The 144179-nt window shown below is 40.6% G+C and overlaps 1 protein-coding gene across 1 annotated transcript; it reads left to right on the top strand.

The window, feature by feature from the left end:
* Positions 1-31332: 31332 nt before the first annotated feature.
* LOC126184929 (ubiquitin-conjugating enzyme E2 J1-like) lies at positions 31333-84766 on the top strand. The gene is made up of 6 exons (XM_049927605.1): positions 31333-31483; positions 31624-31686; positions 31781-31986; positions 59041-59231; positions 84065-84179; positions 84483-84766. Exons 2-6 carry the CDS (start codon positions 31650-31652, stop codon positions 84699-84701), a joined length of 768 nt encoding a protein of 255 aa, XP_049783562.1. The 5' UTR covers positions 31333-31483; positions 31624-31649; the 3' UTR covers positions 84702-84766.
* The last annotated feature ends 59413 nt before the right edge of the window (positions 84767-144179 follow it).

Below are 144179 nucleotides of genomic sequence, written 5' to 3'. Positions count from 1 at the left end.
TGTTGAGCAATTCGGCGGTACGTCCACCCGGCCTCCCGCATGCCCACTATACGCCCTCGCTCAAAGTCCGTCAACTGCACATACGGTTCACGTCCACGCTGTCGCGGCATGCTACCAGTGTTAAAGACTGCGATGGAGCTCCGTATGCCACGGCAAACTGGCTGACACTGACGGCGGCGGTGCACAAATGCTGCGCAGCTAGCGCCATTCGACGGCCAACACCGCGGTTCCTGGTGTGTCCGCTGTGCCGTGCGTGTGATCATTGCTTGTACAGCCCTCTCGCAGTGTCCGGAGCAAGTATGGTGGGTCTGACACACCGGTGTCAATGTGTTCTTTTTTCCATTTCCAGGAGTGTATATAGGACAATCGCCCTCCCTCTCCTCCCTCAGGCGCTTGCTATGAGTCGGTGCGGTCCGCGCCCCGGGCGTGGTCCAGGTACAGCGTCCGTTCTCCCGCCGTCTGGGCGCTGCGTCCTAGGTCTTCTCGTTCAGGAAGGTCTGGCGGCACCGCTCTCGTTATTCTTCCCTCCTCCCCCGAAGTCGGTGCACTCTGGGAAATATCCTTTCTCTTCTTAATCCAGGTGATCGCGGGTTCCCACGCCTTGCTAAGGATGTAACCGCTGTCACGATTTAGTTGTGGCTCCCTTACTCTGATCTCTATTGCTTCTTTGAAGACACAGTCCCAGTATTTGGAAGTCTGTGTCAGGACTTTGATTTGGTCATAATCCATGCTGTGGAGTTCCGACAGGCAATGCTCAGCGATTGCCGCCTTACTGGGCTGTTGCAGTCTAGTGTGCCATTGATGTTCTCGGCATCGGTCCTCAATGGTACGAATGGTCTGCCCTATGTATACACTACCATATTGGCAAAGTATCTGATAAACCCTTGATTTACGTAGACCAAGGTTGTCCTTGACACTACCAAGAAAGCTCTTGGTTTTGCTTGGAGGACGGAAGATGGTTTTCACTTGGTGTTTACGTAAAATGCGTCAAATTTTTCCGGATAAGGCACCACAAAACGGAATAATAGCCAAGGCCACCTCCTCCTGAGGTTCATCCTCAGTTTCCGCCAGTGCTGCAGGTGTGGGATGTAGAGCCTTCCGAATTTGCCATTCCTTGTAACTGTTCCTCCGAAACACGGTCTCCAGATGGTCCAATTCTTGTTGGAGACTGTCCATGTCGGAGATGGTGTGAGCTCTGTGTACAAGAGATTTGAGCACGCCATTATTTTGTGCCGGGTGGTGGCAGCTGTCCACCTGTAGGTACAAATCGATGTGCATCTTCTTCCTATATATGCAGTGGCCCAAAGTGCCGTCAGCTCGTCTTCTAATCAAAATATCTCGGAAAGGGAGCATCCCATCCGTTTCGATCTCCATGGTGAACTTAATATTTTCGTGTCTGGAATTGAGATGTATGAGGGAGTCTGCCAGTTTATCTCTTCCATGTGGCCAGATAACGAAGGTATCATCTACATATCTAAAGAAGCGGGTGGGTTTTAGATGTGCTGATTCAAGAACTTCCTCCTCGAAATGTTCCATGTACATATCTGCAACAACGGGTGAGAGTGGACTCCCCATGGCTACTCCTTCTGTCTGGTCGTAGTATTCAGCATCAAATAAGAAGTGAGTTGATGTCAGAACATGTCTGAAAAAGGTTGGTGGTCTCGTCATCAAATTTCTGGCTGAGGAGTTCCAAGGATTCTTGTAACGGAACTTTAGTGAATAGAGATACCACGTCGAAGCTCACCAGTATGTCAGATTCTTTAAGCGCAAGGTTTTTGATGCGTCCCAGGAAATCCACGGAGTTATGGTTATGGTGTGTACATTTCGCAACGTAAGGGCTAAGCAGTTATTTGAGGTGCTTGGCGAGAAGGTACGTTGGGGCACCAATATTGCTTATAATGGGACGTAACGGAATCGATTCCTTGTGCACCTTTGGCAGTCCGTAAAGACTAGGAGGAACAGCAGCCCTCAGGCGTAGCTTCTAGGTAATCTCGTCAGGGAAGACGGAATCCTTGAGAAGGGCCAGAGTCTTCCTCTAGACCCTCTTGGTATGATCGGTGTCAATCTTGCAGTATTCGCTGTCACCAAGTAGGCCCCACATCTTCTCAGCGTAATCATGTCGGGATAGGATCACTGTTGCGTTGCCCTTGACTGCAGGTAATATTACTATGTCTGGATCTTCTCTTAGCTCCCTTATGTCGACCCTCTTCCTGTAGGAGATATTAGGTTTAATCAGCTTTGTTTTGGTTGGAGCTATGCAGGTTTCGCGACGAACTTCTTCAGCAGCTTCACGTGGAAGTCGAGCAGTTGTTTGTTCCACTTCACTAATGATGTCATCAATGGGTACATCTTTAGGAGTTGGAGCGAAATTCAATCCTTTCTTAAGAACCGAAATAGCATCATCATCAAGTTCCTTGTTAGTGAGATTGATGATGGTCTTTCTGCTGCCATTAGAAGGTTGTTTCTCTGATACACGTTCAAACTTGGATGCCTGTCGTTCGCCTGACTTCCTCTGGGTTGAGTCCACTGTGGCCCATGTGACATCGTCAACCCATATTATCGACGGTAAATACTATGAGCAGACAGAAGTCGTAGCCATGGGGAGTTCACTCTCACCCATTGTCGCAAATATGTACATGGAACATTTCGAGGAGGAAGTTCTTGAATCAGCACATCTAAAACCCACCTGTTTCTTTAGATATGTAGATGATACCTTCGTTATCTGGCCACATGGAAGAGATAAACTGTTATATTCTAGAGAAAACGAACGTTAAATGTGAGTTTGTTACACCAACAGCGAAATGTGAGCATGTTTGAACTAGAAATAATATGACCAAGAGTTCAGTGCTGACTGGTAATCGAACCCCACACACATCGTTGCTGACTACACGCAAAGAGGCAGCTACTGAATTTTTCTCCACCAGCAGCACGGAATAACATCCTTGAACTTACAGTGATCTCGCAAATAGTTCTGTCTCTCAATAGGAGGCAAAACCGTCAGATGTCGTTAGTGTTGACAACGAATGAAAACACATTAAAAATTAAAATTATGATCCACCAGCAGATAGGTGTTCTCATGCTAGAGCTTGATAATACATAATGAAAACTTTAGTGCCGGGCCAGGATTCGAACCCATTCACGCGCAATATGAGGATATGTTCAAGAATCTGCAGTTTTGAACAAACAAAAATTATAGTCGACCTGTACTGTCACGAAGGCACCAAATTCCGCGTTAAGGGTGGTCTGCGTTGCATTCCCAGGTCAGAATCAATTTTATCGACATACAGAAGCTCAAATAAAAGACGGAATAAGTGTCCTGTGACCATACATGGCGTTTGTTTCGTCAATAGAAATAAAGAACTTGTATAATAAAGGTTACTGGTGATAGAGTTTCTACATGTCGCCACTCCTGACTTTATTGTGGTTCAACCTAACGTCTACTTGGCAGACAAGGAATATCATGTTTAATGTGAATTTCTGACCACAATACCTTCATCACTTGGGGTAGCCAGAAGAGAATAGAATCTGTCTCTCCCTATCAAAAATCATCAGCAGAAGTTCGAATCGAACACAGACCATAAGTATATAAACCTATCATCAATCCAACAGACCACCATATCTTGTTCTGCAGGATTCATTTTCCTATTGTAACGCTGTTGCGCCACACTGGATGAGATTTCTGGCAGACAGGCTCCCTGTAGTGGTTTGCAGCATGTTCAGTACATTCATTTACTTGGTTGACCGAATCACCAGAACTAACTGCCTCGGTTACCCAGTGCATACATTCGACTCTATTTTGTAATCACCGAAATAAAATCACGTAACTGCCACCTACACAGAACTGCCAACAGTGTAGGATGCAGAAATTTAAATAGGAAGTGTTCCTTTCCACTTGAGCTACTCCATTGCGCTATCTGTTTGTTGAAAACGTTGTGCAGTGCAAAAGAAAAGCTGTAACTGTCTGTTTATCAGATGTCTAGATCTGGCCATATGTTTTATCTCACAGCACTGTGGAATGCGGAAGTTCTGGAGGAATCGTTGTCAACTTCTAGGGCTGCAGTAGCTGTGTGTCAGCTGGTAATGTAACTGTCAGTGTCGCGCACTGTAGATAAGACGTCGCGAATTCGAGTGTGTTCATTGCTAAATTTTTTAAAACGCAATTCTACTGGCTGATGAAGTTATCAATCTAATGGAACTTTGAACATAATTCCCTTCACTTCTCAACCCAAAATAATCGCATGTTAAAAAAATGCTAACTTATGTGACATTTTGTTCTTTTCAGGTTTAATAGACGACCAGGCAGCAGATGCATCTCGAAACTTTTGTATTATGTATGGGGAGGGCGCATCGTGCCAAAATACGTCAGTAAAGTATTTTCTACATTAGCTGTCGTGTGGTAGTGGCATTTTATTCTTCTTCAAACCTTGTTTGACAGCTTTAACTCAGAACAAGTTTTCTACATCCATGTAATCAATAAACTGCATGTGCCTTGTCAGACTGTTGTAGATAACATCAGAGAGTTCGCATATATCGTTGATGATTAATTTCTCTCTCATGTTTACTATTGCTTTAACAACACTAAAAGAAACCTTACTAAAATTGTGCACTTTATTATAAGAAATGAAATAAAACTACCCATGATAACCTTATGACGCAAGTCTGTTTTAATAAAACTGAATATCTGTACACAAGTGTTCCTCTATCGGCACGAATTAGTAAAATACTACTCACTTAGATTTCGATTGAGTCTGTGTTTAATTGGTATGCTGGGTCAGACTGAAGAGGTATGCAAATGTGGCATTTCATAAATAAAGTTATGTATTCCAAAAACGAAAAATTTGCCTGTCAGCAGCGGAAAGAGGCGTTACCTGTTCTGCAGCATTGTAAGTTTTTCACCATTGCGCTATGAGTCGGAAGTATTTTCTTGCCATTTCCTTATTGATGTTTGATCTGACTGCTTGTAGCTCTTTCACAGAAGGGATAAAAACGTTACAGTCAGTGAGACTGGAACTGAGAACCATAATAGACGCTTTTAGCCTAGAGCAGCGCATTACCAAATAGCTAGCGAGTAAGTATGCGCTTTTGTTTCCTCTTACAAGGCCAGTAGGGGCTACAACTCGTAAACTGCTATTTAAAGGACGAGATTAGCTGCGATTTCCACGTGCAACGACTTTCCTGGGCGGAAAACTGTACATTTACAATCTTTTGTTACACCTCAAGCGATAATAACTCAGATTATTCAATGGGAATGACAGGAAAAGTCAAGTGAACATTGAGGCTTAATTCCGTGCACACTAGAGTTGCCAAACATACGTTGCCTTGTTGCCAAATCTCAGTTACAGTACCAGCAGGAAGAAGACGAACCGATGTGATCGTACAGCGGGCTGGGGAGTGACTATATCTGGCGTCTCAAAGACGCGGCCGCTACGGTCTGGAATACGGAATGCGTCTGATTCGCATTTCTGTAACTAGGTTTACGGACTGGAGCGTAGTTACTAATAATAGTCAGGACTGACTGCAAATTAAGCATCATAAATCAGTATCTCTCATAATTGTTTTCTTATTTCTTTCGTTAGTGTACTCAAAACAAAGAAACTGATTCATGGACGTTTTCGTGCCTTGCCGATAGTCGACAACTACAAACAAATAAAAATAAAAAAAGAATGCGTGTGAGAGAGAGAGGAGAGAGAGAGGAGAGAGATAGATAAAAATAAAAAGGAAAGAGAGAGAGAGTAAAAATTTTTTGTAAAGGAATGGAATCATTGTTTGTAAAGAAATCTTTCATTAAAATGACACGTTTCACATCATTACGAAATGTCTTATTCAGGATCTATGGAACAAGTATTAATCTAATCTAATCTAATCTAATCTAATCATATCATATTGCTGACTTGCCATGAAGAGTCACGAGTTACCGAAATTTTCGCCAATATCAGTAACCAAAACTAAACTTGAAAATAAAAGACGACAGTTTTTGTAATAAACCGGGTCTCCTACCAAGACCCTTTCGTCCCTGTTAACTAACCACGAAAGATGTCTGATATACCTCCATTCAGAAGTAACAAAGTGTGCTTGCATTTAAAGATGAAGTGCATGATGTGAAGTTCTGTGACGGCGATACGAACTCAACATGTAATCGGATTGTTAATTAAGTGAAATCAAATGTTACGTATCAGTTTTTTTACCAGCTGCTAGGTGTTTGAATGTAAAATAAAGATACAAATTTTTGTGTCTGAGCGTCAAGCGAACCGCACAACTACCGTCCTTTACAATCCACAAATATAGCTAAGTATCAATAGCTTATTCATCAGCAGTAAGATGTGTGAGTGTTTGGCCAGAAATAACGACATCTATTCCGATTGTAGGCAACACATGAACAGACATTAAAAATGCACGTTAATTTTCACTAGCAGGCCAGTGTGAACGTGATAGGGCTTGAAATGACTTTATGAACATTGTTGTACTGGATCAGGATTCGGACCCACATACTTACCTTTGGAGGAAGCCTAGAGAAGATTGCAGTCCTGGGAAAAGGAACAACATGATTGAACTATACTGTTCCGAGAAATTCAGATGCTCGAAAGAGGAGATACGAATTCACATCACAGTCCAGCTCCAAATTTTTCAAAATCTCTAGTTCAATCAAGTTGAAGTAAAATAAGAGCCCTGTTCCTTTAAATAGCTATCGGTTCAACAAATAAAACAAAATTTTCTAATGTAAGTAAGTTTGCTGGCAAAAGTAATTCTGTTTACCATGACTTCCGCTTATGTCATTTTCCAACGTAAACCGGCTCTGCCCACTTGGTAATGAAGGAACGTGATGTTTAATGCGGATTCTGGATTATAACGTCTTTCTCTTGAGTTTACCAGAGGTAAAGTAAATTTGTTTGTGGCTCTTGCGCTACAGTCTGGAACCGCGCGCAGGTTCGAATCCTGCCACGGGCATGGATGTGTGTGATGTCCTTAGGTTAGTTAGATTTAAGGAGTTCTAAGTTCTAGGGGACTGATGACCTCAGACGTTAAGTCCCATAGTGCTCAGAGCCATTTGAACCATTTTTGTGCCTCTTAAATGTAAATGCCTGAACCCACGCATTGCACCTGTGATAGTTCGTTCCACCAGACTATTGTGGCCACATTTCCCAGCCCCAGGAGTGTGCTGTAACGGATGATGTGCTTAGATTACAAACTTAGTCACAGTGGGAAAATTCGAGTATATTAAATGGTTAAGTAGAAGCAGTCTTCTGGCGCTGAGATTATGCTATTCTTGTGCCAGCAGGGTGTAAAGACTTTTCTAGGCATCATAGCCTCGATGTGAAGCCAGTTTGAAATTTTCACTAATTCAGCAAATTTCTTAGTTCGAGAAAATCCACTGTGAAGTGTGAAGTTACCGGATAATTCGATTATTACCCTCATTATTACTATCATTTTCCTCGCACCATTGCTGGAACACATGTGCTTGAAGATCATTTTAATGCCTTTTGGTCATTATAAAAGTAGTTGTCCAAGAACAGGTTTTTTCCCTGTCTACGGAATCCTTTTCATGTTAATATCAAACATCAGTTATTACCCGTAGATTACATTAAAACTAAAGTAATTGATGAAGACGCAGCCTTTCTTTATTTACTTGCGCCTATAAATGGCTGTCGAATACTGCCAAACAAAAAGCCATGGGATCTTACAGCCTTCCGATATGCGTCGCTGTCAGTTCTTCCATATGATTTGGTCGATGTGACCTGTTTCAAGTTGTGTATGACAGAGAATGTTTTAGAAAATGGTCGGGTGGAACGAACTATCACAGGCGCAATGCGTGGGTTCAGGCATTTACTTTTAAGAGGCACAAACAAATTTTCTTTACCTCTTGTAAACTCAAGAGAAAGCCGTTATAATCCAGAATCCGCATAAACATCACGTTCCTTCATCACCAACTGGGCAGAGCTGGTTTACGTTGGGAAATGACAAGGCGGAAGTCATGGTAAACACAAATACTGTCCAGAATGAGATTTTCACTCTGCTAATATGAAACTTCCTGGCAGATTAAAACTGTGTGCCGGACCGAGACTCGAACTCAGGACCTTTGCCGTTCGCGGGCAAGTGCTCTACCAATTTTTTTTAATTTTTTTTAATGGGGGTGGGGGGGAGCATCAATACGGGATTTGAGCCAGACTATTCGCTTGATACATAAACGGGGGAAGGTTTTAGAGCCCGAACAGCTATCCAATTCCCGTTCTATTGAATGCAATATGGAGCATATTACCGTACTTGCGACGGTGATCCGCGTAGTTTCTAATTTTAAGATATTCCGTTTCCATGTGTAACGGAAATTCGCTGTAATCGTCGCCCGTCAGCCGATTGAATACATGACTTGTATAGTGGCCCAACAGCCACATGACGGCATTATTTTTAGTTGGCGGAAAATATTTGACGTCAGGTCTGTGCAGTAAGTTCGTGTCTATGTTATTTTCAGAAGTCCTAGTTATAAGGGCGACTTTTACACGAACCCATTGCCAATTGCGCATGCGGTGACTGCAAGTATATCTGTGGAGAACGGTATCCACTTGGTGACAATCTGGACAATGGGCTGTGTCGCTTAGCCCAATCGCATGCAGGCGCTCATTTGTGCTGATAATGTTGTTGACCGTTCTGTACCACGTCGACCTGACCGCGGACGGAAGTACACTGCTGCTGATGATCGCCCACAGGACATCCCAATTGACACCAGTATGCTTTTGTTCGATTTTGTTCTTGCCCTCAAATTGTTTCCTTGCTCCAGAATGTCCTTGGCAGTTAAGGGACCTCGCTCAAGTAGCTCTTTTCCAGATAATATGTGCGGATGTGAGAGAGCTGGTAGTCGGTCGTCTGCACGTTGATCGGCGCTTCTAAGCTTTTCGGCGCGACTGCCTCAAACAACTTAGCCGTAAAGGTGTCAGAGTAGCTTTGGATTAAGGACGTCATCCGTTTAATGTACAAAGCCATTGCTTAGGCGTTCAGATCGGTCAGACCCATACCGCCACGCAGAGGGTCAAGGGTCACAGTCTTCACGTCAACTCGAAATATTCCCCCCCCCCCCCCCCCCACGGAAAATTGGTCAATTTCCTCATTCTCTGACTATGACGGTGGGGGAGTGGAAAGACCTGTGCCACATAATATGCTCGCGATAGGATACATGTATTTATAAATTTAACCCTCTGAAATTGGTCCATGCTGCGATGGACATTATCTATTAAAGCGCCCTTGACTTTGAGCGAGACATCCCGCCAATTTGCCGTTAGCATCCTTTGTGGGGGGACTGTCAGTATCGTCCCAAGAGATTTGTGTTCGGCAACATGGGTAGCCCATTCTAGGCCGACATCGTCAAGTCCCCTTATACGTAGAAATATGCTTTTAGTTTCATTCATTTTTGCGCCAGAAGCGGAACAATAGCTTCTGAGGTCTGCCTCCAGTTGAAACGCATCTTCCCTGTTCCTCACGACGATGCCGACATCATCAGCATATACACCAACTGCAGTTTTCTTCCCGGCGATCGTTATGCCCGTCATGCGCTCTTGTACTAGCCGCAGTAATGGTTCTAGTGAGATGACAAAGAGCAACATGGAAAGAGGGCTTCCTTGGGGGACACCTCTCGCCATGACAATTGGTCTTGTGAGCCGGCAGTTGACGGAGATCGTGGCGGCCAGACTAGTGATCACATTGCGCACGATAGCGAAGGAGTCCTGCCGGAAGCCCATCCTCCGCATCGATTCGAAGAGGTGTTTATGGCTGACACGATCAAATGCTTTATAAAAATCGACAAAAAGGAGGCCGCAATTAATGGCGCTGGCAAACGTCAGAGCGACGATATCTCTGTATTCTGCTGTAGTCTGAAATATTGATCGCTTACAAGCACAAGTTTGCTGTTGCGCAATTATGTTTGCGGTCAACGGCATCATTCGTTTGTTTAAAGCTCTCGCAATAAGCTTATAATTTGAATTAAGAAGAGAAATCGGCCGGAAGTTGTTAATCTTTTTACATCCCTTATTTTTAGCAATCAACACGATTTTACATTCTTTAAGTTCTGGTAGTACAAACTTTCCCCGCAGGACGTCGTTAACGGCTTATGTCAACTTATCACCTATGATACTCCAATATCGTTGATAGAATTCGACCGGAAGGCCATCAGGGTCCGGTGATTTCCTTTTAGGGGAGCCGCGAATTATTTCAAAGACGTCATCTGGACTAAAAGCCGAAATAAGCTGGCGTTGTCGTCGGCCGTAATTGTGGAGGTTGTAAACGTAAATAGCTCATCCGAATCGTCCTCTTGCGTTGCTTCTGCCTCATACAGGGCACTGTAATACCTGTGGATTTCTCTGAGTATCTCGTTTTGCACAGTGAGGACAGTACTGTTTTCTAATCTAAGTTCGTCCATGAATATCCGTCGTCGGTTCTTGCGGTGTTTAATCACATGATATAACGCAGCCGTTTCGTCCTCGCTGACAGATCTGGCTTTTGACTTAATTTTAAGACCCTCTAGTTTTTTCTCTTTAAGCTTAATAATGTCGCTTGAATTTTCTTGATGTCGGGCAATCGCCTGTCTGAGCCATCTGCCTGATCATACAAGTCCCGTAAGACCATGTAGTAAAATTCCATTGTACGGTGAACTGCCCGAGATCTCTCTATACTGTAAGATATAATTACTTTCCGTAACTTGGGCTTCGCCTTGCGGATCTACCACTCCAAAACACTCGGAAAGTTGTGTACAGAGCGCAAGTAAAATTCCCAAGTTGTCGTTAGTTCGGCCTCGGGCTCGTCGTCTGTTAAAAGGCCGACATTCATGCTCCACTGATTTCTAAGCCAGTGAGTTGGTTGCCGCTCTAAGTTTATGCAGGCACTCACACTACAGTGGTCAGAAAAGCTGACTGGAGTTATTTCCACTCGTAGCAAATTCCTCACTATGTGACTCGACATATAGATTCTATCAATCCTGCTGCTGGAATTATGTGGAATGCACATGTATTTCACAAGCATGGGATACTTTAACTTCCCACGCGTCGCTCAATTTCATTTGGGAGACAAGAAAGTTCAATTCATGGGAATAATTAAAATTGGGGGATTGATCTTTATGGTGTAATACACAATTAAAATCGCCTGCAATGATCAAGTTCGGAGAGTCTCTCCGCAACAAGTAAATGATATCCTCATTAAAAAACTTTGATCTGTCAGCGCTCCGTGCACTTCCAGATGGTGCATACAGATTGATTACACTGACGCCCATGATATTCACGCCTATCCCCCGTCCAGAGTCTAACTTTTCGACATCGGTTAGAGGTATTCCTTCCCTGACTAAAAGCGCTGTGCCAGCGCTCAATTCGGGAGCGAAATTGATTATTGCAACATAGCCGGGAATGTTAACTTGCCATGTTGCGACCTCTTGAAAGAGGGCAATATCCGTACCAGAGTCAAACAAAAATTGTTTTAATAAAGCAAGTTTGAACTCTGATGTAATCTTATTGATATTACGGGAGGTGATAGTGTAGGTCTGTAGCATATAGATAATGAGATGCAAAAATATAACAAAACGATGGCATGGAGCTCAAAAGGGCCGTCTGCAGGGTTAATAACGGTATAATGTGAGCAGCCATGGGAGGATTATTGGATCAGGAAGCTAAATAGTGACCATAACAAGTGATACAATGTGAATCATAGGCCGGTGTGAAGCAAAAACGACACAGTGAATGCTGCGAGCCACAACCGGATAAGGGGACAGAAAGAAACACGAAAAAACTTTGCAACCTTAGGCGACAGCACGGAACAAACCTTGTACCAACGGAATTACTAGTGTGGGGGATGGGCTTCGCCGAGTTCTTTGCTGTTGTCATCACCGAATCCTTCCCTCACAATTTCATAACTAATGTTTCGGGGTACTACATCCTTTTGCGACGAAATGGAATTTCCCTTGTTGCGAGGAACAGAGAGATTTGGCTGTGGATTGAGCCTTCGTCGTGGGGCGTTTTGAGGTCCCGGAATTTTTGAGAATTCTTTGAGACGCGGTGGTGGTGTTGTCGCAGCACTACCGCCGGCAGCTGGCAGGTTGGTAAACACTTTGCTTGTGTACTTCTGCCCGGAACTTATTGTCGGGCGTCAGCTGTAGAGCGTTGTTGACACAACACATCCTCACTGTGTGCGCGTTGTAGCGGCTGTTGTCCATCGGCGCGGCACGCAAAATTGAAGGTTCCTGTTCATGACCTGGCGTCTCAGAATTCGGCAACCCCTCATGTCCATCCACACTGGCTTCAACGTCGACTCGCATAACGTCATCTGATACTAATTCCTCCGTGATTGATGGTTTTGGTTTCCGGGCTGCGGGAGTCGTGCTCATCACTATGTTCCAGCGGCCTTTTCTTTTGCTGAGATTCACTTTCAAGACAAACTGGTGCAGCAGTTTGCCGTCCTACGTGTGGTGGAAACGCATTAGCAGTTATGGGCGGGGTCTCGGAGATAGTTGCCTGGGGAGCATCAACATCAGGGTGTGCAGAAGAACCAGAAGTATTTAGTGCCATTACCTCGCTAAGTGTCAATCTACGCCGCGGCTGGTGACTATTTTTCAAAACAAAAACTCGGCGCGGGCAGTCCTGGCGAAGATGACCTAATTCATTGCAAATATGGCAGGTGGGAGCCTGACCAGAATATATAATGTGAGCATTATAACCATCGACTGTGATGTGAGAAGGAATGTTCATTTTTACTTCCATGTCCACAGATCTAATCCCATTGAAACACTGTAATTTGTAGCGAGACGACCACTTTTCGTTGACAATTTCTTTAACATCATCAAACTTAGAAAGTGCATCTTTAATTTTAGCATTGTCAATCTCTATGGGCAAGTAAAGTACTCGAACAGTCTGAATCGAAGTATCGGCACGTGTTACAGTAACCATACTAGTGGTGCCGTAGCGATGAACAAAAGGGACTTGTTTGCCAATTATTTCAATAAGTCGATCAACTGCTACTGGACTGAGAAACTTGACAAACATGCAATAACGATCAGAATCAAGCTGGGTGATGTGCACTGAATCAGAAGTGATGCCTATTACCTCGGTTAGCCAGTCATGAATCTCGAGGGCGGTCGGTTGAACTCGGCGGGTATCCTTGTCAAAGCCAAAAACCAGGGTGTTTTTCCAGATGGTGATAGACATGGGGCTGCAGCTGTAGGGAATCCGATCAAGCCCGAATCCCCTACAAAATCGGCAAGTTGCTGACGAAAAGGATGACCACAAAAAAGTACAATACACGTAAGTCACTCGGAACACAGGAACACACAACGGCAAACAGTATACACTGGCAAGGACACCGACGATGCGGAGCAACCAGCTAGCACGTCCGTCCGCGGCGACAGCGAAAGACAGAATGCCAATTGAGCTACACAAGCACGACTCAAGACCCGTCCTCACGGCTTCAATTCTGCCAGTACCTCGTCTCATTTCAAGCCCTATCACGTGCACACCGGCCTGCTTGTGAAAATTAACGTGCATTTTTCGTAGAGCGCTTGCCCGCTAAAGGCAAATGTCCTGAGTTCGAGTCTCGGTCCAGCACACAGTTTTAATGTCAGGAAGTTTAAGAAACACTATCGGCAGTAAACTTACTTACATTAGAAAATTTTATTTTATTTGTTGAACCGATAGCCATTTAAAGGAACAGGGCTCCTATTTTACTTCAACTTGATTGAACTAGAGATTTTGAAAAATTTGGTGCTGGACTGTGATGCGAATTCGTATCTCCTCTTTCGAGCATCTGAATTTCTCGGAACAGTATAGTTAAATCATTTTGTTCCTTTTCCAAGACTGCAATCTTCTATAGGTCTCCTCCAAAGGTAATTATTTGGGTCCGAATCCTGAACCAGTACAACAATATTCATAAAGTCATTTCAAGCCCTATCACGTTCACACTGGCCTGCTAGTGAAAATTAACGTGCATTTTTAATGTCTGTTCATGTGTTGCCTACAATCGGAATAGATGTCGTTATTTCCGGCCAAACACTCACACATCTTACTGTTGATGAATAAGCAATTGATACTTAGCTATATTTGTGGACGGTAAAGGACGGCAGTTGTGCGGTTCGCTTGACGCTCAGACACAAAAATTTGTATCTTTATTTTACATTCAAACACCTAGCAGCTGGTAAAAAAAACTGATACGTAACATTTGATTTTACTTAATTAACAATCCGATTACGTGTTGAGTTCGTATCGCCGTCACAGAACTTCACATCATGCACTTCATCTTTAAATGCAAGCACACTTTGTTACTTCTGAATGGAGGTATATCAGACCTCTTTCGTGGTTAGTTAACAGGGACGAAAGGGTCTTGATAGGAGTCCTGGTTTATTACAAAAACTGTCGTCTTTTATTTTCAAGTTTAGTTTTGGTTACTGATATTGGCGAAAATTTCGGTAATTCGTGACTCTTCATGGCTAGTCAGCAATATGATATGATTAGATTAGATTAGATTAGATTAATACTTGTTCCATAGATCCTGAATAAGACATTTCTTAATGATGTGAAACGTGTCATTTTAATGAAAGATTTCTTTACAAACAATGATTCCATTCCTTTACAAAAAAATTTTACTCTCTCTCTCTTTCTTTTTTATTTTTATCTATCTCTCTCTCCTCTCTCTCTCTCCTCTCTCTCTCTCTCCTCTCTCTCTCACACGCAATCTTTTTTTTATTTTTATTTGTTTGTAGTTCTCGACAATCAGCGAGGCACGAAAACGTCCATGAATCAGTTTCTTTGTTTTGAGTACACTAACGAAAGAAATAAGAAACAATTATGAGAGATACTGATTTATGATGCTTAGTTTGCAGTCAGTCCTGACTATTATTAGTAACTACGCTCCAGTCCGTAAACCTAGTTACAGAAATGCGAATCAGACGCATTCCGTATTCCAGGGCGTAGCGGCCGCGTCTTTGAGACACCAGATATGGTCACTCCCCAGCCCGCTGTACGATCACATCGGTTCGTCTTCTTCCTGCTGGTACTGTAACTGAGATTTGGCAACAAGGCAACGTATGTTTGGCAACTCTGTGATCGACGAGTTACTTCCTGGTGTGCACGGAATTAAGCCTCAATGTTCACTTGACTTTTCCTGTCATTCCCATTGAATAATCTGAGTTATTATCGCTTGAGGTGTAACAAAAGATTGTAAATGTACGGTTTTCCGCCCAGGAAAGTCGTTGCACGTGGAAATCGCAACTAATCTCGTCCTTTAAATAGCAGTTTACGAGTTGTAGCCCCTACTGGCCTTGTAGGAGGAAACAAAAAGCGCATACTTACTCGCTAGCTATTTGGTAATGCGCTGCTCTAGGAAAAAGTGTCTATTATGGTTCTCAGTTCCAGTCTCGCTGACTGTAACGTTTTTATTCCTTCTGTGAAAGAGCTACAAGCAGTCAGATCAAACATCGATAAGGAAATGGCAAGAAAATACTTCCGACTCATAGCGCAATGGTGAAAAACTTACAATGCTGCAGAACAGGTAACGCCTCTTTCCGCTGCTGACAGGCAAATTTTTCGTTTTTGGAATACATAACTTTATTTATGAAATGCCACATTTGCATACCTCTTCAGTCTGACCCAGCATACCAATTAAACACAGACTCAATCGAAATCTAAGTGAGTAGTATTTTACTAATTCGTGCCGATAGAGGAACACTTGTGTACAGATATTCAGTTTTATTAAAACAGACTTGTGTCATAAGGTTATCATGGGTAGTTTTATTTCATTTCTTATAATACAGTGCACAATTTTAGTAAGGTTTCTTTTAGTGTTGTTAAAGCAATAGTAAACATGAGAGAGAAATTAATCATCAACGATATATACGAACTCTCTGATGTTATCTACAACAGTCTGACAAGGCACATGCAGTTTATTGATTACATGCATGTAGAAAACTTGTTCTGAGTTAAAGCTGTCAAACAAGGTTTGAAGAAGAATAAAATGCCACTACCACACGACAGCTAATGTAGAAAATACTTTACTGACGTATTTTGGCACGATGCGTGTAATTTTTCCTGCTATCTACGTGATTATGTAGTTCTCAATTCGTTCGAGCAATCAGTCATTCATAATATGAAACACAGTCATAGCTCATTCACTCAAAATGATTCAGAAATTTTACTTGTTAGAATGAAATCAGGCGATGATTCTGCTTCTCTGGAGGTTCGTGCTTTGCGGCAGTCTGCTAATCTGTACAAATAAAATGCCTCGTAATTTTTGGGAGCGTTGTATAACCAGTCGGGAAACCTCAGATCAAGCGGTTATTTGGCTTTGATGAAGTTTAACCTTCCGAAGAAGTAATGGAGCTCTTGGATTATTAAATGCAGGTTCGTATCCAGTCTTTTGGAAGTTCCATTCTGATTAACAACTACGCAATATACCGATAAATATCATTAATTCTCAAATGTCAAATACACACCTTTTGTATGAAGGAGCAATCTATATATATTTCCTTTTTGATCGTACAGTTCGTATCAGTTATTTTCTGTGATAAATCTCAATAATCAGATTACAGTTCTTCAAAACCAAGCTCAGGCTAATCGGCACGAAGACAATCTCGGAAGCTTTTTTTCTTTTTTTCTAACAACCACCAGAGAGAGTACTACAAAGAATAATTATGCGCTCATGGCATAGCTATTGTATGAAACTATTTTGCGCATGGATTCTGTGAGTATGAAGATAGAAAATTTGTAAGCTTCATTCAAGGGTAGAATTGTATCAGAATAATTCATCGAATATAAAGAGATATTACATACGCCCTCCCCATACATAATACAAAAGTTTCGAGATGCATCTGCTGCCTGGTCGTCTATTAAACCTGAAGAGAACAAAATGTCGCATAAGTTAGCATTTTTTTAACATGCGATTATTTTGGGTTGAGAAGTGAAGAGAATTATGTTCGAAGTTCCATTAGATTGATAACTTCATCAGCCAGTAGAATTGCGTTTTAAAAAATTTAGCAATAAACACACTCGAATTCGCGACGTCTTATCTACAGTGCGCGACACTGACAGTTACATTACCAGCTGACACATAGCTACTGCAGCCCTAGAAGTTGACAACGATTCCTCCACAACTTCCGCATTCCACAGTGCTGTGAGATAATGCATACGCCCATATCTAGACTTCTGATAGACAGACAGTGACAGCTATTCTTTTGCACTGCACAACATTTTCAACAAACAGATAGCGCAATGGAGTAGCTCAAGTGGAAAGGAACACTTCCTATTTAAATTTCTGCATCCTACACTGTTGGCAGTTCTGTGTAGGTGGCAGTTACGTGATTTTATTTCGGTGATTACAAAATAGAGTCGAATGTATGCACTGGGTAACCGAGGCAGTTAGTTCATGGTGATTCGGTCAACCAAGTACGAGGTGCATTCAAGTTCTAAGGCCTCAGATTTTTTTTCTAATTAACTACTCATCCGAAATCGATGAAACTGGCATTACTTCTCGACGTAATCGCCCTGCAGACGTACGCATTTTTTACAACGCTGACGCCATGATTCCATGGCAGCGGCGAAGGCTTCTTTAGGAGTCTGTTTTGACCACTGGAAAATCGCTGAGGCAATAGCAGCACGGCTGGTGAATGTGCGGCCACGGAGAGTGTCTGTCATTGTTGGAAAAAGCCAAAAGTCAGTACGGGCCAGGTCAGGTGAGTAGGGAGCATGAGGAATCACTTCAAAGTGGTTATCACGAAGAAACTGTTGCGTAACGTTAGCTCGATGTGCGGGTGCGTTGTCTTGGTGAAACAGCACACGCGCAGCCCTTCTCTGACGTTTTTGTTGCAGTGCAGGAAGGAATTTGTTCTTCAAAACATTTTCGTAGGATGCACCTGTTACCGTAGTGCCCTTTGGAACGCAATGGGTAAGGATTACGCCCTCGCTGTCCCAGAACATGGACACCATCATTTTTTCAGCACTGGCGGTTACCCGAAATTTTTTTGGTGGCGGTGAATCTGTGTGCTTCCATTCAGCTGACTGGCGCTTTGTTTCTGGATTGAAAAATGGCATCCACGTCTCAACCATTGTCACAACCGACGAAAAGAAAGTCCCATTCATGCTGTCGTTGTGCGTCAACATTGCTTGGCAACATGCCACATGGGCAGCCATGTGGTCATCCGTCAGCATTCGTAGCACCCACCTGGATGACACTTTTCGCATTTTCAGGTCGTCATGCAGGATTGTGTGCACAGAACCCACAGAAATGCCAACTCTGGAGGCGATCTGTTCAACAGTCATTCGGCGATCCCCCAAAACAATTCTCTCCACTTTCTTGATCATGTCGTCACACCGGCTTGTGCGAGCCCGAGGTTGTTTCGGTTTGTTGTCACACGATGTTCTGCCTTCATTAAACTGTCGCACCCACGAACGCACTTTCGACACATCCATAACTCCATCACCACATGTCTCCTTCAACTGTCGATGAATTACAATTGGTTTCAAACCACGCAAATTCAGAAAACGAATGATTGCACGCTGTTCAAGTAAGGAAAACGTCGCCATTTTAAGTATTTAAAACAGTTCTCATTGTCGCCGCTGGAGGTAAAATTCCATCTGCCGTACGGTGCTGCTACCTCTGGGACGTATTGACAATGAATGCAGCCTCATTTTAAAACAACGCGCATGTTTCTATCTCTTTCCAGTCCAGAGAAAAAAAATCGGAGGCCTTAGAACTTGAATGCACCTCATAAATGAATGTACTGAACATGCTGCAAACCAGTACAGGGAGCCTGTGTGTTAGAAATCTCATCCAGTGTGGCGCAACAGCGTTACAATAGGAAAATGAATCCTGCAGAACAAGATATGGTGGTCTGTTGGATTGATGATAGGTTTATATACTTATGGTCTGTGTTCAATTCGAACATCTGCTGATGATTTTTGATAGGGAGAGACAGATTCTATTCTCTTCTGGCTACCCCAAGTGAAGAAGGTATAATCGCATTGTTGTCAGAAATTCACATTAAACATGATATTCCTTGTCTACCAAGTAGACGTTAGGTTGAACCACAATAAAGTCAGGAGTGGCGACATGTAGAAACTCTATCACCAGTAACCTTTCTTCTACAAGTTCTTTATTTCTAGTGACGAAACAAACGCCATGTATGGTCACAAGACACTTATTCCGTCTTTTATTTGAGCTTCTGTATGTGTATAAAATTGATTCTGAACTGGGAATGCAACTCAGACCACCCTTAACGCGGAATTTGATGCCTTCATGACAGTACGGTTCGACTACAATTTGTTGTTTGTTCAGAACTGCAGATTCCTGAACATATCCTCATATTGCGCGTGAATGGGTTCGAATCCTGGCCCGGAACTAAAGTTTTCATTATGTATTATTAAGCTCTAGCATGAGAACACCTATCTACTGGTGGATCATAATTTTAATTTTTAATGTGTTTTCATTCGTTGCCAACACTAACGATACCTGACGGTTTTGCCTCCTATTGAGAGACAGAACTATTTGCGAGATCACTGTAATTTCAAGGATGTTATTCCTGGCTGCTGGTGGAGAAAAATTCGGTAGCTGACGACTCTTCGTGTGTAGTCAACAACGATGTGTGTGGGGTTCGATTACCAGTCAGCACTGAACTCTTGGTCATATTATTTCTAGTTCAAACATGCTCACATTACGCTGTTGGTTTAACAAACCCATATTTAACGTTCGTTTTCTCTAGAATATAACAACGATAGATGGCGGGTTGGAGTCCTGGGAAGCAAAAAATTAATGTTTCTTCTCGTCATTTCCGTTACATCTAGCTACTGTCGAGAAAATGCGATATGTCACAGTTGATTGTGCTTCGACATCAATCCGCTTAGGTTCACCGAGCGATGTGGTGCAGTGGCTAGCACACTGGACTCGCATTCGGGAGGACGACGGTTCAATCCCGCGTCCGGCCATCCTGATTTAGGTTTTCCGTGATTTCCCTAAATCACTCCAGGCAAATGCAGGAATGGTTCCTTTGAAAGGGCACGGCTGACTTCCGTAGCCCTCCTTCCCTAATCCGATGAGACCGATGACCTCGCTGTCTGGTCTCCTCCCCCAAACAACCCCAACCCAACACGATTGGGTTCTGGCTTCGAATCCCTGTCCAACACTTAGCTTTACCTTGCGGAATTTCAAGTAAGTTACTTGTGAAGAAGCAATATTTAACATCTCTCATAGTTCGTTAACAGGGACAATAGATGCTGGGTAGGAATTCCTGTCCATAAAAAATGTTTACATTACTTAATTTAAAGTTCATATTTGCCAACTGATACCGTCTTAAATTGAGGTATATCACTCTCTGTATGCCTAGTCAGGAATGACTGTTAGTTTCTGTCAATCACGAAATCTTTTCTTACTCTGCATGACCTGGGTTTGAATCCATATGCAGAACGAGACAGTACGTCGTGTCATTTGAAGTTCATACATATTCTCAACTAGCTGCTTGTGAATAATTTAAATTCTTAATGTCATTTTATGTTAAATAATAAGTACAGTATTTTACTTTGAAGAGGAAATCTTGAATATGACCAACTTACTACACACATTACCTCTCTGACGTAATAATGAGAGTGGTAACATTTCAGGTATGTCATTTATTGTAATAAATGTGAGCTTACAAGCCTAAAGGACAGTCCTATCTGTGATAAGGTGTTCCCTGACATTTGTAGTATCGTGGTATTACTTTACATCTTGAGTTATTGCGATACAGAGCAGTGTTTTCTACTGGTGACTTGTTGGAACCATTTTCAATTGTCAAACGACTGTACCGAGGAGCCATTAGAGGATCTGCTGGACAGCTGCGTTATGTGGGTTGCATGCGAATCAGGCAAAATGCAATTCAGGTCGTTCGGATACTTTTGAGCATGACTGTACATGGAACATTTCGAGGAGGAAGCTCTTGAACCAGCACATCTAAAACCCACTTGTTTCTTAAGATATGTGGATGATACCTTCGTTAATTGGCCACATGGAAGAGATAAACTGGCAGACTCCCTCACACATCTCAACTCCGGACCGAGAATATTAAGTTCACCATGGAGATCGAAACGGATGGGATGCTCCCTTTCCTAGATGTTTTGATTAGGAGACGTGCTGACGGCACTTTGGGCCACAGTGTGTATAGGAAGAAGATGCACATCGATTTGTACCTAAATGCGGATAGGTGCCACCACCCGGCACAAAAGAATGGTGTGCTCAAAACTCTTGTACATAGAGCTCACACCATCTCTGACAGGGACAGTCTCCAACAAAAATTGGACCATCTGAAGTCTGTTTCGGAGGAACAGTTATAAGGAAGGGCAAATTCGGAAGGCTCTACATCCCACACCTGCAGCTCTGGCGGAAACTGAGGATGAACCTCAGGAGCAGATGGCCTTGGCTATTATTCCGTTTTGTGGGACTTATCCGGAAAAATTTGACGCATTTTACGTAAACACCAAGTGAAAACCATCTTCCGTCCTCCAAGCAAAACCAAGAGCTTTCTTGGTAGTGTCAAGGACAACCTTGGTCTACATAAATCAGGGGTTTATCAGATACCTTGCCAATGTGGTGGTGTATACATAGGGCAGACCATTCGTACCATTGAGGACCGATGCTGAGAACATCAATGGCACACTAGACTGCAACAGCCCAGTAAGTCGGCAATCGCTGAGCATTGCCTGTCGGAACTCCACAGCATGGATTATGACCAAATCAAAGTCCTGACACAGACATCCAAATACTGGAACTGTGTCATCAAAGAAGCCATAGAGATCAGAGGAAGGGAGCCACAACTAAATCGTGACAGCAGTTACGTACTTAGCAAGGCGTGGGAACCCGCGATTACCTGGATTAAGAAGAGAAAGGATATTTCCAGAGTGTACCGACTACAGGGGAGGAGGGAAGAATAACGAGAGCGGTGCCGGCAGAACTTCCTGAACGAGAAGACCTAGGACGCAGCGCCCAGATGGCAGGAGAACGGACGCTGTACCTGGATCACGCACGGGGCGCGGACCGCACCGACTAATAGAAAGCGCCTGAAGGAGGAGCGGGAGGGGGATTGTTCTATATATATATATAGACGGCGCCGGCCCACCGCCGGTCAGTACATCAGCGCACCTGATGATGGCAACGTGGCCGATTGCCGAAATATTGTGTCCTATGCACACTCATACCAGGCTGTTCACCCGAGATTTATTTTGTCAAGATGTAAAGAGGTTGACTAGACATACAGTATTAGAAACCGAAAAACATTACAGAGAACACTCAGTAGACTTGGATAATGTGTGCACAGATTGTGTTTTCATACCCTGGTGGTGATGTTCTGCTAGTAGTATCATCAACAAGAATTCAGGAACAGAAAGTGGCCTTTCTGTTTAGGTCTTTTCAACACCAATGTCACACTTCTGCAGCAACATCAGTTCTTGCTGTAGGAAAATCAGTAACTTGTAACACAATACGAAGGTATCAAATTATATATAGTGAAGTGTTTATTTAACATGTCCCTAAAATACAATTCAGAAAAAGAGACTTTTTTTGTATCCTAGTGACCATTTCATGATTGAACAGAAAACCTGGGAAATACTAACACATTTGCCTTAAGGTGTAATTAGCCCTCTCTCATTTGTGTCCATTATATTTTTTCTTTAACTGATATGGTCTGCATGGAAGTATAGAAAAGAAACAGAAATTTATTTTTAAAAAATTGGCAGTAAGTGATATGTACCAATGTAAATAAACATTGTCACTTAATGTGCCTTGAAGTTCCACAACCAGGTAACATGCCACCGTTGTCTTATATTGTAATGGGGGAGACTACCACATGTGTGCAAGGATTGTGTGTGGATTATACTTTCCGAAAGAGGAAGTGGTATAGTGAAGTACCACAATATTTCTTCTCCACTTTGGGGAGAAGACAACTGTGCCACGCGAAAAGGAATACAATGATATGAATTTTTGAATAACTTTGCTCGCAAGTAATATTTTAATAAAAAATCGTTGCAGCTACTAACATACCTTGATGTTACACAGAAGGTGATCTGAAACTGCAACTACTTTAAAAACAGTCCTTTTGGCTTGTCCTTTTACTTACAAGCAACATGAAAGATCCAGCTGCAAGAATATGTAAATATAAACATAAATTGTACGATGCATACATTTGCTTAAGTTAATCCACTGTAACTATGGGGTGTTCAAAAAGTCGCTCTGCAGTGCTGTATGATTGTTAGCCGCGCGTGCCGTATGATTGTCCGCCTGCCTGGGTTACTTCCCTTGAAGTGGACTCTCCCATCATTCCACTGTTTCACTTATCTCAGCCAGCGTCAGTAGTATCGTTGGTGTTTGTAGTTATGTGTTGATGTGAACGTTTAAGTTTAGTTTCTTTGTTCGTTTGTTTCGTTTTTGGCACTGTTAAAATGCTAACCATTGAAGAACGTGTGTTTTTAGTCGAATAAGTGTTCTAAGCTGGCGGTAAATACACAGTTTCAGTTCGTCAAACATTTAATTCACTTTTCCCAGAAACAGCACTCCCACATCGCGATACTGTGCGAGATTTGATTAACAAATTTCAAAGTACAGGTTTAGTGACAAATGCACCGAGAAGTGGTCATCCTAGCGTTTTGTCTGAGGATAAACTACTCGATATTTCCGATAAAATGTCCATGAGTCCGAACAAGTCAGTAAGAAAACTCGTCCAGGAAATCGATATTAGTGTCGGGACAGCCCACACTGTAAGGAAAAAACTAGAACTTTTCCCATACAAAGTGACAGTCGTGCAAGAACTGAAAAATACTGATCATGGCAAGAGACTGCATTATTGTCAATGGTTCAAAAATTTCGTTCGACAAAATGGAAGGGATATTCTTAATGAAATGTTTTTCACCGATGAGGCGTGGTTTCATTTATCGGGGTACATGAACTCGCAAAATTCTCGTATTTGGAGTACTGCAAATCCATTCTGCATTCATGAGGAACTACTTCATTCTGTGAAAATAGGAGTTCGGATTGCAATTTCTAGACGTCGGATTGTGGGTCCCATGTTTTTCAACGAAACAATAAACGCACAACGATACTGCAGTGATATTCTGTACCCATTCGTAGGAGAACTTGTGTTAAGTGAAATTCTGAACGGTTTTTTCCAACAAGACGGTGCAACCGCGCATACAGCTCGCGTTTCAATGTCACTGCTTGCTGATGTTTTTGGTGATCGCATAATTTCACAGGGACATTGGTTTCCACTTCGCGTGCCCTAACAAATGGTTCAAATGGCTCTGAGCACTATGGGACTCAACTGCTGTGGTCATAAGTCCCCTAGAACTTAGAACTACTTAAACCTAACTAACCTAAGGACAGCACACAACACCCAGTCATCACGAGGCAGAGAAAATCCCTGACCCCGCCGGGAATCGAACCCGGGAACCCGTGCGTGGGAAGCGAGAACGCTACCGCACGACCACGAGATGCGGGCGCCTGACCTAACACCACCTGACTTTTTCTTCTGGGGCGCAGCGAAAGCAACTGTCTATAAAAATCGTCCAAAATCCATCGATGAATTGAAAACTGCAATACCCACTTTCACTGCTTCTGTTACAGAAGAAATGTCACAGCTTGTGTTTGGAAACATGATTAGACGAATTGAATTGTGTATTCAACAACAGGGGGGGGGGGGGGGGACACTTTCAACATTTAATGTGAAAATAAATAAGTAAAAATGAATATTCAATAAATTAATAACTTGTATTTCACTGAGTTTCATTTCTGTATATTTACTGCGGCATATGGAGGAGGGAGGAGATTAGCGTTTAACGTCCTGTCGACAACGAGGTCATTAGAGACGCAGCGCAAGCTCGGGTGAGGGAAGGATGGGGAAGGAAATCGGCCGTGCCCTTTCAAAGGAACCATCCCGGCATTTGCCTGAAGCGATTTAGGGAAATCATGGAAAACCTAAATCAGGATGGCCGGAGACGGGATTGAACCGTCGTCCTCCCGAATGCGAGTCCAGTGTGCGAACCACTGCGCCACCTCGCTCGGTGCGCGGCATATGGCACGTGCGGCTAACAATCATACAGCACTGTGGAGAGACTGTTTGAACACCCCGTACAAAGTCAGATTCAGTGATAGCGTCGTGGGAAATGCAATACCAGTGAGAGTGCATGCATTATAAACGGAACAGGGGGTGTGGTAGACAAATCTTTACTTGATTTTGCTGGACATAATTACATCGTGATCTACACCAGTCAGAGATTCAACACATACTAACTCGTCGCAGATATTATTGTGCAGTGTACTGAACTGGGCAGCGCTGTTTATTTTGTCAGTCAATTGTTATGTCACCACAGAGACCCTTCCCCCCTCCCCACTCTGTAGTGCAGAGCACGGTAGAAGGGGAAGCATTGCTAGGTGTTGAAGTGCCAGGGTTGATCTGTGGTGGGGCAACAGCCACAGTGATACCGGAGTTCTCTTAGTCTTTGAGGTGGGCAGGAGACTGGAGGTCACATCCATAGTGGGAAGCAGCTCGCTGTCATCGGTAGCAGCCTTGGTGGTGAGCTTCGAGGGTGGAGTGGCCTACAGTGTAGTTCTATTGTCAGCTGTAGGCAGGACAGCTGCACCATAAAGTGGAATGGTTATGATGAGGGAGCCCTTGGTAGCGAGTAGGGACATCAGTTCCACTATGTCCACATAGGCGAAATATAGGCGAGGTGTGGTGGTAGCAATGCAAAACCATGCTGGCCACGGATCTCCTATCTTGGTCAGTGCAAAGACGAGCAGCTTTCGTCGATGAGCATCACAGATATATCCTCAAGGACAGTCATAGAGGTTGAACTGCAGTGTGAAAGGAGTAGAAGATGGTTGCTCAGGTGCATGGCTAGTTGGCGGCTGCAGAGACCATTGCACAGTGGTCCAAACCAGCTTCTGTCTATTAACAGACAGTGTCGATCAATTGGTGGGGATGTAGTCCGTAGGACAAAATTGGTGAGAAGAGATAATACCTGGTTGTACAGGATTTCGGCTAAAGATATATCAAGGTCTTTCTAACGGGCAGTGCAGATGCCGATCAATACCCAAGGAAAGGCTCCTGTCCATCATTCCGTATGGCACATTAGCGCCGCTTTTAAGGGACAGTTTGACTGTGGGTGATATGCAGTGGTATCTAAACAGTGGCAGCTGCAAAGATGAGACAGTTCACTGAATAGAGAGGACTCAAATTGTCTGCCCTGGTCAGTAGTGAGCGACACAGGGCAGCCGAAATGTGCCATCCACATGTTGATGAATACTTAGGCGACAGTCTTTGTGGAATGCTGCCCATCCGAGACTGGAAGTGGTCCTATTATGTCCATGCACCTGTGTTGGACCCTCCCCTTGGGGACCGGGAATTTGCCCAGGGGGAGAGGGCTGAGTGTGGCGGCCTGTTTTGCTCTGCTGGCATGGAATGCATACTCTGGTCTCTGTAGCATGGGGTTTCCACACATGGTGCCACACGAAACATTCTGTCACTAAACGTACAGAGGGCCATACCCCAGGATGTGTGGGATTGTGGATGAGATCGAAGATATGTTTACGAAAAGGTTTTGGGACGACTGGTCGGACCTGGTCACAGGACACATTATACCAAACTGGTTTGGTGAAGCCAGGGAAGGTTTTTGCTGAAGTTTGAGGCCTGTGTCCAAGTCAAAAAGGAGGTTCTGTAAGTCTTGATCCAAGTCTTGTGTCTCGGCAATCCGGTTGTAATCAAACAGGCACAGGAAGAGGCGATGTGTGACAATGTTTTCAGTGCCTTTGACATAGTTCACATTGGTCGTGAACTGTGAAATGAAATCGAGGTGTCGAAATCGCCTTGGGGGAGGGGTCCTCAGATGGGCTGTGTAGCATGTCAGCCAGGGGACAGTGATCCATGTAAGCAGTAAGAGGTCTGCCCTCTATCCCTTCTCGAAAGTAGCGAGTAGCTCATGGCGGAAGGTTGACCACTTAAGCTGCGTGTCCGAAAGTTTACGAGAGAAAAACCACAGAGGCTGGGCACTGATAAAGAGGGTCACTCACGTCGTTGATTTCATCGAAGACGAATTGCTTAGGATGTATTCATTCAGGGAGGTATTTTCCTGCAGTATCCATCTCAGCTGTGTGTGGAATGTGTCTTCTTTAGAAATTTATGACGCCTAAAAATCTGCATAACTCTTGGCAGCTGGAGAGAGGTGGCAAGAGTCGCATCTGGTCAGTGTTCTCTGGTGTCAGGCAGATTCCTGAGGCTTCATGGGGTGGCTGATAAAAGTCACATGCAATTGCTGTAACTGACGTTTGTCTTCATTAATGATGACCCCACAGGCAGCGAGTCTATCTAGGACTTATTGTAAGTGAGCCTTGTGCCCTTCTGGTGATGAGAAGAACATAAGGATGTTGTATATGTAGGCATAACAAAATGATAGACAGAACAAAACTGTGCAATTAAATGATTCCATGTTTGCGCAGCGTTTTTCAATCCATAAGGCATACACAAAAACTCAAAGAGTCTGAAAGGTGAAGTGGTTGCTGTCTTTGGTATATCCTCTTTCGCCATGAGAATCTGGAGGTATGCTTATTTTACAGTCAATAACGCTGAATATTTTGGCGCCAGTTTACATTTGAGCGAAGTCCTGTAGATAGGGCCTGGATAACTGTCTATCATAGTTCAGTCATTGAGTCACTGGTAGTCGCCACACAAGCGCCATGATTTGTCTTTCGTTAAAACATGCTTTATAGGGGATGCCCAAAGACTGTCCAATGGGTGGACAATGTCTGCCTCCAAGAGTTTGTCCATGGCGGCCTTCGCTGCTCTAAGTTCGGGGGCGACAGAGGCATCGAAGTCTATGTTGGACAGGTGGGCTGGGTACAGTGTTTATATGGTGAACAGTATCATTGCAAACAGCACAAACTACAAGTGGACTGACAATGGGGTGCACATGTGTGGCTGGAAACACACTGCATTGCAGAGCAGCATTGTTGGGTGGAGTAGTGGGTACACTGTCAGAATTGCATACTGAAGTTGGATACAGCACTTCACTAACCTGTCCAGATTCCTTGCAGATAGGCTCTGGAAGTACGTTGGTGTCCTCTGAAGAGGCAGACGTGTGTCTTGGCTGTTGCACATGTTTTAGAACAGCAAAGTTGTACTTGGCAGCGTGAAATGATGCTGCTGTGTCAGTAACGTGCTGCCAAAGACCCATGTTTTCGCATCTCGTCGTGTCATTTGCGGTGTCTAGCGAAGAATAGTTGGACATGAGAGAGTTAAGTTTGCTGAAGAGCGCTGAGCACTATAGGAGGAGTCCAGTGGTGTATGTCCATGTGTATGTCCCATGTGGTGGGAGGTGAACAGATATGTTCATGGAGAACTTTCCTGATAATTCCAACGTTTGGCCACTGACCGTCATGGCATAATAACAAACTGTGCTCGAGGTCAGGAAACAGGTGATAGTGATGCAAAAAGTCTGCCCCCAGGATCAGTTCGACTTGTAGAGGACAAGGGGTTATTTTTAGGAAACATGGTGCGAAATTTTGGTTTAGTATGTTTCAATGTGTGATGCGCCAGCCTTTCGGCAGACGGCGGACGAAGGCTGGCTGGCGCTTTATGCAAGTGACATAGTTTTGCAACGAGCGCCGGCATCGGTTCGACTGATTGGGCATTCGGTGACCATCACGTCCTCATCATCAGTGAAGTGTTAGTGTCAAGAGTTACTGCATTAACCGGAAACTGTTCCTTGCTTGCTTCTTTAGACCGAGCAAGTTCTATCTCTAATTCTGACACTTGCTCAAGTAGCTGCTGAATAGCCACCTCGGCTAACACAGACTGCTCCATCACTACGAGCTATCGAATCAAGACCTATCGAATCGAAGAATAGGAAGGGAAGACGGACTATGCTACAGGTTCAGACAAACCACCAAAAGAAAAATTGGCATATACTTGTCATGTTGCAGGAGTTGCTGATCCATTGTTGCCCTTCTCAGGTGCCACATATCCTCGTCGATTACCAGCCACAATTTCCTCCAAATCCAGGGAGAATACCACTACTGTCACCAACTGTAACAGGAGTGTGTGATGCGCAGGTTGCCTGACTGACACCACTTATAATAGGATGACTGGAGCGGGTGACGTGGTCGGGGTTGTAGGGCATGGCTGGGTAGAAGAAGGTGGCTGTTTTTAGCAGTCTTCCTCTTTATTGTTGGTTCTTCCAATACATTTTCCGGTAGCTCAGCCCCACCGCTCGTATCGTGGTGGAGACGGGCTGATGCGCGCAGCCCGGGGAATGCGACGCCGTGCTGCACAGGCGGTAAGAGGTTAGCAGTACGAGGCCGAGCCTAGCTCACCTCCTGCAGACACTGTGGCTCGTGACGACGCCGGGAGTCGTCGGTGGAGCAGCGGGCAACGCCCTGCGCCGGCCGGTCCTTGGGGACAGCGTCACTGATGACGACGACGTAACAGCGACTGAACGCCCAATCGGTCGAACTGATGCCGACGCTCGTTGCAAAATTGTGTCACCTTCATAACGCGCCAGCCAGCCTTCGACTGCTGCCTGTCGTGAGGCTGGTGCATCGCACACTGAAAGACACTGAATCACAATTTCACACCATATTTCCTAAAAATAACCCCTTGTCCTCTACAGACTGTCACGATGACGAGGAAGGTCCAGTGCTCCTAAGTGCAAAGTGATTGAGGCTGTGCCGGGACTCCGATGACAGTGTCATTCACAGAAAATAGTTGGAGAGATTACAGTGAGAGAGTATTCAGCACTCGAGTTGGCGGGCGACTTCTGACATCAGTGCCCGTCCTGATGAGGAAGTAGGTTTGCATCAGATGTTTGTGAACAAATAAATGTGAACCATTGGAAGGGCAACGTGAGGTGGCAGAACAGTGTAGGTGCTCTTGATTAAGGCATCTTTTAGTTTTAGAGTGGCCTGGTGCACAAGGGGTTAGGTTCCTGTCCGAATCTGCTATGGAACCCACAGTATCGCTAAGCTGTTGAAGGGGTGGAGGCAGGCGGCATTGTTCTCTGAAATGGCGTCTGTTTATAGACAGCGCTGAAGGAGGGGGGGGGGTGAGTATATTCGCTGTACCATTCAGCGATTATTATCCGTCGGCGCTGTGGTCGCACGGCGTAGGGGCAGGAGAGGCCCTGGACCAGATTGGCTGTACTCAACTGACCTCGGATGTTTCACAGGTGCGAGAAGCGGATGCAGTGATGGCGTTCGGCACTGAGTGGGGGCGCTCAGGCAGGGTTTCACATGATCGATGTTTCCGAATCCATGCTGGTTGGCACTGAAGAGGTTATTCTGCTCAAGATATCTCATAATGTTAGACCTCAGAATATGTTCCAAGATTCTACAATAAATCGATGTCAAGGATATTGGACAGTAGTTTTGTGTATCACTTCTACTACCCTTCCTGTAAATGGGTGTGCCCTGTGCCTTTTTCCGAGAACTGGGCATGTTCGAGGGATCTACGATAGACTACAGTTAGAAGAGGGGCTAATTCAGACGCAAATTCAGTATAGAATCTGACAGGGATTCTGTCGGGGTCCAGAGCTTCGTTTAGTTTTGACGATTTCTCAACACCATTGCACTAATACTTATTTCATTCATCTTTTCAGTGGTACGAGGATTAAACTGGGGCAATTCTCCTGGGTTTTCCTTTGTAAAGGAACATTTGAAAACGAAGTTAAGCATTTTAGCTTTTGCTTTGATACCCGAAATTTCAGTTCCTGTCTCATTCACTAGGCAATGGATTCTAAACTTTGGTGCCACTAACAGCCTTTACATACGACCAGAATATTGAGTCAGATTATGATTACAGGAGGAGTGCTTGTAAATTTATGGGGATACGATTCTGCAATTTTCTTATATAAAAAATCTCTTTCTTCAGAAGCGTATGGTCTGCATTTAAATGAAAGGCCTCACCAAGAGATACTTCTATTTAATCTCTTGACACCAGGCTGCACAAAGAAAGGAATAAAGGAGAATAATACTGATTTCTGGTTATGTTTTCCTTCAGACACTAAATCAGTCATAGGAAATACACATTTGACAAAACAGAGAATATGTGTAAAAAAAAATAAAGGAAGCGAATAAGTAATAGCTCCTAGCGCGATAGGAGCATAGATTTTTTTCCATCTCCGACATCAAATGGTAAATTTTTTCTTCTTAAATTACAAATAAAGCTACGCAAAAATAGAGAGATCCGCTTTTGTACACTCGATTTTTTAATTAGACGCTTTTAGTTTCCCTCCATTGTCGAGTCTACGAGTACGTCTGTAGAGCTCTATTTCGGCCGTCGTCAATAGACGCGGCCGTGCCTGTATCTAAGCTGTATGCAATCAATGTGTCTTTGATTGCGTCATAGATACTTGAAGGGGAAGTATTTTGTTATTTTTTTGTTTTTTGTAAATAAACGTTTTAGGATGTATTTGAACTCGAAATTAAATGTACTGAATATGAAATCTAAAGCACTGTTGTAAATGACCAGTTTGTAAGGACTTGTTTTACTGTACATCTAGTAACTATGAAAATGAAGTCTTTTTGTAATATTTGCTGTACATGGAATTGTGTTGCTATCTGATTCGTCCACGTCAAAAGCATATCTACATAATACATTGTACTTTTTCGTAGTTATTTTTTGATTGTCACTTCCGAAAATGGATATCCAAGGAAGATACAATGTTCGGAGTCCTGGTAAGTAATTTAACTTATGGTGTCATGTGTGATTGCGGAAATTGTCACAATGTCGAGCTTACAAAACGTGTGTTTTATTTCTTCCTCACCATAGCAGTTAAAAGGTTAATGCGAGAAGCGTGTGAATTGAAGGATTCCACGGAAGAATACTGGGCACGCCCACTAGATGACAACTTGTTCGAATGGCATTTTACTGTGCGTGGACCGCCGGCTACCGACTTTGAAGGTGGAGTGTATCACGGAAGGATAATACTACCAACGGAGTATCCCATGAAACCTCCAAATATAATACTGTTAACAGTGAGTAGGCCTATATGCTGACTATAAATTTGTACATTCAGTAAAAAGGAAGGACAAGAAATGCTTCCTCTGCTTTTTGAAGACAGCGTTTTGTTACAACTTTGAATGAAAGTGTACGTTGATACCGGTTTCATCTCTCGATATCATATTTTGAGACAGTGTTAGATGAGCATCTCACTTTTGTAGAGCAGACATAGAGTATTTGGGAGGTGCCACATTCATTAGAAATTATAAATTTTGTGGATAGCAATATGTGGGAGCACGCGCAACAGGCGTAGGTCTAGAAAACATGAGGGGCACCTGCAGTTAACTTTAATCTGTTCATGTATCACCTTGAAGCTGTACTTACCTATTTAACACGCAAAAGCAAGGAAATAGGTGTTACTGGTGATTTTAATGTGGGTTTTTGTAAAAACTCTTAATGTAAGCTAATTTATTAGGCCTACAGTCAGTAACACTATTACTGAACTTCTTTCCTACCATAAGCTTCCCAACTAGGGTGACTAATCGCTCACAAACAGCCATTGATAATATCTTTATAGAAAGGTCTAATGAATAGAATTATATTACAAAACCAATAGTCGAAAGATCTCTCAAACTGTGACATGCAGTTTCATGTGTTCTGTGTTAATACTGAACAAGATATAATATCCACTAAATCTGAATTCAAGAGAGTTGTCATCAGTAAGCCAAAATTGACTAAAATTGATTGTTTTAGGACACCCCTCAAAGACATGAGCTGGAGTTATGTTTGCATTGCTCATGACATGAATGCAAATGTCCACAATAAAATCTTTAAAATCAAAAAACTTTTAGTGGTTATGATGAAATATCAACAAAGTTAATTACAGAGTGTGCTTCAGAATTGAACAACATATTAAGCTACCTGTTTGATCAGTTATTTATCAATGGATCATTTCGTGAATGGCTGAAATATGCCTTTGTTTGAGAAATAAGTTAAAAAAGAGGCATCAAATTTCCATCCAGTTTCATTGCTGCCAGCATTCTTGAAAATTTTAGAAAAGGTAACATACAGTCAGCTTATTATCAGACAACGAATAATTTATTGAAAAAAATCACAGTTTGGACTTCTTAAGGATTCAAATAGTGAGTAAGGTTATTTACATGCACAGTGAGAATGTATTTAATTCATCAGACAGTAAATTAAAGGCTGGTAGTGTATTACATGGTTTGTCAAAGGCATTTAACTTGTAGATTGCAATATCCTTTTAAGTAAATTAGAATATTATGGTGGATCAGGAAAGTCTGCAAAATGGTTAGAATTTTATCTCTCTGACAGGAAGAAAATGAGGCCAATAGGAAAAAGATGTGTGTTAAATTATCAAGCATTATCCAACTGGAAGGTCATTACATGTGGTATCCCAAGGTTCCATCTTTGGGCCTTTACCTTTTGTTGTGTATATCAGTGACTTTCCATCAGTGACATTACCAGATAGCGAGTTTGTTTTGCTTGCACATGATTCAAACATTGCAGTGAATAGCAAATCAAGTATAGTCGTAGAAATGTTGCTTCATGGAGTTTTCATGGACATTAATAAATGGTTCGTTGACACATCTTTGTCATTAAGCTTAGAGAAAAATCTCTGTTTGCAGTGGGGCTGTTGTAAAACATAACTGATGTAAAAATGAAAAAGCTTTGATTCCATAATGTCATAAGGGATCGTTTTTGTGGTAACCCATCAATGCAAGCTAAATTTTTCTGAGTCCAAAAATATATAACTTGAATTATTTGTGGAGTGAACTAAAAGCATACGGCAGAGGCCTCTTTAAGGAACTGAGGACATTAACCACTTCTTCCCAGTACTGTATATTTATGCCTTAATGAAACTTTTCATTAAAAGTATATCTCTTTATTTTTAGACCAACAGCTCACTTGAATCAGTACTAGAAATAAGAATAATTTTCATAGAGATTTTAATGCCAGTTGCTTTTGTCCATAAATTTTTCCAAGCATATTAGCGGGCTGACGACCATTTTGTGAATATGTCCATAAGTAAAAATTATCAATATACCATAAGGATGAACGTTTGGACACAAAAGACAGGGTATCTCCCAATTATTATCCCAATGCATTTTATTCTGTCATCCAAGAGTATCTGTATTTTAATCTCCTTTACACAGTTGTCCCCAAAGATAATAAGATTGGCTGTGCATAAGTACACACTCAGAACCAAGAACAACATTGTTCGATGAGGTTTCGGGATTGCAGTCGGATCATGTTGACTTCTTGCCACGATATTTCGGCTAGCAATCGTCCAGCCATCTTCAGTCAATGGAGACTGCAAGTTCCTGGTGTTGTATTTATAGCAAAAATTTGTGCAGAAACCCATGTGCATTGGCGGCCGTCACAGGAGCGTCCTCTGTCGAAATCCGCACGCTCTGGAAATACTGTTCTGTCTGTGGCACACATGTGCATGCTTAAAGGTGAAAACTACATGTTTTCCCTTTGTCAGAATGCGCACTCGTGTCGCTAAAAACCAGACGTCAGATGTCACAAGATGTGTCATTATGAATAAACTGCCTTCCTGTCAGAAGAAATTAGATAGATCACCGGGTCCCAAGCCTTGTCCAGTTGAAAACCGCCATCACGATTTATCAGATTTTGTGCTAGGCATATTCTCACAGATTCTTTAATTACTGAATCCCAAAAAATTTTCGCTGGGGCCAAGATTTTTGTGGCAGAAAAATCCATAGCGTGTCCTGTGGTGGTACAGTGCTCAGCCATGGCCGGCTTACTGGGCTGCAAAAGGTGAGTGTGGCGCTCGAGTTCAATGCATCTTTCGTGTATTGTGTGTGTTGTCTGACTGATGTAAGCTTTGCCACACTGGCAAAGAATTTTGTAGGTCCTGGTCTTCTGCAGACCCAGATCATCTTTTACTGAACTGAGAAGGGCACTAATCTTCGCCGGTGGCTGGAAGATTACTTTTACTTAATATTTCCTTAGGATCCTGCCTATTTTAGATGAAAAGTTGCCGATGTGACGGACACCTGAAGATGGCTGGACGATTGCCAGCCAAAATATCATGGCAGGAAGTCAACATGATCCAACAGCAATGCCGAAACCTCATCGAACATTCAGTACGCCGTGAAAACTTGAAGAATCACAAGACCAATATTCTCTACTAAAATTTAGTATTTTTACTACAGTGTTAACGGCCATCCATACAGCACTACAAAACATAATGGCTTTCCCTGGATGGGATTTTTTATGTATGCAGCATCTCTTTGGGTGCTTTGCAAACAAAAGACAAGTGCTGTCCAAAACATCCATTGTATATGTAGCCATGAACAACTGGGTGGTATCTACTGTACAGGGATATCCCTAGCTTTTTCTCTGGACACCAAACCATGTTGGCGTTCCAGATAATAAACTGGCTGACAGGCTAGCCAAAGAAGCCACGAGGAAGGAAATACTCAAACTAGTTATTCCAGGTGCTGACTCAAGGACACACGTCCATGACGTGTCCTTAGGAAATGGGAAAACAAATGGCAAGGTAGTCAGCAACCAAATAAACTATGGACCATCAAACACACCACCAAGGTCTGTCAGATTTTGCTAGAAGCTCAAGAAGAGGAGGTATTGGCTTATGCTGTCTCAGAATTGAACATATCTAAATAACTCGAGACTTTCTACTATGAAAAGAACAAACCCCCAGGTGTGTCTGTGGAAGAACATTGTTTTGCTACATCCTGAAGACTGTAAGACTATCAACGATTGGCGACATCAAATGGGCCTAAGGCAACACTTGTCAGAGATTCTAGCAGATGATGAAACAGCACCACCCAGTCTGTTCTTCACACCTGACCCTGGCTTAGACAGCAAAATATCTCCATTTCTGCATTAACCTAAGATACTACATGTATTAGGTTACCAGTTTAACTTCCAAGCAGTGATCTTAGTTTTCTATTCTGAGAGTTGAATTTTAGTAGGCTAATTACCCATTTATGTACCGAGTACAAAAGTGTGATAGTTTTATTACCATTGAACAAAGAGAGGAACAAAAAAAGGCTTGTACCTATATTTTTGGATGCCAGGTGTGGATAAAGATGCTAATAACCACATATTCAGAATCGTCTGTTATTCATGAACACACATTTTCAATAACTTGTCAGCGATCATAAAAAGTTTTACTAGTAGTAAAGTCCAGTTTAAAAAAAACTAAAGGATTTATTGGTAGCCAACTCCTCGTCCTTCAGCGACTAATTTCAAAAGCGGTGAACTATGTGTTGCATGTGTGATTGATAATGTCAAATAATATGAGTATTACATATAAGCTGACTTCTGTACAAATTCAGTGCAACAATGTGACCACATAGTATTGAGTATTTAAATGTTTTGTCACAGATTTGTTGTTATCTTCTAAATTAAAATATGTTTTAAGATGTTTTGACTTATTCCACTTCCATGAGGAACATTTCTTTAAAAATTTCGAGAACTTTAAGATGATTGACATCAAAAGTGCATTTATGCTGCCAATTAAGATTAGAGCCCTTCTTGCAACTGAGGAAACCTGGAGCATACAAGATTCCGTGCCATTGTGGGATGGCATATGTTGGCCGTATTATGTGTATTATACATTATCAATGTGTAGAACATCATTGTAACACTCATTTGCTCCAGCCAGAGAAATCCGCAGTGGCAGAACAATGTTTTAATTTGTTGAAATCACTGTAGAAGAATATTTTCCACATCACGTTGAAATACGAATGTTCTTCCTTTTGGATCTACAGAAGTCGTTACCTTTGGCATTTAAGAATGCTTCCATATTTTTTAATATATTGTACATGTAGATGGCACTGTAACGTATTTCTTCGCCATGTCGGAAACTTGTTGGTTCATGAGGATTAGATTAGATTAGATTTACTTTCATTCTAATTGATCTATAGTGAGGAGGTCCTCCAGGATGTAGAGCATGTCAGAAAAACAACAATACATGACAGATATTTACAACTAAAACAAATAAGCTAATGTACCATTCCACAGATCCCAAGTGGAATGATCGTCATTTTTTAATGAACACTATATGAAAAGAGTCATTTTACAAATACTAATGCACTGAATCTAAAATAAAAGAGTTTATTTATTTATAAGGTAATAAACGTGCAATACAACTACTATAATACTTATTTACAATGAACACATTACTGCACTGAAATGGTGCAGAAGTTATAATATCACACACACAAATCAGTTAGTTCTACTGAGAAATTCATCAATGGAGTAGAAGAAGTTGACCACCAATAAATCCTTTAGGTTTCTCTTAAACTGAATTTCATTGGTTGTTAAACTTTTTATGGCTGCTGGCAAGTTATTGAAAATGTGTGTTCCTGAATAATGCACAATTTTTTGTACAAGACTAAGTGACTTTAAATCCTTGTGAAGATTATTCTTATTTCTAGTATTGATTCCATGAATTGAGCTGTTGGTTTGAAAAAGTGATATATTTTTAATGACAAATTTCATTGAGGAATAAATATATTGGGAAGCAGTAGTTAGTATCCCTAGTTCCCTAAACAGGCTTCTGCAGGATGTTCTTGAGTTCACACCACATATAACTCTTACTGCACGTTTTTGTGTCCGGTAAACCTTTAGCTTGGCTTGATGAATTACCCCAAAAAATAATCCCATATGACATTATGGAAAAGTTTTATTGCTTCATGAGGAAGTATGGGTGTCGAGGTTTGTATTGTCAACTGCTTTCTAATTACACTGTTGTTGCCCATTTCTGTCCAGTTTTGTGTCTAGAAAAATTAGAATTTGTTAAAATTTTTTTCAGTTACTTATATTTCTGCTAACCATTGCATCTTCAAGTCACTGTTGACTGCACAGTGCTGTTACATTGGCTATCTCTATTATTCAGACACTTGTTAATTGAAAAAAAAAATCACTGTTCTAATCACTTTGCCTAGTTCACCCCCAAACTGTGTTGCTTTACTCTTTACCTGCAATGCAGCTATGCAAATGCTGACACACTTACCATTCTTAGATCCCTCAGATTTCCGTCTCAAAAGGTTTCATGATGTCAGGGTGTACGCAAGTATTGCCAAGTTGTAACACACCTGTTTTCTTCCAGATATGTAGACTATGTTCAGAGGGTGTCACAGCAAGGTATTTGTAATATACAAGGTGTCAAATCTTTTGCGTCAAATTTAATCTGGTGGTAGGGGATCCGCAAGTGGTTGTATTGAGATAGGGAACCTGTGGTCAGAAATATGACAACAGTGTATTTCGTAGTAATTGTTAAGTAATGACCATCAGTCTCAGTGCATGCAGGGAAACAGCACATGAAGTCCTGACACACTCAAAGATTCCTGGTGTCTGTTGTACCAGAAGACAGACAGCTTGGACACTAGCAAGCAGATCTTTGTCCATTTTGATGAGGGTTTCATACACCAACCTCTTGACGTAACCCAAGGAAAAGGCCCACAGGTGTGAGATCCGGTGATCGCACTGGCCATAGGACAGGACCTCCCGCAATGATGAGGGTACATGTTGTTCAGGTGCTCACGGAAATTAACATTGAAATGGGCTGGTGCACTGTGTTGAAACAAATCCTTTTGTGGAAAATAAGGGGTAGAGTCTCAAAGGACTGTGGCTGTACATCTTTGCAGGAACACCAGGTAACGTAGACCAGTCAAATGAAGAGGCAGAAAATAAGATCCTATTAGGTATTTTGAACAATGCTCGCCCATACGTTGATCAGAGAATTGCTGCTGGTGGCCACAGAAGTGGGTGGCCTGGGGATTGTCCTCACTTCAAGCGTGACTGTTGCAGCTGTTGAAAACATCACCACAGGTGAATGAGGCCTCAACTTTGAACAATAAAAACTGTACAAAATTCGGCACTACGGCACTGTGGTGGATAATCCATTGACAGAAGTGAATGTGGGCTCAAAATCCATTGGTCCCAGTACTAGCAAACGTTCTTTATGACAGGACTGTAGTACCTAATCAGTCAGTACTCTCCGCACTTATCCTTTGAAGTGTGCGTTTCTCAGGCAAGTTGATGGCTTCATATGCTGGGTAGTTCGACAAATAATCCAACACTGTCCCCTCAGTCTGCTATTCAGACATGTCTGTGGCGGGAACCTTAGCCAGCTATCTGTGGCGTGAATGACCCTGACTCTCGTAAGTTGGTATCCACAGAGATAAATGTCTTCCAGTTAGGATGAAACCTGTTGGGAAATTTATCTCTGTACATTTGTGCCACTTTACAGGCATTACTTCCTGCTGCACCATACATTAAATGCATTCCTACCTGACACCAGGGATAGTGGTGTGCATGTGGCACATGTTGCACGTGCTATGAGCTAAGTTGTGTACATCATGTCTGTCTGATGGTGAGGTGTGTATGCTGTTTATCACCCACTGCCTGTTCCAGTGTACATCAGACACAGTGCATCTTTGTGAGAGTGTGGCAGAACTGTGTGCACTGTTGCAATTCAAGCATTGAGACTGGGGGTCATCGTTATGAACGATTACTATGAGTTACATTGTTGCAGTGTGTGCTGTGTATGTCCATGAAACAATAAATATGCATTTACAACTGTTGGTTACCTATCTCAATGCAACTGGTTGTTGATCCACTACCACCTATATCAATTTGACCCAAAAGGCTTGTGACACCCTGTATATCGCTTGAGTTTGAGTATTCATCAGTTGATTAAGAACAGAAGCACTGTGATGATATTATACTTGCAATTTTTAAAATACTTTTTCATCACGCATTTTCATATCATTCATGTGCCACTGAACAACTGTTTAATAGCAGAGCAACTTTCCTACAGATGTTTATACTGCGTACACTACAGAGAGTGATTCGAACTGTAGAGGTCAGGGTGTACAATCTCTGGAGTGACATATGAAGCTGCCTTTGATAGATCAGGGCATATAGCAGTCACGTCCCAGGGCACGGCTGCAGTGGAGTAGTGGCAGGTGTTCGATGGCTGACATGATGGAAACATATTTCCATAACAGTCACTATAGAGTCTTGTACCAAGGAAGCAAGGGAGGGTGGTGTTATGGGTGGCTGGTATCCTCTTTATACAACACAAATGTACACATGGATTAATACGGTTCTTTATTTCCATGACCTGGATACTTAACTTTAATAGAGTCCTTGTGTTGTGGTACAAGCTCATCAGTAAAGTTCTCTTACAGTCGGTATCAGTAATCTTGCTATTACAAACTTTAGTCTCACTGCTAGTCTCAGTCTGGTCACCATGCACTGTCGTAGCCTGAGTGAGTTAGTGAGGCCTTCTGGTCAGCGGCACCACTCTTAAGTACATCATGCTGTTGAGAGGGCGCTGGCAGCGTGTTGCTTGTTGGTGTGTTTCTGGCCTCTCTCGTGATAGGTGCACTTGGTACAGTGCCTACTGTCGATCTTCATGCTACATCTTTGCCGACCTGTGCTGGCGACAGTCAGTACAGTCACAGTAGTGGATATGGAGGCAGAAGGCAATCAGTGGCTTCTGTGATGCAGGTGGTCATGGCTGGTGAAGCTTGCCAGTGTCAGCAGCAGCCCACAAGTTGATAGCATGCCGTGTGTTCCCTTGCATGATGGCTGCAGCTGGCAAGATGCTGTTCTCAGCACAGTGGCACTGATGATGACTCAGGAATGAGGGACAGCATGTTCACATTTCTGGAAAAATCTCACAATACATTTCATAGTGTGACATACATATTACATCGTTGCTACCTAGTCTTAAATAAAACTTGTAAAAATTTTTAAGAAACACCCATGGAGAATTACATTAGCTACTGCTGGTTGGTATGCACAGTGTGGCAACAAGCCAGTTGCATTGACATGTGTGCGAAAGGATTGCGAGAGGCACAAGCTGTGCTCTGTGAAACCTGCACTGCGCAGTGGTAATACCTTGAGTGAGCAGGATGGTGTTAACACACTAGGGCTCGAACCATGTTATGAGCTACATGACTGGGTCCTGGGTAGTAGTGCAACAAAAGCATCCTGTAGCAGTATAAATAATTGTGAATTTTGAGACAGATTCATTTGAAACCCAGCATTACTACCCCAACACCAGGGCTTGCCAGGCAGTGAGATGATGGATGTTTGAAACTGGGTCAGGGCAGCTGCCTCCTGTACCATATCCAGGTTTTGAGACTTGGCGCCACAATGCAGTAGATTTCGGCATTTGCCAATGCAAGACTCCTAGCAGGAGGCAGTGGGTCATGTCCTATGCTTGGTGGTCATCCCTCGTCACTGCAGAAGATGCGAATGGTGCCCAAGTTTCCTGGCTACAGTCATGAAACAGCAGAAGGCAGATGCAGCAAGAAGAAGAAGAAGAAGAAGAAGAAGAAGAAGAAGTGTGCCATTGATATCAGGGCCTTGGCCTGCTGGATTAATGCCAGCTTGCTGCCTGGCCTGTCATCAGCATCGCAGGACACTAATGCGTGTACTGTCTTGCAGGGCGGAGGCCAGCTGTTTGCTGATCATCTGTAGCATGCCACAGTGCAGAGGGGGTGTGTCTGCCGCACATTGGCATTGGAGAAATGTTTAATTTAAAAGTAATAAAGTATTTTTCTCAACCACCAGGCTATCACTGGGCCCACTCCTTGCACAGGCTGCAACAGTGGTGCCATAGGTCGTGCCACCCTCTAACAAAGTGGTGTCAGAAATGGGTTTGCTAAGAGGACTAATGAAGTCATAGAAGATTTTTCAGACAGAATTAGAAAAATCAATGTGCATACATGTGATTTACCACAGAATGATGGGGTGGACAAGGTAGTGCTATAGGAACCTGAGCAAAGGGCACTCAATGCTTTCTTGAAGGGTTTAGCACCTGAAATGTCTAGGAGGGTGTGCACTGGTGTTGTAAGGGATCTCCATGCAGCAGTGAGGCTAGCAGTGGAATTTGAAGAAACTAATAGTGCGACAGGAGTAAGAGATAGACTAAGTGTGTTTGCAATGAATATAAAATGTTTCAGTTGTGCGTGTAATGGACACATGCGGAGGGAATAACAATAGAGGTGGTCTGGGCACACACTAAACTCAAAAGGGAACCCCAAAATTGCCAAAATGTGTTCCCAGTAAAAACAAATGCTGGAAATATGTATTCAGAAGCAGAATGTGCCACAGCAGGTATAATCAGTGGAGAAAGGTATAATTTCTGTTCAATACAGAGGTGCGTGTCTCTGTGGCCTCTAGAGATTAAGTCAGTCACAGACAATGAGGCCTACTGTGTTATAATTTGTGTTAGGTGAGGAATAACAAATTATATGAGGCCACTGGGGTCAGTAATGATGAATTTTCAATTTGAGGCAACCAAGTTTAGGCAGTGTGTAGAAGTGGTATCTCATGTAAGCGAGGGTTACAGTATGACCTTTAAGGCTTTCTCCATCAGCAACATACCATTGACCTTCAGTGACATGTGGTGAAACAAGAAGACGTGTGCAGTGATGGGATTGACTTTCTGAAACCATCTGTACGGTGATGTAGGTTTCCCAGCATTCACTCTGGTGGGTCCATGTTGGTGCGTAATCACAAAAAGTTTCTGAAATTTTGCATGGTCTTCTACAGCTTTAATAAAGGAATATTATGCAGACTAGTTGTGTAGCATAATGGTTAAGATGCAGTCCTCCCATGCCAAATGTTATGAGTTTGAATCTCATTAGGTGCTAAGTCCGCCCTCGGTAGCTGAGTGGTCAGCGTGACAGAATGTCAATCCTAAGGGCCCGGGTTCGATTCCCAGCTGGGTCGGAGATTTTCTCTGCTGAGGGACTGGGTGTTGTGTTGTCCTAATCATCATCATTTCATCCCCATCGACACGCAAGTCGCTGAAGTGGTGTCAAATCGCAAGACTTGCATCAGGCGAATGGTCTACCCGACGGGAGGTCCTAGTCACACGACATTTATTATTATTATTAGGTGCTAAGATTTTTTTTTATTTTAAAATCTGTATGGAAGTGACTTTGATCATTATTTTATTCTGGTAATTGGTTTAAATATAATTTTTTAATTTCTGTTTCTTTGCCATTTCAATTTAATGATCCTACTAACTTTCTCATTTGCTCTCATTTTTATTCCTGTCTTTCTTTTCCACTTGGAATCGTTGTTCTTGTGATTTTAATTATTTTTGTTTATTAATTGCTATTTAATTACTTCCATGTTATCGTCCAGTATTTTCACCCTTGTTATTGCATTCATTATTTCTATTCCGCCTCTTGCTTGAATTTCGTTATAATCCCTTCCTTTGTTTAAATCTTCATCTGCATTATTTTGTCCATATTGCGATAAGAATTCATGTTTACAAGTTTGTATAATGATTACCATCCAAAAACACATACATCCTGTAATGAAAAATACATTTTAGGCACAACTGCACAATCATTATAAATAGATTATTTTGTTTTTTGTTTGTTAATCAGTAGATTGGCATTTTGAAATGTTTAAATATTATGATAGATAAATAAAACTAATTAAATTCAAATGCACAGAGATACCAATTGGAAAAAAGAGTGAGAGGAAGAAAAACTGAGATCAATTGAGAAAGTTAATATGGTGATTAAAATGATGTAACTAAGGAATATAAATAAAGCGGATTACAGTTAAATGATTAATTGAATAGAGGTAATTATCAAAGTCATGTCAATAAAGATTTAAAAATAAAGAATTTCAAAGCATCTGACAAAATTTGAACTCTCAATCTTTTGCATATGACAGCTGTACGTTAACTATTACACCATGCAACCAGTCTGTGTAATACTCCTTTTAATAAAGCTGTAGAGCATCACATGAAATTCTAGTTTTTTTTCCACAAATGAGGGCCCATCAGGGTGAATAGTTGCAGGGTGTGTTACCTGCACTTTATGCTAAGTCACTGTGTAGATGATTTCAAAAGCTGATCCCACTACTAGAGAACTCTCCTTGTTAGTGGGAAGACATTATGGCTAGTGAAAACTGACTGTTGTCAGTTTTGATTTGTCATAATAAGCAATCAAGTTACACTATGAGCAATGACATTGAGGCTTAATTCGCATGATTGCGTGTCGAACAGCACTGGGAAGCTGCTTTGGGCGAGTGTGGAGCTTGACTTAGCAGTTGATATGATGTGTACTCTGGAAATGCTGAAGGTTAGTGATGTATTGAATACAGTGTGTTGCCTAGTAGGGTAAAGTGTTGTACACATACAGGAAAAGGACAGAGGTGAGGTAACACCTATCAGTGTGGGTAATTTTGGTGCTGAGGACCAAAGGGAACATTAGTGGCAATGTTAGAGATTCCAGAAGAGGAAGATTTCTGCACAAAAGATGCAAACTATGAAAAGGTGCAGAATGCCTGCAACAGTTCCAGTTGTGGCCACCAGATGCATGTCTGGTGCTTTACACTGTTTGTATGATAATATGACAGCCACACACTCATTTGACAGGCCATAATTTGAGTTATCTATGTGGCTGCCGAGAAGAGAGACTGTATGCTGTTAGTGAAAGTGTTTTATGTGAACAATTATAGCGCTCCATTGAGAGAGTATCTCTGACGTAAAGCTCTGAGGAGATGCTTCTGGTCATTAAATGGTTTAAAAATGATGTTAATGACATTCAAAAATATGAGTGAGCTTGGTGTGGCATCTGGAATGGAAGGCGTCCTATATCAGTGGAAGTTATTGACGAGGTGGGAGCTCATGCAGTGTCTGAAATTTGTCCATCCCGTGATCCACATCACAGAAAGTTTTGTGGTGTATTTCACACTGATACTCGTGTAATATTCTGACAGCGCAGCAATGTCATGATCTGCAGCAATGTTCTGAATCTTGTTTTCTGCCATGGATCAAAGTTGATGACATGTGGGCAGACAATATGCTATGGAGTGATGAGGCACAGGGTGCAGTGAATGCACAGAACTGCTGATTTTGGCGTAGTGTTAAACCGTGTGTTGTGCACAAAGAGCAATTGCATTCGCCCTATATGCCTGTGTGGCGTGGATTGACACCGTCTTTATTCTCAGTCCATTATTCTTTGAAGAGAATACACTCAGAGGGGCTATCAGGCGTACCGTGACATGTGCATGTTATTGAGACCTCCTTGTACAGGATGTGATTCTTGTTTTGGAAGAGCACAATTGTGTGGAAACCACTGTTTCCAAGCAAGATGGAGCAACACATCATGCAGCTCACTCAGTGATAAGTCTGCATAATGCAGCTTTCCAAAAATGTTTCCTATTCACAGCGCTAGGTTTGCATCTAGTGACCAAAATTGGAACTATTTTTTTTCCATCGTAAATCCAGTCTGCAATTATGTACTAGAATGTGTACCAAGTTTCAGTGACATACAGTATTACAGCCCATGTGGACCTCTTTGAGTAGCTGCACTTTATAACCCCACAATAGAAGAGGGCTGTAGCCCACGGGGAGCAGGAATTGGAATTGTAACAAAACAGTCTATGGATGATTCAAGGAAATACAGTGAGATGACCACAGATTCTTACCCCATTCTAAATATCACTGAAACAATTGAGTATCTTGGGCAGCACTGGTATTTCTCAATGATGAATTTGAGGGGTGAGTACCATCAGTTGGAGATGATTTGAGAGGATAGACCAAAGACTGCATTTTTAGTACCTTGGGGATGTTAAGACTGTAGAAGGATGCCATTTGCTTTGAAAAGTGCACCAGCATCATGTCACCATTTTTTTAAAAAATGGAGTGTTGAAGGGATTAAAGCCCCATAAGTGTTTAGTGTATTTGGATGACATATGTTTATACAAGAACACAGGCAGTGACCAAGGGAAGTATTCAGGAGATGACAGACTGCACGTTTAATACTGAGTACCAAGAAGTATCATTTTATTTTGGAACAGGTAAATTACTTGGGACAAGTAATTAGTAAGGATGGTGTGAGGCCTGATCAGAGATTGATACAGGTGGTATGAGATTTTCCAGCATCAGGGACAAGCAAAGAATTACAGCTGCCTGAGACATGGTCTGGGCAGCTGCTTCCCACACTAAGTCTACTTTGTAAGACTTGATAGCACAGCACAGCAGACCTACCATTTGCATCTGCTGATGCCAGACCCCTGGCAGGAGGCAGCAAGTCGTATTGCAAATGCATCATTCTTCCCTCATCACCTCGGAAGGTACAAGCTGTGCCTGAGGCACTGGGGTGTGGGCATTCAACAGCAGATGGCAGACACAGTGAGAAGAACTGTTTTGCTAATGTCAGGGTCTGGGCCTACTGACAGATGGCTGGCTTGCTGCCTGGCATGATGTCAGTATCACAGGGTGCTGACACATGTACCGTTCTGCTGGGCAGAGGCCAGCTATCTGTTGACAATCACCAGCCAGCCATGCTGAAGTGAGGCTTGTTTGCCTCACATTGACAACTAAGAAATGTGTGATTAAAAAGTAATAAAGTGTTTTTTGCAGCCACCAGTCTTTCACTGGGCCCCACCAGGTTGCCACACAGCCCACTCCCCCACATGATCTGCAACAAAATTATGCCAGAGGTTATACCAACCGCAACAGTGTACAACATTCTCCAGTTCTTCTTGCTCTAATTCATTGTGAATCACATTGTTTGTTGATACTTGTTAAATTAATAGCTATTTTCTAATATTAGTTCAGTAAGATGCTGATTGATGCAATGGGAGCACTGTGTTTATTCACTAAGTAGCTGAGAGATGAAAAGCTGCTCCTTATATGTCACTAATTGTGTCATTAATAGGTAATCCACTACCCCACAGTTCCAGTCTCATCATCCCTTTAAGTTGACCCTGCTCATAGCAGTTTATGATGACCACTTTGTGTTTGAACATGTAATAGATCCAGTACATTCGGGTTATTTGAAAGTAAGGGTACAGTGGCAGTAAATAAAGTAGGCCTCCTCTTACTCCTGCTTTCCCTAAAAACAACTGTAACTTGAAAGCCTTTTCATTTGTCTGGACGACTTGGGTCAAGCATACACAAAACCCGTTCCTTGCTACTCCCTTGTCATGATATGCACAGCCTCACAATTACTTTTAACTAAAAAAAAAACATAATTTCAAATGCATTGATAAAGCAAAATAAACAATATTCTCCCCAAAAATTCTTAAAACAACATTCGTCTGCCAGCACTGATTCTCATTAATCCAATAACCACTGGCAAATCCTCAGTGTGCCGTAAACCACATAAATTCCTCACAACTCACCTCACAGAAATCGCTTGAAGGCACTTATGGTCATCCATGATTGTGACATTATATCTCCTCCTCCTCCTCCTCCTCCTGCCCCCCTTTTTAAAAGGCTGGATGCTTGCAACTCTTTCCACATACGCATCATGAATGAATAAACCTTCCTGTTACGTCAATACATCCTCGTCTTTCCCAATTCCTTACACAGTAAACTCCCTACCATGCCTACAGCTACAAAAACTTCAAAGCATGTGAAGTAAATCTGCCTATATTGACAAAAACAAGAAAATTACATGAAAAAACATAAACTTCCACAACTTTTACAAGGACCCCATATTTTCTACACAATTAATCACAAAGAATAAATACTGTCAAAATACACATGGTAATCTACCTATTTACTTGTGTGATCTGAGTGTGTTCAGTGTACTTCACATGTGGCTTGCATGTGTGTTTCAGTCTTCTTGCTTCACTTTTTACGTGCTCCATCTTCCCAGGCGTGTCACTAGTACCTGTGGTAACCTGTCTGGAGCGTCATTAAAAGGACAAGTGCACCCTTCAAGGACAATGGCCGTCCATGTTGCCAGTTGCAGCTTAACATTTACCAGTGACATCATTTCCACATCTTGGTACAGTACCTCATATTGCATAATAAATTTCTTCGTCTTACCCTTCAGTTTACACCAGCAAGTTAATATCACTCGTGGGCCAACCGTATACTCTGGGGATTCCTATGCTGTCCCATTTTCTCGTGATGCTTGGAGTGCCTTCATGTTCACCTACTGCACTCACTTCCACACATCCTGTAATGTTTTAGCAAAGTTGCATACAGGTTCCCTGTGTTTACTTTCTGCCATTGGTTTCATAACCTCAAATGGTGATGGCATCTTCCTTCCACACACTATCTCGTTTGGCAAGAGACTGATACTGTCATGCACCTTTGAATTATACACAGCCATAACATATGGTAGATAAACATCCTTGTGCTGAAGGTGACTATTGACATAATATCTCAGCATCTTCCTGGTTGTTTGGTGAATGTGTTCAGTTCTCTCATTAACTTATGGGTGCAGCAGTGTAGTTCTTAGTTTCCAGATACATACCAGGTGACACAATTATTTCATTAGCTCTGACATAAGTTGTTGCCCTGATCCGTGATTATAGTCTCGGGGATGCCAGACTTCAACAACCACTCATTTAATTTCTTGCTCAGAATATGAAGCATGTAGGTGCAGGTTACACCTCACATATATCTGGGCAATGGCCTTGGAGGCCAAAACCAGTCATGGATTCTAAAATAAAAAGAAAAGTGCAGTTGGTGGTGTCACATTATTCAAAACTAGTTGTCTACTATCAACTGCGCTATGTATTTACTTTCTGATTTTGAATGACAGTCACAGTGACATATCACAAAAAATGATTTACAATTATCAAAACATAGCAGTTATCCACTTTCATCTGGCTAAACATATATAAGCTGTCTGTCTCAATCATATCGAGTGGTTGGTTGCCTCTGTTAACCCCTGGAGCTGTTCAGGCTGTGGTTGCTTACATTGCCTCTAAATGTGACCTTTGCCCACACTTGTAGCACCTCACATCTGCAAAGAAGATGCTCCTTTGGTCTTGCATCCCTGTCAGCACATCCAACTCTTCTAACTCTATGATTATCCTGATACTATTGGCCAGACCTCTGGGGTTTCCTGTATAGACCCTCCTCTACAATATCACACGGAAGCCCCCTTAGAAAAGCATCCAGTATTCCATGCTCTACTTCCTGAAGAATAACACTGTTTGCCTCACTGTTCTCTGTCAACTGATAGGTCTGAGCATTTATTTCTCTTATATAAACTATCCGCCAATTGATTTCGCCTCTGACACACTCCACTCAGTTGCTCATGAAAGAACCTGTTTTGTTTCCTACAGTACTGCAAAATCTCTTCCTTAAGCTACCTGACTGTATATGATTTGTCACATCCTCATGATATGTAACATACCACTTAGCATCACCTGTTAAGTTCAGTTTGGCCATCTACAATAATTGTTCAACTGCCCGGCTGTAGTCTTTTGGCTGATTCTAGGCCACCTATAAATGCCAACACGTCCTCCACTGTCTGGCCCGAAAAAGGGATAGTGCATCTGAATGTTGTCTGCCTTTAGAACCTCTATTGCATCTAATAGAGCTTGAAATGCCTCCTGCGGGGAAACAACCTGTGTATTTGCCTGTGACATAGCGGAACCTTTATCCACCAAAATTAAATATAACACAATAACAGAGAAAAAACAAAGACGGCAGAAATACAGACTCTTTCAATAACAACACACTGCTTTTAATCATTTTATGCAATCGTCATTGACTCTGTACGCAGCTTGGTAAAATGACCGTAGCACTGGGACACGTGACACATAAGACACTGCCTGTGCAATGGCCCAACAGAACGCACAGCTTGCATCTCATTGGCCGCATGATTGTCCACAGTATTTTCTGATATGTTCTCCCAACCCTCCCCTTGCACACAAACAGTAAAGGAGGGAGGGGTGGGGAATCTCACCATGCTGCATCATCAAAGCTGCAAGCTGAAGCTGGCATAAACGTCCACATTCCAGCCATTTGTAGCAGCTGAGAACTTTGACACTACTTGTTGAAGTAATGATATACGACCTCTGTGGTGGCAGGTGAAGCTGGCTGTGATAGGTCAGCCTGTGCGGCAGTCCACCTCTTAGAGTGTGGTTGCAGTGGAGTGGTGGCAGCTGTCAGTTATATCACATCAGATCAACTTACTATATCTTCTTATCAGAGTTCATGATATAGTTTGCTAAAGTGTAGAATACAGAATTCTCTCTAACACAAACACAGCTAACTGGAGGTACTGCTCTTTGGCAGAATAAGCATGTGCTGCAATTAGCTCTAGAGTATCTGGTGGCCATTCCTCTTGCAGTAGCGTTGTTCCTCAACATTTAAATCTCTCTCTCTTGGGGAGGTCCCCAAAGTCAACCACTGGGAATCTGCACTGATTACCTCCATTGCTATGCTGTCAATAAAGCTGTGGTGTCTGCTGAAGCTCCAGAAATGCAAAGTGTCTTGTAGAAGACATCATTTTGATGTGAGATGATTTCTGGTAGTAAAAAAGTTTTCCATTCAAGACTAGTATCAGAGGTAATTTCACATTACGATGTCACCCACAGGATGGCAGTGGCTTACAATCCACAGATTAAACGCACTACAGAATGCTATAATGAGACATTGACAGATATACTCTTGGTGTATGTTGGTGGCAAGCAGAGAAATTGGGAGACAATAATGCCCGTTGTTACATTCGCATGTGACACACTGAAGCAAGAGACTACAGGCTTCACATTGTTCTTCCTACTCCATGGTTGTGTAAGTGGATACATTCTTCCCATTTCAACTGTGTGATATGAAGGATACCTGCATGAAATACGTGATCACCAGGTCTGAAGAAGCAAGGCAGCTGGCTCATGTATGGACTTTGGACACAAAGTAGAAGGATTGAGAGTGCCATAAGGCCAAGCAGTGGCCAGTGAGATACGGTTGGGAGACTTGGTATTGAAAAGACCGGAAAGGAGGACTATTGGAAAAGTTACTAAAAACTTTTGTGGGCCATATTATATCATTTGTCACTTGTTGGACGTCACATATGAAGTCAAGATTATGATCTTTCATCAGGAAGACAAAAGCACATAGATGTTGTCCATGTCCTCTGTATGACTCTGTACTAAAGTCCAGAGTGGCAATGGGAGGATTGAGGAAGCTGAAGACATATTTGTCAATCACGATTCTTCGACAAGAGGGACTGCCTTCAATGCTCAGTGTGGTTGAAGAGGATGTGAGAATCTGCCAGAGGAACATGGACAAGATCTAGATCCAGGGTACCATAGTTGGCTGCAATGACAGCTTCTGAAACAGTGGGTTACTGTTACTCCAGGAGAGGGATCAGTGCCGCAAGTTGTGGTGCATACAGTGTGAGGCAGTTGTTAGGATTGATGTCTGGCATGTGTGTGTCGCCATTCAAACACAACCACCAGAAGTTATTTCTTGTTTAATTATCATTTCTGGAAGGCTCTTAGAATATCTTACGTGTGTAAGTTTGCATGATCTGGAATATTCACTGTATGTATAAATAACTGCACTATATGTCCAGGAGCTGCTAACATGAGTAACGTAGAGGTAGATATCCTCAGAGTAGTGAAGCAACTTAAATCTCTTAACAAAAGCAAGTCTTCTGGTCCAGATTATATACCAGTTAGATTACTTTCAGAATATGCTGATACAATAGCTCCATACTTAAGAATCATATACAGCCGTCCGATCGACAAAAGATCCATACCCAAAGACAGGAAAGTCACACATGTCACACCAATGTTCGAGAAAGGTAGTAGGAGTAACCCACTAAATTACAGGCCCATATCATTGACGTTGATATGCAGCAGGGTTTTGGAACATATATTGTGTCCAAACATTTTGAATTACCTCGAAGAAAACGATCTATTGACACACAGACAACACAAATTTAGAAAGCATAGTTCTTGTGAAACACAACTAGCTCTTTGCTTGCACAAAGTGTTGATTGCAATTGACAAGTTATTTCAGATTGATTCTGTATTTCTGGAAAAGGCTTTTGACTCTGTACCACACAAGCGGTTTGCAGTGAAATTGCGTGCTTATGTTCATGAACCACGGGCAACGTATGAGTGGCCAAGTAAGTGGTCCCGACAGTCGGGATACCAGTTACTTTGGAATAAGGCTGGGCATCTCGGACATATTCTGAGTCGTGGTCACCTTCGTGCTCATACGGCAAAGACTACCAAATCCACCGGTTAGTCCCTCAGCCGTTAGGGGTAGAACCCAATGGGACTCGGGGCAAGTAAGGCTAGCAACCTGCTTCCCTGGTACTTTAAATATGATGCTGGCAATAATCAGAGCAAAATGCGTCGGACCTTTGGAGGTGACGGAGTCCCACCTCTAACTGACAAACCAGGGACTCCTAAGATACGACTTGGCAAACAAATGGTAATGAGATGGGGAGCTATTAATATCAATGGGGGCTACTCTAGGAAGAAGGTAGAGCTGGCAGAGGCTGCAAGTAAGATGGGGCTGGACGTTTTAGCTGTTAGTGACATTCGGGTAAGGGGTGAGAAAGAAGAGGAAGTGGGAGAATACAAGGTCTACCTGTCAGGAGTCAAAGCAGGAATAGTACAATGGGGTGTAGGGATTTACATCAGGAAAGAAATGGAACCCAGCGTAGTTGCAATAAGGTATGTAAACGAACGACTGATGTCGATAGATTTGACAGTGTCTAGCAAGAAAATTAGGATTGTGTCAGTATATTCGCATTGTGAAGGGACAGATCAAGATAAGATGGATAGTTTTTATGAGGCACTCAGTGATGTAGTTGTTAGAGTAAAGGACAAGGACAGTGTTCTGCTCATGGGTGATTTTAACGCCAGGATTGGAAATCGAACAGAAGGGTATGAAAAGGTTATGGGTAAATTTGGAGAGGATATGGAGACCAACAGTAACGGGAAACAACTCTTGGATTTCTGTGCCAGTATGGGCTTAGTAATCACAAACTCCTTTTTTAAACATAAGAACATTCACCGGTATACTTGGGAAGGCAGGGGAACCAGATCTGTCATTGACTATATAATAACAGATCAGGAATTCAGGGAGGCTGTGAGGGACACACGTGTATTCAGGGGATTCTTTGATGACACTGATCATTATTTAATCTGCAATGAAATTGGGATTGTGGGGCCGAAAGTGCAGGAGGTTAGGTCCATATGTAGGAGGATAAGAGTGGAGAAACTTCAGGATAAGGAAATCAGGCACAAGTACATAACAGCGATCTCAGAAAGGTACCAGTTAGTTGAATGTAGTCAATTACAGTCATTGGAAAAGGAATGGACAAGGTACTGGGACACAGTACTAGAAGTGGCTAAAGAATGTCTTGAAACAGTAGTGTGTAAAAGTAGGATGAAGCAAACAGCTTGGTGGAATGATACAGTCAAGGCAGCCTGTAAAAGGAAAAAGAAGGCGTATCAAAAATGGCTACATACCAGAACCCAGGTAGATAGAGAAAGTTATGTTGAAGAAAGAAACAAAGCCAAACAGATAATTGCAGCATCCAAGAAGAAATCGTGGGAAGACTTTGGAAACAGGTTGGAGACTATGGGTCAAGCTGCTGGAAAACCATTCTGGAGTGTAATTAGCAGTCTTCGAAAGGGAGGTAAGAAGGAAATGACAAGTATTTTGGACAGGTCAGGAACACTGCTGGTGAATCCTGTGGATGCCTTGGGCAGATGGAGGGAATATTTTGAAGAGTTGCTCAATGTAGGTGAAAATGCGATCAGTACTGTTTCAGATTTCGAGGTAGAATGGGATAGGAATGATGATGGAAATAGGATCACATTTGAGGAAGTGGAAAAAATGGTCAGTAGATTGCAGTGCAATAAAGCGGCTGGGGTGGATGAAATTAAGTCGGAACTCATCAAATACAGTGGAATGTCAGGTCTTAAATGGCTACACAGGATAATTGAAATGGCCTGGGAGTCGGGACAGGTTCCATCAGATTGGACAAAAGCAGTAATCACACCAATCTTTAAACATGGAAACAGAAAAGATTGTAACAACTACAGAGGTATCTCTTTAATCAGCGTTGTGGGTAAAATCTTCGCAGCTACTGTTGAAAGGAAAGTGTGAGTATTAGTTGAGGACCAATTGGATGAAAATCAGTGTGGGTTTAGGCCTCTTAGAGGTTGTCAGGACCAGATCTTTAGCTTACGGCAAATAATGGAGAAGTGTTATGAGTGGAACAGGGAATTGTATCTATGCTTTGTAGATCTAGAAAAGGCATATGACCGGGTTCCTAGGAGGAAGTTATTGTCTGTTCTACAAGATTATGGAATAGGAGGCAAACTTTTGCAAGCAATTAAAGGTCTTTACATGGATTGTCAGGCAGCAGTTAGAGTTGACAGTAAATTGAGTTCGTGGTTCAGAGTAGTTTCAGGGGTAAGACAAGGCTGCAACCTGTCTCCACTGTTTTTCATATTATTTATGGATCATATGTTGAAAACAATAGACTGGCTGGGTGAGATTAAGATATGTGAACACAAAATAAGCAGTCTTGCATATGCGGATGACTTAGTTGTGATGGCAGATTCGATTGAAAGTTTGCAAAGTAATATTTCAGAGCTAGATCAGAAATGTAAGGACTATGGTATGAAGATTAGCATCTCCAAAACGAAAGTAATGTCAGTGGGAAAGAAATATAAACGGATTGAATGCCAAATAGGAGGAACAAAGTTAGAACAGGTGGACGGTTTCAAGTACTTAGGATGCATATTCTCACAGGACGGCAACATAGTGAAAGAACTGGAAGCGAGGTGTAGCAAAGCTAATGCAGTGAGCGCTCAGCTACGATCTACTCTCTTCTGCAAGAAGGAAGTCAGTACCAAGACTAAGTTATCTGTGCACCGTTCAATCTTTCGACCAACTTTGTTGTATGGGAGCGAAAGCTGGGTGGATTCAGGTTACCTTATCCACAAGGTTGAGGTTACGGATATGAAAGTAGCTAGGATGATTGCAGGTACTAGTAGATGGGAACAATGGCAGGAGGGTGTCTACAATGAGGAAATCAAAGAAAAACTGGGAATGAACTCTATAGATGTAACAGTCAGGGCGAACAGGCTTAGATGGTGGGGTCATGTTACACGCATGGGAGAAGCAAGGTTACCCAAGAGACTCATGGATTCAGCAGTAGAGGGTAGGAGGAGTCGGGGCAGACCGAGGAGAAGGTACCTGGATTCGGTTAAGAATGATTTTGAAGTAATAGGTTTAACATCAGAAGAGGCACCAATGTTAGCACTGAATAGGGGATCATGGAGGAACTGTATAAGGGGGCCTATGCTCCAGACTGAACGCTGAAAGGCATAATCAGTCTTAAATGATGATGATGATGATTTAGAAAAGATGTCTGTATGGTGCGAAAATTGGAAATTGACCCTAAATAATGAAAAGTGTGAGGTCATCCCCATAATGTTAAAAGAAATCCGTTAAACTTCATTTACACAATAAATCAGTAAAATCTAAAGGCTGTAAATTCAACTAAATACCTAGGTATTACAATTATGAACAACTTAAATTGGAAAGAAAATGCTGTGGGGAAGGCTAACCAAAGACTACATTTTATTTGCAGAACACTTAGAAAATGTAACAGATCTACTAAAGAGACTGCCTACACTATGATTGGCTGTCATCTTTTAGAATACTGCTGTGCGGTGTGGGATTCTTACCAGATAGGATTGGCAGAGTACATTAAAAAAGTTCAAAGAAGGGCAGCATGTTTTATATTATTGCAAAATAGGGGACAGAGTGTCACTGAAATGATACAGGATTTGGGGTGGACATAATTAAAACAAAGGTGTTTTTCATTGTAGTAGAATTTTCTCTCGAAATTTCAGTCACCAACTGTCTTCTGCGAATGCGAAAGTATTTTACCGTTGCTGACCTGCTTAGGGAAAAACGATCACCATAATAAAGTAAGGGAAATCAGAGCTTGCACGGAAAGATATTGGTGTTCGTTTTTTCCGCGCATTATATGTGATTGGAATAATAGAGATTTGTGAAGGTGTTTTGGTGAACCTTCCGCCAGGCACTTCTATGTGATTTGCAGAGTATCCATGTAGATGTAGATTTAGATCCATTCTGTGTTGTCTATTGGTGTTCGTAATAAATGTGCTTACACTGCTAAGTGTTGTATTTCATTTAATACCCTGTTTTTGGATTTGACTTGAGTGTGGTGACAGTAAGCGTATCAGTTTACATGTACAACTCTGTTAATTTCGTTGTTCGGTTTTGTTTGTTATTTGTTGTAGTTCTATGACTAAATTCTTCTGAAACATAATAAAAAGAACTAATCTACTGCTGACACTTCCTCACTCCGTGCAGAAATCCATTTTAGAGCAACGCTTATGTAATATGGCTTGTTTAATGTTCAGTTTTTATTGGTGTAAGTACCGTATTTACTTGAATCTAAGCCGCACTTTTTTACGGTTTTTGTTATCCAAAAAGCCGCCTGCGGCTTAGGATCGAGTGCAAAGCAAGTGGAAGTTCTGAAAAAAGTTGGTAGGTGCCGCCACAACTAACTTATGCCGTCGAATATATGTAGCTCTACACAGGCATGCTTTGTAGGCACAAAGATAAATACTGGCGCCAAAACCTCCGCGTCAGTAAATAAATTAAAAAAAAAAAAGAAAGGTGGAAGACGAGCTTTTTTTCTCCGCCCCGAGTTTCGACCACTGCATTTTCATACATTATCCAACGAAGTAAATACAAATTCTGTATTGTTCATCTTCAAATGTAGCAGAATTTCAATGTACTACGAAAATCCGACATGCAAGACTGTTTGGGATGTTTGTCAATATGGCCAACTCTACTTTCTGAATTTTTTCCTACCTGTGAGAAGAGATGGTTGCTAATAGGAACATGATGAAATGTGAATCACATGCAGTATTCTCTTCACCATAAGATACGTATCGTGTCATGTTTATATTCGTATTATTCTTATGCCTAATAGTGATACAGTCAGAAATGAAGCACGTCAACTGACTAGATTTTTAATTCTAAGATGACTCTAATTTCTGTGCAGAATTTAATGTATTAAAGAAGCGGCCGCAAAGATTTTCAAACGGAGAAACATTTTCACCTTACTCTCGTCCAGAACATGTTCTATCATACGCAGTCTATTATTTGGTTCTTGTTGATCATTATCAAAGAAAGCAGCAGTGGAAGTAACAACAAATAGCAGTCTCTTGCCATTGCTTCGCAAATGAGACGATTACTCTCTCTTTTTTTTTTTAATTGTAAGCGACGGTAGCGCGCACAAAAGCAAGCCATGCCGCGAGCGGTGACAGGCCGTAAACACGCACCATCAGAATGCGACAAACAATGCGTGACACAGTACAGTAATGCATTTTCAGCTTAGAGTGACGCAAACACCTATAACAAAGAAAACAGCACTTATGAGATCAAAGCAAAATAAGCAATTGATTCAAACCAGACGAAGCACGTGAAAAAGGAAGGGTACCCGTATAAATACGGATGGAGCGCCTGACGCATAGCAATGGCTACCTGGTAAAGCTTAACTGCTAAGCTTACGACTCGAACCAAACTACTGTAGCTGTATCGTCATTCATTCGACCTAAATTGTGTCTCATATTACAATGGACCAACTTTGTTTCGATTTGGAGGTGCGGCCTAAAACTTTACTCTCCCCTTGAATTTTGAGTCTCAAATTTCCGGTGCGGCTTAGATTCGGGAATTTTTTTTCCCTTTATTTCAAGTCTCATTTTTCAGGTGCGGCTTAGATTCGAGTAAATACGGTATCATTCTTTACAATTAAATAATTGTCTAAGGTGATCATTTTCATGTAATACAAAAGAATCGATGTAATTATTACTGGTTTTTCTCCCAAAAAGAGTGTAGGAACACCTTGTAAGAAATTATAATGCATGCTGCCACTGATGTTTCCTTCTTATTGGTCATTATTTTCATTTATTTATTTTTGTAGCATCAGTCATTTGCATCAGGCATATTTCAGAAATCACATCATTTTTGGTAATTATTTGATTTGTCTCATCCTTAGTTGAATGATAAGAAAGGTCATCAGTCTTTGTCGTAATTGCAATTGAGTTTGTCTTTTTGCCAGATGTGTCAGAAGGAGCAACATGTCAACCTTAAGATAAATGCAGGACTTTCTCAAAATTTGTCAAAACTTTAAGTGTGGGAGCTCTCAAAATGTTACTGCAAAGCTGATGTTCTGCAAACATTTCGCTTGTATGAACTAGCCTGAAGGTGTTGAAAGAGTTGAATGTGTTTCCCACTTCTACTTTTCCTGGGTGCATTTGAATAATTATGGCTAAAATGTCAGAGGTTACAGATGAACATCAGCAGCCAGGATATTTACCAAAAGTAATTCAATAATTGTGGAAGAAGACATTTGATAATTACTGGGGATTATGAAAACTACCGAACTGTATTTGTAGTGTTGACAGAAAGTGCAGCAGGATTACAGCTCCTGCTAAATCTGAATCAACATTTTATATTTCCAGTCTGTAGTCTTGTGAGTTTTTTCTAGATGAAGATTATTTTTACCTGTTGATGTTGAGGTGTATGACCACATCAGTGTGTTTCCATAAAACATCATTTGGAGACACACTCCCACTTCTGGAACCTAAACTTTTGCTGGAAGAAGACTGCAAATTTGATTATTGTTTTGCTCGGTTGAAGCTTTTCTTCTCACAAGATACATAATGAGACTCTATCTTCGTAGACAGTTAAACAACAAAAGCCATATTTAATTATGAATTTTCTGGGGAAGAAGGGCTGTAGAATGTACTTTTGGTGTGTTATATTAGTGTCAAAGATGTTGGTATTGGATACTGTAAACCGGGTATACTTTGACCACTGTGGTTACTTTGACCATTCATACACCAAAACTTTTACAGCTCTCTGCTGGCTCTCAGTTGGGTATGTAGTATATACTGTTTGATGGTAAAGTTCCATCAGTATACGCTAAATTGACCTGAAAATCTGTAGCATAATGGGAGTTCTAAGCTAAGTTGGAAAATGAAAATTTGGTTGTGAGTTGGTGAAGCTGACACATTTGATATCTTGGTAATAACTTTATTGTTATGGTGCATATTTTATCCATTAAAAAATTTGATTAGCTAATTGTTTATGTGTGCCATTGTAATGATTTTGTAGTGCACTGCAGTCTGATGGTATTCGTAGGTACAGTATTTTCTACTACAATTGTTAAGAACATGATTTAGTTAACATTGGTATAATTTATGTAAAGCTGCCGTCTTATCACATCGAATATTACTTACAGCCAAATGGAAGATTTGAAGTAAACAAAAAGATTTGTTTAAGCATATCTGGCCATCACCCAGAAACATGGCAACCCTCGTGGTCCATACGTACTGCTCTTCTTGCACTGATAGCATTTATGCCAACTCCTGGAAGTGGTACAATTGGATCTTTAGACTACACACCAGAAGAAAGGAGAAAACTAGCCCGTAGGTGAGTTTTGATCGTTTGTGACCTAGGTATTGCAGTTTGTCATCTTGGTTACAGACATGTTTATAATATATTACAATATAATATAATAATCATCTACTCCTTACTTTATTCTTAAACTCTACATTTGTAATAAATAATTGCGACTACCTGTATTCTGAAGAGTGTATGTTATCAGTCAAAGAGTTTTTGTCTTCTTATAAAAAGTCATAGACAATATTTTTAACTATATTCAATCAGTGGCTTTTTCTGGATGTAACTTTTACTTACTTACTTACTTACAATTCATTGAATAGGTTAGTCTCATTCACATTTAGTTTGATTTACTTTACTCCAAAGAGGGCTGTGTTTGTGAGGAGGGCACTGTTATTGAATTTATGCACATATTTTATTGCACCTTTTATACTTATGAAAATGGCATTAGAAAGTTGTAGGTGGAGTACAGATGAAACAAGAGTGAAGGTAAATAGTCACTGTCTAGTTAAAAGTGCTGAGCAGATGAGAGACAGACAGACAGGATTGAGAAGGTTCCTGAACTTTTTGACTGTTAGCTAACCGACACAAGCGAAAACTGACCTAGTTTCAGTTTATGTCTCAACTGTACATTGAGTGGTTACCTTTTCTCCTTCTGTTATTTTTTACACATGTTGTTTAATTCAGTCATGACGTGGAAAAAAATGGTTTCTTCACATTGATTGCAAAAGTGACAAGTCATAAGATACATAACAATGTTAGAAGCATGGTCTTTCCTTGATATTTAGTTGTGGAAACTTCATCTAAGCATATCATTTACTTGTGAAAAATAAATCCTACATATTTCTAACATTTGTGATGCATTCATCTGGATGCTGTTGCATACTAAGCAGTATAAATTTACTTATTTTAATTTTTTTCTCAGACTTTTTAATTATTTGAAAAATCATGGTTGCACATAGGAGGATTACTCAATTTATTTCACAGCCAGTTTGTCATTAGCAGACCATCATCAGGTCTACATCCAACAAGAAACCAAAATAAGACAGAAGAAAGGACAGCCATACACAACCTCAAAATAAATCCTGACCTAATGATCCTACCCACAGACAAAGGTTTTGCCTTTGTTGTTGGAATGACAATGACTACCTGGCAGAAGGCCTCAATCAGCTATTTAACTACTCTGCCAAAGTGATCTCATCCTAGAAGTCCCTTCGTAGGACCTCTCCCCTGAATCCATTTCCCTCCTCACCCTTATGACATACTGCACACCCACCTTCTACGTGCTCCCCAAAATCTACAAACCCAACAGTCTCGGATGCCCCATTGTAACTGGTTATTGTGGCCCCACAGAAAGAATTTTAGCCCTCATTGACCAACACCTCCAACCATTTGCCCATAATCTAGACTGCCACCTCAAAGATACCAACCACTTCCTTTACTGACTCTCCACTATCCCTTTACTTTCTGGATCCCTACTCATCACTGTTGACACCATTTCCTTATACACCAACATCTCTCATGTCCATGGTCTTACTGCTATTGAACACGTCCGCCGCTCGTGGTCTCGCGGTAGCGTTCTCGCTTCCCGAGCACGGGGTCCCGGGTTCGATTCCCGGCGGGGTCAGGGATTTTCACCTGCCTTGAGATGACTGGGTGTTTGTGTTGTCCTCATCATTTCATCATCATCCAGGAAAGTGGCGAAATTGGACTGAGCAAAGGTTGGGAAATTGTACGGGCACTGATAACCACACAGTTGAGCACCCCACAAATTAAACATCATCATCATCATCATCGCTATTGAACACTACCTTTCGTAATGTCCTTCAGACTCCAAATCCACTATCTCTTTCATCATACACTTTTGTAACTTTATCCTAAATCACAACTACTTCTCCTTTGAAGGGAAGGTATACAAACAAATCCTTGGCACAGCTGTAGGCATCAGCATGGCACCCTCCTATGCCAACCTATTCCAATCTATTCATCGGTGTATGCCAACCTATTCATCGGCGATCTACAGTAGACCTTCCTAGCCTCCCAAAACACCAAACTCCTAGTCTATTTCAGGTTCATTGATATCTTCATGATCTGGTCTCATGGCCAAGACCCCGTATCCTCATTCCTTCAGAGCCTTAACACCTTCTCTCCCATCCGCTTCACCTAGTCCTCCTCAACCCAGCATGCCACCTTCCTGGATGTTGACCTCCTTCTCTTTGATGGCTCCAGCCACACTTCTGTCCACATTAAATGCACCAGTGATCGTGGTACCTGCATTTTGATAGCTGTCATCCCTTCCATACCAAATATCCCTCCCATACAGCCTGGCCCTCCAGAGATAGCGTATAGTGACAAGAACTCATTTGCCCAGTCTGTGGAGTGTTTCACCAAGGCCTTCACAGACAGGCACCATCCCCCAGACCTGATCTGCGAACAGATCTCCAGTGCCATTTCACAACAAACCACCAATCCTCCCACCAACCAGAAGAACAAGCTACAAAGGAGTGCCCCCTTTGCTACACAGTACCAACCCAGACTGAAACAATTGAACCACGTCCTTCGTCAGAACTTTGATTATGTACCATCATGCTCTAAAATGAGGGACATCCTACACAAGACCCTTCCCAGCCCTCATAAAGTGGTGTTCCATTGCCCACCCAACCTCCACAACATCCTAGTCCATCTCTGTGCCACACCCTGTACCAGCCCTGTGGAAGGCCCAGATGCAAGACCTGCCCAGTCCATCCACCCACCACTTCCTATTCCAGTCCTGTCAAATGCTTATCCTACCCCATCAGAAGACCACCCACCTGTGGAACCAGCCATGTCATATACCACCTGTGCTGCAATCATGGCATAGCTTGTTATATTGGTATGACTGCTGACCAGCTGTCCACTGGGGTGAACAGCTGCTGCCAAACTGTGGCCAAGAGCAAAGTAGACCACCCTGTGGCAGAACACACAACTGAACATAAAATAATTGATTTCAATATCTGCTTCACTACTCAAGCCATCTAGATCTTCCCCTCCGCCACCAGATTTTCTGAACTGCACAGATGGGAGTTATCCTTACAACACATTCTCCACTCCTGAAATTATTCTGGTCTCAACTTATGGTAATCTATTTTCCCCACACCCTCTGCCGTACCATTTCCACCTCCTCTGTCTTATGACCTCCTCCCTATTCTCATCCCCTCACCCTCTCTGTGTGCTGTCCTCTACCAAGGCACCTGCTCATCTTTCCCTTTCCCTGCTCGTCTCCTTTTTCACTCTCTGTTCCACCCCAACCCACCCCACCCCACACCACCCCACCCCACCCCACCCCCTCTCCACCTCCTCGCCCTACAGCCTCTCGAAGCTGCACCCGTTGGCAGCCTAATTCCAGCACACTCAGCCAGACAGTGCTCTTCTCTTCCTCCACCTGTACCCTGCTACCCCCCCCCCTCCCCTCCCTTCAGATTCCTGTTTCCTCTCTACATGACAGTTGCATTCTGGTCTAAGCTGCTAGAGATGGGGATTATATGTGCGTGAGGTATGCTTGCTTGTGTGAATGAATATGTGTGCATTTCCTTTCCTAATGGAGGCTTTGGCTGAAAGCTAATGTGTAAGTGTTTTTTCATTGTGTTTGTCTGCAACTCAGTGAGTCATCTTTATGGTAAGTAGCACACTGTCTTTCCATTATATTGTAAAGATAAGGCACAGTTAGTCATTACAAAATCAATCGTAAGTATACTATTCAACTTTTATAACCTATTGAGAACTTACATTGTGAAATTGGAATCAGATGTGTAACTACTCGTAACAACTATCAACCATCATGGCACAAGCCAACTACATTATCAGGAGCACAAATAACATTCAGTAATTGTGTGACGAAGCACTTGTAACATTCGATCTTCAGTAATGAATACATTATCAAAAATTTTAGGCTTCTAGGAAGAGATACTACACTAAACCAAAGAGCACTCTATAATTTTAAATCACAGGTATCACTTGACCTAAGGTCCTTAATAGCATTGACTCCAAGAAGAGTAAGTGGAAACATGAAGCCATCATTATATCAGTGTAATGCTTGAACATCTCATGTTGTGAAAATATTAAAAGTACTCTACCTCTCTTATGTGCTTATAAACCTTCATTCCTTTTTACCCTTTTTTGTGCTTGTGTCATATCTGATTTTGTACTGTAATAATCTTAAAACATGGTCCAAGTCATTGCCTACTTGAATAATGTATCATAGGTTATTGATGTCATGACAGATCTGTTCGACTCTAATGAATGTAACCTCACTTTGTGGTTTGTACTTTATCTTACTGCCAGCGTGGATTAAGAATCTCTTATATCCTTCTGATACCATACAAAATTTTTTTTCAGCTAAGCTACCAGTGTGCCCTCCAATATAGCTGTAGTGGTTGTAGTATTGCATTAGAATCTTACTATACTTTTGAACTTTGTCACCTTGTTTCAGATAAACTGTTTCGTTCATTTGCATCTTAACAATGTTTGAGTGATGCTTAACGATAGGTAGTTTAACCGAATAAGTTTTAGGGGGAATATGCTTCGTATTATACAGGCTACAATAGTGTAATGTACTCGTAATGTGCTTGATAGTGTTACATTGTCCAGTGAGAAAGCTGACTTTATAGTGTCATTCAAATGATGCAAGATATACATAATTATAGTAACCTGATACAGTACAAAATTTCTAATAGAATTGGTTGTACATTCACTTCCAGTACATGATTAATCAGTTTTATACTTCTCAGATTGTTAATTGTAAGTTACTTAAAGTCAGCATTGAGTTATGATTGATTAAAAACTTGTATATTTTTACAAATTTATCCCTTTATACCCTTCTTATTGGTATTTGTCACATGCGTAACTCCAAACTGTGATAATCTTAAAACAGGATGGAAGCCACTGCTTACACGAATATTTATTATAAGTTGTTATTGTCATAATGCAGATTAGTTAGATTGTGAGGACTGAAACCTCTCCTTATGTTTGGTTTTTATCCTGCTACCTGTTTGGAATAAGAATCTATACATACCCTTCTGATGCCACAAAGTATTCATTTTAGACAAGCCATTTAACAGGCAAACAATACAGGGTGAGTTAAAAAGAACTTTACAACTTTAGAATTATATGGAAATTTATGAGATAACTTACAGAATCAGTAGATGTGTCAATTTGTAGCAAAATACCTCAAGTTTCACATAAAAGAGGTAAGTGTCATTTTGATTCAATATGACTACCATTTGTGATGTGGTAAAGATCCCGTAGTAATCAATTTTTTCCCACACTCATTGAGCAAATTGCACAGCAGTCATGTAGATTCAATTTTTCTGGCCGGCTAAACTGTTTGCTAGGTGAGGAACATATACATGGTCTTTAATGAAACCTCAAAGAAAGAAATCCAGTGGTGTTAACTGTGGGGAGTGAAGTGGCCATGCAGTAGGTCTTTCATGGCCAGTCCACTAACCTGTGAAGAGAGATCAAGGAAATTTGAAACTCCATGAGTCAGTGAGGTGGTGCACCATCTTGCTGGTAGTAAACCATCCCATTTCAGTCAGCTTCATTGATCTCCGGAATAAGAAGTTTTCAAGCATATCCAGAAACCAAAACACACAGCAAGCATGCTCTGCACCAGTGAAAGTATCGATTTTAACATGCACTGTGCTTGTGCTCCTTTTGGTGGAATGCTTTACTAATGCACTATGTGAATCAAACTTGAGTTTGTTTGCCACAAAGTGACATTTCTACCGATTCTGTAAGTTACCTACATGCATTTCTATATCATTCCAAAGTTGTAAAGCCCTTTTTGACTCACCCATATAGTATCTGTAGCGATAGTATTGCAAGAATATGTTGGTATAATTTTTCATCTTATTGTCCCCTCTCAGAGGAACTTTTTGAATCAAGCATGTCTTAGCAGTATTTGAATGATGCATAACAATAGGTGCTTGATCCGATCCTGAATTTTCCACACATCTGATAATGATTTCACAACTTAAGTTCTCAACAGACTATAAATGTTGAGTACTATATTTATGATTGTTTTTTAATTACTCATTGTGCATTATTGTAGTTTTTTCTGCATGTAGACACCTGAAAATTGCTGATAATGACTGAAACTGGTTGTGTAATAAATTGGGTTATACAGCTGTATGCAGCCATGATTTTTCAGCAGTTTTTACAAGCTGTATGTTATTGCTGCCACAAAACTTCCTTGCAGAATAAAAATGTGTGCCATACTGGGACTTGAGCCTGGAACCTTTGCCTGTTGCATGAAAATACTCTACCAACCAACACTCACATCCACCCTCGTAACTTTACATCCACCAGCACTCCTTCTTTTATTTCAAAGTCCGGCAGCACTGAAAATATTCTAAATACAGTTGGAATATTTCTATATCCTGTTATGTAATAACTTTCAGAATTTCTCCAACTCCAAAATATTTCTAAGTCCATCAACTCAGAAAACTAACAGAAATTTTCTGTGTCCACCTGCAACCATTTCACTCCTCATACCATAATGCTCTGTTTTTATCATTGACAACATGACTGCCCTTTTACATTTTTTAGCCTTTTCCCTTTTATTGTTCTGATATTTCTGAGATGTCACACTATCGGAATGGACCACATTTGAAACAAGGGACTGATGACCTTGGTGTTTGATCCCTTAAACCCCAACCAACCAACCATAATGCTCAATAGCATAACTGTGTGCAACTGTGCCTGGTAAAGGAGTGCCTGAACGTGTGCTTCTCTCCCATATTTATTGTCGAAGTGACAATTTCTCAGTGTCATTCAATTTATATGATGCTTCAGCAATTAAAATTCCCTTAAGGTAGGTATGTTGTTCATATCAATGTAAGTGTCTTTCCATTGTCCGTCTTGTGATATGTTTATAAATTTTGTGTGCTTAATATCTGTAGTGCAGTTTGTACAGTATTGAATTCATGTTTTGCAGTGTGAAAGTTAACACAAAGGCAAGTCACTTATTATTGATGTGAGGCAAGTATTTCATCATGTATTCTGATGTGTGACAGCTTCGTTCTGCACAGTACATGCCAGCAACCTTACACCCTAAACCATCAGAACTTGCGAGTGCATTTGTGTGCACTGTGTGTACTGTATGGTTCAATGGGAAGGGCATAATTTTACAGTACACAGTCACTATTGCTTCCACGGAGAGATCATCCTTTACTGCACCCCTACCCCTTCCACAAACTTCTCTCTGTCAAAGCATTTCTTTCTGAAATGTTTTGAAGTCATTTAGAAAATTTTTTAGGGACAAAACTCTTTCGGTCTTATTTCTTGGTGCTATATTTGTGATCTGTTTACCACTAAGGAAACTAAAATAGTAGTTGCAGCTAATCACTTTCCATATCTCAAGCACTGTCATCGTAGTTTCTTATTGTGGCTATTGTATTATGACCACACTGGTTTTGAAAGTGGCATAAAATGTAAGAAACGACTGAGAATGCCATTTATATGTCTTACCAGTAGATTGATACTGCTTAAAATGTGTGTACATCTATGTTTAAACACATACTCTGCAATACATTGTATGGTAGATTAGATTAAGTTTCCGTTCCATAGACCAAAAAAAGAGAGAGAGATGATTCTCGTGGGTGTTGAACATGTCAGAAAGTATAACATAAAACATTTGAATACAATACTAACTATCCTGATCATTTATCAGAAGATAGTCGAAAATAATCTAATACAGTGCAGTAAACTGGGACAGCTATTATTTACCGAATTAACACACTGTCAGAATGAAACACTGTTATCCACTATTAATAAATTTATCATACGCAAAATACCTAACCTTGACTGTTGTGATGAAGTGTTGTCAAAACTGAAATCTAACAGATATTTTTACTTAAGCTGACTTAACAGTCTCTGTTGATATATTCATCTATGGAGTAGGAGGAGTTGCCTATCAAAAAGTCTTTCAAACTCTGTTTAAACTGTGCTTCATCTGAAAGCAAGTTCTTAATGGTTGCTGGCAATTTATTAAAAATGTGTGTTCCTGAATATTGGACCCCTTTTTGTACCAAGGTAAGTGATTTTCGGCCTTTATGTAGATTCTTCTTATTTCTAGTATTGATACTGCGTACTGAGCTATCGGAAATAGAGATGTATTACTTGCAACGAATTTCATTAAGGAATAAATACACTGAGAAGCAGTGGTGAGAATACAAAGCTCCTTGAACAGGTTTCTACAAGATGTTATTGAATTTACACCACAAATGATTCTTATCACACGCTTTTGAACCCTAAAAACTTTTGCTCGGTTTGATGAGTTGCCCCAGAATGTGATCCCATACGACATAATGAAAGTAAGCAAAGTATGCAAGTTTTTTATATTTATATCTCCTACATCTGACATCATTCTCACAGCAAATACAGACTTGTTTAGGTACTTAAGCAATTCTGTGGTATGCCCTTTCCAACCGAATTTATTATCGAGTTGTAATCCCAGAAATTTAACACTGTCAACCTCTTCGATCTGCATGTCTTCGTATGTTATATTCAAGCTGGAAGGAAATCTCTTACAGGTTCTGAACTGCATATAGTGGGTCTTTTCAAAGTTTAATGACAGAGAATTAGCTTTAAACAACTTATTAATGTCAGTGAAAATTTGATTTGCAGCTATTTCTAAATCTACACTTGACTTAGTACTTATTGCAATGTTTGTATCTTCTGCAAACAAAACAAACTTAGCATTTGGCAATGTAACAGGTCTTTAATATACACAAGAAAAAGCAATGGACCCAAAGTGGAACCTTGAGGAACACCACATGTTATTGATTCCCAGTCAGATGAAGACTGACTGCTTACTGCACAGGTATTTCGCAACGACACCCTTTGTTTCCTGTTAGATAGATAAGAGTCAAACTATTTCGCAGCATTGCCGGTGACACCATAATACTCTAATTTACTTAGGAGAATGCTGTGATTCACACAGTCGAAGGCTTTTGACAGGTCACAGAAAATGCCAGTAGCCTTTAATTTATTATCTAATGAATTATGTACATTCTCTATATCAGAACCCTTCAGAAATCCAATCTGTGACTTGGACAATATATCATTTGCAGTCAGATGCTTAAGGAGACACTTGAACACAACCTTTTCAAATATTTTTGAGAAAGCCGGCAAAAGTGAAATCGGTCGATAGTTCAATGGTATCTCTTTATCCCCCTTCTTGTAAAGAGGCTTAACTTCAGCATATTTTAGCCAGTCTGGAAATGTTCCGCTGATAAGAGATTGATTACACAAATAACAGATAGAACTTAACTTGCATGAGCACTCTTTGATTAACTTTGTTGATATGTTATCATACCCACTGGAATACTTAGATTTTAAGGATTTTATGATGGATGCTACTTCTCTGGGAGATGTGAGTGCCATTTCCATTTTACTGAAGTTATTTTTAAAGACTGTTCTCAGATGCTCCATTGCACTGTTCACCGAACCTGATAACCCCAAGCTGTCAGTAACAGAAATGAAGTAGTTGTTTAAGAGGTTTGCAACACTAACTGTATTTGTTACCGAAGTTTCATTTATTTTTAGAGCTATCTGTTCCTCTTTCTTTTTGGCCCCACCTGTCTCTGTCTTCACAATATCCCATACAGTTTTTATTTTGTTACCTGATGTAATTATCTTTTTCTCATAATAAAGCTGCTTAGATTTCTGGATTACTTGCTTCAGTATTTTGCAGTATTCTTTGTAATGCATTACAATTGTAACCTCAGAGCTGTTCCTAGATAGTAGATAGTCTCCTTTTTGTCCCACATGATATCTTTATTCCTTGTGTAATCCACAGTTTATTTTTTGGCTTGTGTGTGAGTTGAGTTACATTTAGGGGAAAACAATTCTCAACTGTGGAGGCAACTTTATTAATGAATGCTTTGTATTTTAAATTTGAGTCAGATGTGTTGTGAACAACTATCCAGTCCATGTCTTTGAGCAGTTTCCTGAATTTCTCAATTTTTGACTTATTTATTACCCTCTTGTACTCAGATTTAATAGAATTTTTTTTTATCCTGACAAGTTTCAACAATTACACAAGATGCTGCATGTCATGATCAGATAGCCCACTTTATAATGGTTTTGTGATATGACTTTTTTCCCTAGATTTGCCTACAAAGATATTATCAATAGCAGTCTCAGAGCATTTACATATCCTAGTAGCAAAGTTCACAGTAGGAACTAAATTGAATGATAGTGTTGCTGACTCCAATAATTGTTCACGGACAGAGCTTTTCAATAAATACACATTAAAATCTCCAGCAACCACTATTTCCTTGTTTTTTTTTGCTATGGGGTGAGGCAGTAGAGCGTCCAGATTTTTGTATGAAGAGTTTAAAATTTCCTGAAGGAGATCTGTAGATAATGATGATGATGATGATGATGATGATGATGATGAAGTCCCATACTCCGTGACGGAGCATAGGGGAACGATGCAGGAGACCTGCACCGCCATACTAGGCAAGGTCCTAGTGGAGGTGATTTGCCTTTGCCTTCCTCCGACCGTAATGGGGATGAATGCTGATGATGAAGACGACACAACACCCAGTCATCTCGAGGCAGGAAAAATCCCTGACCTTGCCGGGAATCAAACCCGCGGCCCCATGCTCGGGAAGCGAGAACGCTACCGCGTGACCACGAGCAGCGGACTACCTATTATTATAAAGGACTTATTATGAAATACTGCTTCTGTTGCACAAGCTTCGAAATACTGCTTCTGTTGCACAAGCTTCTAAGTGCTGCTCTGAGCAAAATTTATTAATGTCATATTCTTGAAATCAAAACAGTTTCTGACAAATATGGCAACTCCTCCTTTCTCCATATTTCCTCTACAGAAATAAGAACCTAACTTGAATCCTGTAACATTTAACATATTTATACCAATGGTCACATGATGTTCAGAGAGGCAGATTATATCAACTGGTTTGCTCAACTCTAATTCTTCAACACAAATAAGCAACTCATTAAGCTTACACCTTAGTCCTCGGATATTGTGATGCAGTAGTGATAGCTGATTTTATGCACTGGCTGAATTATAACTGGATGAACCTGCAGTGCTGTTGGCATACCTCCTACCTCTGAAGTCATATCGTTGTTTGATTAAAAATTCAGTCTTCTCCTTAATCATACTGAGGGCGGGTTCCTCGCCTTGCTGAGTTTGTAGCCTCTGTCAGATGTTATCAGTTCACCCTTGGTCCCTGTTTGGATGGTTTCTCTTAAGGCACAGCCCAAATATTTGGAAGTTTGTGCCAAAATACTTGTACAGTCATATTCCATACCATGCTTTGTGGACAAACAGATCTGCAGCTACCAACTGTGACAATTGAGCGTGTTGCTATTGTTTGCAGCAGTGATCTCAGACTGTGCACACCACCTGACCTCTAATCTTCTTTTCACATTGACTGGAGACTGTACACCTCAGTCTTAAAATATCTGAAACCATCCTTGAAACTCCTTGTCTCAGTCTGTGGCCAGAATAGTGTTAACCGAATCTTTTCTGTTTGTCAGTCCAATCTTCCCGGAAAAATCACCAATGTATGGGATGAAGACAGTAGCCACTTATTTTCATCACTTTCCTTGTGTCTCTGTAGGTTGTCCTATTGTTGAGGAGTGAAGTATGCATAGGATCTACCATTCTGGGTAACTTTATTTCTGTGACATTGTTCAGTTTCTCTTGGGAGACCTTCCTTGTTGTAGATGATATGAGTCCTGTGTATCAGTATTAGGAACACCCCTTTTCTCTGCAATGTATAGTGGCGAGATGTCCACATGCAGGTATTAGTCTGTATCTGTCTTCTGGCGATAATATGTCGCCAAATGTGCCATCTACTCTTCTTTCAACCAGAAGATTTAGATAGGGAATTCCTCCAACCAGCCTCTATCTCCATTGTTAATCTGATTTTAGGCTGATTGGAGTCATTGAGTTTCTCTCTTCCATGTGGCAGAATCATAAATATACACTCCACATAACAGAAATAGCAGTTGGGTTTCTACAGGACTTCTTCCTCGAAATGCTCCTCGCACATGTTTGCAACCACCAGTAAGAGCATACTGCCCATGTCAACTATAATAGTACGTTCATCTTAAGGTCCATAGAAGAGAAAGTAATTTGATGTTAATACATGCCTCAAAACGTTGATGGTTTCAATGCCAAATTTCTAGCTGGTAAAATGGTAAAGTTCAAGAAATTCTGAAAGATATTCACCAGCAGCAGGTGCTACCACTCAGTGCAAAGGAACAGAGTGCTCAAGAGGCCTACACATAGGGCTTGTACTCTCGCAGATAAGGAAAGACTCCCACCGAGAAATAGAATATCTGAAAAAACATTTTTTTAGGATAAAATTCAGTCATCAGTTGCAGATATATTTTGACGATGCTTTACCAATTTTGACAAATTAATTTTTTGTCTTCAGAAGCTTAATGTTGGTTTAGCAGATGTCAGTATCTTCTTCATAGAAACATAATGCAATGGTATGCTTCTGTGAAGAAGATATCGACATCTGCTGAATCAACACTTGAGCCTCGTAAGATGACAAGTTAATTTGTCGAAACTGGTAAAGCATAATAAAATATATTTGGAACTGACTACTGAATTTCATCCCGAAAAAATATATACTACAGTTGCTGAAAATTACTGCCATGAATAAAATAATGGAAAAAAATTCTGGAAAAATAGAATGATTTGCATATCCAAAGAGCACTGACAGAATAATAGCAGAAAAATGAGGCCACAGCCTTTGTCCCTCACAATGCCACTTTATCAGGGCAGAACGGCTGTTTCCTCCTAAAACTAGGGTACTGCAAGTGAATGTCGAGGATGAACTCGGACTGTGTATTGTTGGGATATACAAGATCAAAATATCATCAAAATATGAACCAGTTCCCAAGTGATGAACCATGACTGGCTGCATTCTTAACAAAGCAAAAGGACCCTCTCTCTGTGTGATAAAAAATGAAGGATGAAGTGTTCAACAAACAGAACAAGATGGCTTCTGAGGCAGGTGGAGTGCCAACAGCTATGCCATTGACTCAACTAGCATGGACCTTCGGGTGTGGGCTGTGTACTGAACTCTGCTTCAGATATATCACCTACAACATACCCACAGGAAATCTATCTGCTTTGATAGCCATATGTGTTAAAGAGCTGCTTCCAGGATGAGGAGGTGCAATGGCCCCAGATCGAATCCTCCTGGCAGGTTAATGATGATGGTCAGTGTGCTGGCCAGTGTGGATGTGGTTTTTAGGCTCTTCCCCAAATCCCACTTAGTGAATACTGGGCTGTTCTAACATTTGTCTCAGAAAGGTTATTGTTTTTACTTTCTTCAGATATCCAAAATTCTTTCTTACTCTCAACATTCGAACAAGAGACTTCCAAACCAAGAACTAAACCTTTCATTTAGCAAACACAGACATGGTCTCATATAAGTTGTTACTTTTTGTTTGTGGATTATTGGCTTTGAATTGCTACCCGAAATCATAATCAGTGTCCTTAGTGGTGGTAGTAGGAATCACTGACATGGAGCAGGGCCATCCGTGCTGGCATTGAGAATACACACAAATGATGCGATGACAGCATGCAATTTGATTAAAGATTGTTTTTAGTACACTTAAATCGAATATTTAACTGATGTCACTGGCACTGACTTCACTGTACACTTGATTACAGTTCACAAGCTGCTTCTTGGAAGCACTCAGTGGTGAAGATCTTTGTTCGTTGTTGCTTGCCCTAACCTCAATCTCTGGATGCAAACTTCCACCAGGACATATTTCTGTAGAATCTATTTCCCTTATTATTTTGTCACTTCTTAAATATTTCTTTTGATGGAATCATATTAAAGAGAGAAACACAGCTCAAGGAGCAACAAGTCCAAATATACACAACAAAAGGTATAGCACAACTTACAAAATGTGAATGCTCCCATGTGATATATCACAGATAGAAAGTGATATCAGAACAACCAATGCAGGCAACCTATGCAGCAGAATGCTTACTTTAAATCAACATAAATCACCACCTTCTAGAGCAAATAATTCGTGAAAGATCTTGTCACAACTGAAAAAGTGCTCATGGAACCTGTAGAAATTACTTGTACAATACATTATTTCAAATAAATTAAAAATACTTAGTCTTCTAAAATCAGTGAAACACACATCAGAGTAAAGAGAAAACTCCAACAACAATTTTCTATATAAAAAGAAAAACAATTCTACATTTTATACCCACATCATCTTTCATACTCCTGTTAAATCTCCGTAATTTCCTCACCGGTTGCTTTGAAATTTTGACACAACATTGCATTCAAATATGTGTATGTCTTTACATACCTACTGTAGCACCACATATACTACATAAATATATATGTAGTAATTATAGGGGAAAATCAGTAAAAATGTGAAAGTTCATTTGTACAAAATTGTAAATCTCTGATCACTTTGAAATTTTGACACAATACTGCATTAGAATATGCATCTGTTTTTATATACCTAATTTTAACATATGTAGTATACAAATAAATATGTAATTTATAAGGGGAAAGATTATTATCAAAAATCTTGAAAAGTTCTTGACTAATTTACTTTAAATTTTTACACAACACTCTAATGAACACTTGGACAGACATAGGATACATGTATAAAAAGAGTTGTATTTATGGCTTATGAGCTTATGATTGGAACACTATTCATACATAAATCTGAGTATGCAATAACAATAAACAAGGCTCAAGGTCAGAGAGAGGGGAAACAGCAGATGGACAGAGATGTGGTAAGAAATGGAGATAGAAAGCGGAAGGGAGGAAATGGATAGAGAAAAGGGGCAGGAGAAGATGGAGAAAGAGAGGTGATGTACAAAGAGAGGGAGAGGAGAAGATGATGGGGGGGGGGGGGGGGGAGAGAGAGAGAGAGAGAGAGAGAGAGAGAGTAGATCAGGATGTATGTTCAATTCCCATACATATTAGAAACATGGGGTTTCTCTTATTAGAAACATGGGGTTTCTCTTTCCTTTCTTTCCTATTTAATCAGATGAGCCACAGCAATGCATGGCTGCAAACAGCTAGTTGCGTAATTAATTCTACCGTTATAAGGAATGAAATTCTCTGGGTTCCATGATACTTTGTTTAGTATTAATCTCTATACATAAAAGGCAATGTCCTGAATGACTGAGTCATTCACTGACTTATCATCACCCATCCGAAACCACTAAGAATAGAAACCTGAAGTTTGCAGAGGATGTTAACCCAGATAGTCCTGAATTTTTTTTTTTTTTTTCCAAAATTGATTTATATCTTATCTACATTCATTCACAAGGTTGTAAGGCAGAAAGTAAAAACAATTTTGAGTATTTATTTTTATTTAGTATTTCCAAAAATGGGCATCCTTTCAGAAGGACATCAGGACAATAAGGGAACATGTTTTTAAAGTATATGACATTGCGCAATTAACTTGTTTCGGTTTTTATACTTTCAAATAAACATAAATAAATTTGAATTATAGGCTAAAACAGCTAATAAATACAAAAAACAAAGGAAATAACCTATACACATATTTTATGCACTAGTATGATAAGACAAAAAGCAACAAACATGAAGTGGTTCGTCACATTTTATGCACATAGTAGTAGTTTTTTTGTGGCAACTTTGACATTTCAGCTGCTTCTTCCTTTTTGTTACCTCATCCGTTGGTAATTCAGCAACATAATGTTCTCTTCCATCAAATCTAGAATCTAGTTTTGCCCTCTTACTAGGACGTCCTCTGCTGGTAGTGACTCTTTTGTGACTTTCAAGAATTGCAGTGACAATTCGATGACGAAATGTCAGATGATCGATGGGTTCTTCGTTGTGCTTGTAAAGATCCCAGGCATTTTGCTCTGCAATGTCTATAAAATGTGCAATGATCGGGAAATACCACTTTTTCCCTCTTATAGAGCATCTATATAGGGATACATTTTGGTCAGCTCGATCTATGCCTCCCATATGAGTATTGTAGGAGTGTAATAAGTTAGGTTGAAGCATGCTAATCCTTTTCTTTTGTTCCCTGGAAAATCTTGCTAAAGAGCGTAGTGGTTGCACTCTGTCAAAGTTGGTGGCTACAGTAACAACATTGTTATCATTCCAACGTACAAGGGAAATCCCGGATGCTGAGTCAGAACAAACTTCATATGATCCTGTATTTTCTTTTATCATTTTTTCTACAGGTGATAGAGTACAATTCTTAACTCTGTTTCCTCTTATTGTTCCTGTTGCTTCCACACCCCTCTCTTTTAGGTCATGTAGTAGTTCAACACTGGTATATTCGATATGGAACATGTGGAAGTAACTGGTCAACATAAGTCATTACCACACCGTACCCCATACCTTTCGTTTCATAATCCTTACTACACGTGCCAGCTCCTTGGTAGGGTTCGAGCCAAATAATATATCCACCACTTGTGCCTCCACACCAAAATTTGAATCCGTATTGGATTGGTTTCCCTTTTATGAATTGTTTGCATGCCTGACTTCCGAAGTATGAGACCATCGATTCATCGACAGAATGATGCCGCACGTGAGGCGGAAATTGTTTGAATCTATCATTCAGCATACACAGTAATGGGCGGATTTTCCCAAAACGGTCTGATTTATCTAAATTGTCATTGTTGCATACATGCAAATTGGAAAATATGAAGTCAAATTGATCTCTGGACATGGCATTTGTTACGAGGTCGTTGTGACTGTCTTTATCTGATTGCCAGTACATCTTTCTGCGTGACACTGTTACATATCCACTTAGCAGAAGTATTGCAATAAACAACAACATCTCATCTTCTGAACAATCACCTAGTCTATTTCTCTTGGCTGCGTACTGATTTGTGTATGAGACCATCATTAGAAGCACTTCGTTATCAAAAAACTGTTGGAAATATTCAAGCGGTGTTCGCGCTTTCTTCATTCCAACTAACATTAGAGGCCATAGAGGTGTTGGATTAACAATTTCACCACTTTTCCAGTTATATTTCTTGAGGTTTAGAACTTTATTCTTCGATAGCCTTGCTGGTTTGTTTGTGGTTGTTGTTGTTATTGTTGCTGTTTTGTACTGCTGGAGGGTCCTGGAACAGCATCAGAGGTGAAGGATTGTTTCTTTGTTGCATTCACAGCATTACCATTGGTAAAAATAGCCAAATCACAAAGTGCAGTAGCATTGACCTGACTTGCTGGTAATTTATCTACACTTGGATTTTCTTCAGCACCAGAATCTTCGTCTGTTACGTCATCAGTTGAATTTAGAGGAGGGTGTAATGTTACATTCACACCAGTATTAGGTATTTCCTTATCTTTTGATTCTAACATGTCCAAAAGTTCCATCAGTGTACATCGTTTTCTGTAAATACAAAATGACAACATATTACCCTGACATCCTTCTGGAAGGACGGTTGAAGACATTATAGAATTAAAACTGACGAAAACTTTCAATCGTAATATAAACCCATAAATAATATAGGTTAATTCTTTAAGATATTATATGACAAGTTTCAGAATTATTGACGCAATATGAAAGAAAATATACATATCTATCGATGACAAGGTCAGTCAGTTCGTCCATGGTAAAATCGGCCCTATCTTCAAGACAGTTTCTCACTCACTATGAATGACACCGTCAAACTGACTGTCGCAGCGCGCAACTGCCTCTGCCTACTTCATATAACAGTGCGTCACAGTCCGTTGCAACAATGCGTTATTCGCAAAAATAAATAATTTCAACAGTGAGTGACGTCGTCCTTCCAGAAGGACGTCAGGGTTATCTGGGTTAATCATATACTGTTAGCATTGTTTAAGAAGGGATTTTTTTTAATTCCATCTCTAAGGAGGCGAAATGAGGGATGAAAAGTTTTTTAAAAATATGTTCCTATTGAGGGATTTTTCAAACTAGACCTATAAAAATTGGTATTTGGTTAATTGGTGAGAAATAAAGAAAGGCGTGTTTCAGCATTTTTGGAAATTTAATCCCTATGGAGATGAAATAGTGGGGGTAAATTTTTAAAAATGTAAATCATTATTAACAAGCTGCTAAAGTATTTTTAAAGCTACATGTGTGAAAACTGCTATTTAACTTCTTGGTTACAAATTAAAAAAAAAAAATAAATAAATAAATTGCTGAATGTTGGACTCCATAAGGTTCCCTTTCTGTGCAGCGACTATGGAATATAAAATTATAAAGAATGTAGCAACCAGTCGCGGAAACATACATACATAAATAAATTATGTTTCCGCTACTGGTTGCTACATTCTTTATAATAATAATAATAATAATAATAATAATAATAATAATAATAAAAGAATAAAAAATAAAAAAAAGAGTTTGAGTTTTTTTGGAAATTCAACCCCTAAGGAAGTGAAATAGGGGATGAAATGTTTCATGAGAATATTTCATTATGAAAGCATGAAAACTTGAATTTGGCTTCTCAATTAGAAATATATGAAATATCTGTTTCATGAAATTCAGTTGCTATGGGGATGAAATAGAGGATGAAATTTTTTATAGAAATGTTTTATTATGCAACCATTTTTGAAGCAAAACCTATGAAAATTTGTAGTTTGCTTTTCTGTTAGAAATAAAAAAAGATACACATTACACTATCTTTGAAAATTGAGACCCTAAGGGGGTGAAATAGGGCCTGATTCATCATCGTCCAGCACAAAGTGCTAAGAATAGAAAACTGAAATAAAGAATATAAATTTGAAATTTGGATAAGGTGTGGATTTTATACAGTAGGCATCTTTTAAGAAGGTATTGTTCAAAATTCTACTCCTAAGGGGGGTGAAATAGGGAATGAAAGGCTTTTTGAAAAATGTTGCTATTAAGGCAATTTTGTAGCTAGAGCTAGGAAAATTGATAGTTGTTTTCTCAGTTATAAATAACAAATATGTGTGTCAGCATTTTTGGTAATTCAACCATTAGTGGTTGGATATCTTTTTGAAAATAAATCGTTATTAAAGAAATACCAAATCATTTTTAAAGCTACATCTATGAAAATTGGTATTTGACTTCTCGGTTAGAAATAAAAAAAAAATGTTTTTCAATTTTTTTGAAAAATCAACTTTTTGGTCCTAAGTACATTCGGAAAAGACTGTTTCTATGGTCTTAATTAGTGTGAAAAGTTTAGACGGTGTTACAATTTGTGAACAACATAAAATTTCTATTGAAGGAAAATAAAAGCATCTGTGCAGACCATAGTCCACATGAGCATAGCAGCGAGCAGTAAGGTAGTAATGTTATAAAATGAGTTCAGCAGCCAGTTAACTCCCCACCCTCTCCCGTATATCATAGAGCTGTCAAGTCCTCCAACTCCTTAGACTCGCCACCAAGACAGAAATGTGAAGAAATATTTCTGTATTAAAATGGCGCTTATTATTCAGTTGAATAAGGATAGCTTCAGGACTTGGAGAAGACTTGAAATTTCTTGTAAGGGAAGACACCTTATGCTTGTATCTCCAGAAGAGATACTTAGAGACTTAAATATACCAAGATATTGTGCAAAGGGACTACAATTTGGATGAAAATACAAAAAGATATTGCCATCCATTGTTATTTTAATACAGTAAAAGATATATGGGTGCAGAGGAAACAGTAAGTTGCCAGTGGGCCTAAGAAATGTGCCATGCCCCTAGAGTTACTGTGAAAGGGGAAGAAATATAAAAATAAACTTTCTCCTAACCAGTACTTAATTTCAGAAGGCAGAATTCCAATACTCCAGAAAGAATTATTTAAAAGTGAAAAAAACTATTCCTAACTTTTCAAACTATTAGCATCTTCCATGGAAAGGAATGAGAGATAAGCTGTTGAACATTAGAGAGAAGGGGCAGGTCACTCAGACCCCAGCATTACAGGGACCGTTAGTCCAGGTCATGAAGATGCCATCAGTTAATGTGACTCAAGTGAGGAGTGTGGGATTCTAGGTGGCTATAAAGGATTCCTCTGCGTGGCTCATGAATAAGTTGGCATAGGGTGGGGTCGTGAAGGTATCCATTGCTGTGCCGTGAATTTATTTGCAGCTGACGCCTTCAAAGGAGAATTCCCAAGTTATGGTTAGTGTCTTTCATATCGTAAAGTAGGTTCTGGTGATAGGCAGAAGGTGACCTGGCAGAGGGTTGTATATTTGTTGTCAGTTTGCACTGAAAGAGGTAGTGTTCAGTAAAGGAAAGACCATGGGCATTGGGGAGGTTTGAGCATAGGGAGGTTTGCATTGATAGTGACAAGCAGGTTGCCAGGTGATAAAGGGACAGGAAATGTTGAGCTTAGGTAGGTGTAATGGTTAGTGTCTTTCATATCGTAAAGTAGGTTCTGGTGATAGGCAGAAGGTGTTGATCCACAAGGGCAGAGATTCTCTAAGTGTGGGAGGAAAGTCAAGCAGCAGTTGGACATCCTAGGTCATAGGGTATATGTATTTTAGGAAGCATGTAGTAGGTATGATTCCAGGGAATAAAGGTGATGAGGAAGGAGATGGATTCAGGGGAGAGTTTCTGGAATGAACTTGGGAGTTTGAGGAGGGCTGGAGATCATGCTGTATTTCTGGAATGGGTTCATTATGTCAGGGCTTGTAGGTGATGTATCAGATAACTGGAGGAGCCCCTCAGCCAGCTAATCCCTGTGGTTAATAGACACAGTGGTGGAGCCTTTGTCAGCAGATAGTGTTGTAAGGTCGGGAATAGTTTTTAGGTGGTGGAATGTGGTTCTTTCTGTTGCTGTGAGGTTGGTTTAGCACAACACAATTTGCGACTCAGCATCTCTGCTACAAGGTGCATAGAAACTACCCTTTTCACAATTGTAATCATTTTAGATTTTTAAAACTGAAATATATTTTTATGATTAATATATTCCCATTTATTTTAGGTTTTTTTCTCTTTTTAATCTTCCACTATGTGTCCCTCTTCCTTTCATCTCTGCCAATACACCAAAGTTTTCCTATAACTAGCTAAAACCCAGTCCCACATACTGTTCCTGCATTGTGTTGCCTGCAATCCCCCCCCCAAATTGCCCGACCATTACATTACCCATCAACTAAACCCATCCTTCTACAATGACCTCTATCTATTCAAATCTTTAGCAGTCTGCAGCCCACAACAACATAGTCCTACAAAATCATATAACTTAGGCCCAAGCTCCCTTGTACTACCTCTGCTGCATCCATAAAATCCTCTTGCTCTGCAATCTCCATTTCCTGCATCCCACCTCCCAGACCGAAATCCTTGCAGTATGCACAATGCCATCTCGATCTATTCACCTCATAGTCTTGCCTTGGACTATCACTAACAACCACTACTACAAGAAACTCCATTATGTCAAAGCAGTAGGTGGATCAAAACAAAATGTCCAGACACTCTGTGACCAAAATGGTACTGAAACAGAGGATGACAGACTAAAGGCCGAAATACTAAATGTCTTTTTCCAAAGCTGTTTCACAGAGGAAGACTGCACTTTAGTTCCTTCTCTACTGATTACAAAATGGTAGATATCGAAATAGACGACAGAGGGATAGAGAAACAATTAAAATCGCTCAAAATAGGAAAGGCCGCTGGACCTGATGGGATAACAGTTCGATTTTAAGCAGAGTATGCGAAGCAACTTGCCCCCCTTCTTGCAGTGATGTGCCGTAAGTCTCTAGAAAAGCGTAGCGTTCCAAAAGATTGGAAAAGGGCACAGGTCATCCCCGTTTTCAAGAAGGGACGTTGAACAGATGTGCAGAACTATAGACCTATATCTCTAACGTCGATCAGTTGTAGAATTTTGGAACACGTATTATGTTTGAGTATATAATGACTTTTCTGGAGACTAGAAATCTACTCTGTAGGAATCAGCAAGGGTTTCGAAAAAGATGATCGTGTGAAACCCTGCTCGCGCTATTCGTCCATGAGACTCAGAGGGCCATAGACACGGGTTGCCAGGTAGATGCCATGTTTCTTGACTTCCGCAAAGTGTTTGATACAGTTCCCCACAGTCGTTTAATGAACAAAGTAAGAGCATATGGACAATCAGACCAATTGTGTGACTGGATTGAAGAGTTCCTAGATAACAGAACGCAGCATTTCATTCTCAATGGAAAGAAGTCTTCCGAAGTAAGAGTGAATTCAGGTGTGCCGCAGGGGAGTGTTGTAGGACCGTTGCTATTCACAATATATATAAATGACTGGGTGGATAACATTGGAAGTTCACTGAGGCTTTTTGCGGATGATGCTCTAGTATATCAAGAGGTTGTAACAATGGAAAATTGTACTGAAATGCAAGAGGATCTGCAACGAATTGACACATGGTGCAGGGAATGGCAATTGAATCTCAATGTAGACAAGTGTAATGTGCTGCAAATAAATAGAAAGAAAGATCCTTTATCATTTAGCTACAATATAGGTCAGCAACTGGAAGCAGTTAATTCCATAAATTATCTGGGGGTAGGCATTAGGAGTGATTTAAAATGGAATGACCGTATAAAATTAATCGTCGGTAAAGCAGATGCCAGACTGAGATTCACTGGAAGAATCCTAAGGAAATGCAGTCCGAAAACAAAGGAAGTAGGTTACAGTACACTTGTTCGCCCACTGCTTGAATACTGCTCACCGGTGTCTGTTTCAGACCAGAAAGGGTTGATAGAAGAGATAGAGAAGACCCAACAGAGAGCAGTGTGTTTCATTACAGGATCATTTAGTAATCGCGAAAGCGTTAAGGAGATGATAGATAAACTCCAGTGGAAGACTCTGCAAGAGAGATGCTCAGTAGCTCGGTATGAGCTTTATTTGAAGTTTCGAGAACATACCTTCACTGAGAAGTCAAGCAGTATATTGCTCCCTCCTACATATATCTCGCGAAGAGACCATGAGGATAAAATCAGAGAGATTAAAGCCCATACAGAGGCATACCGACGACCTCTCTTTCCACATACAATATGAGACTGGAATAGGAGGGAGAACCGACAGAGGTACTCAAGGTACTCTCTGCCACACTTTCCCCTCATCAATCACAAAACCCTGCCTTGCAGACCTACTACATCTATCACACCCTCACAAGCTCTCTCTCATCACCTTACAGAACACAGAGTCCAAACAGGCCCACAACACAGTGTTGAATCTGTCTTCCACAAGCTTCAGTCCCACGAAAGTATCAGTCCTTTATAAAAGGCTCACCTTTTGGCCCACTCACAAATTTTTGCTGTGCTTCTTAAAGAACTTCTTTGCGTCTTCCAGTTCCTACAATGGAAACACTTCATTGCAACCAACCCTACCAATCATTCTCTACCAAAAACCAATACCGAACCTGACTTAGTCAGTTTACACATCCGTGTAGCCATAATCCACCTCCACTTCTCTTGAATAGTCCTTCTCAAGTTCAAATCTTGCCGTATCTTCATTCACTAGATCCCCCCAACAACGCTTATCTGCGACTCTGCATCTCCGCTGTATGGTGAGTAGCAACTATTTTTTTCATAATATTGTTACTTTTCATCCTGGATTTTGCATTGTATGATTACAATTGGCATTATCAGGACTGTATAATATTGACTGCAAAACTAGAAGCCTGCAATATATCTAGTCTTTCACTGTTGTAAGCCAGAGGATGTCTGTATACTGCTTAGCATTAATAGGCCACTGTGTGATATTTTCAGTGGGCTCTTCCAGGTTATCTCAAGAAAAGTAATTATCAGTAAATAGACTCTGGTTCTGATGTTAAGCAAATTTTCAACCTGACTCGTGACCATGTCCTTTTGTCATCTAAGGAGTTGTACTCCTCTGGCCTGATCAGCATAAACTTTTTCTCAGAGTTTCCATTAATGACCTAATTTTGAACAGCTTGACATAATCTCCATGTTCTCTTGGAATGATGTTACCATTATTATCCATGCGCAAGTAGTTCCTCCATTTATAAAATCAGCCTCCAAGACATTCTGCGTACAGTAGGTTCATAACGAGTAGAACTAACCAGGTACATTCTGTATTTTGGCATTTATATAACTCCAGCTAGATCTGAACTGATTCATTTCAGTTGCTGTCATGTTGATACACTTTCCTGTCTTTTCTGTAGAGTACTGGTATGGAGCAGGGATGAAACTTAACAATGTATGTAACTTTGCAACACATGGAACATTTTCAACCAAACATTGTAGATACATAACTTACTAAGTGAAAACAAAATACTCTCATGTAAAGAAACTTATGGCTGTCACTGGGCAGGTGTACAACTATTATTAGTGTTAAATCCATAATTTTCTTGGTCACATGGCTCATTGGTGACAGACCTTGTAACATTTACTGCTAGATGTGGCCTATGAGGGTGAGAAGGGATTGACATTTAAAAATAATAACAAAAAAGGAAATTAGTGTCAAATTCATAGTTTTCAGGATTGCTTTTCTACTTGGTGATTTTTGAACATTCTACAACATTTTATTGGGAACTAAACATGCAATAAATAATTTTCCAACATCTTTATGTTCCATGGAACTGGTATATTTTAGTAACCAAGCAAAACAAGGTGACCAGTTGGTGTATTATGATAGTCATTTGCTTAGTGTGACCAGCCAACTAGACCTTATGGAAAATTTTATTAAATAAAGGTCTGACTTAGAGCTATTTCAATACTGCTACAGAAAGTGACTTGTTCCCCCCCCCCCCCCCCCCCCTCCTGCTGGAATGTTTTATGCGATTGTGTTCTCTTACGATAGGTGGAAGGTATTTGTTAATAATGATACCATTATGGATTCAAAAATATATTCCTGAAGGATGTAAATAACTCTTTTGTACAGTTTTTAAACTTAAATTTGAATTAAAAGCTATGGAATGGGTCCATTATTATATTGTTGCAGGTCACAGCAGTGGGAGTGTCAGAACTGTGGAAAGATTTGTGAGCACTTGTCAAATTCAACATGCCTACCACCAACAAAAGAAGAATCAAACCTTATAAAGCAAATAGCTCTGAAGGTAAGCTCTGTACCTATACTGTGAAATGTGGCTTGTAAAAGGTAACTTTGGTTAACGGAAATGTTTTTTCCTGTATGTAATTAAAATGTTGTTAGTTGCAAGGTGTTTTGTGAAGCAATGCTATCTTGCCATTTAATTGTTCATTTTGTAGTTTTTGGAAGAGTTCATATGATTTTAAGATAAGTTGTCCATTTTGTGATGAGAAACTAAATTATTTCTTAGGGCATGATTAAACATAATAATCAGAATTCTATAATGTTTGTAAGATGTGAAGAAAATATGAAATTTTCCTGAATTACTCAGGGAGAGGAACCATCCGAGAGTGCAGATGGTACTTTGCGACAGCGCCGAGCAGATGTTGCGACAGCAGAACTAGTGCAGCAAGGTATTCCAGCTGAACAAATGGCTGGTTCTGACAGGAGTTCAGCTGCCAGTAGTGATTCTCGAGGAATGACTGTTCTTGTTTGGTTTCTGCTTATAGCTATTGCATTTCTTATTGTGCGGAGGGTGTTCCTCCTCTAATTTACTTCTGCTTGTTTACAGCTTTCTGTAAAGTGAGATTTATTAAAAATATTGCATTTATTAAAGATGTGAATATATTTTGTTTTTAGTGGTGGGGAGATTTAGATTATTGGATAGTGAATTTTCTGTTTTGCTACAAATGTAATATATTTCTGTATATTGAGCCCAGATTGTACTAAAGACAAATATGTTATATTTTGTATGATAAACTTGTGTATGAAATGAAACAACTCGAGAAAGTCTAGAAGCAGAAGGTCTATTAAAAGCCATGCCCATCATCTCAGTGATGTTATAGTCTGAGCTGCTTCTGTTGCTCTAATGTACAGAGCTCTAGAGATGTCTATCATGCTTTCATAATCCTTTAATAGCTGGAATACACTCTTCTTGTATGGTGTAATAAATGTTTTCATATTTGATTTAGGAAAGTAAGAAATCCTTCCTAGTCACTTTTTGTTGCTGTAAAACTGTAAATAAAGTTATTATAGAATTTAAAAAATGAGTATGAATAGACGGGACAGACCTGTTAACAATGGCTGGAAATTTCATTTTCTGTAATGATATTGTACTAAACTCCTTGATACCTTCCATTAACAATGCCAGATGTGGTTGATTTTGTATTGTTGCAGAAGGTAGGTACGACACAGTAATGTCATCACTGCCACTGCACTGAAAACCCAAGAGTATTTCATCAGCAACTTATTCCTGGAAAGTCTGTATGTCTGATCAGTATTTTAACTTTGACTTAAAGTCATTCAGTGGCTGTGATGACACCATAGTTTGTAAGAAAGGAGGATGGTATGTGGCATTTGAAACTGTGGGAAAAAGTCTATAGATAGATCCCATTGTTAACTTCCATTTTATGCTATCCCATTAATTATGTTGCTCATGTTCTAGAGGCCTAGGAGTGCAACCATTTAACAAATTACGTAGTAAACTGGCTTGCCCTGTGTCTCATTTTAGCTGTGCCCTGAATGAATAAAGTTGTAGTTGAGTATTTCATTTTCATCCTGCTTTTAAATGAAATCTGGACTACCAGCAGCTTTTGTAAAGTGGCATATACCGTTCTGTACTTGTATGTGGAATAAATTTTAGGGTTTAAAGATACAACTTCAAATTTGCAGTGGAAACTTACTCATTACAATCACAATCATATCGAGTGCAAGATAACTCCCACTTCAAACAAACAGTTAAAATACTATATTGACATGGTGAATGAGGTCTGTTCAAAAAATTTCTGGAACATTCATAATTTTGTGCCAATCGCGTGTTGGAGCAAAGTGCATTTGGCATCCCTGTACACGCCTGTGTTTAATGTATAACTGCTGGAAGTTTCATTGTTGTATGTCTGTTAGTTATTGTTCATTGCTGTATTGAGTAAAGCATTGTGCTCACAGTTTGCGATATTCTAGATGGCAGAGTTAGAGGAGCAACGCGTCAGCATTCAATTTTGCAAGAAAACATTTACAGAGAGACAGCAAATGATGCAGGAAGCCAACAATGATGAGTGCTTAAGCTGTACTCAGTGCTACGAATGGTTCACTCAGTTTAAAAATGGCTGGATGGAAGTTACAGATGACCCTTGTTCAGGAGGCTCTTCAACATCTACCGATGTTGCTCATGTCAGGAATGTCAACGAAATTGTGCATGCAAATCGAAGAGTGACTGTCAGAGAGATTGCAGAAGAATGTAACATTTCAGTTGGATTATGTCATGAAATCCTAACACAGCATCTCAGAATGCACCTTGTTGCTGTCAAGGTCGCCCCACGGCTCACGAGTCAAGAGCAGAAAGACTTTCACCTCACAATCTGTGAAGAGCTTTTGGGTCATGCAAATGGGAATGAGATGTTCCTTAAGAGAATCATGACTGATGGTGAAACATGGATCTACGGTTGTGATGTTGAGACCAAGGTTCAGTCTTCATAATGGGTCAGGAAAGAGTCTGAGAGACCAAAAAAATGTCATCAGGTCAGATCAAATTTAAAAGCTATGCTGATAGTTTTCTTTGACTGTGAAGGATTAGTTCCATCATGAATTTGTGCCACAGGGATAAACTGTTAATGAGTGGTACAATCGGGATGTGTTGTGGTGCCTGTGAGAAAAAGTGAGAAGGAAATGGCTTGAAATGTGGCAAGACGGTTCATGGCTCATGCATCATTATAATGCACCCACACATTCATCCCTGTTAGTGCTTGACAATTGCACAAAAAATAAAATCACTGTGCTGCCTCATCCTCCATACTCTCCAGACCTGACCCCTGCAGATTTTTTTTTTTTTTTTTTTTTTTTTTTTAATTTCCAAAGTTGAAAACGCTCTGAAATGATGACTATTTGCAACAATAGCTGACATAAAAGAAACTAAGCAGATGGCACATCATGTGATCTAGCAAGAGGCATACCAAGACTGCTTCTGGAAGTGGAAAAGGCATTGAGAGTGGTCAATTGTGAAGGAGAGTATTTCAAAGGAGACCATGCACAATAAGAAAAAGGTAAGCATAGAAAAATTTTGTGGACAGAGTTACAGAATCTTTTGAACGGACCTCATACGTACAGGATGTCTGTGAAGGAACTCCTGATTTCAGAATTAAAGATCTCAAGAACAAAGAATGATAGGTGAATGCGATGAAAGGTATGTTTACTGTGAAAGCTGTAAGAATTTTATACAGAAGTTTCAAAATAGTACGAGAGACTGCTAATGCTAACTGCTTGCACTGTAATTGCAATATGAAGTACCTATAAATAGTGCGCCATAGCTCAGCGTGTTCAGTTCCACCCTTGAAATGTAAAAGGAGGTTGGTATACTGAAGGAAGAGGTTGAAATCATGTCTTACATTGAACGATGTGTTTCTGGTACTGGAATATGTCAAGACAGAAAACTGTCCTATGCTAGCAAGGTGCAGTTTTCAAACACATATCTACCAGGTGGGCAGCATGGCTCATGATTCAGTAAGGAATGTTTGTCCCATGCAAATTCCAGTTACTCTTGAAAATGTCACTGCAGTTTCTGGAATTATTAATCAAAATCCAAGGAAATCCATTTGAACACACACAGCAGAGATTGGTTTGAAGTGTTTCAGCACACAGAAAATAGTGAGACAGAGCCCTCACATTTTCCCATTCAAAATCCAAAGGCCATTGCTGTACAAACTATGTGATATAGAGCTGTTGCAATCATTGATAATGAAGAATTATGTTGGCTGCATCTGGTTCACAGATGAAGTGCACTTCCACCTGAATGGAGTTTTGAACAAACAAAACTGGAGATTTTGGGATTCTGAAAATCCCTATTTATGTGAAGCTGTTTGGGCTGCAGTTCACAGCAGTGACATTATTGGCCCTTTTTTACATTCAAGAAACAATCACTAGTGAACATTACATTGCACCCTGCTTGTCACTGTCAATGCAAATCTCCCTATACACACAGCTAGTATTGGAGTACTGGTTGTCCCAGTCTAATTGTTATAACTCAAGTTGTACACTACTTAATGAAATGAACTGCATCAATATCAATCGTATCACTCAAATAGGGGAGCATGAACTTCATAATAGTGGTTTAATCATTCACATTGATGGTCTTCACATTAGTATGATTATTAAAATTTATCTTCTAGTGCAGGGATTCTCAAACTTATTAATCATGCCTCCCCCTTTTGAAACATAAATTATTTTGCTCCCACCCCCTATTTTTCTTTCTTTCTTTCCTTCCTAAACACTTATATTTGGCAAAAAAACAGTCCACGATGTCTACTTACTACTGTCTAATAATTGCAACTGTTGGTTACAACAATAAAAATAATAGTTGGAGAGTTATCTATGAGCACATCAGATTTAAACTGTTTTTTTTTAATTTATCATACATCTGCGTTAGTCAAAGGTGGTGAACGTTAACAATTATTAACGTGACACAGCTGGAAGCCCAAAAAGATTTTATTAATTCATACTGCCACGAGACTGTGTGTTCACAAATTATAACTAGTTCATAAATAACCACTGCTGTGCAAATATGTGTGTTTCACTACATATTTTTTTTACATATAATTTAAGGGTTAACTATTTCCGCCTATATTGTGTTTAACTCATTTAGAATGTTTTAATATTTGAAAGACCACGACGTGCAAATGATGTCAGAACAATGACTGACATTAAAATATCCATTAAAAACTGTTACAGTAGACCCCTCTAATCCGACCTCACTCCGGTTAGTCCGACCATGCTCAGGCTCGCGAGCCTGTGCCGACTTGTCACTGACTGGACGCCTGTATAGCCATTGTTGCGGTGTCTATCGCTGCGCATATTGTCATATATTCATTGTGTGTACAGTTGTTTATTTTTCAACATGTCTGGATTCAAACGTAAACACGTAACTCCTTCACTAAATGAAAAATTAGCAGTGCTACAAAGACTGGACGAAGGAGAATCGCTCCAAAAAATTGCAAAGGAACTGAATGTGGATGTTACGACAATTAAGGATTGGAGGAAGAATAGGAAAGACATTGAATCCTATACAGTTACGATTGATGATGAAAACACACTGAAGAATCGCAAAACATTAAGAAAAGCCTAAACTTGAACTGCTTAATAACGCATTGTGGATGTGGTTTTGTCAAGAAAGAAGGAAAGGAACTCCAATATCCGGGCCAATTCTCAAAGAAAAAGCGATAGTTTTGCACAAAAAACTGGAAGCCGAAAGTAAATTTGCTGCCAGTGAAGGCTGGATTGATCGTTGGAAAACTCGTCATGGTGTCCGATTTGTTTCTATTTCCGACGAAAAACTATCTGTCGATGCCGCAGCTGCTAAGGAGTTTTCTATTAAGTTTCAAGAAATTGTAGAAGAAAATGAACTGTTACCCTGCCAAGTGTATAACATCAACGGGACAGGGCTGAACTTTAAGATGTTGCCAACAAAAACGCTCGCAGCTTCAAATAAATCCGTGGTAGGAACGAAACTTATAAAAGATAGAATAACAGTCATTCCCTGTAGCAACGCAGATGGTACCCACAAGCTCCAATTGTTCGTCAATGGCAAATCTAAGAAGCCAAGGGCATTCAAAAATATAAAATTATCTTCCTTGCCAGTTTATTACCGCAATCAAAAATCTGCTTGGATGGGCTGCAACCTTTTTAAATCCTGGTTGTTCGAAGAATTTGTGCCATCCGTCGATAAAGACTTGAAACAAAAAAATCTGCCTCTTCGTGCTCTACTGCTTTTGGATAACGCACCATCACATCCATCTGAGGAAGATTTGATGAAAGGGGACACAAAGGCTCTCTTTCTGCCTACTAATGTGACCTCACTCATCCAACCAATGGATCAGGGCGTTATCGAATGGATAAAAAGGCGATATCGCAGAAAGTATATCAGTTCAATCTTGGAAAAATCTGAAATAGGTCATAACTTATTTGAGGCAATGAAATCCCGGAACATCAAAGATGCTATCTACACAAACGCTGCAGCATGGGATGAACTGAAACCTGACAAACTACGGAAATCGTGGCGTAAGCTTTGGCCACAAGTTATGACTGAAAATGAGCATACCGAAGATGAGCAAAACAACGACGCACTGGAAATCGTTGAAGATCTACAAACTCTGGAGCCGAACGTCCCTGCCAATGAAGTTGAAGAGTGGATCAACGAATGTGACAAAGACTGTGACACTTTTGAAGAGCTCAATGACGACCACATTGTTGCCGCTGTTAGCCAGGAAACTGTAAATGAGGACTCGGACGGCGAAGACGCCCCCCCCCCCCACCAGGATTTCACACGACGACGTAAAAAACGCTTTTGACATCGCCCTTCAATACATTGAACAGAATCCAGCTTCAGCTCCAATGGACGTTTTGTGGATAAAAAAAAAATGGAAGGACACTGCAGGTAAATCTAGAGTAACATCTGCGAAACAAAAATGTATCACTGACTTTTTTTCAAGTAATTTGTTTTCGTTTTTACTGTAAGAACAATGCATACAGTATAATCATTTCGTAGTTTATACATACAGTAGTTTATTTCTTTGTATAAAAATCCTTTTTTATATACACAGTGGTATAAACATTTTTTACTTTACAGTATACATCGTTTATACGTTATTAAGTACAGTACAGCACTATAATTTGTTTGTCGTTTTTCCTTTTAAAACCAATACGTATTACAGTGTGTGTAGATGTTTTTTAGTTAATATATCGTTTAATTCTGTATAAAAAACATCTTTTTATGTTACTGCAGACGTCTTTTAATTCTTAAATCGTTTAATTATTTGTACTTAATGTCTTTTTATATTTTTTCCAATAAATATTAGATTTTTCGGATAATCCGACCTTTTTTTCGTTCCGACCATGGTCCCGGCCTCGAAGGTGACGGATTAGAGGGGTTCTTCTGTATACTCAAACTGATCATCTGAAACAGCAATAAATAAGAGTAAAAATGCACCCAGTTCAAAATTCAGAAATTTTTCGACATTTGTATATTTAGTGCGATGTGTGTGCTAGACATTTTGAAGAAAGCAAGAACAAATCTTGGTGGATCTTTGAAACACCAACTCGTAAGCTACAGTTGAGAACGATGTTTCATCTTGATTAATGCCATTGCAGAAAATGTTGACTCACACATGTAAGTTGAAGCAAAGGGTAATAACAGGTCTACTGGCCTTCTTACTAAATTGGTATATTCATTCTGAGTCTACAATCAAAACTTTGCAAGAGACTTCGATTTAAATTCATTTCAAAGGGTTCTACCACTTCAGAGTTCTGTTACCTCCTCCAATTCTACTGTTGACAGATGGTCTGTTATGATCATATTGGATTGTGGATCAAGTCATACTCTGTTCAGAATCCTGGAAATTTACCCTCAAATTGTTTTACTTACATGTAACTTTTTTTTCTTTTTTTGTTTTTTTTTTTCCTCCATAAAATCATTCAGACAAGAAAACATCTTGGAGTCACCTGTTCCATCTGAGTTTTCCAATGTCTGTTTCTTCTCTTCACCACAAGCACTTTCTCTCTTAGAAAGATAATATCACTCTTTCGGCCTTTAAGTGATATGTTGAGATCTGTCAGTTCCTCAAAAACGTTGACCAAGTAGCATTTTTCATTCAGATACAGAACCGCAAAAGTGTAGGACTGCTATTCAAGAGGAAAGACGAAGTTCATCCTTCAGCTACACAACATGAGAAAGAACTTTACTATGAGACACCCAACATATTTCTACATGCAATAGAACTGAATCATGAGTACCCATCTCCTCACAAAGAATGGGAAATAGCTGACGGTTTTAAGCTTGTGCTTTCACAAAATTTACTACACTGACTGCATTGTTCAACACACTATTGGGACCCAGTTGTGCTACTTTAGAAGCCAGTGCGTCCCTGTGTATCCTGTAATTGTGGATTTAAGAGAGAGAAAAACAGCATCATGAACCACTTTTTAGTTCCATTAAACACTGCCACCCAACCAGTACATGTGCTAACACAATCTATCCGTGACAAATTTTTGCCAACAAAAAAGGAAGTCTGAAGAAAGAAAATATCTTCACCTGTAGTATTCCCTTTGACAGCTTTACAAAATAGGAAGTCCTTGGGCATTTAATTTTCATAACAGTAGCGTACAAAAATGAGAAGCTGGGAAAGATTCCGTATATCAGTAGTGTTATCAAGTTGCAATGTGAACTTTGGACTATCATGACGACATCAACATCAATACCTTTAGCCATGGTGTCATTTGGAGAGTGTTGCTGGCTTCAGACTCTTGCCAAACCCCCCTCCATGCTTGATTTCGTACATTCTGACAGGAATAAGTAATTTATCACTAATAACGTGTGGGGTATGGATTTTGCAATTTAGTAAGATACATCTAGAGATGGAACTGATACCTGTTTTTTGAGGAATCTAATATTTCCCTTTAGTTGCTGCTCACAATGCAGTTTTATGGGTTATACTTAAACTATCTGGATGTTTTGTCCACAGGTGTGTCTTTAGTTTTATAACCTTCAAGCTATTGTTGGCTAAAATCTCCAAGCAAAGACCACACTATGGTCATTCCTCATTAATCAAAAGAATGCTAGTAAAGCCTGATCTCAGATACTCAACGTCATACTTCCGCATTTTAATTTTGCATTTAGAACTAATGTTGGTGATAGCAACAGAGGAAGAGATGAAAGGAGAATATACTTTTATTAAATGATAATCTTTTTCTTTATTGGAATTGCATACTTGTGAAGGAAAAAAAGAGACATTTGGTGAACCAGTCCCATGGGTTCTCCTGCTATCTCTGCTAATCAACCTGTTATCCATGGGAATGGTAGAACTTGTATCACTTTATTTTAAATCCAGTTAACTACTTACACTGAACAACTTCCAGCTAACTCACTACCTTTGAACTGACTCTGGAAGCCTGGCTTAAATCGAATAGTCACAATGCCTGTGATTAACAATCTATTCTAGTAGTAGACAATATAATGTAAATGGATAAGCTTAAGTTTTGCGAGCTTTTGGAGTCGGTTGTTCCTCCTCCTGGTAGAAGAGTTGAAAGGGGAAGGAAGAAGGTGAAGGAAAAGGACTGGAGAAGTTTAGGGTAAGGGGTACAGTTCAGAAAAGTCTCACACAACCTCGGATCAGGGGAGACTTAGCAGATGGGATGAGAAGGAAAGAATGATTGTTGGGGACTGCACAGGACGAGATGTGAAATTCTGAGAGTGTAAAGGTGGAAACAGGGTAGCATGCAAGACAGATTACTACTAAAACATCATACACAAGTTAATAAGAGTGAAAAGCTAAATGCAATGTATGCAACAGAGTTGGGGGGGGGGGGGAGTTTGGACGGCGAAAAATAGACAGGTCAGAAAATGAAAGATGTAGAAAACTAAAATGGAGTGAAGAAAGTAGTAGTTACTGTGAAGAATTGCTCAGACAGAAGGAATTCATGCCAGGTGGGTGGCGAGAACCAAGCACGTTTAGCACTATAGTCTATTCACCGAGAGCTGGGACGAAACATAAACAGTGTCACGTGAGCGACTACGCTCGTTTCCAGAGAAAGCATTCGGTGTTCACGTGATACGTAGGGGTGTGGAAAATCCTTGGCGCACGTTTTGCAGCTGGCGGCATTTGGCTGGCTGCCGAGCTGTCACAGCGGACCGTGAGAAACCTGGGCAACAATGTACGAAATAAATTTAACAATAATGTTAAAATAATGTTAAACTGAGTTCATTCTGTCGAAGCAGATTTCTTTCATTCAGGTTGCTTAGCATAATAATTGTTAATTGTAACAATAATACCAGTAATAATAATAATGATAAAGGACAAAACAAGGTTCACTCTTTCTTTCCACTTTTTCTACGACGTGGAGGATGCACTTGTTCCAATCCTCTGCAGTCACCGTTCTTACTGCTTCGTCTAGCAGTACTTCCGGCATTTTGTATGTTTTTTTTTCGCTGCAACATAGCCTTTGATTCTGGCCCACACTAACTCGATGGCGATTAATTTACAGTGGTACGGAGGAATTCTGGGAACAGTTTCCCTGCATTCTTCGCCATTACATCTATTGCGTATTCGTTGTGCGCTGTTTCTGTGATTTTTAAACTATATCTTAAAGTTCTTTCTTCGACATACCGTCTTCGAAATCAATGTTTTTAAATTTTAGCCACTCTGATATTTCGTGCTTATTGGAATTCGCATTGGGAACTTTTTCTTTTCTCCGAGAATGGTAAGGCGCGTTATCAAGAACAATAACTGCATTTTCCTGAAGCCGAGGAAGAACATCTTGAAATCACTTCTCGAAGGTTTCGGCGTACATCTCCTCATGATAATCTCCACTTTTCTTGGATTCGAAAGTCCACAAACATCCTTCAACGAACCCTGCTTTGCTGCCAATGTGTGCGATAATCAGACGTTTCCCTTTACCTGATGGGCCCTTGCTTCCGGTGGATAATCCGTACAGAAACGCTTGTTTTGAGGAATTTATAGCCATTTACCCAGACGTAACTTCGGGTATGTCCTGCGTTCACCCACGTCTCGTCCAAATACACTCCTGGAAATGGAAAAAAGAACACATTGACACCGGTGTGTCAGACCCACCATACTTGCTCCAGACACTGCGAGAGGGCTATACAAGCAATGATCACACGCACGGCACAGCGGACACACCAGGAACCGCGGTGTTGGCCGTCGAATGGCGCTAGCTGCGCAGCATTTGTGCACCGCCGCCGTCAGTGTCAGCCAGTTTGCCGTGGCATACGGAGCTCCGTCGCAGTCTTTAACACTGGTAGCATGCCGCGACAGCGTGGACGTGAACCGTATGTGCAGTTGACGGACTTTGAGCGAGAGCGTATAGTGGGCATGCGGGAGGGCCGGGTGGACGTACCGCCGAATTGCTCAACACGTGGGGCGTGAGGTCTCCACAGTACATCGATGTTGTCGCCAGTGGTCGGCGGAAGGTGCACGTGCCCGTCGACCTGGGACCGGACCGCAGCGACGCACGGATGCACGCCAAGACCGTAGGATCCTACGCAGTGCCGTAGGGGACCGCACCGCCACTTCCCAGCAAATTAGGGACACTGTTGCTCCTGGGGTATCGGGCGAGGACCATTCGCAACCGTCTCCATGAAGCTGGGCTATGGTCCCGCACACCGTTAGGCCGTCTTCCGCTCACGCCCCAACATCGTGCAGCCCGCCTCCAGTGGTGTCGCGACAGGCGTGAATGGAGGGACGAATGGAGACGTGTCGTCTTCAGCGATGAGAGTCGCTTCTGCCTTGGTGCCAATGATGGTCGTATGCGTGTTTGGCGCCGTGCAGATGAGCGCCACAGTCAGGACTGCATACGACTGAGGCACACAGGGCCAACACCCGGCATCATGGTGTGGGGAGCGATCTCCTACACTGGCCGTACACCACTGGTGATCGTCGAGGGGGACACTGAATAGTGCACGGTACATCCAAACCGTCATCGAACCCATCGTTCTACCATTCCTAGACCGGCAAGGGAACTTGCTGTTCCAACAGGACAATGCACGTTCGCATGTATCCCGTGCCACCCAACGTGCTCTAGAAGGTGTAAGTCAACTACCCTGGCCAGCAAGATCTCCGGATCTGTCCCCCATTGAGCATGTTTGGGACTGGATGAAGCGTCGTCTCATGCGGTCTGCACGTCCAGCACGAACGCTGGTCCAACTGAGGCGCCAGGTGGAAATGGCATGGCAAGCCGTTCCACAGGACTACATCCAGCATCTCTACGATCGTCTCCATGGGAGAATAGCAGCCTGCATTGCTGCGAAAGGTGGATATACACTGTACTAGTGCCGACATTGTGCATGCTCTGTTGCCTGTGTCTATGTGCCTGTTGATCTGTCAGTGTGATCATGTGATGTATCTGACCCCAGGAATGTGTCAATAAAGTTTCCCCTTCCTGGGACAATGAATTCACGGTGTTCTTATTTCAATTTCCAGGAGTGTAGTAAATGGGTCTGCCTTTATCTCTCAACCGTTTAATGGTTCGAAGATAACACCGCCTCCATAAAACGATGTCGTCCCTGTCTATTAGCATGCTATCGCGCCAACGCCGGACATATTTGAAATTCATTTCTCTCAATAACTTACAAAATGTAGTTCTCCGCAAATTGCCCAGATCTGCATCTTCGTTCACAACTGTAAGCACTTTGTCAATTGTTGGCAATTCGTTACGAAAAAGAAATCGTGTACTTTCCTTCGTATCGCATTTCTATCGAAGTCATCAACAATTTCGGAAAGTTTATGTCGTAATAATCCTTTCTTGGGAGACTTCAAAGAGTGTGTGGCCTTGTACTCACTTATCACACGATACACTGAAGAACGTCCAACACCTGTAGCTGCAGCTGTTTTCGAAAGAACGTCACTCATCGACTGCTCTGGATGTAACAGTTTGGTTTCATACACATTAAGCACCATGTGCTTCTCAGAAGAACTTAATGATTTCTTTTTTGCTAGCTTCTTTGGTGGACTCAAAATTGACACGTCGACCTCACTCGCTGTATCCGTGGATGACATAATAAGGACAGCCGTATGTGATGCAAATGAAATAGGTGAATATATAAAATAAGAAACCATGCGATGCTATTGGATGCGCACATAAACAGTGAATGCTCAGCGTGACTACAAACACATATACTTAATCTAATAATCAACAACTAGTCTTTCATGCGTCTTTACAGATGAACTTAAGATATCCTGAAATCGCCACTGTACAACACCCACTAACGAGCTCACACCTGCAACTGAGACGACCACACCGACAGAGCGCCGCGCCTGCGAACCGCACAATGCATCGCCCATAAAGGACAAACGGTTGCACCCATCGCATTCGAACAAACTACAAAATTAAATTCAAACCTTTCTGAAACTTTTGTCGCTTACGCCCCCACAAAAAAATTTAAAGGGGAAAAGTTTGTCGCTTACTATATTTCGGATTATGATTTGGTAAAAGTTCTGCATCAGACGTGAGATTTTAATTTATTACTTCACTACTAATGACTCTATTGGGTAGAAAATTAGCAGACGTCATCAACATATGGTACTGAAGGCAATTATAAAATCATTTTGCTGTGCGACACACAGTTTAGGAGTTATGGCGTGATAAATATAGAGTAACGCGAAAAACAACTTTTCCTGAAAGCTTAAATATTTCTCTTTTTAAGTGACAATAAATTTTAATGTAATGAAAAAAAGGTGTCGGAAGATAGTTCTCGGATCACTATATCATGTTCAGGTGCCAAATTATCAAAAACCGGACTTTCATTTTTTCATTTGTGACGCCCCTGCCTTGTACACCCCTCGACGGCAGCGCTGTGGTCACGCGCCTTGCCGTGTTTACAGTACGTTTCTTGTTTCGGTGAATGGAGTATAGTTCCCAACTGCAGAGTTATGAGAAGCTGGCGTTTCGAGGAAGAATCCAGGTGGTGCGTGTGGTGAAACGGGCACCTAGGTCATGACTCTCATATTGCAGAGCTTCTAGGTGCTTCAGTCTGGAACCTCCCTGCTGCTACGGTCGCAGGTTCGAATCCTGCCTCGGGCATGAATGTGTGTGATGTCCTTAGGTTAGTTAGGTTTAAGTAGGTCTAGGTCTAGGTGACAGATGACCTGAGATGTTAAGTCCCATATATATATATATATATATATATATATATATATATATATATATGTGTGTGTGTGTGTGTGTGTGTGTGTGTGTGTGTGTTTGTGTGTGTGTGTGTGTGTGTCTGTAAAATACACATTTTTGAACACCACTAACACATCAGAATTCATCATAGGTCCACCCACTACCAGTTATAGAGACAAACAGGTGAAGATACAGAAATTAATCAGCTGAATAGTGTTTCTCTACTTTTTTTGTTTGTATCCCAACGTTATCACTGGTTGAAAATAACTTATTATTTTATTGTAGGTTATAGATGTCTTACATGCGTAAAAAGAAAAGAACGAAAAAGAAAAAATAATACTAATATTATCCATTACATTTGCCCCCCCCCCCCACTGTGCACTGACGTCATATGGAGCTGCACAATTTCTGAGCTTATTTCCCTTTTTTAGGGTTGATAGACCTGGTCAGTATGGGCATAACCTTTATTTTTCGGCCATTGAAGTTATCCTACATGGTTATCAATTTATGTGGGCATGTCAGCTTCCCTTAACACATGCATACATAAGTTTTCTTTCATAACAATGCGCGCTTCCTGCAACTGCATAGTCCCATTATTGTCAGTAAGTATCTGCCCAGTGATTAGCTTGCGAGCATCAGCATGCAGCTCAACGTCTGTTACCATCCTAGCTCACTTTCACATGTTTAATACAAAGTCAGTGTTGTGCATTCACAGTAGCATTCACTGCACAAATTCGTGACGGTCGTTTGCAACAGCTTGATCCTTTGTGAAATCTTCAATGCTGTGACAACTGGTTTCCATGTCAGCGGCCTGAGGAATTTATTTCACCTCGGCGCTCTCACTTATTCAGTGAGGACACCAGCCGCACACCCGACATCCGTTGACAAGGTTAGTTTCTTACCGCCTTTACGACGTTGTCGAGCACAGAAAATTCATGTTTTTACATTGTTGTTGAGCACAGAAAATTCATGTTTTTATGACGTTGTCGAGCACAGAAAATTCATGTTACACGAAGTATTGTCATCTTTAGTTTATCGCACGCACACCCACATATCTCACATGCACACTTAACACTTTGCAGACAGGTTTCCTATGTTTTTGCACTTTGTTTTTGAGCATCTTTCACACTGTTTCATTACACTAGTAGTCTGTAGTGTCTTTTCCACATACTACACACATAAAAAATACAACTTCACGATAAACTTATCCTATTCATTTGCTGACGTGCCATTTTCGCTACTTAATATACATTGTAGTCTGATTGTCATTTTGTTTTAGTACATTTTGTTAAATTATAATTTCGTTACATTGTTCAATTCCAATGATATAAGTACACTTTTTACTCTCATTTGGTTTTACATTCTTTAATAACATTCATACAATAATAGATTCGTTTTTTCTGGATGGCATAAATTGACATATGTTTCATTCCAATTCTCAGTGACTTCTTGTTGGAGCATGTTAATCAATGTCAAATAATTAAAGAAGTAAACAATAGTCGCTACAACAGATTCTACACGCTGCTTAAATAACTATGTGTGGCCTCACCTCTCTAGCATTCTCTAGGAAGTATCTACACACTACAGGGTTGAGGAAATTTCATGGAAAGGCATTTATGAGCTCAGTCACGTCTTGTTGCTGGTCTTAACTGTGTTCCCAGGAATAAAATTGTTGGTTGTTTATAAACACAACATAAGTCTGATGACACCAATCATATTGAAAACTTAGTGTTTAAAGTGCAGTACAGTATTTAGTAGTTATGTTCATTGTATAAAGAGACAACCATTTGATATGCTGAGGTATACAGAGTTGTATCATCAATTCTATACGTTATGTACAATGAATGTAAAACAGCTTTTAAATAAATAACAAACGTGAAAAAAAAAGAATTTCAATGTAAATTAGGTATATGACGCGTTCATGGGTATGCTCACAGTACTTTGGTTTCGACCCATTGATTATTTGGTAGTGCTCCATCTTAGTTCAGCATCCTGATATGTGACATACTGCAACTGTTTTCCTCTTCAAATACTTTCACTCTATCACATTCACATGTATCGTAAACTTATAACTGTATTTGCTTGTGGTGTGATCCTTATTTTTCAAAAAAATGCTTGAATGTGTGTGATTCCTAAGGGACCAAACTGCTGAGGTCATCAGTCCCTAGACTTATACACTGCTTAAACTAACTTATGCTAAGAACAACACACACACCCATGCCTGAGGGTGGGCTAGAACCTCCAGGGGGAGGGGCCTTGCAATCCGTTACATGGCGCCATAAATCAAACGGTCACTTGGGGCACTCTTATTTTTATATGGTACCGAACACTATACAAGCATTCATCTTCCTTCACTTTACGATGTGTCGATTCATAGTTCCCTGGAAGAGAAACGTAGTACTAACTGAAAACTAAATCTTCATAGATAAGTGTACAGTGGCTCAATGGCTGCGAATACCTCTTTCATATATTCAGCCATGTATTCTTTCAATTCAGTGTGCAGTCATGCTATCACAAACTCATTTAATGTCATGTGTGTGGCTCTATGTACCTTAAAAATCCAAAAGATAAAGTGTATTACAGGCGTGGGGCGTCCACTTATTCAGTTTGCCACTTATATTGTACTCGCTTGTTTACCTGCAGCAAGACCTTTATAGTCCATCAAATATAGTTAGTGCATTTACTTTCAATACTTAAATTTGTGAATATTGTACATATATAGATATAATGTCTATAGTAGGGTAACTTAAGTAAATATTTCGTAGTTTAGGGTCCCTTTCCATGTATAAAACCCCTTACCTCATCTTTGTTTGTGTGTATCGTGTAGGTGATCGTAGTTGTAGTATAGACTCTCACTTAATTATCGATGTTCCAGTTTATGCAGTAGGCTTTGCAGATGGTAGTGTAAACGCTCATAGCGTTGTTTATTGTGGGTGCTCTGATACTTTCAGCTGTATCTGTCTGGTGTGCACATGCTTGCAGTTTGTTGGCTAGCTTGCTCCCACATGCACATGCACTGCGTCGCTCTGATACCACCGACTTTGTGAAGAGTTGTTTATTGCATTGCACAATATTGTGCTTTTCACAAGGCAAAGCACTGTATTTAAAGTATTGTCGTCTCTAGACACATAAAAGTAAAATTCTTCCTTGTTACATCCACTCATCTTATCATACATATATACGTTTGACATATAAGAAAAAACACAAACAACAGTTTTCCTTATCAACAAACAACATAAATTCTGGAATGTGATTTTCTAGCATCCTAAATTATATATATACACTCCTGGAAATGGAAAAAAGAACACATTGACACCGGTGTGTCAGAACCACCATACTTGCTCCGGACACTGCGAGAGGGCTGTACAAGCAATGATCACATGCACGGCACAGCGGACACACCAGGAACCGCGGTGTTGGCCGTCGAATGGCGCTAGCTGCGCAGCATTTGTGCACCGCCGCCGTCAGTGTCAGCCAGTTTGCCGTGGCATACGGAGCTCCATCGCAGTCTTTAACACTGGTAGCATGCCGCGACAGCGTGGACGTGAACCGTATGTGCAGTTGACGGACTTTGAGTGAGGGCGTATAGTGGGCATGCGGGAGGCCGGGTGGACGTACCACCGAATTGCTCAACACGTGGGGCGTGAGGTCTGCACAGTACATCGATGTTGTCGCCAGTGGTCGGTGGAAGGTGCACGTGCCCGTCGACCTGGGAGACCGCAGCGACGCACGGATGCACGCCAAGACCGTAGGATCCTACGCAGTGCCGTAGGGGACCGCACCGCCACTTCCCAGCAAATTAGGGACACTGTTGCTCCTGGGGTATCGGCGAGGACCATTCGCAACCGTCTCCATGAAGCTGGGCTACGGTCCCGCACACCGTTAGGCCGTCTTCCGCTCACGCCCCAACATCGTGCAGCCCGCCTCCAGTGGTGTCGCGACAGGCGTGAATGGAGGGACGAATGGAGACGTATCGTCTTCAGCAATGAGAGTCGCTTCTGCCTTGGTGCCAGTGATGGTCGTATGCGTGTTTGGCGCCGTGCAGGTGAGCGCCACAATCAGGACTGCATACGACCGAGGCACACAGGGCCAACACCCGCCATCATGGTGTGGGGAGCGATGTCCTACACTGGCCGTACACCACTGGTGATCGTCGAGGGGACACTGAATAGTGCACGGTACATCCAAACCGTCATCGAACCCATCGTTCTACCATTCCTAGACCAGCAAGAGAACTTGCTGTTCCAGCAGGACAATGCACGTCCGCATGTATCCCGTGCCACCCAACGTGCTCTAGAAGGTGTAAGTCAACTACCCTGGCCAGCAAGATCTCCGGATCTGTCCCCCATTGAGCATGTTTGGGACTGGATGAAGCGTCTCACGCGGTCTGCACGTCCAGCACGAACGCTGGTCCAACTGAGGCGCCAGGCGGAAATGGCATGGCAAGCCGTTCCACAGGACTACATCCAGCATCTCTACGATCGTCTCCATGGGAGAATAGCAGCCTGCATTGCTGCGAAAGGTGGATATACACTGTACTAGTGCCGACATTGTGCATGCTCTGTTGCCTGTGTCTATGTGCCTGTGGTTCTGTCAGTGTGATCATGTGATGTATCTGACCCCAGGAATGTGTCAATAAAGTTTCCCCTTCCTGGGACAATGAATTCACGGTGTTCTTATTTCAATTTCCAGGAGAGTATATATAAAACTTAGAGGGTATGCAGCCCTTCTTCAATATGTAAACGTTCTCAAGTCTTTGTGTGGGTAAAGGCCCTTTGTCTTTACCTGTGTTCATGTGTACCAATCTGTATGCTCCCAGCTAGGGGATTTTAGTAATTATATATGTTCCAGTGTATAGTAGCTGCCACTTATGCTTCAGTTTTCCAATTTTTGTTGATTTGGGATGTGTTCTAAGTAACACCTTTTGTTCTACATAAAATTGTGTTGTATGTTTTGGCTTTCTGTCATAGATTTCTTTCCTATATTTAACCCAGATATCAAGGCTGAGAACTGCTTGCCATATTTTGTCATCTAGTGATAATTCCGGTATCAGTATCCGCGGCAGAGGTTGATGTATGGGGAAGGTTTTTAACAACTTGTAAGAAAGGAGTGACATATTCAGCCCACTTGGCATGTTGATGAGGCATATAGGACCCCACAAACCTGTTGAGTTCCTTATAAACTTTTTCTATGGGGGATGCTTTAGGATGAAATTTGGGTACTAAAATGTGTTTGATTTGGTTGGAATCTACAAACTCTTTCCATTTACATCCAACCAAATATGAGGCATTATCTGTTAACATGACTTCTGGTTTTCCTATTCTCCTAAAGTAATCCCCTTTAATTTGTCTTATAACTGAACTGGCTGTAATGATCTGTACAACATATAGTTTTACGTATTTTGTGAAAGTATCATACAGGCCTACAAGGTACAGGTTACTCCCCCCTTTCCTCTGCGATAGGGTCCAGCCACATCTAACGATACATTTACTGGAGGTTTCTTAGCCACAATGGGATGTAGTTCTATCTGTTTGGAGACGTTAGAATGTGTTGCTTTCTAGCAAACAATACACTTTCTTACCATCTGTAGTACTCTTCGTGTAAGGCTGGAGAAATAACGATATTTACCTATTTTTTCAGTGCATTTTGCAGTGCCGTAATGGCGCCAAGTATTATGTGTGTATAAGACAAAATCATCCACATATTCCTCTGGCAAACACGTGCACCATTGTTCTTGTTCAGGATGATTCCTATGGAACAGAACAGCTTTGTGAATAGCGAAAAAGCTTTTTAACTTTTCATCACCGTCATGCGTAAGGTTTACCTTACTCAGTGTGTGTCTTCCTGCTTTAATTGCTCCATGTATTTACACATGTGGACGTAGTATGGGCGAAGTGTTTTGTCCTCCATCAACATAGCTCTTATTTCACCTTCCTGCTCTAAAAGACTTGTGGTAATCGAGAAAGAGCATCAGCTATTATGTTACGATTTCCTTTTATGTATGCTATTTCAAAATTGAATTCTAGAAGATACATACGCCACCTAGCTATTCGTCGGTGCAGCAATTTACAAGTTAACAAAAACGATAGGAACTGATGGTCACAGTACACTTTTGTGTGTTTACCCCAAAGAAATATTCAAACTTTTTAAAGGACCAAATTACAGCCAAACCGTCCTACACCATAACTGAATATGAACGTTCAGCTGTGGATAAGGTGCCACTGGTGAAGCTAATTACTTTCGTGATGAGATTTCCCCCTTCTTTTACCATTTGAAAAAAGCACGCACCCAGGCCGTGAGAAGACGTGTCAGTGCATAAACAAAAATCCTTCTTCATGTCTGGCTGAGATAAAAAAAAAATACACTCTGCATGGGGGCTTAATTAAACAAAATGCAAATATTTTTTTTTTTAGTAGCTGTATGTCCGATTACGCAAGTCTCGTAAACGGCTGGCCCTGACTAGTATTATTACGCAATCTGACTGCTTAGAATGACAACAAAGAATGTAAGAAAATTTTCGTTAACACAGTTAATTAATTAAGTCCCCAGCAACTATAAAACCTACGAAACCAACAAAGCACAGGTGCAGCTGTTCTGTATGTGGTAGTATGACTCAACGCACATCTGGCACGGTTCTTCTTCAACAAGACAAGAATTTATACTGACGTGATAAAAGAAAATTACAAATACTATAATTGTGCAAGAAAACCAAAATTACACTCTAATACAAGAACACACGCCAGATGCTTTGTTGACTGAACCTGTAATGAAGCATTATTCAGGACACACAAATAATAAGAAAATAAAGAACAGTAGTTAGTTACCTTAATTTATATTGACGAAAAGCGCTCAGATCATTACAATATCTTCATTGGAACAACATCTGCTATCTCTCCCATCAATAACTGCATAAACATGGAACAACACTCTCCACTACCGCATCTCACTCTAACTTCAGCTACAAGCAGTGTCCACCACAACTTCTCGGCAAGAACTGCCTGCCGCTACGTCTCAATAATCACTGCCAGTGGAGGCGGCGGAACAATACTCTCTGGCGCGATTTCTGTCGCTGTGGCTCAGTGTAGCCACCTTTCAACATGTCAAAAAAAATTTTGGATCACCAAAGTTCCCAGAACACCTGAAGATAGACGTTGACTGTGGGTATTGTACCACAGACACAGTCCCTTTGACTGTTCAGAGATGTCACTAAACACGCCCAAAGATGTAAAAACCATGCTTGAGCAGCGCTTATTAAACAGAGGCTATCCGACAGCCGATCAGTTCCAGTCATTCCACCAGGAAGGAGGTACACGCCTCATGTTGTCTGTAGTTCAACTGTGGCTAGACCAATACCGCAGTTCGATCGCGTCCGCATTGTTACTTCGTGCAAGGGAGGGTTCTCAATAAGGGAAGTGTCCAGGTGTCTCAGAGTGAACCAAAGCGATTTGTTCGGACATGGAGGAGATATAGAGAGACAGTAATTGTCGATGACATGTCTCGCTCAGGCTACTACTGCAGTGGATGACCGCTACCTACTGATTAGGGCTTGGAGGAATGCTGACAGCAACAACACCATGTTGAATGATGCTTTTCGTGTAGCCACAGGACGTTGTGTTACGACTCAAACTGTGCACAATAAGCTGTATGATGCACAACTTCACTCCCAACATCCATGGGGAGGTTCATCTTTGCAATGACAACACCATACAGCGCTGTACAGATGGGCCCAACAACATGCCGAATGGATTGCTAAGTATTGGCATCACGTTCTCTTCACCTATGAGTGTCGCATATTCCTTCAATCAGACAATCATCAGAGACGTTTTTGGAGGCAACCCGTTCAGGCTGAGCGCATTACACACTCTGTCCAGCGAGAACAGAAAGTTGGAGATTCCCTGCTGTTTCGAGATGGGATTATGTGGAATCTACGTACTCCATTGGTGGTCATGGAAGGTGCCGTAACAGCTGTACAATATCTGAATGCCATCCTCTTACTCATAGTGCAACCATATCGGCAGAATATTGGTGAGGCATTTGTCTTCTTGGACGACAATTCGCGCCCCCGTCATGCACATATTGTGAATGACTTCCTTCAGGATAGTGACATCGCTCGACTAGTGGCCAGCATGTTCTCCAGACGTGAACCCTATCAAACATTCCTGGGATAGATTGAAAAGGGCTGTTTATGGACGATGTGATCCATCAACCACTCTGAGGGATCTGCGCCGAATCAATGTTGAGGAGCGGGAAAATCTGGACCAACAGTGCCTTGATGAACTTTTGGGTAGTATGCCACGACGAATACAGGCAAGCATCAATGCAAGAGGACTTGCTACTGGGTAGTAGATGTACTGGTGAGCACTGCAATCTGGACCACCACCTCTGAAGGTCTCACTGTGTAGTGGTACAACATGCAATGTGTGGTTTTCATGAGCAATAAAAAGGGTGGAAATGAAATTTATGTTCATCACTATTCCAATTTTATGTACAGGTATGTTGAAGAGGTACACACAGCAACAAGTCACATTTCTCAGTAGAAGCAGTTCATCAATGGCACCCAGCAATGTTGAGTAGGTGCAAACAGCAACAGGTGACATCATCTCAGTAGAATCAGCCCATCAGTGGCACCCAGCATTGTGGAACAGGTGCAGACTCCAACAGGTGACATCATTTCAGTAGAAGCAGTCCATCAGTGGCACCCAGCATTGTGGAACAGGTGCAGACTCCAACAGGTGACATCATTTCAGTAGAAGCAGTCCATCAGTGGCACCTAGCAATGTTGAAGAGGTACAGACAGCAAGAAGTAACATCATTTCAGTAGAAGCAGTTCCATTTGTGGTACCCAGCAATGTTGAAGAGGTACACACAGCAACAAGTCACATTTCTCAGTAGAAGCAGTTCATCAATGGCACCCAGCATTGTTGAGTAGGTGCAGACACCGACAGATGACATCATTTCAGTAGAAGCAGTTCCATCTGTGCACCCAGTATTGTTGAGTAGGTGCAGAGAGCAACAAGTGACATCATTTCAATAAAGGCAGTTCCATCAGTTGCACCCAGCAATGATGAGCAGGTGCAGAGAGCAGTCCATCATATTCACCATCACTGAACACACTATTCATCCGAGTTTATAAGCAGAAATTAAACATGTCCTATTGGCACCAATCATGTAGAAAAAGTACAAGTAACAGTCCATAATATTCATTATCACTGATCACACAGTTAATCAGCAGAAATTAAACATTTCTAAGTGTCACACATCATGTTGAAAAGTGCAGGTAACAGTTCACAATATTCACCATCACTAATCAGACAGTTCAAGCATGAACAATAGTTTGAATACACATACAAATGCTTTTACACTAAACATACAAATCATAACAAACACACAAATGATGTCAGATAATTGTCATATTAACTATTACAAATACACAAACATCAGTAAAACCTATAATATTTATGGGTGTCAGTGCAAGCCACTACAAACAAATAAAATAATATTTAGGAGATAGGTGGGTAGGATTAGGAAAGGAAAACACACAAAACACACTCACTCATCTTTCATCCACATTAAGTACTACTGTGTAATTGTATAGTGTTAACTGTGTACATGCACTTCTGTCAAAATTTCATGTTCATCATGTGTATCAAGTAATAGTGACAGCAATAATAGTTAAGTCAACATCATAGTCATCATGTCAAGACCAATGTTTGCCAAGCCAGATCAAAATGTACGGTTGCTGAACAACTGTCAGTGTGCCAAGATATGCAACTTCCTCTCTCCAAAAAAAAAAAAAGTACATACTGCTTAGTGATTTAACAAAGTGTGTGTTGACAATCTTCCTTCCATTTTAGTGTTCTAGTCTGCTATCTTCATCCTCCTTGTTCCATATAGACCAACAACAAAAAAAAATATGCACCTCACTTATTTTACCTCTTATACACCATAACTCCAATCAACTTCATATAATCTCAATACCTCCATAATACCTCTTCAATACGTCGATACATATAAACCTTATTGCCAGTATCATTTCACTTCCATAACAACTCTTACCTCTAGTCAGTCTCCTCGATCGAGTCCAGATAAAATCCTAATGCAAACCTTCTCATCCCATACAATCCGAAGACACACTGTCAACACACAACCTCTGTGTAATCCATCTCACCAAAATCTTCTACTCATTATGAATTATAAACAAAGAATGCATACATGACCTCTAACAGACTTAGTTCGAATAACTCTCAGTAATTAAGTACGATTACGGAGTGTGAATGATCCTAATATTTCACAGTGTGTACACCACTTCAAGAATTATGGCAAACAGAAGCAAACATGTGGAGTATTTCTTGTGTCAAGTGTCACTTCCTATTTCAGTTGCTCACGAAAAATGCAGTGTAATAACTGTCAATGGTCTAAACCTAGTTTTGGTATGTCATATCGTTAGCTTCCTTCCTATTAGCATAAATTTATACAGCTTCCATAAAACCTCCAGTTCATGTGACTTCTGTGATGTTTCTTGTACTAAAGTCGCTCGGCGAAGTACTGCAATTCATTTTCTTATGTTAAAATATAAAGCACTGAGCGTAAGCAAGGCAAGCAATAGCGAGTAAATATACCAGTAGTGAACAGAATGTCAACAAGTGGATGCAGCACAATTTCTATAACGAGGCTTCGCCAAGCGAACAATCCGTAACCCATACCACATCGTAACCCACACTCCATGTCCGTACACTGTACATCAGCATTGCTATATACCAAATTAAAGTATAGTTATGACAACAAGCAGAAATGTGTAAATGTGCAATCCATACGCATAGCAGTAAACATATATCTTACGTACTAAACAGGTCATTAGCATCGTATCTTAATAAGTAAACATGAAGGCGCAAGCAGATAAATCACAAAGTATAACTTACATACCTAACCACATCAGCACAATTAATCAGGTGACAATTATAATTTAAATAAATAGGCACAGCAGGCACATAATTAAAAATATGACATCAGTGAAAAAGCAGTGCAGCCAAGCGATGCATAATATACACAAGTAACAATCCAGTTCATTAATAATCATTGTCAAAATCAGTTAACGTATGCAAGCACGTCGCTTCACAAATAATTTCATTGAACATGTAATTAGCACAAAGTATGAATCACGTAATCGCGAGCAGCAAATTACGTCTAAAGTACGTACCTAAGTGGAAATATGTTACCTGAAAAATAAACTCAATTAATAATTACCTTTTTAGTTTATTACTTTCTTCTTCGAAATGACATTTTTCCTGAAATTTTCTCGATAGCAAGTCGTCTTAACGTCGGACACGCACAGAATTTACCTGAAGTTCTTAAATATTTTAGAGAACCGTATCCTGAAAAATACTGAATGTTAATAACAGAATTCATCAAGTCACTATAGCTTTATACTGATTTTATTCGGAGAAAGACTGTGTATTTGTTTACGGCTGTCAGTGCATTCGCACCGAGCGCTCGACCAGCTGTAGGCGCGTGACGTAGAAAGCAATTGTTTGCGGTCAACGACTGCCCTGTGCGGCGCGCAGACTTGACTGTTGCTTTGAGTATATGCCGCCGCCAAAACACAGCGCGGTATCCTTTGTACTCTCCGCATGTTTACATCTAGCTGTTAGTTTCTCACAAGTATGTCATTCCACAAAAATTTTAACGTTTGATATATGATGTATTCCCTTAGAGCGTCGAGATTTAAGAGTTTCTACTTCAACAGTGTTATCATGAATAATTTTGCGAATTCTATATGGACCGTTATAAAGCAGAAAAAATTTGCGACACAAGCCTTTTCCTTTGTGAGACAATCGATGAGACTTAATTAACACTTTCTGACCAACTGACAAGATTTTTAAACGACCAGGACGCTTAGCTGATTTCTCTCTTCTAGCAGCCGCAGATGCAATATTTTGTAGAGCCAGGTTGACAACTTCAGAATGCCGCAGTTTCCGTGTAGGCGGAAAAGGAACGATTTCAGAAATGCGATTTGTCGGTGCTTTGTTTTTTAATATCAGTATAGGTGGTAAAGAAGTTGAGTCGTTAGGAAGTTCATTCAGAATGTTTTGAAAAATATGAAGATACTGATCCCAAGTTCTGTGATTCTGATGACAATAAAGACGACACAATTTATTGATTTCCTTCATCCATCTCTCTGAAGCGTTAGATTGAGGGTGAAAAAGTGAAATGAAAATTGGTTTAATTTTACGACGCTGTAGAGTTCGAAGCCAAATTTTAGAACGAAACTGTGATCCATTATCTGATATAACCTTATCAACATGACCCACTTCTTTAAGAAAATGTTTGATGAAAGCAATAGATACTGAACGAGCTGTTGCTTTGCGTAACGGTGTAAAACACACATATTTTGATGTTAACTCCACTGCTACGAAAATGTACGCAAAACCATTAGTAGATCGAACCACTGGACCGAACAAATCAACTGCAGCCATCTCCTCTAATTTTGCTGGAATGATAGGAAACAACGGTGCTCTGTGAGAAACTGTCGGCGGCTTAGCCTTTTGACATAATTTGCATTTGGCAAGAACAAATCGAATACGTTTTTCCATATTATTGAAGTAGCAATTTTCTCGTAATTTATGAAAGCATTTTCTGGGACCAAAGTGTGCATAACTGAAATGCGTATACCAAATCAGCTTATTAACCCACTCATCAGGAATACAAACTAACCAAACAGAGTTGTCGACCGATTTTCGTTTGAAAAGAATGTCATTGCGAACTAAATAATGCTGTCTAATCGCTACGCTTTCCTTTCTCCTCCACTTCTCCTTAATGTCCTTCCAGATTGGATCCTTATTTTGCTCCTTAGCGATGTCCTGGAGCGAAGACGAAATAAAGTTCTCAAACGCAACACCTTGAATATACATCAAACAATAATTGTTTTCCTTGCAGTCCTCTTCAGCACTTTGTTTCAAACCCATAGGTGCACGTGATAAAGCATCAGCAACAATATTTGAAGAACCCTGTATGTAAACAATACTAAAGTCAAATTCCTGTAGGTACAACGCCCATCGTGACACTCTGCCATGAGTTAATTTTGTCGACATAATAAATTCCAGAGCGCGATGATCGGTGTAAACCTCAGTATGTCTGCCAAACAAAAATGTGCGAAATTTTGTAAAAGCCCAAACAACAGCCAAAGCTTCAAGTTCCGTAATCGAATAATTCTTTTCAGATTTAGAGAGAACACGACTTCCAAATGCAATAGTTTTCTGGACTACAACGCCGTCTTCTTCTATCTCTTGAAATAAATGTGCACCTAGGCCTTTGTATGATGAGTCCGTCGCCAAACAAAAATCTTTAGATAAATCCGGGTGTGAAAGAAGTGGAGCAGCAACTAAAGCATCACAAAGTTGTTCAAATTCTGACTGAGCTTCCTCATCCCAACACCAATTATATTTCTTTCCGGATAGTTCACATAAACGAGGTGTGGCCAAATTGTCCAATCTAACAAAGCGTCTAAGAAAATTACAGACACCAAGGAAACTACGAACATCACGTTTTGTGGTAGGAACAGCATAATTACGAATAGCGTCTAATTTTTCTGGATCAGGAAGAATACCTTCTGTAGAAATAATGTGACCGAGAAATTTCACCTGAGAACGACCAAATTCAGATTTTTCTAAGTTCACCGTAATGCCAACTCTTGCAAAGATACGTAACAATCAATCCAAAATTTTGTTGTGCTCACTCCAAGAACGTTTAGCAATAAGAATGTCGTCAACATATGAAGTAATATTGTCACGAAGATAAACAGGTAAAATTTCATTTAAGCTACGAATGAATGCTGCTGAAGATACAGCAAGTCCAAACGGTAATTTCCGAAACTGGTAACAGTTACCAAAGGCTAAAAAGGCAGTATATTTTCTACAATCAGGGTGGAGTTCTATTTGCCAAAAACTTGCGCGCATATCAATCGTGGATAAAACTTTAATTCCATGAAAATGTTGAAGAAGTTCATCTAAATTTTGTGGACGGTCAGTTTCAGGAATGATGATATTATTTATCTGTCTGGAATCCAGAACTAAACGAATTGACCCATCCTTTTTAAGAACAACGTGTAATGGGCTAGTATAAGGACTGACTGCAGGCTCAATAATGCCCTGATCTAACATGTACTGAAGTTCATTCTTAACCTTGTCTCTGTAAGCCAAAGGAATAGCGTACGTTTTCCCGCGAAATGGTGTGTGTTCTTTTACTTTAAATAAATATTGTAAGCCTTGTATAGTTCCTGTGTGATGTCTAAATACTGTAGCATGTGAAGTCAAAATGTGGTGCAGCTCTTCTCTTGCAACGTCATCTGGCACTTCAGCTTTCTTAACCTTTTCATTAATTAGTTCTTCGCTATTAATTATATCATCCATCGCGTCTCTGTATCTATTGTCATTGTCATGAATAAACACATTGTCGTCATAACGCTCAACGAAAACATCAGAAGTAAGAAACCTTAAACATTTTGTATCTGACTCAGATCTTGTTAAACACTCGAAAAATTTCAAACATTTCGGCATTCCGGCAACAGTCAAATTCACACTTCCTTCCTTAAAGTTCAAAATTGCCTTATGTGCGTTAAGAAACTCCATACCTAATATAATTTGTGTACTGAGTAATGGAACAATAATAAAATTAGCAGAAAATTCGTATCCTTGACAATTGAAATTTAGGTTGGTCTGTTGTTTAACTTCCACACTTTTTCCAGAAATCGCTCCTCGAATTGTAGTTTTTGAAATAGGTAACACAGGACAGGCAATAGTTCTTTCACATATACGAAAAACTGATTCACTAATGACGTTCAATGGGCTCCCAGAATCTAAAACTGCAGTGAACTTGTTCTTACCCACACATACTTCAATAACAGGATGTAAAAACGCGTCTACATTATTTTCCTTTTCGTCTAACAAAATGTCTCTCATGTCTTCCAGGCGTACGTAGTGTAAAGTCGTAGTGTCATTACTTTCTGAACCGTCTATATTGCTGCCAGAAGCCGAAGCTGCAAGTCATTGTCGATTGTTTGCGTCACGTCTTTGAGTATTCGCGTCATTTCGCGGATCAATTTCTACGATTTGCACTCGTCTCTCTGAAGTTCTGTCACGTGGAGGATGCCAATTAGGTCCTTCCTGTCTGTTAGATGCAAATTCTTGGTTGTGTCTGTTATTAAAATTTCTATTTTCCTGTCTGTCTGCATAACTACTTCTTGTGTAATTTCGACTGTCACTTCTGAAATTATTGTTGTATCTACTACCTTGGTTATTTCTGTAGTAAGAATTTCTATTACTGTATGAATAATTTCTGTCTTGGTGATACCGATTACTGTTTCCATATGATTGATCATTCCGGTACGAATTACCGTTGTTATACTTGTCTGTGTAATTTCTGTTAGAACGTCTGTTACTGTCATAAGGCTGGTATCTATTGTCCTGTCTGTTACGTCTGTCATTGTCAAAATTACCCATATAACGCCCGTTCCGATCACTATCCCTTTTCTCTGAAAATCTATTGTAATTACTGTTACTGAAAAAGTTACAAGAAGTCCCGTCGTCGTTGTCATACTCAAGTTCTTGCAACAAAGTCTTAAAAGTCTCAATGTCGTCTTTACATCTTCCGGCTAAAGCAATTTGTCTTATGGATTGTGGCAGCTTAGTTAAACAAATGCGAATTAATTCAGTCGGGCTATAAGGGTTGGAAAGGAACTGATTCTTTCGAATCATGTCTTCAAAATATTCCGCTGGCGTGCGGAACTCAGACTGTTTGAAATTACGCTGCATAATGAGACTGTGTTTGACTCCGTCTTGCGTGTTTTCGGACCAATATGCCGATAGAAATGCATGATAAAAATCATTCAGATTATTACAATCTCTAATGAGTGCGCGTATCCGCGTCGCCGGTTCGTTTTCTAAATATCCACACATAAATTCCAGTTTGTGACTTAGTGGCCAATTTGGTGGGAGTGCGTACATAAATTGATCTAACCATGAACATGGATGTATGTCATTCTTAGAATTGCGGAAGATCTTAAATTTCCGAACAGTCAAAAAGTGTTTATAGTCAAAGTTTTCGCCTCGTGGCGACAAAGACCTACCGCGTCTGTCCCAGTCCGAATGTCGATTATTATCCCTCTAACCGGAACATCGTTTACTCGGCGGTAAGATGGAACATCGGTCTGCTAGACCGCTAGGACATTTAAAGTGTATTTTTCTCTATTTTTATGACTTTTCCGCACTTCTACGTTGCTTCTCTCTCTCTTTAAGGTGTAATTAAACATAATAATAGGTTTTTGAACCATAATATTTGTTAAAATACCAGTAAATTCAAGTTTATTACTAGGAAAAACTTTAATTTGCAGTGTTTTGTTGTTTACACATTACTCCTTTAGAAATACTTTTTTTTACATTATTATAGTTACAACACAAAGAAAATGAATACTAAAATGTAATGCAAAGAAAAAATTTAACTTTTATTTTTAATTGCACAAGTCTTGCACACTTTTCGTGAACACTCCAAGCACGTTGGTTCTTCGCAAGAAATACACTTGTAGGCAGTTTTCCTCTTTTTTTGATATGGACAAAATCGACAGGTTTTTCTTTTACCAAGTGTGTCCGTCGGACACTCATCAACTCGAACAACAAATTTATTCCGTTGGCTAACGATTTGCTTTTCTTTTGCTGCCTCTTCTTCTAAAGATGAAATAATACTTTGTAGCTCTTGAGGCAGATTGGAGATTGCCAGTCGGGATTTTACGAAATCGTAGACCAAATATAGAGAAACTCTTTTCAGGAAATCAAAACGTGATACGGTTTTCTTCTCTCCAAAAAGTCCATAAAGTATACTTGCGTTTGATCCAGCCATGGCCACCATGTGGTAAAAAATAGCCAACGGCCACCTTCTTGTTTTGCGATTAGTAGAATAAACACTGCACTTCATATCTAGCGTGTCTATTCCACTTTTTGTGGCGTTATAAAAAGATATGATTTCAGGTTTATCATTTGAAACGTCAGTGTAATTGGAATGATGCATTGACGAAAGAAGTAGGACTGCCTTATTCCTTTTTGGGACATAAGAAAGCAGAGTCATTTCTTTCGTAAAGCCATAAAGGCTGGACCCAATTTCACGATCGCTTCTTGCTTGAAATTCTGCTGGTATCTGGGGTCTGTTTCTTTTTAGTGTCCCAACTAATGTCAAATTGTGAGCTAGTAGCTCCTGGGCAAGTTCCACAGAACAAAACCAATTGTCGCAACTAATATTTCTGTTTGTGCCATACAGCCCTTTAGATAGGCGGATTACAGACTGCGTGGGAATGCTCTTTTTCTTTTCTGCTGTAGAAAGTGTGGCTCCATCACAGCCTTTGCCGGAGTAGATGTAGGCATTGTAAATATATGCATTGTGTGCATCTGCCAGACCCATGACCTTAATGCCATATTTAGCCGGTTTATTCGGCATATATATACGAAATTTAACCCTCCCTCTGAAAGGCACCAAAGTTTCATCAACTGTCAAATGCGCTCCAGGGCTATAAATTTGTTGGCAGTTCCAAATAAACTTATTAAATATGTCTGTAATGGCAGCAGCTGGGTCATATTTTTCCCTCTGTTCCCTCGTGCTCGAGTCATCGAATCTAAATGCCCTAAGCAATATTCCTAATCGCTTTTCTGTTATTATTGATCGAAAAATTGGCCTCCCCAAGACCGAAGTGGAAAACAGCGAGGTCATAGGCTCCCTCGCAGATTTGAATATGCTGCAAAGAACTGTGACTCCAATCACAGCGTTCACTTCCTGCACAGTAGTGTCTCTGTAAGCTACACTTTCTTTTAGTTCAATAACAGAACGAATTTTGGCCAACTTTTCATTAGTATGCTTTACAATCGTCTCAATCATGTCGTCAGTAAACAAAAGGCGCCACACTTCACCTGGGAGTGGGTTTTTCCCCACGGTAAGAGCAGGCCCTTGTATCTTTGATAGCCGTACCTTTATTATATTGGATGCTGCTGTTCGCGTCTTAGAGCGAACAGGAGTTGATGACCATGTGAAACACTTGTTTCTTCCGTAGTAAGAAACTGGAAGACGACTCTCATCTAGAGTGTCATCAGAACGCGTAGATGAGCTAGCAACATCAGCAGGCTTCTGTGGAGTGATTAGTCTGCTTCCACCAGAAGTTATGTCAGACTGTGGTTGCTCTCCAGTTTCTTCGCGAACTGCGGTATTTTCGACTTCAAATATTTCTCGAATAGTTTCATCATCGCGATCATCATCATTGGGAGAGTCATCGTCATTATCTGTTTCATTGCGAAGATCTTGGATAGTAAGGTCCTCATCTGGAATGCATGATTCATCTGAATCCACTTCCGAGTCTGATTCTTCAAGGTAATTTTGAGAGCGTGCAAGGGCTACAATTCTTTTCGACCGATTTGAAACATATTTCGGACCTTCCATTGTAAACCTGCAAGGAAAAAGGGAAAAATGAGTTTTAACGAAATTTAATGGGGATAATTCTATCGCTGTAATAAGTTTGCGCGGTAAATTGGAGAATGTGTGTGAAAAACGGAAAGAGGAAAAATTAAAACGTTAAATACGAGTTGTTACACTTTTTTCTCGTTCTTCTATGAACACAAAAGTATTAAGCATCGTGTGGTGGCAAAAATTTCAATCAAATAGATGAAATGTTGCTACACAGAAAACAGAAGAGTTCAAAGAGTGGAACATCGGTCATACAGACCGACAAATGCGTGATACTTTAGGAACACCGGTCTGGGAGACCGGCAAAAATTTGACACTTTTAGGAACACCCGGTCTGTCAGACCGGGAGGGGAATGCATTTTTTCGGAACACGGTCTCACAGACCGACAATACGTAACAAAAATTCTACTTACTTGAAAACAATGCATGCGCCGACAATACGTTGTTGGCCAGCTGCGGTTCGGGACCCGACTGAAGATTACTGGGCTTCTCCCCACCCTCACGAACAATGCAGCGCCGTTAGCATTGTTAATGTCAACTATGGCGGTATCTCAGACCGATGTTCCGTTCAAAGGGTTATAAAGTTCGCGCGCCTGGCGCTCTCTTGTTGCATCCCGTAAATGAAACAAATTATTTTCTTCAAGGCCCTCTGGTATCTGTGATTCTAGATTTCTTCTGCTGTCTTTTCCTACGATTTCGCCTTCAATTTGTTTGACTTGCTTTTTTAATGCCTCAAATTCCCTTTTCACGCGTTCATTAAATTTTCCCTGATTTTCAACATGCTTATTTATGTTCTGGTACTCTTCGGTTTCTGCAAATGGTAATGGAGCTGTATCATCCGAATCTCTGTCCCCATGTAAACTAAGATTTGTCAATTTATCTGAAATTTCCTCAACTCTTTCCGATAAGTCACCTAATTGTTCTTTCTGTTTATTTACGTCTTCCGTAAGTGTCACGACTCGCGTTTCAGTATTGACGCATTTAGTACTTAACTGTTCATATTGTTGTGTTAGATTATTTATCCTGTCATTTGGTACGGATTCCTCAATTCTCTCAAATATTTCTTCCTTATCTTTTGCACGTTGTAAATTTAACTCTGAAAATTTCTGTACTATCACGCGATCTCTTTCTTCCTGTTCTCTATCCTGTTCCTTTTGTCTAATCTCTACTGCAATTAATCTATTATTGTGAGAATTCAAAATCGGTTGTACTTCTTCTCTGATTTCTTTCTTTAATTCATCTTTCATGTTTTTGAAACATGTCCCTATTCGTGAGTCTAACCGTGTTTCCATTGTTCCCATATCAGTTTTTAATTCAGATCGTAAAGTTCCCATCTCTGTTTTAATTGTTCCTATTTGTGATCCCATTTGTGAGTCTAACCGTGTTGCCAAAGTTCCCATCTCTGTTTTAATTGTTCCTATTTGTGATCCCATTTGTGAGTCTAACCGTGTTGCCAAAGTTCCCATCTCTGTTTTAATGGTTCCTATTTGTGATCCCATTTGTGAGTCTAACTGTGTTGCCAAAGTTCCCATCTCTGTTTTTAATTCAGATCGTAACTGTGAACCCAAATTTAATATTGCACCCATCAACTGCTCCATATTAAATGGTTCAGAATTATTTTCGCCCCTAACATTTCCTGCAAAACTAACTTCCTTCTGCATAGCCATAAGGCTATCTGTGTTCGATACTATTCCAGAATCTTCTATCGTTAATCTCGTATTCTGTGAATTTTCTGATTGAGAAAAATTTTGAAATGGTTCCGGACTATTTTCCCGACTTATTACATTGTTTTCCACTTCATTATTCATCACACTGTTTTCCTCTGTTGTTAACAATTTCGTCATTCTCACTATCCATCATTTTTGCCTTTTTCATCGATCGTGTAATCATTTACCAAACATACAAAACTCGTCACTGTGCGAAAGTTACACACAATGCCTCCTTATCTCCAACAATACCATTTACATGAAATGTCTCCCTCAAACACGATCAATCGAACAACTGAAATAATTGCACTAAATTGTCAAATGCGTATACAAGGCAATAAAAATTAAATTATGAAATACCATTAGAAGAATGACAATTACCAAATCTACACATGCAATCTAGACTACAATTACTAAACTACAAATTACTGCAACAATACTACTGTCTACTATTTTTACAATCAGAAGAATTCCAAGGGACGATCCGAAGCAGCGGTCGCCACGTGCATGGGGGCTTAATTAAACAAAATGCAAATATTTTTTTTTTAGTAGCTGTATGTCCGATTACGCAAGTCTCGTAAACGGCTGGCCCTGACTAGTATTATTACGCAATCTGACTGCTTAGAATGACAACAAAGAATGTAAGAAAATTTTCGTTAACACAGTTAATTAATTAAGTCCCCAGCAACTATAAAACCTACGAAACCAACAAAGCACAGGTGCAGCTGTTCTGTATGTGGTAGTATGACTCAACGCACATCTGGCACGGTTCTTCTTCAACAAGACAAGAATTTTTAAATACCAATTATACTGATGTGATAAAAGAAAATTACAAATACTATAATTGTGCAAGAAAACCAAAATTACACTCTAATACAAGAACACACGCCAGATGCTTTGTTGACTGAACCTGTAATGAAGCATTATTCAGGACACACAAATAATAAGAAAATAAAGAACAGTAGTTAGTTACCTTAATTTATATTGACGAAAAGCACTCAGATCATTACAATATCTCCATTGGAACAACATCTGCTATCTCTCCCATCAATAACTGCATAAACATGGAACAACACTCTCCACTACCGCATCTCACTCTAACTTCAGCTACAAGCAGTGTCCACCACAACTTCTCGGCAAGAACTGCCTGCCGCTACGTCTCAATAATCACTGCCAGTGGAGGCGGCGGAACAATACTCTCTGGCGCGATTTCTGTCGCTGTGGCTCAGTGTAGCCACCTTTCAACATGTCAAAAAAAATTTTGGATCACCAAAGTTCCCAGAACACCTGAAGATAGACGTTGACTGTGGGTATTGTACCACAGACACAGTCCCTTTGACTGTTCAGAGATGTCACTAAACACGCCCAAAGATGTAAAAACCATGCTTGAGCAGCGCTTATTAAACAGAGGCTATCCGACAGCCGATCAGTTCCAGTCATTCCACCAGGAAGGAGGTACACGCCTCATGTTGTCTGTAGTTCAACTGTGGCTAGACCAATACCGCAGTTCGATCGCGTCCGCATTGTTACTTCGTGCAAGGGAGGGTTCTCAATAAGGGAAGTGTCCAGGTGTCTCAGAGTGAACCAAAGCGATTTGTTCGGACATGGAGGAGATATAGAGAGACAGTAATTGTCGATGACATGTCTCGCTCAGGCTACTACTGCAGTGGATGACCGCTACCTACTGATTAGGGCTTGGAGGAATGCTGACAGCAACAACACCATGTTGAATGATGCTTTTCGTGTAGCCACAGGACGTTGTGTTACGACTCAAACTGTGCACAATAAGCTGTATGATGCACAACTTCACTCCCAACATCCATGGGGAGGTTCATCTTTGCAATGACAACACCATACAGCGCTGTACAGATGGGCCCAACAACATGCCGAATGGATTGCTAAGTACTGGCATCACGTTCTCTTCACCTATGAGTGTCGCATATTCCTTCAATCAGACAATCATCAGAGACGTTTTTGGAGGCAACCCGTTCAGGCTGAGCGCATTACACACTCTGTCCAGCGAGTACAGAAAGTTGGAGATTCCCTGCTGTTTCGAGATGGGATTATGTGGAATCTACGTACTCCATTGGTGGTCATGGAAGGTGCCGTAACAGCTGTACAATATCTGAATGCCATCCTCTTACTCATAGTGCAACCATATCGGCAGAATATTGGTGAGGCATTTGTCTTCTTGGACGACAATTCGCGCCCCCGTCATGCACATATTGTGAATGACTTCCTTCAGGATAGTGACATCGCTCGACTAGTGGCCAGCATGTTCTCCAGACGTGAACCCTATCAAACATTCCTGGGATAGATTGAAAAGGGCTGTTTATGGACGATGTGATCCATCAACCACTCTGAGGGATCTGCGCCGAATCAATGTTGAGGAGCGGGAAAATCTGGACCAACAGTGCCTTGATGAACTTTTGGGTAGTATGCCATGACGAATACAGGCAAGCATCAATGCAAGAGGACTTGCTACTGGGTAGTAGATGTACTGGTGAGCACTGCAATCTGGACCACCACCTCTGAAGGTCTCACTGTGTAGTGGTACAACATGCAATGTGTGGTTTTCATGAGCAATAAAAAGGGTGGAAATGAAATTTATGTTCATCACTATTCCAATTTTATGTACAGGTTCCTGAACTCTCAGAACTGAGGTATGCAAATTTTTTTTAATGTGTGTATAAGCATTTAATAAGGCTTGCTTAATGTTCTCGAAATGGGTTAGACAATGTTTGTCCCACAACCAAGGTCCGTTTTTCTGGAAAAGATTCAGTGAAGCATCACTGTTCATAAGTTGGTTAGGGATGAATTTATTGAAAAGTGACACTAGTCCTAAGTATGCCTTTAATTTCTCTTATTTTGCGGAACAGGGCAGTTCCTAATGGCGTCATGTCTTTTAGGATCTGGTAGTATGCCTTCCAAAGAGTTTATGTGCCTTATAAATTATACTTTTTCTTGTCTGAAATTAGATTTCTTGAGATTTGTTCTTACTCCATATTCGGAAAAGCAGGTCAATACTTGTTCAATTAATATTAAATGTTCTACCAAAGTGGGTCTAGAGACGGAAAGGTCATCCACATATAACGTTACTTTACTCAAGTATTCGGGTCCTAGCACTCTGTCAAGTTCAGAGGTAAATTCACCTGCACTTACCTTCAATCCAAAAGGTAATACTTGAAATTCGAAACTCCTGCCCCCACGTATGAAGGTGGTATACTTCCGACTTTCTTCATGTAGTTTTATTTGCCAATACGAAGACCACAAGTCGATTATAGTAAAAAATTATCGTATGGAATTTCATAACCTGTTCAGACTGGTACAATAATCTTATTAATGTTACGTTCATCAAGGACCAAGTGCACCTTGCTATCTGGCTTACTCAAGACCAAAATAGGATTACAATAAGGGGGAAATGTTGGTTGTATTATATCCCATTCAAGCATCCTCTTAATCTCTTTTCTTACTGCTTCCCTCTTTGTCCATCGTATAGGGTATGAGATAGAACAAAACGTTTTGTGAGGATAAACTTCCATTTTGTGCACAAAATCCACAATGATAATTGGTTGTTTTTTTTTCAAATACATGTATGTAAACAAGTATCAGTTCCCTAAGATCTGCTTGCTGTTCTTGAGACAAGCACATTGATTCACTTACCTTCATGCTCACTGTGTCGACATTTACTTCTTCTGCTGCCGACTGTTCATTATTGTATGTGTTGACAAGCATAACTATGGGATTGACTAACTGAATTTCAAAGTCGTGAGTAATTTAAGTTTTACATCTTTTTTAGTACTTCCCCTGATTAGGTGTATTACAAATAATTGGTTATTTACAGTGGAATGACATTTGCCTTCTCCTATACCAATTAGTATCCATACCGATTAAACAATCAACTATTAATTTCCCTACTATCAAAAAATTACATCATAGAGAAAACTGTCCTAATTGTACAGGAATTAAGGCCTGTATCTTGACTCCTTTCAATTTCTGTCCAGTGGCAGTTTGTACATCGCCCATTGTAATTGTTTTTGCTAAATTTTGTACTGGCAGTGTGGATATATGCCCACATTCCTTCAGTTCTTGAAAGAATCCCTGTGACATCAAATTAGCTGTAGCACCTGCGTCAAGCACAATGGGTACATCAAGGTCAAATATTTTGGCTTTAATAGTAGCTTGTATCTTGCCCTCTGGCAAGTTTTTCTGCTTACCTTCATTACCTTGATACAGATCATCTTTCACATGACTACCATGATCGTATCTGATAAAACAAGTGTCGATCAAGCTTGTGCGACCAGTCTCCTCCAAGGTCAGAGAATGGGGCCTACCATGACTGGTTCAAATTTTTCGGGGACGCAGTGACATTAACGTCAGAGATAGACGTAACTTCCACTATATGGGTCTTTGGACTTTGATTACGCCAGTTAGTATCCTGTGAGCCTCTCGACTGAATTTCTCTTTGCCTCTGCGCGTTATTCAGCATTTGTGCGTTATTTTGCTGGCCGAATTCCGCTGGCTATGGATTATTCGGTTGTCAGTTACTGGTCTGCGTTTGCCAAGCGATCGGCTGATTGTTGCTAGTAGCTTGTATTTGTACATATTGTCAGGCTGGCCATATGCTGATTGCCCATTGTAGTTGTTTTGTGCTAAATTTTTTCCCGTTTCTTTTATATCTGATTTTAAATGTAAGGCTATCTCCATTGTCATTGTAATTAACGTTACCATTACCATAGGTCTGTGTGGAGTAAGGTTGCCACCCGTGTTGTACTACGAATCCATTGTATACTTGTTGGTCCGTAAATCTCTGTCGTGCTATCGGCGTATTAACAAGCTTGGGTTGTTCTAGTCTCTCTTCGTACATCAAATTTATTGAGTCAAGTACAGATAGAAGGTATTCGTTATCGTGTCCGGAATGATAATGATTTTTTCTTTAATTTGTGCAGGAAGACGGCTCTTTAAAATTTTCAGCACATCTACTTGAGATACCGAGTTTGTCAAGTATCTAGTTTTTTTCAAATATTTTTCAAAACAGCCTCTTAAGCTTTCATATTTACTATTGAACGGAGCTAGGTTGAATACTTCACGTCTGAGACTCTCTTGTACGGTCTCAGACCAATATTTATCCAGAAAGTCTCTCTCAGACTGTTCATAATAGTGGCAACGTTCCACCTTGTCTGTAACCCATAGCAGAACGTTACCCTGTGCGTATCAAACGAAAAATCTTATTTTTTGGGCTTTGGTCCAGGTACGAGGTAAAACATGTCAAAATGCTCTGGTAAAGGCCACGGGGTGTGTTCTTTTACCTTCAGAGATAAATACAGGAAATTGTAGGTGCCTAAGTAATCCCTCATCTGTAAGTAATGTTGACAAATACGCTGCGCCATCAGTGACAGGCGTATTTATGTTCTCTTGTGGCGTAGCGCATGGTTACTGCTCTTCGACAGCTACAGCTGTCAGCAAGTGTTGCTGCATTCTGCAACCTTCGCTATTTTCCTTCGACAGGCTAGCTCCGTATTGTGGGTAACCAGGGAAGGTATCTAACGTCTCTAAAAGCATGGGTTTGTTTTCTGTCAAATGCTGTTTTGAAATGTCAGTAGTTTTAGCAATATTGCCTCATAACCTTTCCTCTGCTTCCTTTAAAGCCGAGGCTATTTTAGCTAAACGTTGACTTTCTTTCCCTTTTAGAGCTTCTTCTACAGTATCCACATAAATTTTGCACTCTGACACTACCTTTTCAGCAAGGATCCTGCCCTTATCCAGCATCCCAGCTTCAGCTTTTTCAGTTATTTCCAATACATCTGTGCATAACTTATCTCTCTGTTTTCTGACAAGTTCTGACTCTATACTTAACTGGTCTACTCTTCGACTTAACTTTTGTACTTTCGCAGATAAGCTTTGGCATACGTCTTGCAGCTAGCTGACTGCGTCCGTCACATTTTTTATCAATGCATCCTCTTGGGATTCCGTCTCCTGAATTTGAGAATTTGCTTCACTAAGGTTTTGTAACTCACCTGCAAGTTGTTCCTGTTTCTCGTCTACGGATGATAATTTTTCCGCTGCAGTTTTTATATTGCGGGGCATGTCAGTAATTATTTCTTGTTTCAGTTGTTCACCGAGCTCTGTCAACTTCTCGGATAGTTCGTCCGATAATTCAGTACGTATAGTTTTACTCACCTCACTGAACTGTAGACTTGAACTTGGAATCGTTAATTTCTTGATTTGTTGTGTAAACTGTTGTCGTGTACCCTTATGTTGTTGTGTTACACTTTGCTGAAATTCCTGTTGTTTTGTCAACTGTTGTGTTACACTTTCCTGAAATTCCTGTTGCTTTGTAAACTGTTGCGTTATTAGTTGCATGAGTTGTGTCAAATTGTGGGCGTCACTAGTATTTACGTTGCTTTTACGAACAGTTTCCTGCTCTTGCGTTCGCGAGGTCGTGAGCAAATAATCAAAAGGATTTTCGCTGTCGCGCGCTTCAGTTTAACTATATGGAAAAATGTTTCCTGGTGAGAACTGAGAAATTGTCTGATCGAGCGTCATAAAAGTGACATTATGATTAGTTATATTACCAGTGTCATCATTTTTTAATAGTGGGACGCCAGCCTTGTTGCTTTGGTAGTCATCGGCCAGTTCACGAGTTGGTGCGTTACTTTCATCTGTTACCATGCTCGGATTTCTGACATCTTGGCATACTGCATTTTGTAATGAGTTTTCAACAATGGTCATTTCCTTTGACTCCACTGTGAACAGTGTTTAACAATATTATGAAAAATAGGATAAATTCTAAGAGATGAGGGCCTCGAATATGAGGGTGATAGGAAAAGAAACAGAATTCTTCGAGTCTACTAGGCTATGAAACTATATACAATAACAGTATGAGGACTTCATTAGGAAAAAAAGTAGAGATAGTGATACTTAGTCACACCCTTGAAGACAGAACCATCCTTGTTGCGTCCCTCCTAAACAGATGAAGAAAATCAAATTATATGAAAATTGAGCCTGTTGCAATGAATGTTTTTGAACAGGGTTAGCTCAGTTACTGTATGAGCTTTGAGATAAAGAATCCAGATTAATTTATTACTCTCAAGGGTAGCTTCATATGAGACCATGACGATAAATGAGCATTATCATGCAAGTGGCGATTTGAATAAGTTATCTTTTCGAGAAATAGAAAGCTACAGAGAAGCATATCCCTTGTAAAGAAAATTAAGATAATAAAGGTAGCTGCTTGGTAAACCAGAACATGTAAGTACCAACGTAGTCAAAAGGAGCTAAACGAAGCTACCAAATGGGCACTTGATATCTTGGTAGAGTAAGAAAAATTGTTTAAATTGTAGTATCTGAATTGATACAATTAAAAAAAGCGGACAACCTTTCCCTCATAGAACATTAGAGAAAATAAGTTGATGTATGATGAAAGGGGAAATGTTATAACTGAATTTTCTCATTTTAAGAATACTGACAGAGTGATCTCTTTTACTTGTTAAAAACATTCAACAGCATGGATCGTATAAAATATTTCTTTATTTAAGGCAACCAGTTTCGACAGACTTTGGTGTCATTTTCAGGTCTTAAAAATCTTTTTGTTGTTGTGAAATGTGTTCATTTAAGTTGGACCTCACGTCAAGTTATCATGTGGATAAAAATCAGCACATTATAAGGATTTTATCATAACTAAAATATTGAAAAACATAAAACATCTTTTACAAACCACTCACAGATGACTGTTACATCACAAAAACACAGTTCACAGTAGCACATCTGTGTACATAAGCTTGACATATTCTAAACAGTTGTGTTTAGACTATAGCTGTTTAGAATATGTCCAACTTATGTAAACAGATGTACTGCTGTACACTATCTACATGCCAGAATTTCTTCCTACTTCCTAAAAATGTTGTTTGACTAGGGCCTCCCATCGGGTAGACAATTCGCAGGGTGCAAGTCTTTCGATTTGACGCCACTTTGGCGCCTTGTGCGTCGATGGGTATGAAATGATGATGATCAGGACAACACAACACCCAGTCCCCCAGTGGAGAAAATCTCCGACCCAGCCGGGAATCGAACCCAGATTGACATTCTGTTGCATTGACCACTCAGCTACTGGGAGTGGGTCCCATGTACTGGTTTTCCTCTTCCCATCATTGGGTCCTTTGATTCTTCCACCAGGTTATAGTGAATGGGTGTCTCTTCCTGCAAACTGTGCAGTATTTTTATTTAGGTCACAGTTAGTATTCCTCCGCCAGTCTTCGAAACTTTTCGATGCCATAATTAGATTTCATGTCAAGTTGACTTATGTTTTTGTTGGCACCAGCGCCCCTTCTCCTCGACAATTCCTATCCACACTCATTGCTGGCTCATGTGATTTCGGATGATCGAGTGAAATTAAAATTCAAATATTTCATGAATCTTCAATCGGACTATGATTCTGCTTTCACCAAATTCAGTAAAATAAAATTTTTCATACATCTACATATGATTCCACCTTATTACTCCTCTCCTTCGTATTTTTGTAGCAATCTATTAATACTGAGGTGAGAATGCAAAGTAGGATGACAGACCACATCGATGTCTCAACTTGGATTGCAAGATATATGAGACAGGTGAGAAACCATTAGACTTCAAGAAATCTGCAATAATACACTGATTAAGTACACTTGGCTATACGTAAAGAAAAAAACCTACATACAATTGTACAGTTATATGGTAATAAATCTTTTATCTATGCTATTGGCTTTTCTTTTCATTATTCTTAATGGTGGATGCTGTTTCCACCTTGTGACATTCCTTGCTTGTGTCTTGTGGTGATTTTTCATTTATTGAATTCTCATGTGTTTATGTCATCTAGTAAATGAAGATGAAAAGAGCTTTACATTTATGTGGTAGCTTTATGTTCTTGACCTCAAGACTAGTGGTCACCTCTGGTGGTATCCTTCATCATTTGACTAACCTACTAGCTGGATAAGTGGTTTTTGGTTCCCCTTGTTCTCTGGTACAGTGACTAGCATTCCTCTTGAATCTTTTCAGAATGTTGTTAAGCTGGTCAAACCCATTTAAATGATATTGATATGTGGCGAGCTATGTGTGTATTGTCTTTGACTGTTTTTACATCTTTGTACCTACATGCTGTTCTGTTCAGTTCCATATCGTCCATATTCATTGTGTGTGTGCGCTAACATCAATGTTATAATAAATCACCGAATGTGTGCATGTTCATCATGTTCTCAACATCCACAGAACCTCAACAGGTTACGGGCCAAGGTGCCCAGATAACCGATCGTTAATAATATCAGGAATAGCTGATAAAAGCCAACATGTCCTGATTCAAAGTCCAGTGTGCGCTGCTGTTCACAAATAAGAATTGTTCGAGTCGACAAATATGGTCACGAATTATCTAATTGATGTGATGAAGCTGAAAGGCCGTGAGAACTATGGAGATTGGACATTCGGTAGCGAAAATGCTCATATTTTCGGATTAGCGAAATATGTCTCAGAAGTAGTTTCATCAAAAGATTCGAAGGCGAAAGCGAATATAATTCTTACGATTAATCCATCTTTAAATGTGCACATAAGAGAAGCAAAAACAACAGTGAGCTTGTGGAAGAAACTGAAATCAATGTTTGATAACTCTGGTTTTGCGAGAAGAATAAATTTATTGAGAACACTGATTTCAACATGTCTAGGAAAATGTATTCAGTGACGACTTATGTGAACCAGATAGTAGATAATGGTCAGAAATTACGTGGAACAGGTTTTGCTATTAATGTTGAATGAGTTGGTTCATTGTTGCCAGCAGAATTGCCAGAAAAATATTCCCCATGGTAATGGCAATCGAGCATTCAGGAACTCCATTCACAATGGATGCAATCAAAAGTAAGTTTCTTGACGTGGAAAAAGAGGTCACCACGACTGGTGGTGCTTTTCGAGCCAAAAGTTGGCAAAATAAACCAAAGTTTTCTAACTGAAATGGAAATACAATGGAAAATCAAAACAGGAAGGACGTTGTTTGCTATAAATGCAAGGAACCAGGTCATATTAAAAGGAAGTGCCCTAACAACGACAATGAAACAAGGCAAAACAAAACTTCAAATGTTTTCAGTACAGTGTTTATAAGTGGTTCTTTTGACAGAAGTGACTGGTATGTTGATTCAGGTGCTAGTGAACATCTTACAGAAAATGAAGACTGGATGAAAAACAAAGTAAATGATGTTAACATGCAAAAAATGATTGCTGCAAATCAGATAGAAATCCCTGTGTTGTGGTCTGGAGCAGATGATTTAACAACAGTAGTCAGAAAGAACTCTTTTGATACTACTGTAAAAATGTGTGTGCTTCAGAACTAACTACAGATTTTCTCTCTGTAGGCAGGTTGACTAAACAAGGAAATTTTGTTGAATTTAATGTTGATCAGTGTAATATTTATAATAAGCATAATGAACTAGTTGCAACTTTAGATCTGATTAACTGTGTGTACAAGCTAACTATTGACAGAAGAAGTCAATTTTTACGAATGATTACACCATCTGATGGAATAGAAGATAAGGTCACCTAAATGCAAAGGATATAATTAAAATGAGAAAAAAAACGGTGCTGTAGAAGGAATGATATGTGAAGACATTAACATTAACATTAGCAAGCAAAAATGTGTAGTAGCAATGAAGGAATCAAACAAGACAGCCTTTTCTACTTGGAGGCACTAGAGCCTCTAAATCACTTGAACATCAGACCTGTGTGGACCAATGGAAATTATCTCAGTAGGTGGGGCAAAGTATTTTCTCGTTTTGGAAGATACTTACACCCGAATGGGATTTGTGTATTTTCTGAAGACAAAGAATGAAACTTAAGGAAAATTTCAAGAATATCAGAAAACTGTGGAGAATCAGCAAGAAAGGTAAATCAAAACAGTAAGAACAGATAATGGAAAAGAATACTGTTGTGTGAATTTCGACAGTTTGTTAAAAAAAACATGCTATTGTACATCAGTTATCCAACAGCTATACACCAGAAGAAAACGGTTTGGCAGAAAGGCTGAATAGAACTCTCGTAGAAAAGGCAAGATGTTTACTATTTGAATTTGATGGTAAACTTGATAAAATAGTACAGTACATTTGCGAAATATGAGTTCAGATTTATGGAATAACGCACTCTATGAACTAAGGACTGGCAAAAACCCAACATTAATCGTCTCAGAATAATTGGAAGTGCCCATGGTGCATATTCTCAAAGTCAAGAGAACAAACTGGATAAAGAGGTAAAAGAAATGATCTTAGTGAGATATAGCAATACTGCAAAAGGCTATAGGCTTTATGACCCTGAAACAAATTATGTAATGATAAGTTGAGATGTGACTATAATGGAAAATATTAATGATGTAAAAACGTAAATAAGAGTCATGAAGAAATCACCATTTCACTGGGGGATGATGAAGAAAATGAGATGTCTTATACTGTACTAAGAAAGGACTTGCATGATGTCTCAAAAGAAGCAGTTACCTTAGAGATAAAAAATGTGTCACACAAGAAGATGAAGTAAAAAGTATTAGAAGATCACAAAGGCAGCTCAAACCAAATAAAAGAATTGATGATGATGAGATTTATTTTTCTGCTGGAAGCGCAGATCAAGTTGAGGACCCAACAACTATGCAGGAGGGCCTTAGCAGACCTGACGCAGAAGAATGGAAACGTGCTAAAGGTGAAGAGATACAAACTTTTAAAGACAAAAATGCTTGTGGAGTGGTAAATCTTCCAGAAAGTGCAAGTGTAGTGCAGTTTAAGTGGGTGTTCAGTCAACAGTGAAGGTGAAGTGCAGCATTGTGCTAGACTAGTGGCAAGAGGATCATTCAGAAACCTGAAGTTGATTATGATGAGACCTTTTCTCCTGTGGTAAGGCCTTCAACACTTAGCCTTCTAACAGCTTGGTCCATTGAACTAAAGTTGTAAACAACATATCTTGATGTTAGACTGCTTTTTTAAATGTTCTTCTCAAAGAGGATATTTTCCTACAACAAGGATTAAATCTTTGTAATGATAAAATAAAAGTTTTGAAGCTAAAAAGGGCTATGTATGGTTTAAAGCAATCATCCAGAGTGTGGAATCAAAGAGTAAATCATGTCTTAAGGTGTCTAGGTTACGAAAGATCTGACTTGGAACCTTGCTCGTTTACAAAACATAAAGATAAAGGCTTAGTTACTATGATAGTTTTACATGTTGATGGCTTTTATTATTTTTTCAAATGATGCAAGTGAAAATGAATTTTTGAAAAGTAAGTTACATTCAGAGTTTGAAGGAAAGGATTTAGGGAAGGCAAAAAATTGTTGGGGGATGGAAATCAAATATGATAAAGTTAAAGGAGTGTTAGCTTTAAGTCAAGAGAACTATATTCATCAATTATTGAGAAGGTTTAATACTGCAAAACTGTAAACACTGCTATTGAAACTAAACTTGATTTTCTAAATGAAAAAGAAACCAAAACTGATTATGTACTTTGTCAAGCCCTAATAGGCAGCTTAATGTATTTATGAGTTAATACAAGACCTAATGTCTCTTTCAGTGTGAGCTACTTAAGCCAGTTCGATAGTCGTTATACTAAAAAACACTGAATCATTGGATATGTGCTAAGTGAGTTTTGAAATATCTGAAGGAAACTAAGAATTATGTTCTAAAGTTTAGGAAAGGAGATTTAGAATTATGTCTTATGTAGATGCAGATCAGATTGTCCTTTAGACAGAAAATCATACACTGGTTTTATTTTTAAGCTACATAGTTCTGTAGTGTCATGGCAGAGTGCTCAGTAAAAGACTGTTGCTTTTTCTAGCACAGGGACTGAGTATATGGCTCTTCTTGAATCCTCTCAGGAGGCCACTTATTTAAGGAACTCAGTCTTGTAATGAGGTGGGTGATCTTGGTTGCCAAACATATATGGACATTCTTGTCATATAAGAATTGTTGGAATTCTAGCAGTTGATGGCAGATGCCTTCAGCATCCATATCGGAGTGGTAAGATCAGACAGATGTCTAATTTTGCCTTTGTTCAAACTCCATATTGGAGCTGATAGATGTAGTGAAACTTCAGAACGTTGCTTCAACTATGATGCAATAGTTTTTGGTAGTTCAGCAGCTGCTACCTAGGCATTAGTAAATGTCTGGTGGCATTTGGTTGCATCAATCTGCACTGGAGTAAGCACTTGCTCTTTGTCCCATTGGTGCATAGTTATTGGCAGTTGGTGTGTTGTGGTAGCAACTGATGCTTCCCTGGTGGTTATTGTTGAAGAACTGACATCTTTGATGATGTCAGAAGTTAAAACACTGGCCTGGGTGTGAACATTGCGTCTTTCTATGGGTGATGGCCACATGGCCACTTTGTGGTCCAATTTGTGATGATGGTATGAAGTGCGATGCTTAGACATAATACACTCCTGGAAATGGAAAAAAGAACACATTGACACCGGTGTGTCAGACCCACCATACTTGCTCCGGACACTGCGAGAGGGCTGTACAAGCAATGATCACACGCACGGCACAGCGGACACACCAGGAACCGCGGTGTTGGCCGTCGAATGGCGCTAGCTGCGCAGCATTTGTGCACCGCCGCCGTCAGTGTCAGCCAGTTTGCCGTGGCATACGGAGCTCCATCGCAGTCTTTAACACTGGTAGCATGTCGCGACAGCGTGGACGTGAACCGTATGTGCAGTTGACGGACTTTGAGCGAGGGCGTATAGTGGGCATGCGGGAGGCCGGGTGGACGTACCGCCGAATTGCTCAACACGTGGAGCGTGAGGTCTCCACAGTACATCGATGTTGTCGCCAGTGGTCGGCGGAAGGTGCACGTGCCCGTCGACCTGGGACCGGACCGCAGCGACGCACGGATGCACGCCAAGACCGTAGGATCCTACGCAGTGCCGTAGGGGACCGCACTGCCACTTCCCAGCAAATTAGGGACACTGTTGCTCCTGGGGTATCGGCGAGGACCATTCGCAACCGTCTCCATGAAGCTGGGCTACGGTCCCGCACACCGTTAGGCCGTCTTCCGCTCACGCCCCAACATCGTGCAGCCCGCCTCCAGTGGTGTCGCGACAGGCGTGAATGGAGGGACGAATGGAGACGTGTCGTCTTCAACGATGAGAGTCGCTTCTGCCTTGGTGCCAATGATGGTCGTATGCGTGTTTGGCGCCGTGCAGGTGAGCGCCACAATCAGGACTGCATACGACCGAGGCACACAGGGCCAACACCCGCCATCATGGTGTGGGGAGCGATCTCCTACACTGGCCGTACACCACTGGTGATCGTCGAGGGGACACTGAATAGTGCACGGTAAATCCAAACCGTCATCGAACCCATCGTTCTACCATTCCTAGACCGGCAATGGAACTTGCTGTTCCAACAGGACAATGCACGTCCGCATGTATCCCGTGCCACCCAACGTGCTCTAGAAGGTGTAAGTCAACTACCCTGGCCAGCAAGATCTCCGGATCTGTCCCCCATTGAGCATGTTTGGGACTGGATGAAGCGTCGTCTCACGCGGTCTGCACGTCCAGCACGAACGCTGGTCCAGCTGAGGCGCCAGGTGGAAATGGCATGGCAAGCTGTTCCACAGGACTACATCCAGCATCTCTACGATCGTCTCCATGGGAGAATAGCAGCCTGCATTGCTGCGAAAGGTGGATATACACTGTACTAGTGCCGACATTGTGCATGCTCTGTTGCCTGTGCCTATGTGCCTGTGGTTCTGTCAGTGTGATCATGTGATGTATCTGACCCCAGGAATGTGTCAATAAAGTTTCCCCTTCCTGGGACAATGAATTCACGGTGTTCTTATTTCAATTTCCAGGAGTGTATAATGGTGTACATCCCAAATTATTCTGATAGATGAGTGCTGGGCAAAGTGGGATGGCTCAAGAGCTCAGCAAGGTGACAGAAAATGTGTGTCACTGTCCAGAGATCCTGCAGGGTGAGCCAGCACTGGTAAAGCATGTCCAGTGAAATTCCCAGAGATTTGCCATTCAGACTGTACCGGATGGTTGCTGCAGGATACTGCCAGTGACACTGCCAGTCAAATATCGTGTTAGTACACAGTTGTGAAATCTTCACGACTATACATAGTATTCAGTAACAAAAAATACTGCTCAACTAAGGAAAATTATACAAATTTTTCACGACTGGAGCTCTTTCCATTGGACAATAAATGACTGAGTAAGAGAGGCATGGAATACTGTAGATGAGCATGTCCCGGCTCTCCTCCTGCCCCTCAACTGCGAAAGTTTTTTTATGGGTTTAAAGTCACTCAAGTTTAAAAAAGTCATAATGAATATGAGATCAAATTTTGTCTTTTGAATGCATACAGTGACTGTTAGATTGCAAAGTTTGGCAGTACTGAAAAGTGGCACAATGTCTGTAAGTTGTCAATGTTATGTTGAGCTCTGCTCAGTACATCTCAATACACTCCAAGCTGATTTTCTTCTGTTTCTGACTGCTGTGAACTTCAGTTATCTATAAGCTGTAGAACTATAGTGGCACAGCAAAGTTGTGTTGTGTATGTCAACTAAAAAACAAACAACATGAATAACTCTTATGGTGTGCTTTCACATAACTTTGTTACCTCATTTCCATACATCTGTACCAGAATTTTCAGTAGATGCTACATGTGTTCCAATTCTAAACACTGAAACAGTTCACAACATTTTGGGATACTAATCATAAACTTGAACAAAACTGAACAATTGCTCCTTGCTCCTCCCTTTCCAACCCAAAGGAAAAAATTATACATTTTAACATTCACATTAAAAATTAATAAATTTCAAAGAAAAATGTCCAGCTGTAGTAAAGATGTCATTGAGTGACATGGTGCACGTGGTAGTCTGATCAATTTTCAAGATTCAGGCATTTATTTGACATAACTGGAATTATATTTAAGCAATTGGTTTTAGAGTGAACTAAAAACAATTGACAGTTGTACATCATAGACTACCACAGAGTACAGTGTTGGAGTAGAATAGACTGTTGTACTATATTAGACCATTACAGCAACAGGCAGCGTCATACACGTTATACAGGGTGTTCCATTTATCTTGATCACCCTAAATAACTGTTTGTCCAGATGCAAATTACAAAATGTTTCAAGAAAATGTTTCTTAGTTATCAGGAGGACATCAATCAGCATGATTGTCTTCGTTGTAACTTTGATTTTCACAAAGATATGAAGAGCAGTATGACTTTTTTAAATGACACCCTGTATTTTTTATTCGGTAATTCATTTACTCTCTTAAAGACCTATTGAAAATGTATCACAGTGTACCATTCACTGATACTCAACGTTATTAATTACATAACACAACATTGACGTTGACGCTCCCAGCGCTTAGTGCAGGTACTCGGGGTAATGGAACATATCCACGTGCTGACGTTGACAGAGGAAACACGTAAACATAAGTCGAATGCACACCGGTCATTCCATCAATCATCGTCATTTGAAGAGCTGTGTGAGTAGAATGTACACCAACTAAGAGGAGGCAGAAATGCTACTCATCCCTGGGAAATGTAAGTTAGTAGAACAGCAATTGCAATACTGTTTTCTTATGTACAGATACAATTAGTACAGTAATTTAGTCCTGTTTAGTACTGTTGTGTAGAGTATGCATACAGCAAAGGCTGTCCTTCCTACAAACTGCATCGACATAACGTTCCTTTTATTGTTGTTGTTGAAGGTAGGCGAATGCTATGCAGGCAGCGGAACTGTACAGAGAGCGATATCCTGACACGAACCCATCTTCCCGACGGATGTTTTCTCGTCTTGTTGCGACGCTTCAGGAAACGGGAAGTTTCAACCCACGACAACGCAATCATCATAGCACTCGCGCAGACGAAGCTACCGAAGTTACTGTTCTCACTTCCATTGCTATGAAACCACATGTGAGCACACGACAGCTTGAACACGAGATTGGAATTCCTAAAACCAGTGCACATTGTATTCTTATACATCACTGGTTCCATCCTTACCATGTACACCTACATCAAGAAATGCATGGGAACGAATTCCAAAATCGTATACAGTTCTGTCAGTGGGCACAGCAGCAAATCCTCGCCAATACGAACTTCTCCTCTAATGTTCTATTTACCGATGAATGTTCCTTCTCAAACAAAGGACAGGTAAATACAAGGAATACACGGAACATGCATTATTGGTCCAGCGACAACCCACAATGGCTTAGCGTCAATGGAGAGTTAACGTCTGGTGTGGGATGCTTGGTACTACAGTTATTGATCCATATTTCATCAGTGGTAGTCTAAACGGCACAGCGTATGCCAACTTCCTCAGACGAATTCTTCCTCCTCTTTTGGATGAAGTGCCGCCAAGAACCAGAATGCCAGCAATGACCTCTGCCCATACTAACTCACAGGAGGTATCTACTTCAATTTCGCGACAAGTTAAACTACTTCTGACAGCAACAAACACGTCACCGCCAATCGTGTTTAGCCTGTCCTTTCTTCGCAAAAATTCCGACTGAGCTTATGTCTCGCTTTAAGTTACGTTGTGCAAGACGCGACAGTTGGCTGCGACTGCGACGCTGCCCCCTCCTCTTTTCCCACCCTGGCAGACGGCGACACGGCCGCAAGACGACTGGAGTCGTCGCCGTTTCCCAAGCTGCGGCCGGCGGCGGCGGATTCAAATACATAAGAAAAATAAGAATTCCGATTTTCTTGCTGTAAAAAATACTGTATGTTAATGCAACAAAGTTACATCGGCTCCCAGAGTTAGTTTTTCGATACAGATTCTCCTTTTACTTTAAAAAATTGAAAAGTATCTCTTCCGGTTTTGCGTGTTTGTTTCGCTGTATATTACTTCTCTATCAATTGTGAGGAAAGTAAAAGGCACAAAAAATTGATGTTTGCGTATCTTACAGTTTCACATCACAGCTTGATAATGAGGTGTCTATTTTTCCGATATTCGTCACAGTTATCCCGATACTTAATTTACAAGTAACCTACTGCATAAAATTTGAATTGTGTACAGTGAAAAATGTGGTCGCTGGCTACTTTACGTATGGTTTACGTTAGGTCATACATCGTTACCGATGAAAAGAAGCTAACATATTGAAATTATTTTTAAAGTTGAGATCAGAATGATATCGAACTCCGTTACCGAGATTTGGGCTCATATATCTCCGGGAGCGTCGCGACTAGCCGCCAGTTCTATCGACGCGCAACGAGAATCGTGTGGTCATCACACGATAGAGAATGCATTTGTTTTGTTTCGCTGACACATTTGGACCTAATGAAACCATTTTATGTCATATTTCTCCGGTATGAGTTACTAATATTTCTCCATATGCTCTTGACAATTTCATTTAAAATGCCACGAAATGTAGGTTTCTTAAACCCAAGTGATCAAGCAGAACCCATTTTCGTGGTTTTGCTGAGGCATCTGAACCTGTTCCAAGCTTTCTTTCTCGTTTATTTCTCTGATACGAGTCCCGAATATTCCTCCATCTGTTTTTGCACATTTCACCTAAAATTCCAATGAAAGATAAGTTTACTAACAATAACTGCACGCTTGCGTCATTGCATTGTTTCAAGTTCCTGACAACAAGATAGGGTTACACCTTAAACATCTCTAGAATTTTCATTCTGAACGTCTACAGTATACACTGGCAGAAATGTGGAAGAAATAATGTCCGTGCTTGTTCACAAAATTTCCCCAAATTATACTTGTCAGTTTCTCCCATGCAGAAACTTTTGGAACAAGCTAAGGCAACTTTCATAGCCGACTGAGTCTTTATTCCCATCCAAATGAACTTCCATATTCTTATATTCTGACAGCATACATCGTTATGGATGACATGAACATTTAATCTTGCCAAGCTGCACTCAAAAGATGACTCCAGGATTTACAAAAGACGAATTTCAATTGTGAACTGTGTCAGACCAGAAGGGCCTTGTAAAACAGTAGTGCACTTTTGGCACAATTTTTTTGAGCACCATCTTCTGCCAATGAATTGAAGCGAATGTGACAAATTACTTATTGCAGCATACTGTTTGCGCAATCTGTTGAGAAACGCCTTCCTCAAAAACGAGCATCTATTGATTACAGAAAGCTGTACAACAATCTGGTGGTGGTTTTTCACAACTAGAAGGTATCATCAAGACACCAATCTACCGTTTACTTTCAAAGTGAAGGTATTGTAAAATGTAACTTTCTCGTTGTTCTTTAGATTGTTCATTTTATAATGTACTTGACGTTTTCAATTTTTATCGTCACAAAAAAGAGTAATGCGAAAATTGACCTTCAAGTTCATTTTCATCATTCTAATTCTACATCTGCATGGATTATACTGATTTTCATAACAGGCCTGAAAAATTTGCATTAATGGGAAAATATTATATATTTCACTCACCTGCCAGTTTCAACTGTGCACCAATTTCTTCGCAAATTCTGTCTCTGAACATAGTGTCTCTATATTTAGGGTTCTTCAAATCGTAAAGGCAAGGATGTCGCGAGACCAGCTCACAGAGCATCACATCCTGTGGGTGGCTCATTTCAGTTTTCCTTGACTGGCTCGACATCTTTCTGGCAGCCGTACGTCTTTGTGTCGTGCGACTCCCGTCGCAACACTGCTCACAGGTGCAGTGCTGCGGCAGCTGTCGCAACAGCCGCGCGTCGCATCCCAAACTCGAACTGCGCATGCGCCAGCAAGCAACTTCTGACGTCACGTAGCGACCCGTCGCAGTCGCTAGTGTGCGTCGCGTCTTGGACAACGTACCTTTAGCCAGCTTTCAGTGCCTATAACGATTTGAGCATCAGTGCTTTCTATTAGCGCTTGGAGCTCTAGTACTTTCCCAACATAGCTACAACAATTTACAACTGTTATACCAATGGTTCCTGTATCTAGGTTCTTCCTGTGTTCGACCTGCACCCTTTGTGACTGAAGCCCTTCTTGTGTTTTCCCGAGACCCTCTAACCTAAAAAACCGCCCAGTCCACGCCACACAGCCCCTGCTATCCATGTAACTACCTCCTGCGTATAGTGGACACCTGACCTATTCAGTGGAACCCGAAACCCAACCACCCTTTGGTGCAAGTCGAGAATCTGCAGCCTACACGGTCGCAGAACCATCCGAGCCTCTGATTCAGACCCTCCACTCGCCTCGGAACCAAAGGTCCGCAATCGGTCCTGTCGACTATGCTGCAAATGGTCAGCTCTGCTTTCATCTTGCAAGCAAGACTGGCAGCTTTTACTACTTCTGTTAGCCGCTCGAAACCAGAGAGAATCTCTTCTGATCCAAAGTGACACACATCATTGGTACTGACATGAGCAACCACCTGCAGTTGGCTGCACCCTGTGCTCTTCATGGAATCCGGGAGGACCCTTTCCACGTCTGGAATGACTCCACCTGGTATGCACACGGAGTGCACACTGGTTTTCTTTCCCATCTTGTCAGCCAAGTTCCTAAGGGGCCCCATAACGCGCCTAACGTTGGAGCTCCCAACTACCAATAATCCCACCCTCTGTGATTTCCCGGATCTTACCTGTAGTATACATAAGAAAACCCCAGGTTTCATTTTTCCAAAGCATAGTATCATATGGTATTATTTTATGGGTTAACTCTCGTTGTGTGCATGACATTTTAATACTGCAGAAGAAATCTGTTAGCTTATTTACTGGTTCTTCATGTAGGGCACACTGTAAACCTTCGTTTTGTGAACGAAACACGTATATATGTACCCTGTTTTAATTTATAGAAAGAAGAAGTTACTGGAAGCAAAATGGGGAGAAAATATACATTGTTACAACATAAGAAGCACTACATGCATTTAAACTCCATACCACAGACTGTCAAAATCACTTAACAGCTATGAACTCTTGGGGCACAGATTACTTAGTAAGCTTCCGCAAACAGTACAAGATTTACCGTAACAAGCATTGAAACAAACACTGTATGACAGGTTAGTAGCCCGTACACCCTATGATATAAAGGAACATAAAACTGTAATTTTAATAACAAGCCTGTTGTTTCTTTTATCAACTGTATTATACATGGTGTCCTTTTATTTTGACCAGCTTAAATAACTGTTTGTCCTGATGCAAATTACAAAATGTTTCAAGCAAATGTTCTTTAGCTGTCAGGGAGACATCAATCAGCATGATTGCCTTCGTTGTAGCTTTGTTTTTTTACAAAGATATGAACAGTGGTATGACTTTTTTAAATGGTACCCTGTATTTTTCATTCGGTAATTCATTTCCTCTCCTAAAGATCTATTCAAACATGTATCACAGTGTACCATTAACTGAAACACAACGTTATTAATTACATAACACAATACTGACTTTGAGCCCAGGATCACAAACTCGTCCACTGGCTGGAGTTGTCAGAAAACAAATGAAAACCAAGTAAAAACATAACACAAAATTTACTTTGACTCTCCTTTACCATTGCCCAGAAGTATAACATTCAAAGGTGCTCAAAGTGGCGACCCTGGACACTGATACACTGGTGCACTCGTTGAATGAAAGAATTATTTCCTGCTTCCAGTGTTGCCTACTGAAGAGAATTAGTAGCAAGCACAATACGTTCCTGCATGTCCTCTGGAGTTGTTGGAATATTGCGATATACCCGTACCCGACTCATATGATAACACTTGGTGGTAACTTTAATTTATCCTCGATATGTTGGCGAAAATACATGTTTAATTCCGGAGGTATGTATAAAATATCATCCGAAATTGTGCTAAACGCAGTCTCTGAAAATTATTCCGAGCAGTTAGTTCATGAGCCCACGCGAATAGTAAACGGTTGTGAAACACACACTTGGCCTCTGAGCAACAAATAATCCTGACTTAATAACGAGCATCAAAACCGATTCAAGGATTAGTGAACACAGGGTTGTCGTAGCGAGATTGAATATTGTAATCCCTAAATCCTCGAAAAATAAGCGAATAATATACCTATTCAAAAAAAGCAGATAAAAATTCACTTGACGCCTTCCTAAGAGACAATCTCCACTGATTCCAAATTAATAATATAAGTGTAGACCAGATGTGGCTTAAATTCAAAGAAACAGTAGCGGCAGTAATTGAGAGATTTATGCCAAATAAATTATCAAAAGACGGAGTTGATCCTCCTTGGTACACAAAACGGGTTAGAACACTGTTACAGAAACAACGAAACAAACATGACAAATTTAAACAGACGCAAAATCCCCAAGATTGGTGATCTTTTACAGAAGCTCGAAATTTAGTGCGGACTTCAATGCGAGATGCCTATAACAGTTTCCACAATGAAACTTTGTCTCGAAACCTGGCACAAAATCCAAAAAGATTCTGGTCGTATGTGAAGTATGTTAGCGGCAAGAAACAACCAATGCCTTCTCTGCGCGATAGCAATGGAGATACTATCGAAGACAGTGCTGCCAAAGCAGAGTTACTAAACACAGTTTTCCGAAATGCCTTCACAAAAGAAGACGAAGAAAATATTCTAGAATTCGAATCGAGAACAGCTGCCAATATGAGTAATGTAGAAGTAAATATCCTCGGAGCAGTGAAGCAACTTAAATCACTTCATAAAAGGAAGTCTTCTGGTCCAGACTGTATCCCAACTAGGTTCCTTTAGGAGTATGCTGATGCATTAGCTCCATACTTAACAATCATATACAACCGTTCACTCGAAGAAAGATCCGTACCCAAAGACTGGAAAGTTGCACAGGTCACAACAATATTCAAAAAGGTACCAGGAGTAATCCACTAATTTACAGGCCCATATCGTTAACGTCGATATGCAGCAAGATTTTAGAACATATATTGTGTTGGAACATTATGAATTACCTCGTAGAAAACGGTCTATTTACACACTGTCAACATGGGTTTAGAAAACATCGTTCCTGTGAAACACAACTAGCTCTTTATTCACATGGAGTGTTGAGTGCTACTGACAAGGGATTTCAGATCGATTCCGTATTTCTGGATTTCCAGAAGGCTTTTGACACTGTACCACACAAGCAGCTCGTAGTGAAATTGCTTGCTTATGGAATATCGTCTCAGTTATGTGACTGGATTTGTGATTTCCTGTCAGAGAGGTCACAGTTCGTAGTAACTGATGGAAAGTCATCGAGTAAAACAGAAATGATTTCTGGCGTTCCCCAAGGTAGTTTTATAGGCCCTTTGCAGTTCCTTATGTATATAAATGATTTGGGAGATGGGAGACAATCTGAGCAGCCGTCTTCGGTTATTTGCAGATGACGCTGTCGTTTATCGACTAATAAAGTCATCAGAAGATCAAAACAAACTGCAAAACGATTTAGAAGAAACATCGGAATGGTGCGAAAAGTGGCAGTTGATCCCAAATAACGAAAAGTGTGAGGTCATCCACATGAGTGCTAAAAGGAACTCAGACTTCAGTCTAATCTAAAATCCGTAAATTCAACTAAATGCCAAGTTATTACAATTACAAACAACTTAAATTGGAAGCAACACATAGAAAATGTTGTGGGGATGGCGAACCAAAGACTGCGTTTTATTGGCAGGACACTTAGAAAATGTAACAGATCTACTAAGGAGACTGCCTACACTATGCTTGTCCGTCCTCTTTTAGAATACTGCTGCGTGGTGTGGGAGCCTTGCCAGATAGAACTGATGGAGTACATCGAAAAAGTTCAAAGAAAGGCAGCACGTCTAGTATTATCGCGAAATATGGGAGAGAGTGTCACAGAAATGATACAGTATTTGGGCTGGAAATAATTAAAAGGAAGGCGTTTTTCTTTGCGACGGAATCTTCTCACGAAATTCCAATCACCAACTTTCTCCTCCGCATGCGAAAATATTTTGTTGACACCGACCTACATAGGGAGGAACGATCACCACGATAAAATAAGGGAAACCAGAGCTCATACGGAAATATATATAGGTGTTTATTCTTTCCGCGCGCTATACGAGATTGGAATAACAGATAATTGTGAAGGTGGTGAGATGAACCCTCTGCCAGGCACTTACAAGTGATTTGCAGAGTATTCATATAGATGTAGATGTACACAAGCCGTAAGATGTCTTAACATATGTTGATTACTCTTGACAACTTACTGCCCCAAGATAATGTGAGACCTGTGTTTCTTCTGGCATATACAATTTTCAAACAACTTACAGGAATTCAGCCAGGTAATACTTACAGCGACCGCCGATATTTCGGTGGGAGTACACCTCACCATTTTCAAGGCACAAACTGCAACGGGCAGGTGACTTACAAGCAAATTTAAAAACTCATCTGAACTCGATCCACTGGAACATTCGTTTTACGATGGAGGTAGAAGAGGGTGGTTGCCTTCCCTTTCTTGAGTTTTGGTTAGGAGGAAGGTTGATGGATCTTTGGGACATGCAGTTTACTGGAAATGTACTCACACTGACTTGTGTTTGCAGGCTAATAGTTGTCACTATCCGGCTCGGGGCGAAGGCATACTTCGTACATTGGTACACATGGCACATGTTCTTTCCAACACTGACACTCTGCCAGCTGAGCTGGCCGATCTTGAAGCTACATTTCGTCAGAATTGTTACAGTGAAAGACATATCGAATGTGCATTGCACTATCGACCAACTGTACATCTAGTGACTAATGATAATACTGAGTTGACACCTAAGTCTACTGCCTTTTTGGCTTATACAGGAAGCACTTCCAATAAGATCGGTCGTATTTTACGGAAATACGGTGTGAAATGTGTTTTCCGACCTCCATCTAAAATTAGAGAAATTTTTGGGTTCTGTTAAGGATGATCTTGGTTTACATAAGATGGGTGTGTGTCACATTCCTTGTAGCTGTGGCATGGCATATATTGGTCAGACTATCAGGACCGCGGAGGACCGATGTACTGAGCGTAAATGGCACACATGATTACAGCAGCCAAGTAGATCTGCTATTGCCGAACATTGTTTGGATACTGGTCACCCTATGTTATATACAATACCGAGATATTGGCCTGCACATCCAGCTATTGGGACGGTGTTATTAAGGAAGCGGTTGAGATTAAATTAGCAAGCAACCTTGTAAACAGGGATGGAGGTTTTTGTTTAAACTCTACTTGGAATCCTGTTCTCTCTCTTGTCAAAAAACAGAGGGACAGAGTCAATGTTAGCTCACCTGCTAGTTTGTAGTACCTCTGACTTCTGTCATCTTTGGTGGCACTAGTATTCAGGGTGTGTGTGTTATCTTTCCTGAATTACTCCAAGAACTGAGGTTTTAAATTTGCTTTTACGTCGCCTGTCCGTGGCAGTTTGTGCCTTGAAAATGGTGGGCTGTACTCCCTCTGAATTACTGGCGGTCACTGTAAATATCACCTGGCTGTTTGAATAGCCCAAGGTAATTTATCATCTAAATAGACTCCAAAAACTTTACATAACTTGGAGCATATGACAGACGATTGTCTTTTAGACCAAAATCCATCTTCTGTTTTCATTTAGCAAGAATCCGTTTGTTCTGAACCTATAGGATACTTGATCGATTGTCCTTGCAATGTAAGCTCTAACACCACTAAAATCATTACTAACATAAAGAAAAGTAGTATCATCTGCGAATAATAGTGTACTGGATTTACTAAATTGTTGCAGGTCATTAATCATTGTTAGGAACAGGAAAGGGTCCTACACAGATCCCTGTGGAATATCTGCCTAAACTTGTTATATATTAGCTGTCTCTTTGCTAACAAGACATCCTACTTCTGGTTCTATAGGTAAGATTTTCTTAGTTTAAGGCTGCCATCTCTCATGCTGTAGAAGTCCATTTTGTTTAGTAGGCTTTGCTTAGGTCGCAAAAAGTGACTTGAGTAAAGCCTTTGTCATCAAACACTGAAAGTACATATTTGACTACAGAGTCTGTAGCATCAACTATTGACAAGTTTTTCTTAGAAGCATATTGTGATTCACTAATTATTCCTAGATTTTCAAAGTAATAATATAACTGTTGGTAAATAATTCATTCAAATACTTTAGAGAAAGCTGTGGCTATGGAAACTGGATTGTAGCTTGAAGGTGAATCTACATCTCCCTTTTCATATACTGGAACTACCCTGAACATGAAACTTCCTGGCAGATTAAAACTGTGTGCTGGACTGAGACTCGAACTTGGGACCTTTGCCTTTCGCGTGCAACTGCTCTACCAACTGAGCTACCCAAGCACGACTCACGCCCCGT

The sequence above is a fragment of the Schistocerca cancellata genome, chromosome 1, assembly GCF_023864275.1.
Source record: "Schistocerca cancellata isolate TAMUIC-IGC-003103 chromosome 1, iqSchCanc2.1, whole genome shotgun sequence".
Classification (NCBI taxonomy): Eukaryota; Metazoa; Arthropoda; class Insecta; order Orthoptera; family Acrididae; genus Schistocerca; species Schistocerca cancellata.
Note: the sequence above shows the minus strand (reverse complement) of the source record. Positions and strands in the feature narration are given on the sequence as shown.

What these genes read in the sequence shown, in the direction of transcription:
- LOC126184929 (XM_049927605.1), top strand. Translation starts at nt 31,650, where the DNA reads ATGGATATCCAAGGAAGATACAATGTTCGGAGTCCTG. An exon ending in CAAATATAATACTGTTAACA is followed by an intron (nt 31,987 to 59,040) that starts GTGAGTAGGCCT and finishes TATTACTTACAG; the next exon opens with CCAAATGGAAGATTTGAAGT. An exon ending in AGGAGAAAACTAGCCCGTAG is followed by an intron (nt 59,232 to 84,064) that starts GTGAGTTTTGAT and finishes ATATTGTTGCAG; the next exon opens with GTCACAGCAGTGGGAGTGTC.